Raw genomic sequence first — 129,685 nt, forward strand, 5'->3', positions numbered from 1 at the left:
ATTTTTTTTATTCAACCTTTTTCAAATACTGTTACTTTTTCGTATTATTATTTAATAATTACTTAATAATCTACATTTATTTTGAATATAAGCTTTTTCTTCTTCTTATAAAATAGTGACGGTTTTCATTGCATTATGTTGTTGTTTTCTTTTAGGATTCAAACGTATGTATGTAAATATATGATTTTATAAACGTCATTTATACAAAAATATACATAGTTCTTTTTTATTATTTTCTAACATTAAAAACAATTTGAAACTGTGCTATGTTGTTTGACGCTGTTGATGATGATATTTTGAATATCTTTTAAAGTAAAATTGATCATTTTAAAAGGCAGTAAATGCTTATTACATACATACAAACATATTTGTGTAATAAATACACTGATAAAGTATAATCAAAAGAATTATTTTAAATGCTCCAACATTCTTTTTTCATTTGTGTGATGTACTTGCCGCATTTTTTTCTTTCTTGATTTTCATTTATTATGGCTGGGGAGCCAACCAATTATATCAACACGCATTAAGAATTCGATTTTATAATTCATTTCTACTCGGAATTTAATATTTTGTTTTTTAGCCTTGAAGGTTTTTGTATTAGTATATGGATTGAATAAATAAATAAATATGATTGTTAACCAAGAAAAGAAGAAGAAATTTTGCAATGTGCAAAGTTTAGTCCAAATCGCAAGTCTTTAAACTGCGCATTTGCATTTTTTAATTTTTTGTGGGAGTTACCTAAAGGTGTGGACCGGTATATTCCATATTCGAATACAATCTATGTCCGGATGAAATATTACGAGGTGCAAAGTTCGAATACTCGCTTTTGAACTTTTCTGGGGGAGGTACCCGAAGGAGTGTAGTTATTGTACGCAACTGCCAGTCAGACAGACTGATAGACAGAGCTGAATCGACTTCAAATTGTTTGAAACCATTTCGTACAAACGTACTTGGGGTCTAAAACCATTATTTCTAAGAGTCATATTGTTAATCGTATCAAAGTGTGTATTTACCATCGTTAGTCCATATAGGCAGACGGTATACAAATAAAAGTGTAATTTAAGTGAACATAGTACCTGTAATCTATACAATGAAAAATATTTTGCGATGCTATAGTTAGACGTTTCGACATTTCGCTGTATAAATCTGTGATTTCGGGCTCTCTCTTATCTTTTTCAACGGAAAAGACGTTGTACGTTCTTCTACCGCCTTTTTACCGATATTCTTTAGTGTGCTACAAAACGTTAAAGAGGAACATACCCAATTGCAAATATCGTGTTGTCAATTCGCTCCAATACAAATTGAGGCACCACTGCATCGTTTTGAATGCTATTCAAATCTACTCGTTGATCTAGGGGCTCACGTTTATACATAGGCAGGAGCATAGGTTTGATACTCGGTTGGCAGCCGCTGAAACACTATGGTCAATCTGCTAAGAAAGAATCCGCTGCCGTGGGAGATCTCCAATGACGTGCCTGGCTGGTAAAACCTGTCCACAAAGATTTGACAGGGATGCTCATGCAATAACAACTAACAGGTACTGCATTGAAAAGTTATAGTTGTGCTGATGAAACGATAAAATTTTAAGCACATCATGAAGACGGTCCACTTGTGTCATAAGAAGCACCCTTTTGCAGTCCTTAGGGCGGCATTATGACAGTTTTGAATATACTTGATCCATTGGCTTTTTGACGTGTAGAAGTCTATCAGCCATGTTGTACGATGATTGGACCAAAAATATTCGCCTTTTAAATAAAATTGCAAGGAATGCTGATACAGATAAGACTATGTTTACATTTACGAAATCCACTCGATTTCAACTGTCAACTCCTTTGCGTATACGTCAAATGAAAACTCATCTGAAATCGAGTGGATTTCATTTCACGTTTGAGCAATGGAATTGACAGTTGAAATCGAGTGGATTTCGTAAATGTAAACATAGTTGTAAGAGTGATGTTGAAGAATTTTACTTTTATCCAACGTGAAATCTGTAGACCGTGCAAAACATGGCTGACTTCCGTTTTGTAAGATGCTTTGTATTCGTGCATGAAGCTAGGGGTTCTTAAATCGAGTTCCATACTAGAGTAATTTTATGAAATTGCAGTAGTGGGGAAATCGATTTAAGAATCCCAAGTTTCATGCACGAATACAAAGCAACTGACAATACGGAAGTCGGCCCATCTGTCCAGCATGCGGCACATGCCCGCACGACACACTGCACTTTTTCTAACGCCCTGCCAAAAATTACTTAGCTAACTCCAGTTGATCTGTGGTTAAATCCCATCGAAACAGTCACATTCCTAGAATTGGTTATAGACCCAGAACCAGATAAAGCAGAAGAATTAACTTGCAAACATATAATAAAAATATACTGTTACAACAATAACGAGGAGGCTAGTGTTGACGCCTTCTCCGTTCTATCGCATTTCTCGTTAGGCGGTATTATTACGCTTGTACATTTCAAGTATATCAGCCAGTGGGTAAAGTTCGTCTTATCTGCAAATCCAATGATTCTACGTGAAAATTTTATTATCATGGCCCTTAAAACGTTTGCGAGGGTCGTCTATATTAGGATGATTAATATGACAACAATTTGCTTGGGATAGCTATAGGGGTTCCGCTACATTTTGCTGCACGACTGGCATCTCATGCTCGTCAGTGCGGGATTGGCTGCGGCATGCGGATTGGCAGGTCATTTTTAACATTCATACATCCGGGGAAGTGAGCCCCTGAAAGAAGAACCAAAGTCTCTGATTCGAAGTTAATCCACCTGCCATCCTTCCGCTTAATATAACCTATGAACCTAAGTACATAATACTTAAGGGGCCGGTTAGTATTTTTCGTAAGCCGGCCGATTCGTTTATGCCACCTGGACTTTCCATTAGATTTCTAGGTTTCAAACTCATAGAACTCCACTTAGATCGTCTATAAAGTCTTCCTTCATCTCGTCTATAAAACTTCCTTTAGCTCAATATCAGCTCGTCTATAAAGACTCCCTTGAGCTCGTCTCTAAAGACTCCCTTTCGCTCGTCTATAAAGACTCCCTTCAGCTCGTCTATAAAGACTCTACTCAGCTCGTCTATAAAGACTCTACTCAGCTCGTCTATTAAGACTCCCTTCAGCTCGTCTATAAAGACTCCCTACAGCCCGTCTATAAAGACTCTCTTCAGTTCATATATAAAAACTCCCTTCAGCTCCTCTATATAGACTCTCAGTAGCTAGTCTATAAAGACTCCCTTCAAAATGCCTTTTAAGACTGCCTTAAACTCGCTTATAAAGACTCCCTTCAGCTCGTCTATACAGACTTCCTTCCTCTCGTCTATAAAGACTCCTTTCAGCACGTCTATAAGACTCCCTCCTGCTCGTCTACAAGGACTTTATATATAAAGACTAGAGTTGTGTAGTTCCGGAACGAACTAGTTCCAAGGAACTATTCCGGACAAGGAACTATTGGAACTATATCCGGCTCTTTCATTTATATAGTTCCTTTACTTCATATAGTTCCAGCCGTGCATGTAGTTCCTTTCATTTATATAATTCATTTTCTTTCTTCGTTCGGTTCCTTCATCATTCAGATGCGGCCACATTGTTAAATAAACGTAAATCACATCCTCGTTAATTGCTGCAATTTATTAATTTTTATGCCATTTCATCCACCAAAAGATGAAAAAAGGAAGGGAAAGATTCGTTAAACTACTTCATTCTCGGAACTATTTGGAATGAAGGAAATAAAAAGAACGAGGAACGAGAAAGATGCGTTGAAGTATATCGGTCTCGGAACTATTTGGAACGAAGGAAATAGAAGGAACGATGAAAGAGAAAGATTCATTGAACTATATCGCTCTCGGAACTATTTGGAACTACGGAACTATATTAAGGAACTAGTTCCTTTTGACAAAAGGAACTAGAAAGATCGATCCGCTCCAGGAACTATATTGCCCAACTCTAATAAAGACTCCCTTCAGCTCGTCTATAAACAATCCCTTCTGCTCGTTTATAAAAACTCCCTTCAGCTCGTCTATACAGACTTCCTACATCTCGTCTATAAAGACTCCTTTCAGCACGTCTATGAGACTCCCTCCTGCTCGTCTATAAGGACTTTATATATAAAAACTCCCTTCAGCTCGTCTATAAACAATCCCTTCTGCTCGTTTATAAAGACTCCCTTGAGTGGTCTATAAAGATTCCCTTAAGCTCGTCTATAAATACTCCCTTGAGCTCGTCTATAGAAACTCCCTTCAGCTTTAAGGACTCCCTTCAGCTCGTCTATAAAGATTCCCTTGAGCCCGTCTATAAAGACTCTCTTGAGCTCGTCTATATAAAGAGCCCCTTGAGATCATCTTAAAGACTTCCTTGAGCTCATCTACAAAGACTCCCTGGAGTTCATCTATAAATACCCAACCCTTCCTCTTCGTTGAGCTAAAGTTTCCGTAATGAAATTAAAAAAAAAAAAAACTTTGCGTTTGCTTTTTTGTCTTTTGTATGAAAAATATTTTAGAATTCGTGTTTTTTATTTGATTTTTTTTTTGTTTATCTTGCGTTTTCGTATTTCTATTTATAATGTAGGGCGTATGTATAGAGTAAAGTAGTTATTGTAAGAAGTGACTAGAAATAAAAAATACAATACAAAGAAAGAATGTAAAAATTAAAAAATAATTAAATAATCATCATCATAAACATAATCGCAGCATAATTAAAAAATAATAATAAGAATAAATGAATAAAAAAATAAACATTACAGACTTATGTTTGGGTAATTATGTATAAATGGGGTTATTTTGTTGCTCCATCATTATTATTATTATTGTTAAAAAAAAACTAAATAATAAAATTATGGAAAATCATTATTATTAAATAATTTTAAATGTGCTTGCTTGCTGGCTATGGTGATGTAATATTATATAATAATAAATATAATAAATTATGTGTTATATTTTGGGCTAATCTTTGATTAAAAAAATAATCATTGAGCATTTGTTTGTTGTGTTTGTGATATATAGTATTTTTGGGTTGTAATTAATTGGTATCATGATGTGTTTGTATTTATGTTTTGTTTTTATTATTTGTTGGATTTAAAGTTGTATTTTTGAGAAATATTTGTTTCATTGAACCCCTTTTAAGCGAACTACTTAATAAAGAAATTTAAAAGTAATCAATTTTAAAAACAAAAGTAGTTGAGCTTAAATGAAGAAGCAAAGCTTGGGTGGGCTTTCAATGATTTGGGCACTGGTGAAATGTAAAAAAAAAAATAAATGTGGATGTTTGTTTTATAAAAGTCCATGACAATTAATGATTAATTCACTCTCTCACTTCCTTATTGGGGAAAGAGAACCGCTTTGATGTCCAGATCATATGGCAAACATAATGTGACAGTGACATTTCGTTTGTTATTTTTCTTTTAAAATACCTCTCCATCTTTTCTGTGTTACGGAAAACGGTTTGTAGTAAATTTAATTTAGGAAAACATTGAACCGAAAATGGGCACCATAACAAAAGGTTACACGGAAAATAAGGGGTTATTGAAAATGTGTGCTACTAATTGAAAAACATCCACCAAAAAGACTTTATCTTTGTCTCTAAATCCTAAAAAATCCAACAAAAACTTTGGTTTTATGTGAATCAATGGAAAAATGTTACAGTTAAAAAACAAAAATTTGGATTTAGCTTTGTAAAATAACTTAAAAAATAAATCAAAATTAAGTAATTTTTGTTTACAATTGCTGTATAATAAGAAGAACAATACTTCATTTTTTACAAAATAAATTAAACAAAACAAAAGTTTAATTTAAAAAAATCTAAAAAACCTAACCTCAAATATTTTATCATAATTTTACAATTTTTGTTATTTTTCCTTTTCTTTCTTTTTTTTTTAGTAATTCAAACAAATAATTTCTAAAAGGCATTTTTTATTTAGCATTATTATGAATTTTGCATGATCGTTTTATGACAATTTATTGGCATTTTTGTTTTTATTATTCTTCATGAGTGTTTTTTTAAAAACTATAATACAATTATCTTTATAAAAAATAAATCACATAATACTTAGTATAAAGAGAAACCTAAAAATCCTAATTTTATAATTAATACCATAATTGTTAATATTTTTAAAATCCATTATATTTCGTCTTTTCTTTACTCTTCCACGGTTTGCAGGCAATAACAATTCGTTTTTTTTTTAAATTTATATTTAAATAACTTTTTTCATTTTTAAAAAATTCCATTACTTTTGCGAGTTTTTATTTTTCGTTTTAATTGTTTGTTTTTTTGTTGTTGTTTTCTATAACGTCAGGGTTCCATAGGATCTATATAGTACTATAATAGTGAGTGTGTTTTGTTATGTCTATGTGTGTATGTATTCTCATAAGCATTATTCATTAGAAAGTATAGTTTTCTAGGATTTTTATGTAGTATAAGTACGGATAACATCGCGTATAACAGCCCGACACAATGGACATTGGCCACCGCCCACACCACGCCATTGCTCAATCGCACAGTCATAGCACATGCACATGTGGCCACAGCTATAGAGTACGGAATCAATTTGATTTTCATAGCAGATTGTACATTCAGCACCAGCTGAATCTGAATTATCCACTTGATCCTTAGACCATTTGTTGTTTGTGGCAGCAGCCACATTGAGTGAAGAGGCAGTGTTTGTCTAAGAAAAAGAAAGAAAAATTTACATAAATATCATCAATATAAACTCCTGACCTTGGCAATTGAATGAAACAATTTCAATTGATTCCCCACATTAGCACCGAAATCAATCAATTGCCTCTAAATTGCCGTTGGCGTTTTCGTGAAATGGAATCAAATACTAACCTCAATAAATTGTCCATTATTGATATTTCCCACAAGTGTGTTTACATTTGAATTACTGCTGGCACCACTTGAACAAGTGGCAGAATTTCCACCATTACCAGCCCCACCACCACCATTTGTGTTGGCTGCCGCCGCTAAGCGAGCCTGCGACGACGCCAAACCATTCAAATCCAAAGCAGATGTGGCAGGAGGTAAGTTCACAACAAGCACAGTACCACCACCATTGGTGGGTTGAATTTGTATCATTTCACCATTTGAGGGCATGCTAATCATACGTCCCGTTGCACTTGGTGGTGAACAGGTGCCATTCAAAATACCTGATGTTTGGCCAGAGGCCAAGTTATTTGTCGATTGCATAGAGGCCAGTGTTGAGGTGGATGCACTTATTGTGCCATGTGTTACATTCAATTGGGAGGGATGGATAATTTTTCGATTTTCCGATATTTGACTATTCAGACTATTCATGGATTCCGAAACGGGAATATTGACTATGCGTTGCGAGGATCCCGCAATTGCGTTTGGTGGATAATTCACCATATTTGGCAGTTGTTGACGGAACATACGCACCGATTGTGTTGAACCATAGACATCGAGGAAGGCCCACAATTGTAAAGATTGATCGACATGCATCACCACGACGGCTGGGCCATTATTTTTACTAATTGTCACCTCCCCATTGGGTGCCACAAAGAAGGCAATTTCATCTCCACGCTGGGGAGCAGCTGCAATATCTTTGCTCACAACCCAATATTCTGGACGATCCAACAGGAAGTCGGAATCATTTGGTAAATCTCCTGGCTGGAGGGCAGCTGGATTGCACGATGTCAGGCCCAAAGCCAATGCACCCACATACATTTGTTCGGTCTTTAGGATTTGTACAATTATCTTTTCTCCTATTCTTATGGGACGGGCAGTGAAAACATAACCTTGGCAGAAATCATTTTCCGTGCGAGAGGCAATAAAACGATCGTGTGATAGACGGACATTGCGACCTTTGGTAATATGGAAGGGCACCGGTATGAGGCGGCCAGAACCATTGTAACGCAGTGGAGGTAAACCATTTGCCAAATCAGATGCAATGGCCACTTGGTCACCGGTAATATTCAACGATTGCATTGAGGGCATAATGCTGCGTTCCAAATCGTGATCATAACCTCCAGTGGAGGGTAGAGACCTTCTTGATTGCTGATTGGGATGATGGGGATTTAGACCACTCAATTGGGAACCGGCTGGCAGAGTGCCTGTCATACCAGCAGCCATAACCGAGGGTGGTACACCCACACCACCACTTTGTTGATACATATAAACTCGAGCATCCAAAAATTCAATACCAGTACAGTTGCCATAGATATCAATGAGGGTCCACAAACAACCACGTGTATCAATACCCGATAATATAACACCTTTCTCTTCATTATTAATGCCATAGATAACATCACCGGCCGAATTGACATAATAATAAAGGACATTATCCTTTTCACAGTATTGTTCATGTAAAGCTTTGGCCCAAAAGCCAGGACGATTTGTTAAATCAGGGCAGGCATATTTCGGTAGAGTACCCTCCAATGTGGCTGGATCATTGCTTGTGAAACCAAAACGTATACCACCATTCCAGTTGTTGGAAATTTCACAGAATTTCACACAAATCCGTTCGTTGATGCGTACAGGGCGGGCAGAGAAGGTAATGGCACGGCAGAAGCTTTCAAAACGGCGAGCAATGGTGCCATCTCGTGAAATTCGTATATTATCGCCATGTACATGATGGAATTGTAGTGGGGGCAAGTTGTTTGGTCCAGGGCAAGATGACGGCGAACGACGGACTGTAAAGAGAGAAAAGAAAATAATTGGTTATAAATCAAGTTTTTCGTGAGTTTTATATTATTTTAAAGTATTTGTTGTAGGTGTTTAGTAATTTTAAGGTAATTAGTTTTATTTTCAGCAACATTTTTGTTTAAACGAAGTAAGAAACAAGTCATGATGGAGAGGAAGTGTTAAAAGACTGCTAAATCCGTTATAAACAAAGTATAAATTTATCCTTGTTTATAGATTATTCCTTATAAAAATTATTTATTTTATGTAAATATATTTATTTTCAACTAATTTCTCAACGAAATCTTTAAATAAACGAAGTTAGAAGTCGTCCTTGTGTATGAGTTATGACATGTAAACAATGTCATGGAGGAAGAGGAAATTGGGACATTTGTAAACAATCCCCCCAATTTGGAGAATAGAGCAACACATGGAGAGTGTTTTGTAGTGAGAGAGTGTACAAGCAAACTGTCAACATGTCAAATGCAATACTTTCAAGAAATAACAGCTGATTGTTGGTGGAAATGATGTCGATGATTAAAAAGACTTAAGAAACATGTAAGGATAACTACTTATTCACAGACATATCCTGTAATATTTAACTAACCTACATATTTAAAGATAATTTTTTAACTTAAACATATAAATAAACCTATGATAAAGGGAAAGGTCAGAGCCGTTGCATTCAATTAACGGCTTTTGTTAACAAAAGCTCTGTGTTATTTCTTTGAGAGTGTTTTAAATAAACTGTCAAACTAAACATCATTGCAAACTAAAAAGGTTGTTAAATATTTTAATTAGCACTTTATGATACTTTTTAAATAGAAACGAAGACATGGTAGAGACAGAGATAAGAAAAATTTATAGAGACTACTGACTTAAAGAACTACCAAGGTACTTTTGTAAAAGAAGACAGAATGGGAAGGCAGAGTGTGATAGTTAAATTGTCAAGTTCTCTCTAGAATTCCTGACAACAATTAACAGCTGATCATCATTGTGAAAAAAGACACCGAAAATTAAATATTTTTAATGAAACATTTAAGGCCATTTTTAAACATATCAAAAAATATGTGATAAATTACATAAAACAACAACAAGTTATCATCGATGGGGGAAACAACATATGGAGAAAATAACAATACAACAAGTGCAAAACTACATGTGGCATGTAAGTAGGCATCATCAAAGCCTTGGTTTAGCTGCTACTTTACGAATATAAAAAAGGCATTTATTTATGTATTTTATTTTAAGCTCAAATAAAAAAGACAAGAGACAAGGCAATCCTTGAAGACAGTAACATAAGTTTGATACCCCTTATGGCGCGTGCCAAAAACTCAAAAAAAGCCAACAACAAAGAAGATAAACTACATAAATAAAATGTGTACAATGCGTCTGCGGGCCAAGATATTGCATATGCTGCTGCTGTTGGACCCCAGCAACAACAACAAGGAGAAGCAATTTCCAGATGACAAACCATTTTAGTACGCATTTATCAAGAAAAAGAAAACAACAACTCAACAATAAGGGCATGCGCCAGCTGCCTTTTGAATGTTGTGGTGGCTTGGAAGACACAAAAACAACAATTCTTTAAACCTGCTTTTGGGACATACATATGAGGGTTCACAAAAACAAAAAAAAAGAAGATCTTAAAGATATAGGCTATCTAAAGAAAGAAAGAAGGGATAGAGGGAGATAATATGAAAGTAGGAAAACAAAAGCAGGTATAACCAATTTTTAGTTGCTGCAACGGGGTTGTTTTAAGAGTTCAACAAATTTGTTTAAAGAAATAAGGGATGATCGTCAAACTATTGAATGCAACCGAACGTCAGCAGCAACAACAAAAAAGCGTTACAAATTTCTTGCATATTGTTTATAAGTAAATTTAGGGGTTGATTCTTTCTCTTTTTTGTCTGGTGAGGAAAACGACAGATGTTCTTTAACAAATAATTAAAAGCCAGCCAGACATAGATGGTTGCTAGGTATATTTTTTGGAACCATTCAACAAATCGAAAAAAAACGAAAAGAAGGAAAAAGTAACCCCTAAAAGACATTGCCCCGTTTAAAGAAAGATGATGTACTACTAGATTTTAACAAGACACTCAGGTAATATGATATTTCTTTTGAAAAAAGAAGACAAGAGTTCAATGATTTCTTTCTTTTTCAAGATTCCCAAAAGAAGCTGCTTCTGCTGCTGGAAGAGTAGTGCAAGAATAAATATGAATATTAGCTTTACTTCCGTTTCTGGGGAACATCAGCAGATCACCGCCACACATTTTAAACCAAAAGACCTGTATGTGAACATACTAGGCTGTCTGTCGGTTTTGTTGTTTGTCAAAACGAAAAAGGAAGCTCTCAAACACGTTTTACAGAGCAATGAGAACAAAAACATGACGCTATGCAGCCGACATAATCCCATTGAATTTACTTCCGTTCTAAGAACGTCTTTACTGATGAACCAAGGAGCCACTCTACATTTCTTCGCCACAAATTGACTACTGCATTTTGGAATAAATTATGTTTTCTTGAAATGAGTGAAAAAAGAAGCTTTCATGTCGAAGCTGTTGGTTGTATTGAGTGGCGTTTTATAGGCCACTTATGTTCGTGGCCTTTAAAATATTCTTGTCATGGCTTAAAGAAAATTCCATGGTTTTGTATCAATTACCAGCCAACAATATTCGTTTGGGCTGCAAAAGGAAATCACGTTTATCTTACATACATGTTTTTTGTTTTTATGTGAGACGACATTATTGTCCCGCCTTGTCCCCACCAGCAAGACTCTTAATGTACAAAACAATTTGTTCGTTAATCACTGATTTATGTTTAAATCAAAGTTTTTCATATTTCTACTGTAAAAAAAGAAAGAAAAAGAAAAACATTTTTTTTTTCATTTCTTTGCTTAGTGTACATGTTTTCTGGACTTCTCTTGGTAATGCAGTTATGTTATTCACTTTGTGTTGGCCATAAAGGAAGTCATTAGTATACATGTCATATGTATTATATGGGAATATCTTGCTTGGTCTTTAGACAGTTTTTAGTGTATGACTAAATAATTGAAAAATTAAACGTGATTACCTAAATTCCTAAAAGAGAAATCATTGATATTCATAATAATGTTTCGATAACTGTTTCCCTATGAAAGTAGTATTCTTTGGAATCCAGTTACAAATCTCAGCATGTTTAGTAGCCTTAATCTCATATTCATATCCCTTCCAAAGAAAACTACCAACTAATCGCAAAAATTTATTAATCTCTAATGACTACCGTCTGCCACAAACAAATCTTAGCTGAAGGAATACTAAGTTCAAAATTATATGGCACCATAACAAGAGAACAAGTGTTCCATTTGTACACATCATTTGTTCAATGACTTGCCAGAAGAACTGCATAATCTGAACAAGTGTTCATGATGTTTTAAATTACCATTGGGATTTAAGTAAAATAACAATGAATTATCAATGTTTTTGCCTCCTCCCCCAATTTCTTGAGGATGATGAGGCCGGCCTTAAAAGAATAAACTTCCCTTTTCTTTAGAAATTCTGTTTGTGGGTGTTTGCCAAGGGTTTGAGCATATGACATTTCAACCACCCTCTTTCCGAAAAAGCCCATTCAAGTGTTATTTTGGCACTTATATGAATATGCGTCCCTTTTTGTGTTCCAAGGGGTGTGAGTGAATGGGCAGAAAATGTTATTTTAAAGAGAAAAAATATTGGACATGGACATTGTTAGATTTTGAGGATTAAGGCACAGTTTCCTATAAAATGCATTTTTCTTGTTAATAATTGCAAATCGTTATGATTTTTATCATGAATTCTATGCAATTTATAATAATTTGGTATTATACATTAAATAAACCGGAGTAAGACAGTTCCACTCATCCATTTTTTTAATTTTTCTATAATAAAAATAATGATAAAATAATTGGTCTGTTCCAGAACCTGCAAAAAGCTAATATTTTTTACTACGAAAGCAATTTTTCCTTTATGTTATCGAAAAAATAGTAAAAATTAGTAGATTCTTGCAGTTCTGGAACAGACCATATGACATTTGTAAATATTCACCATGGCACAATCATACAGGTACCCGCATCAGCCCAGCTGATGTACTGCGAGCTGTCAAAAACGTTGTTGTAATTGAAAACACAAAAATAAAAAAAACAAAAATTTAAAAGAAAAATTGTGAATTTTTGGTGGAATTTTGTAATAATGCGATTATTAATACCAGCCTAACAAAATTTTGTTGAAAAAATTGTGTGAATCGCTTTATTTTTGGAAAACATTTTTGACATTTCGCAGTACTGAACTGCTTTTTGTTGTAGTTGTCGGCTGATGCATCTACCTGGTGATTGTGCCATGATATTCACTTAAAATTTTCCTTTCCTTGTTATTAGTCAAAATTCGTTATTAGTTAGGCCACGAATTTCATAACCAAAATGAACAGCTGATTTTTCTCATCTACTTTCAACAAAAAATAAAACAAATGTCTCATTAACACTAAAGCCACATTTACATCAAACCTGTTTTTATCAAACGCATTATTTAAGGCCATGTTTATATTATAGCCTTTTGTAGGGTTAACCTTCTTAATGAGGATTTATTTGACGTATAGGCAAAGGAATTGACATTTGAAACCCAGTGGGTTTGTTAAATCCGGTTATATATAAACGTACTATAAGTTATAAATTCCATGGAATATATGTAATATGAATGACATATTTGACCAAAACACTTGTTTTCGGTGTCTGTGTAAATTATGTTTAATTTATTTATCCTAAACAGCTGATTAACAGGTAAATTCTCTCCCCACCTCTCCTGTCAGTGGCTTGGGTTAAAATTTCTCACATGACTGTTGATTTCTCATCAAATTACGTTCCTTTTTTTCTATCTAAATGTTCCATCTTTTTTTCTAAAATTTAAAACTTATTCTATTTTCTTAAAGAATTGGATTCATTTTTACAAAAGCAACCGTAAATTCCTAGAAACAGAGAACCATTGATCTATCCACTAGAATTATTAGTGATTTCTCTCCTTTCATATTGTAACTGTCATAATTAAAAAGGGTTGCCTAGTTAGCATAATTACCCCCCAAGAAAATGATTGCAAATTACCATTGCATGACCGGCATAAATAAACAAATTCCGAATGAAAAAATTCTCATTAAAATCGTTAATAACTTTCCATTCACTATTAGGCTAAAGAAATGTTGAGGAATCAAACTATAATTTGTTGTTGTTGTGTGTTAGTAGACACGTAATTATCATTAAATTTAATATTTCAAGCAAAACGTAAAACGAAGCTTGATGATTTCTATTTGTAATTTTGAGCTGTTGGTGGTGGTGATTAAAAGAAACAACTCTTTTTTTATAATGCGCTTGACTGCCCACAATGTTGCTTAAATTAGCAATAAAGCCTACTAGCATCTTCTTGCCTTAGAATGTTAAAAAATTAAATTAAATACAATGGAAAATGCAATGCTTGGCTAAACACACCACGACGATATATGGATTGAGGCTGGTGAACTGAAAACTCTAGAAGATATTTTTCTGATAAAAGCAAAACGGAAGAAGAAACCTCTCATTAAAGGCGAATAAACTTTACAACAAATTGTGAGGCTTTATTTTTTGTAAAAATAGTATTTTAAATCAAGAGTAGTGTGTATGGTGATGTGACGGCGGGCGGCGTTTTGCTTGGTTGGGCATGTATGTATACACCTCTATAGAGAAATAATACACACACCAGAATGGGGGAATAATATATAAAAATAAACTTGTCATCTGCATGCATGAGTGATATGGCACATAGTTTCTTTTTTTGTTTTCCAGCTAGTTAGATAGGCGACATGCATATCCGATTCTTTGAAGGGGTCCATATACATGGTTGATTTTAATAAAAGATTTCAGTTTTCCCTCTAGACAAAAGACAAAAGTTGTTAATGGCTAATGTTTTTAAGACTCACAGCAAAACATTGTCCCTGTTTTCTTGTTTTAAATAAAACAAGAAGAAAAAATAAAAACCATTGATTTATTTATAATTTATGTTTAAATTATAATAATCGAGCGAGCGGCGTTGTTTGGTTGTAACAGCACACGCCAACATTTGGCCATATTGTTGATGTCTAAGCTGTGTAGGTTTGACTGATTGTTGAGTTAAATGCCAGTGGGTAGTACGGGTCACGTGTCACCAACAACCGATGAGTGGTAAGGTAAGTAACACCACTCTACTATTAATGTAAACAATTCTCCCCAATTAAATATTAAAAGAGTTGCTCCCTTTTGCGGCTTGTTTTAAATGGAATGCCTAGAATATCCTAAAACAAAGCGCTTCATCTAACAACGTGAACGGCCTTTAAAACCAATTTTTGGTTGCTGGCTAGCTGGCGGCATGTGTCAGCAATTAATTTGTTGTAATGGCAAAACCATTAAGGCATTTCACACCAAAAACGGAAATGGGGAAGCTAATAACAATTACCATTAACAATGTAAAATCAGACTAAACAAATGAACGGAAATAACATGGCATGACAATATGCATATTAAAAGTGAAAAGTGACCTTTGAAAGGTTGACGCCATCATACAATGTTTCTAAATGTTATGTAATTAATACGAAACAAAAAAAAAAAATAGTTACAAAAAATGTATCAAACAATTTTTTACACCTACTTCATATTTTGAAATAATGAACACACAAAACATTTACATATGTATGACTCTTTTAACTTGATCTATGAATGAATTTCCACCAACAGTAAAGAGTTTAAGAAGAAACAAAATGCGTGGTTCCACCTGCACAATTATTGTTTGGCAATTTATAATCTAATATGTGAAGCGGTGGCGGCCCACATAAAAATATTGTAATTCACACAGAAACGAACTTTAAGCGTGGTTTGTTTTCATTAACAAATTAGATGGGTAAGCATGCTGGGCCCCCACAAAGAAACTCTTTATTTTTTTCTCAAGATAAAACTAATTAAATGCTAATATTGGTAATTATCATGTAATATTTAAGTGGGTTTTGGGAGTTTAAATAGAAGCTATTGTTTTATTGATATAAAAATGAAAAACATTTCAAAATGTATAACAAAATTTAGGAATATGGTAATGAAAATAGCCTACAAGGGTGTTATTTTCTATAGACTTATATAAATGGCTCTTTTTTGGGAGTAAAATACACCCAAATTCAATTCAATGTTATGTCCAAATCATAACTTCAACTCTTTGAAATTCAACAGTTTTATAATGTGTGATTGAATTGAATTCAGTTTTGCCAAACCCTACATCAATTGTTGAGTACATGACCAGGCTAGATTATTAAGCTACTAATTATGTGGGTTTTGAAAAGAATCCTTTGTTTTATTACAACAAAAATGAGTTTAAATTGTACAAAGTTTCGACAAAAACTAAATAGAATTATCTGGGTTATGATAATTTACTAAATCTGTATAATATCAAATGTAAACATGGCTTAATATTTAGCGTTGGAGTTGTCTATTGTTTTAATAGCTATATTGCTACAACATAATTAGTGTAATCATAAACTTTTTGTTTATAACAAAAATTAGTAATATGCTAATGAAAAACACCCACCACATTTATGCTAATTTTCATAAAATTGTCATCGCTTTTATAATTCATGTGATTTTTATGACAACGAAGATCAATCTCAGTGTTATAACGTTTGCAAAAGTAGGGCAACCCTAAACTCCACGGTTAAACAATTACATCAAAACAACAAACGTCATTCACTTCTTTTTCGCAATTGAAAAAATGGCCACTTGAGAAAACAGCTGATAGATAACTCTCAAACTTCAAGTAATTTATTTTTGTAATAATAACTTACAAATTACTTTAACAGGCCACAATCACTTAATAAACCACAGCCAACGCCAGCAGCTGCCTATGGTGATAATTATGATGTGTAATGATAAAGCATATCAAGCTCCATTGTTAGAAAAATAAGTCACACTCAATTACTTTACAAAATTATCGTTTATTTCCATTTGAGAGGGCCTCTTACTAGGCGTTTACACCAGACAGTTTGTCTTCAAATACAACTCTGATTTACTAACACATGCATACATTTGTCGTTTGTCTCTCAGCTGTCCATCAGTTTTTCACAGACAGCCGGGTTGACAAATTTTTGACATTTTTGTGAAAAAGAAGTAAGATGATAATTCAAATGTGCTGTAAACAAAAGAATATGTACAAAACAAAATATGTGAACGGAAAACAAAAAGAAATCGGTGATTTTCATTCATAATTTTACAACTGTTTTCGCAGTTGTTTGGACGCCTACGTCACACAGGCAAGTTGTGGGATTTTGACAATCAATACATGTACTCAACTGTCCTGTCATTTGTAAACGCAGGGTTAATGACCGGGGGATGATAAAGAGCATGACATTGGCGGGGGGAGTTCAGACATTATTACAATTGGGGAAGTGAAAAAAAAAATGTTATTGGGGGCTCTCTCATAATGACATAAGCACTGAGAAGATTAGGACGGAAAGAAAAAGGGTTCTTGAAAGATTTTCAAGTGTTTAATTGTTTTTTGTTTTATTCCTTTAACAAAGCAGTGTTTTATTTTAACATTAAAATAATAATTTAACTGATTCTCCTCATGAAAACAAACAAAAACATGATTCTTCAAGCCTTGATTAATGGGGTGGCGCAATCATTGAATGTCTAACAAAATGATTTGTCACATAAAGGGGAAGAGATTATGGGACCTTTTCTCATTAAATGGCATGCTGAGATTAGAGAAAGGAAAGAAAGATTATTCTTCAAATGTATTCTATGTTACACAATTCTTTGTGTTTTATTTTTTAATATAAAAATAATTATTTAAATTGGTATGCAAGCAATTAACAAAAATACACGAAGCCTCATTTAATGGGGATGGCAACACTAAATGTGTTACACAAATGATCTGTCACAGACGAATGGAGAGATTATTGAGATCTCTCCTTCATAATCAATGAAGAAAGGAACTTTGTCCTGGCGGTATCTCTTAGGAGCAGCCAACAACTCTTCGGGGGATTGATTGTCCTTCGTTGCAGTCATAAAGTAAAGAAAAGAAGAAAAGGAATAGTCTTCAACATTAATTCTTCAATGTGTTGTTTTATTTATTTCCCATTCTTTTTAAAAAGTGTTTTAATTTTGCATTAAGACTCCTCACAATGCCAATGTTGCCATTTAATTAATTAAAAACCTTGCAAAATAAAATGTGAGGTCGAGAGAACGTTTGTGGGGACCCCATTTCACTTTGATTGACAAACTTATCATTTCATTGACAAATAATCTGTATGTCACCCTGTTTATGACATGAATGTGAGAGAGCGCTATACAAAATGGCGGTGCTCCCACAGTTCACATATGATTTTAATTAAAACAAACGAAGACACTTCAATTGGTTTTTAATGCTTTATTTTTTAATTTCTTGTAAAAGAAGTGTTTAATTTAACATTAAAAATAAAACATTGTCTCATATTATGACCCTTATGACATGTTCACATATTAATATGGAGGCAAATTACTTAAAAAACTACAACAATAAAAACCAAGTCTCCCCTCATTGTGTTCATTTCCATAAAGCAAGCTTACTATCTTGGATGACTGGCCGGTTATGATCTAACTCAAAGTTCTTGTTTTATCGTTGTTGTTGTTTTTCGCAATGTGTGGGTTATCAAATTACCCTTGTTTTGTATTTTGCTGTTCTTATTGTGGCTGGTCTATGTTGTGGTGGTCTGGATATAAAGCGGCGTATTGTGGATAAAGTTTAATCAACTTTTGCAACAGTAGATTGACCCATACCACAATTGCTAACCAACCAACATATCTAATGGATCAAATTGTACAAGAAAAATTATTGCAATCAAAATATTTTGTTGCTTATTTTTGTTCTTGCAAAATGAAGACGTTGACATGTCGTTCGTTACAAACGGAAGTAATTATCTTGTTCCCTCATTTGTTTGTTTTTTCTTGCCTTTCGTTTCCTTTAAGAAGTTTTTTGTTGTAGTTTTTTTACTACTGATATTAAGTTAAATAAATTGTTGTTGCTTTACACTCTCTTTAGTTTGTGCCTGTTTTAAAAGGAAGTTGTGGTTTTCTGCAAGACTTCCTTCTTGGTGTTTATGAATGACGGAGTAAGAATGAACTGAAATAGAGGAAATTCATTTCAGTCAGCCAACCAACCATGCATAAGAAGCTTAACAGGTATTATAGGCTTAAAAGAAAGAACATATTTTGTTACATGTTTCAGTGAAATGTATTTAATTATTTTACCAATTCAGTATTTACTTCAAATTACAAAATACAATGTTGTTCGGATGGTCGCCATATTGCCAAACAACTCCACTAGTTGATAACGGAGAGAGAGAATAATGTCTCATATATCGTCACCTGAAATGCCCAAAGACGTAACCATCAAAGGGTTGCGTTGAGGGTTACGTCATTGGGCATTTCAGGTGACGATATGTAACTGGAAGACATTTTACACAAAACAATGAAATTATTGTTAATAAAAGTTTAAACATTTACATATTTAATTACGTGTTTTTATTAAGGTTCTACATGCATTTCCAGTGATTTTGTAAAATTATATTTGCAAACGAGGTTTCGTTGATATTTGACGGCATAAAAAGAACAACCTAGGGTTGTTCACACAACGTGATTTTTTTTGATACGGCTGTTGAAAGAGAGTTCGAAGATAATATTTGTGGAAAACAAGAAAAATGGTACAGGAAAAGTTTAGGTATTGAAATAATTTTATGCTTTCTAAACTTTTTGCAGTTACTGATGTAAATTTTATTAAATTGCCGAGTTATGCGCTCTCCCTTGATATTTGCAAGAGACAAAAAGGGCTGTTCACACCATGACATTTATGCATTACACAAGAAGGAAGACAGGTGCACACGACACGATTTAAAGTGGCATAGCAAAACATCACAATTAAGTGGCCTGGTCACATAACGAATTAACTTGTAAAATTAAGATTATTATTAATTTTCAAACGAAAAACTTTATATTTATTGATAATTGAATGCCTCCACGTGTAAATTGACCATTTATATAGAAATAACATAAATTTAACTATAATTAATAAAAATTGCAATATTAAATTGTAGAAGTTGGCGGTTCACACGATTTAAAGCGGTCTAGCCAAACATAAAACTAAAGTGGCCTAGTCACATATTAAATTATCATATTTTGTTATGAACTTTTAAAGGAAAAACGCCAAATGTATTGATAATCGAATGGCTATGAGTGTATCTTTATGTAGAAATATCATAAATTTCATCAAAAATCAATAAAAAATTACGAAATTAAATTGTGCAAATTAGATTTATCTTTACTTTATAGCAATTTTTAATTTAATGTCAAAAGTTTTAAAGCAATTTTCCCAATAGTTTTTCTCACATCAACAAAGTGAACGAACATCTTCTTCTTTCACTTGATACTTAAGATGTAACACAATTTATAATGAAAGAAAGAAAAAAGAACGTGAGAAAATTTCAAGTGCCAATCCGTTTTTTTCCTTCCATTTCCCAGACTACAACATTGCAAGAAATTTACAATTTTTTTCTCCCTTGCAAATTGCAATTGTTGTTTGTGATCGAGCTTTGTACATTTATCGTCGTCATCAAAGTTGCCATGATGGTGTGTTAAAGTCGTCATCACATAGCTCCAGCCGCAGCAAATGCTTTTTGTTAGTTTCGTTTTGCTCGCGCAAAAAAGTGGTATATTTCAATTTCAAACTAACAACTGATTCACGATATTGGGCTTCGCGCAAATGTTTTGTGTTTTTGTTGCTGTAAAGTATGCATGTTTTTTGGAGGTTTGAGCGTGGGAAATTTTGTTTGGTTACAAGTCACTCACGGCAGAGTTAAGCTAAACGGTAAATCAGGTTTTGTGTATGAATATTCGATTTTTTTTGTGCTGAATTTACATGAAAGCATTAAACTTCATAAAATAAAATTTGAAGCAAAAAAAATTAAATTTGTAGAGAGTTATCGAATTGGAAAATAATGAGAATTGATGTGTGGAACACATTAAACCAAAATGTTGGAAATATAAATTTGAAGTTTGTTCCACGCAATGATCACATATGGCAAGGAAATGTGCAAGACTGTGACATTCCATTATGCCTAACTTACGTTGGGCGACATTTTTCATTAACATATTGTTGAAAAGTAGGGCAGGTATTGGAATAAATCTTCTAAGGGGATGTGATTTTGACAATTCGGTACATGTTATGCCATTGGACACTATTTGAATATCATTTTTCTAATTTCGTTAGTTTTTTTTTTCAAATTTCTTTTAGTTTTTTCTTTCTTTCTTATCACACTGTTTATCTATGTAACAGACCGAAACCCTTATCTATGATAATTTTTAAGCAAAGCGAAAAGAATACAACTACCGCACATAAATTATGTGATTGCGAAAATTTCCAAACAAAAATAGAGATAAACTATAATAATAGTAGGTAGGTATTACATTTAGATAAAAATAACAAATGTAACAAGTCATTTTTCAACGTTTACATTTACACTTTACGGGCCTTCGAATCATGATCATGGTAAATTAAGGAGTAATTTTTTTGTTCGTTTGAAAAACAGCTGCAAATATGTGTACCTGTTATCCGTAAAATAAAATGCAGGTGAGAAATGTACAAGCAAATAACAAAAGTCATATACAACAAGTACGAGTATAGACAAATTTGAAGGAGCAAGCATAAAACAACACCAGGCCTACTTGTAGGCATGATTATTATGCGGGCTGGCGGCAGGTTTTCAATTGTTTCCTTAAAGGAATTCCAGCAATTTTTCGGAAAATTTAAAACAAAATGTACGCATAAAATGGCCTAAAACAACAAAAATAGTGGATAGCGACTTGCAGGCAGGCAGAAATAAATACAAAACATGTGTCTAGGAGGTTTTAAATATAGGATGATTTAGGCATGCACAAGCGGCAGATGGGTGTATGCAATATAAATTGTAATGCCTGTTTTCCATGTCATTGAATTCAAAACGGCAGCTGCAATTCTTAAAATTGTTTCTACATTTTTAAGATTAATAGATGCTAGTAGCTGGGGAAAATACTTAAAACAAACGCTAGAAAATGAAACAGAAGATCAAGAAATCTTTTACATCTAATCTCTAGATTAGTTATGACCTTGGTTAATCTGTTTCTTTGATAAAGATACAGAAAACAATTAGCTATGAATTTTAGGTAGTTAAACCCTCAAGTTTTTGTCTGTTGTCTGGCTGGCTGGCTTGTGTGTTCAAAGTTCATAACAATTCAGCCATAAAAGACATTAACAAGAGCAAAATTGAACTTTACACCTTTTTAATTAAGGTACATACATAAGTAAAATACCGGTTTTGTGACTGAGGCCAGGTAAGAAGTACAAAAAGTACAAAAAAACTGTATTAAGCAAATAATTTAATGTCTTATGAAAGCAAAAAAAGAAACTACTATTGTCAGTAAGGGAGGTTCACATGTAAAAATAGACAAATTTGCGCTTTCTTATATTTTAAAGTATGAAGCTACATGGCCATACATTAAACTTTGGAATTTCCACTCTTAATATTTCTCATAAAACAAATATCACAATTTTTCTCTTGAAAAAAATAACAAAAAATTTACTCTATTGAGAAAATTTACTCTATTAAAGAGAACAAGATATAATTTAAAATAAATTAAGAAAAAATTATTTTTGGAAGCTTCATTTTTGAAATTATATTGTGATGAAAAATGGCTATATGTACTAATCAAATAAAAAATAGAAAAAAAATCAAAAATATTCACTATTTATTGCTTTGTTCCTTTACTTTTTTAATGGTAAAAGAGAAATCTGTCGAAATTGCTCGAAATTGCTCTCTCATGACCAGTTTTACCAGAAAAGTAAAGGAACGAAAAAATGGTAGATCTGGTAGCAATGTCAAAAAGAAACATAAAAATTCACTTTTCTTCTTTTATTTCACAGTTTTTAATTTTGTTTTGTCAGCCTTAGCGTTTTTTCTTCATTTTTTTTTCTTCATTGTCAAATCGTAAAACAAATGTCGAATAATCAGTTCTACCATTTTTTACCCGAAGAAATTTGACTGGTAGCCTGTGGTAAAAGAGAAAGGCATTTTTGAACACTCTCCTCTACCTCTCTCTCTTAAAAATTGGTTCCAGTTTTACCACTTTTTGGGGTTAAGGAACGCTTTGCAGGTTAAAAATGGTAACCTCAGGTAAGTAAAGGAACTAGAGCTGGCAAAAAATCTATGGCACTATCGATAATATCGATTATTATTTAAAAATTCAATATCGATAGATATTTTTTCCTATCGATATTATCGGAATAAAAACCCCTAACCTGAAATCCATTGAAATAAATAGAAATTTCGCTGCTTTTCGGTTATGAGTGTGTATAAGAAAGTAAGTCCGTAATCACACGTACACATTTTTCGGTAAAATAAAATGTATTTTTTACATTTTTATAAAATTAAAGCAGTTGTTTATTCTCCTTTACATTTCTGTCAACTACTTTTGCATAATTTCAAGAAATTCATTAACATTTCCGCCATTTTCATCTCCAAATTAATGGCGATGACAACTTAACGATAATATCGGTAGCAATCGATATTTTAAAAAATTATATCGAAAATATCTAATGTTGGGAATATCGATGGTTTGCCAGCTCTAAAAGGAACCCAACTTATGTTTCAACAAAATTTTTTTCGCAACACTGTTAATATTCATCAGGAAGATAGATAATTACTTTCTCTTGTGCCAGACTTTCTCTTGTGCCATAACACATGAAAATATTTTAGCTTTTAGGAGAGAGCGGAGTTGAAGGAGCTCCCTTTCTCCCTTCTTACCCATAAGCTCAAAACATTTTCATGAAAATGTTCATAGTCTGGCAGAAGACTTTACAGAAAACAATAACAGCTGTTTTTACATTTCCAGAGTGATATTCACATCAAATACAACTAGGCTTGTTCACACTATATAATATATTCCGTTATACTACAAATGCGAACAATTGTATAGAAATTAAGGTCTAAACTCGTAATTATTGCAAAAAGTTATCGTTTTTAAATTGATTGGCTAAATATTAAACTAATTGTGGCAAAAATTCTTTTATTTTTTGTATAAAGAAAATATGAAACTTAAGTTTTTTCAGGGAGAGAGAGAGAAAGAGTTACTGCCATCAAATGCAACAAGGGCTGTTCACACCATGCAGTTCAACTATTAAAATGATGACAAATGTCAGTAAAAGCTGTCTCTCTGTAAGATTTATTAAGGTGACCTGGCCACACTTCAAACTTTTATGAAAAAATTCATTAAAAATGAATTTTTGTCAAAGAAATTATAAATAATCGTATATAATTGGGAATAAATAGGAACTTTCATGACAATATAGGAAATTGTAGTTTTTTTTTAAGTGGGCTGGACATACCTTTAAGTTCTGTGATAAAATAGTTTAGTAATCAACTTTTGGTTTGTTATTTAATGAGAGCTGGCAATAAATAAATCCGAGTTATGTTAAATTAGTACTTTTTTGAAAGTGGCCTAGCCATACTTCAAATGTCTATGACCAAATGGGTTAACAAACATTTGTCATTCAAAGAAAACGGCGTAATGGGTAGAGAATAAAGCCTGTAAGTCTTAAGATAATTTATGAGGAAATTTTATTGGCATTTTTTATGAGGAAATTAGTAAATAATCGAACAATAAAAGTTTCCTATTATAAAAACAACCTTGAATAAACTTCATTAATGAGGAAAATTAACAAAATAAACAGTACTCAATATGTACAAATATTCAATACTCATCTAATTGCTTATTTATTTAGTTGGTTCTTTTGAAGTATTTTGCTAGTTGCATAAACATCCCCCCTCAGCTTTTAGTCATCAAAAGCAAAGAAAAAAAAAACACTGCTGTTTTTTGCAAATGATAAGAAATGTGTTGAAAATATTTACTGCTTGATAAATGTAATAATTAAAAAAACCCCAAGCGAAAAAAAGAACACCAACAAAAAAAAAAAATTTCCCAACTAATGATTTGATTATGAAAAAATTCTCACAACACAAAAACTAAAGCAAAAACATAGTGGGGCAATAATTTTATTGTTGTGGGAGGGAGAAGTACGATTTGTTTATTCGTTTTTTGGGGAATTGTAAATTGTTTTCATTTCATAAACAAATTGAAAATTACAACAAAAAGCAGGAACGTAGCAGAAGAAGAAGAAGAAACAAACTATGCAATGCAAATAACCAAAACAATCAACAAATACAAAAAAGCTGCTTAAAACGCCACACGTACGTAGTAAGCGAATATACAACCAAATGGGTTAAAAGTAAACCGTGAGAAGTTAAAACAATTTATGGCTAACAATAATAACAATAACAAAAAAAGCAAAGAAAAAAGAGTTAGGCCAATCAGCTCGTCGTCATCTTCCACACGTAATGTGTATTTTGTGAACTTCTTCCTCAAGGAGATAGAGATCGATCGATCAATGGCAAAACAAAAAGTTAACACAACAAACAAACAAAAGAGAGAAAGAGCAAAGTTTATTTAATTTAATAAGATGAGGTATATTACACTGTTAGGAATAGAATAAAAAGCAGGCAAATGGATAAAAATTTGGGGATTGGTGGTAAAAAGGTAGAAAAAAATTTGTTTAATAAAATAAGGTGGTTATAACTTAAGGGATTTATTTTAAACTAGAGAAAGGGAAAAAGTTATAAGAGGACATTTATGAAAAAACTATTGAAAATAGGAAAAAGTCCTTATTAAATATTCAGTCTTACGTTGGGCGCCAGTTTCTCGTTAAATTCTACAAATCTTGAAAATCAAACAGAAAAAAGCAGTTGTTATAAGTTGAAATTTATGAAAAATATTGAGAATAGTGAAGACGCAATCGCCTTAATTAAAGATTCAGTTTAACATTGGGCGCCAGTTTCTTGTAAAACTCTGCAAATATTAAAAAATGGGTGATTTTCTAACGAAAAGCAGAATAGGGCTCGTACAAAAAAAAAAAAATGAGAATAGGAAATTGCATTTATTGAATATTCAGTTTTACATTGGGCGCCAGTTTCTTACAAATCTTGAAAACAAACCAAACAAAGGGATATTAGTTGAATATTTAGATTTCTTTTAAAAGAATCATAGGTATTTTGTAGAATTAAGGTTTAATTTCCATAAAATGTACATCTTTATGAATTAATTATAAGATGTTGTATGAAAAGAGTGTGGGTTTGATTGAACATTCCGTCATTTTTAGCCAAAAATTTAAATGTTTAGAATAGATCTATAATTATAAGGAAGTTTATACTTCTTTATGAATAAAAAAAATCGATGAAAAAAGGCTGGGATTGTTTGAAAATTGTATTTTTTTTAAAGAATGAAATGTTTAGAATTGAGCTATAATCTTAATTAAATTTGCTTCTTTATGAATAAAATACAACACTTTGAATTGTAAAATGACTGGGATTGTTTGAAAATTGTATTTTTTAAGAATGAAATTTTTAGAATTGAGCTATAATCTTAATTAAGTTTGCTTCTTTATGAATAAAACACAACACTTTGAATTGTAAAATGGCTGGAATTGTTTGAATAATACAAAAGTTATGCCTTTTCATTGTTTTTATTACAAAAATCTAACTTCTTTTTTAAAAATCATTTGAAAAAATAAAAAAAAAAACACTTAAAACAATGTAAACCATAAAATTTAGCATTTGATTTATTATATTCAAAACTAAGATTAGCATTTTGATTAAATCAAACTGAAAAAAAAACTAATGAATATAGAGCACGCGATGGTAAAATAATGGCTTTAAAAAAACAATACCCACACCACAAATTTGCAAATTTAATTCGAATAAATAATACAAAAATTAATGAATTTTTCTTGTTAAACCGTTAAAATACTATGTTTTTCATGTAAACCGTTAATTCAGCATGATTTTTTATTCAAATCAATGTATACCTCCCCTTCTCTTTTGATTATCATGCAATAATAATCTTCAATTCATGGATGCAATAAACAAGGTAGATGCAACAAGCAATTTTAGATGGCAACATTTGTAAATAAGTAGGAAACAATTAATGCTCTGTTCCAGAACCTGCAAGAAGCTACTATTTTCTACTACGATAAGATTTTTTCCTTTATGTTATCGGAAAAATAGTAAAAATTAGTAGATTCTTGCAGTTCTGGAACAGACCATAAATTAACTTTGTTATACAAAATCGATTTTAAATAATCGAAATATTTATTTAGGAGAATAAATTGAATTTTTATTGTCTCATTTCTCGGTATTATTTTATAATTTGCCATAACACTGTAAAATTGCAATTTTCCGTATGTTTTTTTTTTACAACAAATTCAATTTAACCCACTTAGCGCCGAGATTTTTTTCTTTGCGAGAAAACTTAAAATTTTATGTGAAAGTGATATTTATAAAACTTTTCAAGCCTGTTTTAATAAATAGTTTTTTCTCTACAACGTATAGTTTTCCCGTAAACGGACTTTCTTTAATGTTCAAACATTTGTGCTGTTTCGTCTACCTGGTTTATTTTGCCATGCCTCCATTCAAAGTTATTGTTGCCTATATGTATGAGAGTCTCTTCTTTGTATGCATGAAATGATCTCTTGTGGTTATGAGAACAAAAAAAAAAAAAAACAACAGAAAACTTGGCTCACATAATAAGCATTAAACTTCCGAGGCACATTTTTACCTTGATTTCATGACAAGAACAACAACAAGAATAATAATAAAAGATTGGCCACACATAATGGGGAGCTGGGAAAATAGTTACCCCCATTAACATCATAATCATCATAAAGAATAAGAGCATAAGCAATGTTAACCCCTTTATGTTCTTCATTTTCAGGGAGAAATCCTAGTTATTGGAAAACAAAATATCCAGCAATATTAGTTATGAATTTCATACAGAAAGTCCAGAGACCTCGTCTATCTATGAGTTTTACATCTTACAATTTGATATGGGATATAACAGAACATACGATAGCTTCGGTTTACTGAATTCAATACAATATAAACATACTATAAGGTAGAGCTTAATATAACAAGAAGACTAAAGCTTGGTTTAGATTATGCACTTATTCGATGATTAAGTGGTGCATTATCCTGATTTGTTTGGCATAAATTGTATGAAAATGACAAATTTAATTCACTGGATTTGCTAAATCAAGCGTCGTCTAAACGTACTGTAATAGTACGTCAAATTAATCCTCATAAAAAATAATAACAGGGCAAAACATTCACTTTATTCGTGTTATTGTTTACAAGGCAATTACTAACATCGTAGTACTTCGTTGTTCTTTGAGTGTAACAGAGTGTCACTCACTGTGGGTTAATAACAGAGACAATAAATGAATACGATAAATAGTTATAACTGGATTTTATTGACAACATGGATTTTATTTAATTTAAAATATATTAAAACCGATTTAAGATAGAGTTATTGTCATGAAAATAAAGGTTAGTGTAAATGAAGTTTAAGAATGTAGACGTGCTCTAGGAATGACTTTACTACAACGCGAAGACATTGGCGCAATGATGATTATTGCAAATTTCTATATACATAATGGCAAATGTAATTTTCCCATTCTTCCAACAAAGACGACTGTCATAAGGAGAATAAACTTCGTGTGCAATGGCAAACATCGTTGGTTTGGGGGTCATTTTCTATTCGTGTGATTTGTTTACAAGGCATTTACTAACATCGTAGCACTTCGTTGTTCTTTGAGTGTAACAGAGTGTCACTCACTGTGCGTTAATAACAGAGACGATAAATGAAGATGGCTTTTATTATAGTTATAATTGGATTTTATTGATAACTTGGATTTTATTGATAACTTGGATTTTATTGATAACTTGGATTTTATTGATAACTTGGATTTTATTTTATGTAAAATATATTAAAACCGAATTAAGATAGAGTTATTGTCATGAAAATAAAGGTTAGTGTAAATGTTCTCTAAGAATGTAGACGTGCTCTAGGAATGACTTTACTATAACGCAACGATGTCCATTGCAAATTTCTTGGTAATGGTACATGTAATTTTCCCATTCTTCCAACAAAGACGACTGTCATAGGGAGAATAAAATTCGTGTGCAATGGCAAACATCGTTGTTTTTGGGTGGTCATTTTCTATTCGTGTGATTTGTTTACATGGCATTTACTAACATCGTAGTGCTTCGTTGTTTTTTGAGTGTAACAGAGTGTCACTCACTGTGCGTTAATAACAGAGACGATAAATGAAGACGATAAATAGTTATCACTGGATTTTATTGATCACCTGGATTTTATTTAATGTAAAATATATTAAAACCGAATTAAGATAGCGCCATTATCATTGAAATAAAGGCTAGTGTAAAGGTACTCTAAGAATGTAAACGTACTCTAGAAATGGCTTTAATATAACACGAAGACATTGGCGCAACAATGATTATTGCAAATTTCTATATAATGGCAAATGTAATTTTCCCATTCTTCCAACAAAGGCGATTGTCATAAGGAGAATAAAATTCGTGTGCAATGGCAAACATCGTTGTTTTGGGGGTCATTTTCTATTCGTGTGATTTGTTTACAAGGCATTTACTAACATCGCTGGAATTCGTTGCTCTTTGAGTGTTACGAGAGTCATTCACTGTGGATTGATATCCAATAACCTTTTAGCATGGAGGATAAACTTTTAAATTAAGGATACAGAATACAAGAAACAGAAAGGAACGTCATTCACTGTGGATTGATATCGAATAACTTTTTAGCATGGAGGATAAACTTTTAAATTAAGGATACAGAATACACGAAACAGAAAGGAACAACAATATGCAAATCAAACGTTTATGACGAGAGTCTTATTTCCATTTAATATCGGTGAATAAGCATTAGTGTGATTTGTTTTGATTTTTACAGAGAGTAAGTAACTCGCTATAAGTTTATTTTGCAATTAAAGTTTAAAATATTAGACTTACATTTCAGGGATCGGCGGAAGGTATCCAAAGGCCTTGCTTATGGAGAGTTTCCTATTACACGAATCCCTACTTCGTCTACACTCTGTGTCAATAACATATGTTTTGTCATATACCAAAACCAACCACATTCATCTCCCATAACAAAAACAACGAATGGCATAAAAAGCACAAAGAGAATTCGTGTGATTTGTTTACATGGGAATGGCAATATCATTGGACATCGTTGCCTCATTGCTTTGGGAGTTAAACAAAACCAGTTCATTGTTTTAATGGAGTTCGTTTGTTGTTGTTGTGGTTGCTTTTATCTTGTATTTAATAGATAGCTAGTGAGTGAGCTTACTACGTCTTAAACCTTTAAGCAGTAAACGCCATCTATCCCCGCCCGTACATACATGCATGGATGGATGGTTGGATGGATGGATTGTTTCCCATCTCTCTATTCATGGCTGTGTTGTTGGTAAATGGGTTATTATTAAGTTTTTGTTGTTGTCTATTTTCATTCAACAATTCTTTGTTGTTCCCTGAGAGTTTCTTTTTTTCTTTGGTCTTATAATTTGATTCACCTTTGTTGCTGTGTAATGATGTTGGGCATGCCCCCCATCATAGTAGATCGTGAGTAATTTAATGATTCCAAAGCTTGCACGCGTCTTGCTCTCCCACCACTACTCCCTCTCTGTTGTTTTGATAATTGTTTGGAGTGGGTTTATCTTATGTTAACCCATTCTAAATGTTATAGAGAAGCTATGTAAAGATATTCTTGTGTTTTTAAACGGAAAAAGAAGATATTATCAATGAATTAAGGAAAAAACACGAAAGAAGAAGACCTGATTATGCTGCTTGTCATAAATTAACAAATAATAAAACAGCCGAAAAGGGGAGTGATTATAAGTTGAAATTTATGAAAATTATGAGGAATGGGGAATAGGCAAAGGCCATAATTGAATATTCTGTTTTACGTTGGGCGCCAGTTTCTTGTTAAATTCTGCAAATCTTGAAAAGCAAAACGAAAAAAAAGATTCGTTATAAGAGGAATTAAAAACTTCTGGCTTCCTTAATTAAATATTTAGTTTTACTTAATTAATTGAATTAATCGAGCTAACATGGCCTAAGGAGTTTGTATTGAAAAATGAATTCTAGCGGAGTACCACACACCCAATCACTATGATACGATCGTTTAAATTACCAGTGGTTTAAGCCAGCTCATCAGGCATATTTTGGGCGCCAATTTCTTGTAACATTATCGAAATCTTGAAAATAAAATCGGAAAACGGAGTTATAAGTTAACATTTGTGAAAAATATTGAGAATAGTAAAGAAACAATCGATTTAATGGAATTATAAGTATTACATTGGGCGCCAGTTTCATCTAAAACTTTGTAAATCTTAAAAAATTGAATGATATTGTGACGATAAGGGAAGAATTGTAAGATCAATTGCTGAAAAACTGAGAATGGAGATTTGCATATTCAGTTTTACGTTGGGCGCCAGTTTTCTTGATATATCCAAATCTTAAAAACAACACCAAAACAAGGAGTTATTAGTTGAAATTAATGGAAAATATTTAAAATGAGGAAGAGGCAACTGCCATAAATGAATATTAAGTTTAATGTTGGGCGCCAGATTGTTGATAAACTCCCCAAACCTTGAACATTTTAATTATTTTGTTTCGAATGGCGCCATAGGAAGCATATGCACGTTTTTTTTGGAAGATGGAATTGAATACTCGGACCTACGTTGGACGCCAGATTTTTGTAAAACTCTTCAAATATTGAACAAAATTACGTGATTTACACATGGTTGGGCTCCAATTGAAAACCAATGTCATTTTATTCTGAGAAATCATAATTTTATATCCCAAAAATGAACTTTTACAAAGATTTGTTGGAACGATTGGGCGCCACTCTATTAACAGCAGTGCCAAAATATTTGAATTTATTGCTGGAATTAGAGCCAAAATAAAAGTTGTTTGAAATTGGGAATGGAATATTCAGTTCTACGTTGGGCGCCATTTTTTTATAAAGCTATCCAAGCCTTTAAATATCGGGTGCCAATTGAAAAACAATGTCATTTTATTCTGTGAAATCATAATTTTATATCCCAAAAATGAACTTTTTCAAAGATTTGTTGAAACGATTGGGCGCCACTCTAACAGAAGTGCCAAAATATTTGAATTTATTGCCGGATTTAGAGCCAAAATAAAAGTTGTTTGGAATTTCGAATGGAATATTCAGTTCTACGTTCGGCGCCAATTTTTTATGAAGCTATTCAAACCTTTAAATATCGGAATGCAAAGATAAAGTATGTAGGTTGAAAAACGTTTTGAGGAATGCAAAATGAAAAGGTATTAGGGGAAATGATTGGGCGCCAATCGAACAACCAATATCAACATTTGGGAAATCATGATTAGTTGTTGAAAATTGCTGTAAAACTAGAGCCACACTAAAGTGTTTGGAATCATTTAACATTTAGCCCTACGTTGGGCGCCATTTTTTTAAAAACTCTCCAAACCTTAAAATTCCTAGTGTTTTTGGCACAGGTAGGAAAAACAAAATAAGTAGCATAGAAAACATTTTTAGAAGAATGCCAAGTGTAGAAATAAGTGGGCGCCAATCCTACACTCAATGTCAAATTATGCGAAATCATAGTTGATTGTGGAAAATTAGACAAGTTTAAGATGGTTGGGGAAAATGTTTGGAGCGACTCGAACAATGGTAACTCATAGTTGGGCGCCACTTTCTTCTTAATGCAAAATGAAAAGGTATTATGGGAAATGATTGGGCGCCAATCGAACAACCAATATCAAAATTTGGGAAATCATGATTAATTGTTGAAAATTACTGTAAAAATTAGAGCCAAACTAAAGTGTTTGTAATTATTGAACATTCAGCCCTACGTTGGGCGCCATTTTTTGAAAAACTCTCCAAACCTTAAAACACCTAGTGTTTTTTGACACAGGTAGGAAAAACAAAATAAGTAGCATAGAAAACATTTAGAAGAATGCAAAGTGTAGAAATAATTGGGCGCCAATCCTACACTCAATGTCGAATTATGCGAAATCATAGTTGATTGTGGAAAATTAGACAAGTTTAAGATGGTTTGGGAAAATGTTTGGGAGCGACTCGAACAATGGTAACTCATAGTTGGGCGCCACTTTCTTCTTAATGCAAAATGAAAAGGTATTAGGGGAAATGATTGGGCGCCAATCGAACAACCAATATCAAAATTTGGGAAATCATGATTAATTGTTGAAAATTTCTCTAAAAATTAGAGCCAAACTAAAGAGTTTGGAATTATTGAACATTCAGCCCTACGTTGGGCGCCATTTTTTGAAAAACTCTCCAAACCTTAAAATACCTAGCGTTTTTGCCACAGTTAGGAAGAACAAAAAAAGTAGCATATAAAACATTTTTAGAAGAATGCAAAGTGTAGAAATAATTGGGCGCCAATCCTACACTCAATGACAAGTTATGCGAAATCATAGTTGATTGTGGAAAATTAGACAAGTTTAAGATGGTTTGGGAAAATGTTTGGGAGCGACTCGAACAATGGTAACTTATGGTTGGGCGCCACTTTCTTCTTAAAAGATATAAAACGTAAAAATTCGAATTGATTTCTAAGACAAATATCGGGATTTACATACAGGACGAGTATGAATGTCAACTCCCCGTGAATTTTGCCTTTCTGTCGTTTCAACTTAAAGAAGTAAGTGAAAAAACTCACGGGGAGTTGACATTCATAATAGGGCTGATAATTTCTTTTCAGAAACCGACCAATATTTTCCAATAAATAATGAAAAAAAATCTTTTACACAATTCGGCGACATTTTTTGTTGAAATTTTTATTCAGCTATGGCTCATCTTACATCATTGCATGAGATTCAATCATTTACGAAGAGATTTTAACATATTTCAAACATTCAGCAAAAAGGAATTCCGTACACTGCCCCAGGTTGGGCGCCACTTTCTTGTTAAAATATAATAATCTTAAAAAAAACGAATCGAATTCTAAGGCATATATGGGGATTTACATTATTTCTTCTCAGAAATTGACCAATATTTTCAAAGAAATATTGAAATTAGTATTTTACATGATTGGGCGCCATTTGTAGCCCTTTTTTGTTGAAATTTTTATAAACTTTGGCTCATTTTACAACATTGCATAATTTTCAATCATTTACGACGAGATTTTAGCATATTTCAGTAACAAAGAATTGCATAACTTGCCCCAGGTTAAGCGCCACTTTCTTGTTAAAATATAAAAATCTTAAAAAAAAACGAATCGATTTCTAAGGCAAATACATATGGGGATTTACATTATTTCTTCTCAGAAACTGACCAATATTTTCAAAGAAATATTGAAATTAGTATTTTACATGATTGGGCGCCATTTTTTAGCCTTTACAATTTTTCACTTTTTGTAGGAACTTTTCACATCATTGGCGATAATTTTTCTAATATTTTCTTCACAATTCTTGTCGTAAGATTTCAGTCCATTCATTCGAATCAATTTTACAAACAATTCGTTTCATAAAATAACAATTTTAGCTTTAAATTTCAATACAAGTTTTGAGATACTAACCTAATCCAAAACGTTTCTTAATTTTCTTGAGTAAATGCATTTTCTTTTTGGTATTCATTTTATCCTTTTCATGGTGGAGATGTTGTTGTTGATTTTGCAGAGAATCCATATGTTGTTGTGTGGGAATATGCTGGGATTGGTGATGGTGTAGCTGTTGCAAATGATGCTGTTGTTGTGATGAATGATGATGAGGATGATGATGTTCGAGGACCATAACACCATGGTGACCACCACCGACACCGTTGCTAACGGCAACAGCGTTTTGTGTCATATAACCAGCTGGCATTTCGGTGAGACCCATTTTGTTGTTGTTGTAGTAAAATTTAAAACAAAATCGACTTAAAGTTGAACTGGGTTGGGTGTTTGATTTGTTGTTGTTCTCAAAGTAGAGATGTTTTTTAACAACAAAAATTTATAGTTATAAAATAACTATTTTTTAAATAATTTTTTTGTTTAAAATTTAAAACACACAGTTTTGTTAATACATTTTTACAAGTGTTTGTTGGTTTGTGTGTGGATTTTTGTTTGGTTTTTTTATTTAAAATATATCCAAAAAATTGATTGAAATTTGGCGCGTTTTGTTTCAGTGGTAATCCTTAAAGGTATTTTTTATGTTTCGTTTTGCTTTTTGTTGTGGATTTAATCCGTATTTGTTGCTTTGGAAATGTGATAAAAAATTAACCCCTAACACACATTTTTTTTTTTGCTTTCGTTTGAAATAAAACAATCCCCTGTTTTTGTTTGAGCTTCTTCTTCCTCTTGCTATAAATTTTACCCGACCGAAAATTGTGTTAAAGATAGCTCGCGCAAAAAAGCAACGACCCGACGATCTTTACGCTATGATGTGAAAATTGTAACTGAACATAAAATTCTACACCCAGCGACCTCAACTGAATCGCACAATTTGCTCACCAACCAGCCATCAGCCAGCCGAAACATAAGTCAGCCAGGCATAACTCACACACACGAGGTGGCTTCAAGTGTATGCGTTTTGTACTTCTTTAGGCCAAAAACAATAAACATAACACACACTAGCACTCGCCCCAGCGCATAAGGGAAGAGAAGGAGCAGTTGTTCCAAACATTTTTGTTGTTTGCTTTGTTGTCCGTCATAGGTAGTCGATTTGGTTGACGATGATGTTGTTAGTTTTGGTAGGACAGTTGTCGTCACACACAATGGTGAATAAGGCAGGCAGACAGACAGGACCAGAGACCGACCCTGCCAACCATAACCTTTGCATTTGTATTTTTAACTTGCATTTATTGTTGCTTTTGTGTGCAAGTGTGTGTTGTTTGGGAAAGCAGCTGTTTGAAGTTATTTTGTTTGGTTTTCTTCTCCCCACTCATTGTGGGATTGTCTCTCTCTCTCGAGAGTTAGGGTCAACTCTCTTGCAATTTACTAAAACAAGGTTGCCAACACCACTAAATTACCTAAATCATCAAGTGGGAGTAATGTGGCTGGTGTTTGTTCAGTTTTATGTTGGGCGCCAGTTTCATTTTAAACCCGGAAATCTTGAAAAATGGATTAACTTTTTTCACCAAAGCACAAAAATTAAGTTCACAATACCTTTCTTCTTTTCCGCTTAACTCCTTGAGGAACACAGGACAAGATAAATTACAGGAAAGTTGAGAATAGCGAACCGTCATATTTGAATGTTCAAACCGAAACAAAACAAAAACCTCAACTTTTATAAGTTGAAAAATTATGAATAATATTGAGAATAGGGAATAAGCAATTGGATACAACTGCATTGGGCGCCAGTTTCTTGTAAAATTCTCTAAATCTTAAAAAAAATTGGACGTTTTTGTCACGAAAGTCCAGAATTAAGTTCGTAAGATAAATTAATAAACATTGAGAGTGGGGAATCGCCTTATTTGAATGTTCAGTTTTACGTTGGGCGCCAGTTTCTTGTGAAATTCTCCAAATGTTGAAAACAAAACTGAAAAAGGAATTATTATAAGTTGATATTTAGGAATTTGAGAATAGGGATAAGCAAGCCCTTTAATTGAATATTCAGTTTCACATTGGGCGCCAGTTTTTTTTGTAAAACACTGCAAATCTTAAAAGAAATTGAGAATAGCGAACTGTCATATTTGAATGTTCAAACCGAAACAAAACCAAAAAACCTCAACTTTTATAAGTTGAAAAATTATGAATAATATTGAGAATAGGGAATAGGCAATTGGATACAACTGCATTGGGCGCCAGTTTCTTGTAAAACTCTCCAAATCTTAAAAAATCGGACGATTTTGTCTCGAAAGCCCAGAATTAACTTCGTAAGATAAATTAATAAAAACTGAGAGTTGGCAATCGCCTTATTTGAATGTTCAGTTTTACGTTGGGCGCCAGTTTCTTGTGAAATTCTCTAAATGTTGAAAACAAAACCGAAAAAGGATTTATTATAAGTTTATATTTAGGAAATTGAGAATAGGGATAGGCAAGCCCTTTAATTGAATATTCACTTTCACATTGGGCGTCAGTTTTTTTGTAAAACACTGCAAATCTTAAAAGAAATTGAGAATAGCGAACTGTCATATTTGAATGTTCAAACCGAAACAAAACCAAAAAACCTCAACTTTTATAAGTTGAAAAATTATGAATAATATTGAGAATATGGAATAGGCAATTGGATACAACTGCATTGGGCGCCAGTTTCTTGTAAAACTCTCCAAATCTTAAAAAATCGGACGATTTTGTCACGAAAGCCCAGAATTAACTTCGTAAGATAAATTAATAAAAACTGAGAGTTGGCAATCGCCTTATTTGAATGTCCAGTTTTACGTTGGGCGCCAGTTTCTTGTGAAATTCTCTAAATGTTGAAAACAAAACCGAAAAAGGATTTATTATAAGTTTATATTTAGGAAATTGAGAATAGGGATAGGCAAGCCCTTTAATTGAATATTCACTTTCACATTGGGCGCCAGTTTTTTTTTGTAAAACACTGCAAATCTTAAAAGAAATTGAGAATAGCGAACTGTCATATTTGAATGTTCAAACCGAAACAAAACCAAAAAACCTCAACTTTTATAAGTTGAAAAATTATGAATAATATTGAGAATAGGGAATAGGCAATTGGATACAACTGCATTGGGCGCCAGTTTCTTGTAAAACTCTCCAAATCTTAAAAAATCGGACGATTTTGTCTCGAAAGCCCAGAATTAACTTCGTAAGATAAATTAATAAAAACTGAGAGTTGGCAATCGCCTTATTTGAATGTTCAGTTTTACGTTGGGCGCCAGTTTCTTGTGAAATTCTCTAAATGTTGAAAACAAACCCGAAAAAGAATTATTATAAGTTGATATTTAAGAATTTGAGAATTGGGATAGGCAAGCCCTTTAATTGAATATTCAGTTTCACATTGGGCGCCAGTTTTTTTTTTTTTGTAAAATACTGCAAATCTTAAAAGAAATTGGGTAATTTTCCAACGAAAGGGCAGTATTAAGTTTGAAAGATAAATTAATAAAAATTGAGTATGGGGAACAACCGCCTTATTTGAATGTTCAGTTTGACGTTGGGCGAACTGCAGTGACTAGCTAATCTCTTGAATCTTAAAAACCTTAAAAACGCTTTCTAGAATAAGGAACATGAAACTCAGCCCGACGTTGGTCGCCAGTTTCTTGTAATAATCTGTAATAAAACTCTCCAAATCTTAAAAAAAATTGGACGTTTTTGTCACGAAAGTCCACAATTAAGTTCGTAAGATAAATTAATAAAATTTGGGAGTGGGGAACCGCCTTATTCGAATGTTCAGTTTTATGTTGGGCGCCAGTTTCATGTGAAATTCTCTAAATGTTGAAAACAAACCGAAAAAGGAATTATTAAAAGTTGATATTTAGGAAATTAAGAATAGGGATAAGCAAGCCCTTTAATTGAATATTCAGTTTCACATTGGGCGCCAGTTTTTTTGTAAAACACTGCAAATCTTAAAATAAATTGATTGAAAAAGATAAAATTAAATTGAAAAAATAAATAAATTAATAAAAATTGAGATTGGGGAACCGCCGCCTTATTTGAATGTTCAGTTTGACGTTGGGCGCTTTAATTGAATAATCAGTTGCTTGTAAAACACACCAAATCTTGACAAATTGGATGATTTTGAAACGAAAGGGTAGAATTATGTTTGTGAGATATAAAAATTCATGAATAAAGAAATGTTGATTTATTTACCGTAATAAATCAAGTGAAACTGTTGTTGGGAATATTTTTGGGTGCAACTCGAGCTGCAGTGACTAGCTAATCTCTTGAGTATATGGCGAAATATAGTTATGTAGCATACTCTCATAAACACCAAAGGAGCCATGACCTTAAAAACGTTTTCTAGAATAAGGAATATGAAACTCAGCCCTACGTTGGGCGCCAGTTTCTTTTAATAATCTCCAAACATTGAAAAGCCATTTGATTTTCAAACGTGTGACTAGGATGAAGTATTTAATAGAAAAATTCATGAATAACGAAAAAGTTTGATAAACGATGATCGATTTCAGGACACGTTTGGGTGCCGCTCGAATTGTAGTGACTAACTAATGTCTTAAAGTAGTCTTCAAATATGTTTGTACAGAATCCATTTCAGACATTTTGGAGACGCATATACCGGTTTATGCGTTTATGGTCCAAACTTATGGTCGTTATATTTTGTCCAAACTTGGATCATGTAAAAAGATGGACAATACATGCCTACTTACTTAGCTGGCCCATTACAGAACATTTGTTCTATAGACCGAACTAAGAAAAGATCTTCAATTCTCTCTGTTTAGTGCTTCGCTTTCTGGAATACCGCGCCTTGTCATCTCTTCATCCAATTGTTTGCACCATCTATTCTTTGGCCTGCCAATTCTGCGTTCACCGCCATGTGGCCCGAATTTATACGCCTTTTTAGCGGGTTCATCATCGCTCATTCTTGTTATATGGCCTAGCCAACGCAATCGCTGCATCTCGATACGTTTAACTATATTGATGTCGTTGTATAGCAGATACAGCTCGTGGTTCATACGACGTCGATATTCACCGTCAACGCAGATTGGTCCGTAAATCTTTCGAAGAATTTTCTCTCAAACACGCCAAGCACTACCTTATCTGCTTGCGCAAGTACCCAGGCTTCGGAACCATACATTAGCACGGGTAGTATCAGTGTTTTGTAAAGCGTTATTTTTGTTTGACGAGTTGTGGCTTTGTTTTTGAAGTGTATACTTAAGCCAAAGTAGCATCTGTTGGCCAATACAATTCTTCTTTTTATTTCACAACTGATGTCGTTTATTGTGTTTACGGCGGTGCCGAGGTATACGAAGTCTTTTACTACCTCAAAATTATAGGAAACAACTTCAACAGTTGGTCCGATCTCAATGGACGCATTGCGGGTCGACACCATCAACTTGTTCTTCTCGCCGTTTACCGCCAGACCCACTTTAGCAGTTTCTCCTTCCACCTTCATAAAGGTATCGGTTACTTCTTTTACTGATCGTCCCATGATGTCTATATCATCAGCATAAGCAAGTAACATGTGGCTATTGGTGTAGATTGTGCCACTTCTTTTGACGTTTTCCTCTCGTATAACCTTTTCTAGCAGGATGTTGAAAAGATCACACGATAGGCTGTCTCCTTGCCTGAAACCTCTTTTGGTACAAAACTCTTCGGAGAGGTTCTTTCCTATCTTAACTGAAGATCTTGTGTCAGTTAGAGTCATTTTACAAAGGCGAATGAGCTTTGCGGGGATACCAAATTCAGATATGGCTTGGAATACCTTTTGAACGTAGCGGGCTGTCGAATGCTGCTTTATAATCGACAAAAAGGTGGTAAGTGTCGATCTGCATCTCTTGGGTCTTCTCCAGGATTTGCCGCAGGGTAAATATCTGGTCAATGGTGGACTTGACAGGTCTAAAGCCGCATTGGTATGGTCCAATTATTTCATTGACCATGGGCTTTAGTCGTTCGCACAATATCCCTGACACTATCTTGCAGGCGATAGGGAGAAGACTTATGCCCCTATAGTTGGAGCATAAAGTCCTATCTCCTTTCTTATGGACGGGACACAGGATGCTCAGGTTCCAATCGTCGGGTACGTGTTCTTCCTGCCAGATGGAACTAACTAGTTTATACATACACCTTATCATCGTGTCGCCTCCGATTTTAAACAGCTCGGTTGATAGGCCATCAGCTCCTGCTGCCTTATGATTCTTTAGCCGGTTTATTGCTGTCTTTACCTCATCTTGGCCGGGTGGTATACATTCAATACCATCTTCTGGGATTGGAACTGTTTGGAAAAATGCTCTTTCCATATCCTTAGTACACTATCTGTATCAGTTATCAGATTACCTTGCTGGTCTCTACAGGAGGATGTGCCAGTTCCAAAGCCATCAGTCTGATGTTTCACTCTTTGGAGTTTTCGGACTTCATTCTGTCTCCTGTACATCTCGATTTGTTCACACTCCCGCTTTTCCATCTCTCTCTTTTTCCTGCGAAAAAGACGTTTCTCGTCTCTCCTTTTCTCACGATACCTCTTCTCTCGTGCGCTACGCGTTGCTACTGATTGTAAAGTAGCCCTATATGCCTCATTTATCTCTTCGGTAGCAGCACGACACTCCTGGTCATACCATGGATTCCTTGGTGGAGGTCTCTGGTATCCAAGTACTGATTTTAGGGCTGTTTGCATGGAGTTGGCAATGTTTTGCCATTGTCCTGATATGTTATCGGGACGAGGAGTGCTTTGATTAAACAGTGGACTATGCGGTGGCTATCTGTTGTGATTGCTGCTTACCGATGTCCAACTTCCGTGTTTTTAAACCTGCGTGATTGGCTTGCTGATCTAGTGGTTCTCTCTTGTAACGTTGAATCTCTCATTCTAGATCATGAAAATCCCTGCCGACATGCCTGGGTGGCCCTATACACCACATGGAGATTAGGATGGCTCTCGTGAGCCAGTCTGTACAATTCACCTCTGCTGGTAGTTTTGCCTTCAGTAGCGGCACCACCCTGCAAACACTCCAGGCTTCTGGTAAAATATGGTTGGCTAACGATAGATTGAAGCCTTGTACTCAACCCGGAAGCATTACTTCTGAGATTCCGTAAGACGCCTGCAATATCGCTCATCGTAAATTGTGGTGGTACATCCACGGCTGGTAGGGCTCTTTATTGACGTAAGACACTTCTCTTCGCCCTATCACTGTCGGAGGATATCTCACAGTCACGCCGTTGAAAGTAACAGCCGGATTAGAGGGTGATTTATTTACCGTTGGCCACAATGTACTTAATGCTGTACCAATTCTGCAAATCTTCAGATGGTCTAGCCACTTTTCCGTCTACCAGCCTGCTGAGTAGAAAAAGTTCCCCAATTCTTGGGTCTTCAGTGTTCATACGACGAAGCTCATCACGCTGTTTTGGTAGTCCCGTCGCCTTTGCTGGGAAATTTGATTTCATTTCGGGTATACAGCAAGCTGCTGCAGCGGAAAATTCTCTCAGCTACCCGCTAGGATATGAGGGAATGGACATCCTCTGAAGCGGAAATTGGTAAATTCTCTGAACCCTTGCCAGTTTGCTTTTCCATGTTTCAGAAAAGTAGGACGATTAGAGATTATGAAGACGGGTGGTCTGCTTAAGGAGACCATGATCGGAAAATGGTCTAAGTCAAGGGAAATAACGGGTCCTCACATCATTTTTTATGTCTGGCGAGTTGTGGCAATTTTCTTTTTATTCTCGTAGGAGCGCCTTCATTCACCGTACAAAATGTGGAACTATCAATTTACTCGGTCAGCGTATCCCTTCTGTTATTACCTCGGATGGAATGCCAAAGCTTATGATGAGCATTGAAGAGAAGTAATGTCGGACATATAACGCAAGACACAGCTATTCATCGCAGGCGGGTATGCATTAAGCAACTCTACCTCGGCAGTGCCTCTCTTTACCCCCATAGACTCCATGTATGGGTCACTACAATAAAGCTCAAGTGAGATAGGTCTGTACTGGTGTTTAAGGAGACACGATGGGCGATGTTCTGGAGCAGCAAGCAGCAACATAACCCCTATCGCAGTAGTCCTGGAAGTGACCTACATCCATTACATTCCACCGAAGTTGACAGATGGCGGATGCGGATCTATTCACTTTGATACGACTAAAAATGTGCCTCATCGAAATAATGGGTTTGGACGCCAAGTATGTTTGGACGAAATCTGTTTCAGACAATTTGGAGAAGATTTTAGCCATGTCCGTCCTTCCGTCTGTCTGTCTGACTGGTGCGCACGATAACTCTCGAACAAAGCAACCAATCGAGTCCAAATTTTGACATTTGTAATATTTTGTCCAAATAGGAAATATGGGCCATATCGCTTCACTCCTCCTGGTACCTCCCTGCAAATGTTCAAAAAGTTTGCTAAAATTATGCGCACAATAACTCTCGAAGGAAGTAATCCAATTGGGTCTTAAACTTGCATATGGTAATATTATATGCAGGCATAGATCGGTTTAGAATATGGACTACATCGGTCAACTCCTTCGGGTACCATCCACATAAAATTCGGAAAAAGTGAAGTTTAGCAGTTCCTTTCGGATTGTTTTGAAAATTTTGTTTAGCTCATTGTCCTTGTTGCCGCCTCTACGACAATTTTTTACAATTTTTTCGGGGGCAAGTCCATTCTACCTGAGTCCATATGGTCTAAAAGCTGGAAGAAACCCTGACGGCACCAACTATTATGACAAATTCACAAGATAACTCTAACAGGGAGTTTCTAATTGGCCCAAACGTTGCCCATCGTATTATTTCATCTAGTCATGTATGAGGTTGGAATATGGACTATATCGATCCACTCTTTCTGGTACCTCCCACACAAAATTCGAAAAATTAAAGTTTAAGAGCTTTATTCGGAGGGAGGGAGTTTCTGAATGGTCCAAACGTTGCACATCGTATTATTTCACCCAGTCATATATCAGGTTGGAATATGGACTATATTGGCCCACTCTTTCTGGTACCTCCTACACAAAATTCGAAAAAGTAAAGTTTAAGAGCTTTATTCCGATTGTCTCCCTTTACAATTTTACATTTTTTTCGGGGGCAAGCCCATACTTCCTGAAATAATGACCTAAAAGCTCGAAGAAACACTGACAAATCCGCAAGATAACTCTCGCAGAGTTGTATTGTTTCACCCTATCATATATCAGGTTGGAATATGGACTATATCGGTCCACTTTTTCGGGTACGTCCCACACAAAATTCGAAAAAAGTGTAGTTTAAAAGCTCCTCTGGGATCGTTATATTTGTTTTTTCTAAAAAGTTCTTCTTCTGGGCCCTGTTACAATGGCGGATTTTTTCTGGGATATTGAGATAATGGCCCAAAATCCCAAAAAAGCCTGCCGGTACTAACTAAACTGAGTAGTACGTATGATAACGCTTGGTCCAAACGTTGTACATTGTATTATTTCTTACATCGGACCACACTTTCGGGTACCTTCCACACAAAATTTTGAAAGAGTGCAGTTTAGGTTTAACTCGTCTGGGATTTTTTTAATGTTTGACAACATGCTGTGTATGTGGTCATAGTTACAACGGTACAATCTTTTTACGTAGGCAAGTCCAACATCCTGAGAAATTGCTCCAAAAACTCAAAAACCCCTATAGACGTCAGATGGAAGATACCAAGGAACGGTCCTGACCGGCTTTAACTGGCAAAGCCCAGGATTTATCTTGGTCCCTCTTTCATCTCAAGTGGACACTGACCTCCCGGTGGTGTCACCTGGGGAACTGCCTTTAACAGGTAGTGAGCTAACATGTGCCGCGCGTTCACCCATAAGAACGTTAAAAACTTGGGTTTGGGCGTCGGGTTAGTAACCCTCCCCTAGAAAAAACATCTACTATGAAAAAACAAAAGAAAAGAAAAACAAAACAAATCCCTCAAAAGTTGACGACCCCCACAAACGTTTTAAGGACCATGATCTGCGTATCTGCGCCTGGAATGTTCGCACTCTTTATAGAGAAGGTGCAGTTTACGCATTGGCAGATGTACTTGAAAAGTACAAGGCCGACATTACTGCCATACATGAAATACGATGGAACGGGAAAGGCGTCACAACAACACCTAAAGTTGGCGCACTGTATTATAGCTGCCATGACGTAAAGCATGAGTTTGGTTGCGGATTTGTAGTTAGTCGGAGACTAAAACATCAGGTATCCAGCTTCACTCCAGTGAATGAAAGACTTGCTGCAATTCGAATAAAAAGCTAAATTCTTTAACATCAGCTTTATTTGCGCTCATGCTCCCACTGAAGAAAAGGACGAACAGACCAAAGATATATTTTACGGGCGCTTAGAAGAAACATATAACAGTTGCCCTGCCCATGACATTAAAATCATTCTAGGCGATTTTAATGCCAAAATTGGAAAGGAGAATATCTTTGGCCCAACAGTCGGGAAATTCAGTCTCCACAGTGAAACATCTGACAATGGTATGAGGCTGATAGACTTTGCAGCTGCAAAAAACATGGTAGTTAGCAGTACCAGATTTAATCATCTCGATATTCATAAGGGCACCTGGCTGTCTCCAGATCAGAAAACAAGAAATCAAATTGATCATGTTGTGATAGATGGAAGACATTCATCGAGCGTGTTGGATGTACGAGCGTTCCGAGGCGCAAACTACCTTGTTGCAGCAAAGGTACGCACCCGCTTAAACGTAGCAAACAAAGTACGAACAGACACAACACGAAAGTTAGACATCGGTAAGCTGCAATCACAACAGATAGCCACAGCATATTCCACTCAACTAGCCCAATTGCTTAATCAAAGCACTCCTCATCCCGATAACAAATCAGCGCAATGGCAAAGCATTGCCCACTCCATGCAAACAGCCGCAAAATACTTGGATACCAGAGGCCTCCATCAAGGAATCCATGGTATGATCAGGAGTGTCGTGCTGCCACCGAAGAGAAAAATGCGGCATATTGGGCTACTTTACAATCTGTAGCAACGAGCAGCGCACGAGAGAGATACAGGGAGAAAAGGAGAGAGGAGAAACGTCTTTTCCGCAGGAAAAAGAGAGAGATGGAAAAGCGGGAGTGTGAAAAAATCAAGATGTACAGGAGACAGAATGAAATCCGAATATTCTACCAAAGAGTCAAGCATCAAACTGATGGCTTTGGTACAGGCACATCCACCTGTAGAGACCAGCAAGGTAATTTGGTAACTGATACAGATAGTGTACTCAGGATATGGAAAGAACATTTTCCAAATCTGTTTGTATCCAATAGCAGCGAAGACGACGAAGATACCACAGTCCCAATCCCAGAAGATGGTATTGAATGTATACCGCCCAGCCAAGATAAGGTAAGGACAGCAATAAATCGGCTGAAGAATAATAAGGCAGCAGGGGCCGATGGCTTACCAACCGAGCTGATCAAAACCGGAGGCGACACGCTGATAAGGTGTAGTCATCAGCTAGTTAGCACCATCTGGCAGGAAGAACGAGTACCCGACGATTGGAACCTGAGTATCCTGTGCCCCGTCCACAAGAAGGGAGATAAGACTGTATGCTCTAACTATAGGGGCATAAGTCTACTCCCTATTGCCTACAAGATCGTGTCAGGGATATTATGCGAACGACTAAAGCCCATGGCCAACGAAATAATTGGACCATACCAACGCGGCTTTAGACCTGGCAAGTCCACCATTGACCAGATATTTACCCAGCGGCAAATCCTGGAGAAGACCCCAGAGATGCAGATTGACACCTACCACATTTTTTCGATTATAAAGCAGCCTTCGACAGTCCGCTACGTTTAAAGGTATTCCAAGGAATGTCTGAATTTGGTACCCCGCAAAGCTCATTCGGCTTTGTAAAATGACTCTGACACAAGATCTTCAGTTAAAATAGAAAAGAACCTCTCCGAAGAGTTTTGTACCAAAAGAGGTTTCAGGTAAGGAGACAGCCTTTCGTGTGAGCTTTTCAACATCCTGTTAGAAAAAGTTATACGAGAGGCAAAGGTCAAAAGAAATAGCACAATCTACACCAATAGCCACATGTTACTTGCTTATGCTGATGATATAGACATCGTGGGACGATCAGTAAAAGAAGTAACCGATACCTTTATGAAGGTCGAAGAAGAATCTGCTAAAGTGGGTCTGGTGGTAAACGGCGAGAAGACCAAGTTGATGGTGTCGACGCGCAATGCGTGCATTGAGATAGGACCAACTGTTGAAGTTGGTTCCTATAATTTAGAGGTAGTAAAAGACCTCGGCACCGCCGTAAACACAACAAACGACATCAGTTGTGAAATAAAAAGAAGAATTGTATTGGCCAACAGATGCTACTTTGGCTTAAGTAAGCACTTTAAAAACAAAGCCACAACTCGTCAAACAAAAATAACTCTTTACAAAACACTGATACTACCCGTGCTGATGTATGGTTTCGAAGCCTGGGTACTTGCGCAAGCAGATAAGGCAGTGCTTGGCGTGTTTGAGAGAAAAATTCTTCGAATGATCTACGGACCGATCTGCGTTGACGGTGAATATCGACGTCGTATGAACCACGAGCTGCGTCTGCTATACAACGACATTAATATAAGCTTTGTTCCTTTACTTTTTTAATGGTAAGGGTGGTAAAAGAGAAATGTGTCAAAATTGCTCTCTCATGAACATTTTTACCAAAAAAGTAAAGGAACGGAAAAATTGTAGATCTGGCAGCAATGTCAAAAAGAAACATAAAAAATCAATTTTCGTCTTTTATTTCACAGTTTTTAATTTAGTTTTGTCAGCGTTCGACTTTTTCTTCTGTTTTTCATCCATTTTCTTTTTCATTGTGAAATAATCGTCAAACAAAAGTCGAAAAATCAGTTCTGCCATTTTTTTACCTGCAGAAATTTTGCTGGTAGCCTGTGGTAGAAGAGAAAGCCATTTTTGCTGTCTCTCCACTCTCACTCTCTTAAAAATTGCTTCCAGTTTTGCCACTTTTCGGGGTTAAGGAACGCTTTGCAGGTTAAAAATGGTAACAAATGGTAAAAATGGCCATATAATAAGAATGAGCGATGATGAACCCGCTAAAAAGGCGTATAAATATGGGCCGCTTGGCGGTGCACGCAGAATTGGCAGGCCAAAGAATAGATGGCGCAAACAAGTGGATGAAGAGATGACAAGGCGCGGTATTCCAAAAAGCGAAGCACTAAACAGAGAGAATTGGAGATCTTTTCATAGTTCGGTCTATGGAACAAATATTCTGTAATGAGCCAGCTAAGTAAGTCAGTAATAATTTATTTGAAGGGTTTTGGCATTTTCTTATTGATTTTAGTTCATAGATATTGAAACTTTTTTCATGTTTAAAACTCAAAAATGCTAAAAAATAAATCCAAATTCCGTCATAAATCAATGATTAGCCTAATAAATTTCTTAGTGAGGGTAACTCTATTAGAGTTCACGGTGAGTTTCTTTTTCTCTTTATTGCTCTTTACCAAAATAAATGCACCTTAATTGGTGTGAGTATGTGCATGTGTGGTGTTGTGTTGTGTTGACTATTTGCTTCCCTTATGAAAATGCTGCTAAAACTTGTTGTTGTTCTTATTTATGTTTATGCTGTGCTGCAACAACAACGACCAAATGAATGCTGGAGTGCTACAGCAACAGCCAGGCAGCATTGAATTGAAGGTGTTTCACAGTTATTATTATTGTTGTTGTTTATGTCTCTCTTGTTTTTGTAGGAATTTTTGCAGATGTCAGGTCACATTTTTAGATCATCTCCCCTGTGCACACCAACCAATTTTTATACGACTCATGTAGTATTGGTGTTTGGCAGCATAAAATTGCAAAGACGTAGCATAGCTAAAAACTCATACACTGGAAGAAAATTTTATCATTGGAACAGTATCTGTGTGTGTGTGTTTGTCACTACTCTATGAAAATGCATTTTATTTGGGCAATGTGCAAAATTGGTTATTTTTAGTTTCTTTGTAAAGAATGTATGGATTTCTTTTCCTTGAACATTTTATCCTTCCTCGTCGTCGTCTGTTTTATGCGCTCAGTTGGTGGTTGATGAACTCTTCATTCTTTCTTTTTCGTCACCGACCACGACGACTAGGCAGGGATGGAAAAATGAAAATTTCAAAAAGTATTAAAATGGTACTTTTTTCAATGAAAAGGTACTTTTTATTATTTTTTAAGGAAAAAAATGAAAATTTTTTATTCAGTAAAAAACAACAACAAAGGCTTAAATCTATGAAATCTGAAGAATGTTCCAAAATGGTATATTTTTTTTATACCATACTGGAGGGTATAATAAACTTTGGCATTCTGTTTGTAACACATCGAAATATTCGTGGGAGACCCTATAAAGTATATAACCAGGTCCGTCCGTCTGTTGAATTCTATATACAGCTCTCAATATTTAATGTGGAGCTTTTTTATTTGGTACAGAAGCTTTAATTTCTCCTAGGAAGTTTGGTTTTGCAAATTGGCTCTATCGGTTCCCATACAAAGGTACCTCCCGATTTTCGGTATTTTGAATGTTTGAGCCACATTATCATACCAAAATTGTTGAAATTTGGTATTTAGTCTTCGTTTGGGCCACAAAACTCTCCCCCAGAAATTTGTCAGTGCGGGTAAACGTTCTGATATAGCCGTAATAGAACGTTTTTTCAAAAGATTTAGCCTCAGTACCCCATCGAAATTACTGAAATTAGATACTTTGTTTTCGTTTTAAGTAGCCTGGTGCTGGCAAACTATCGATAGTCCGACTATCGTTATGATCGCTGTCGTAAAGCCTTATTTATATTGAACTCTGAACAAATGATTTTCTTTTTAAATAATTCGTGACAGATAGTCCAAAAAATGTTTTGGTGGCCAATGTAAACTTTGTTTTTCGTCAGTAATCAAAACGATAGTTAGACTGTCGATAGTTTTCCAGCACTAATATAGCCCCCATAAAAGAGGTATTGCAGATTCTCATTTTGGAATGAACTTCGATACCGCTCGATGTGAATCTTTTAAATGATTCGTCTACCATAGTGACTGTAACATTATATTTCGGATTCTCAAAGGGTGGAAGAGCTCCACGAAGAAAATGATCAACATAGGTTCATATTTTGGTATATTTCCATATATCCAGATTTATAAAATTTCTAGTAATTTTAATCTTTAATTTTGCATTTTTAGTCCCAAATAAAATTTTTCTAGACTAGAGTATGGAAATGGTACTGAATTGGCCGCGGGGGTACTTCGGTACTTTTTATAGTGAAATGGTACTGAAAAAAGTACTATTGTACAGAATTTTCCATCCCTGCGACTAGGTTGTCGGTGTTCACTGTGAAGAGAAGACTTTGCTCGTCATTGCCTGCCTTCCTTCATATTATGTATCAGAAATAGCAAATGTGCTATCGCCAGCTACTATGGGTGATGTTGTTGTTGTTTTTTACTTTGCATCATCATCTGCTGCTGTTGCTGTAGATAGGAGGGAGGTTGGTGCCTATTTTCGTTCTCCAAGTCGGATATAAACTTTGCTTTGGTCTTGTCGTTATGATTTTTATCAACGCATTTTGTTATTTATTTATAGAAATAATAATGAAGAAATGGGGAAGAATGCAATAAATTGCAAGTGCTGAAATTGGGGGGTTTTCGGGAAAAATGTTTGTCCATTGAGATACAAATACTATATCGACGCCTCCAAACAATAGTATGCCAAGTCGACTTAGCACGTTTTCAAGTTCTTTACATATTTATATTCAACGTCCTTTTACTTAAATTCTGTCAAATTTTGGTAATGATCGGACAATCCGAACAGAAGTTATAAACAAATATTTCCTTAGCATAGTACTGAAGGTCAAAAAAATTTCCAAACTTTAAGAGCTTGTCCTGCAAAACTCTCTTTTCAGAATTAGCAAACTATTATTTGGAGGGGTCGAACGTCCTTTAACTTAAATTCTGTCTAATTTTGGTAATGATCGGTCAATCCGAACAGAAGTTATAAACAAATATTGACTTAGCATAGTACTGAAGTTCAAAAAAATTTCCAAACTTTGAGAGCTTCTCCTGCAAAACTCACTTTTTAGACTTAGCATACTATTATTTGGAGGTGTCGATATCATTCATTGCAAAATACCAGCTAAAAGGTCTTGTAACGAAAGAAGACCTCATACAGATCACCTATAGAAACATGTAAGTAAATATCAGTCAGCTGTGCCGACAGAGATATACCCAAAGCATCGAACCTAAAGTAAAGAAGCAAACACAATTGGGGTTATCTGAACAAAATTTCTCCGTGAGTTTTTTTCACTTTCTGCCTTAAGTTGAAACGGCGGAAAGACAAAAATCACGAAGAATTTTCGTTCGGGATAACCCCCAATACTTCCAATTTGGTCCCGAAAAAAAATTGTACCGTCTTAACTAGGGCCGCATAGAAAACATGTTGCCTTTTTCTAAAGTTTGTGTGGGAGGTACCCGAAAGAGTCAGTACATTTTTTTAAAATGATAATTTTTTTAAGGAAACAAAGTTATAAATTTATTTTTTATTTTTCTTTTTATTTATTTATGTATATTTTTATCATTGGAAAACACAAAAAGAAGGAAATCAGAATTTAATAAACAAAAGTTAAAATTAAAAAAAAAAAAAAAACATTTTAGGTCGCAAATATAAGCGGACAAAACTAATGCACCCCCCAATTTGAAGTACAACAAAAACTATTGAAATCAATTTCGTTACGAATTCTCTATTCTGGATGACACAAGCACACCTTTTAGGCATAGAGGATATTAAGACCTCCTAAAAGGATCTTCTTTAGATAGAAGACCTCGGAAAGAGCTTTTCTTTAGATAGAAGACCTCCAAATGAGGGTTTGTTTAAATAGAAGACCTCCTCCTTTCCAACGACTTCCTGAAAAGGTCTTCTTTAGGTAAAATACCTCCTAAAGAGGATTCTTTTAGATAGAAGACCTCGGAAAGTGGTCTTCTTTAGATAAAATACTTCCTAAAGAGGTATTCTTTAGATAAAAGACTCTCTAAAGAGATCTTCTTTAGGTAAAAGACCTCAGAATAAGGTCTTTTTCAAATAGAAGACCTCTTGAAGAGGTATTCGTTAGATAGAAGACCTCTTAAAGAGGTCTTCTTCAGATAAAATACCTCGGAAAGAGCTTTTCTTTATATAGAAGACCTCCTAATGAGGATTTCTTTAGATAGAAGACCTCGTACTTTAGGTAAAAGACTTCCTGAAGAGGTCTTCTTTAGGTAAAATACATCCTAGAGAGGATTGTTTTATATAGAAGACCTCGGAAAGTGGTAAAATACTTCCTAAAGAGGTATTTTTTAGATTAATGACCTCGGAAAGAGTTTGTTTTAGATAAAAGTCCTGGTAAAGAGGTCTTCTTTGATAGATGTCTTCTTAGGATGGAAGACATCCTAAAAAGGTCTTCTTATTGTAAAAGACCTCCTATAGAGGTCTTTTTTTAACAGAGCGCGAAAAGAGATCTTCTTTAGATAGAAGACCTCCTAAAGACATATTCTTTAGATAGAAGACCTCCTAAAGAGATCTTCTTAAGGTAAACGACTTCCTGAAAAGGTCTTCTTTAGGTAAAATACCTCCTAAAGAGGATTCTTTTAGATAGAAGACCTCGGAAAGTGGTCTTCTTTAGGTAAAATACTTCCTAAAGAGGTATTCTTTAGATAAAAGACTCTCTAAAGAGATCTTCTTTAGGTAAAAGACCTCAGAATAAGGTCTTTTTCAAATAGAAGACCTCTTGAAGAGGTATTCGTTAGATAGAAGACCTCTTAAAGAGTTATTCTTTAGATAAAATACCTCGGATACAGCTTTTCTTTATATAGAAGACCTCCTAATGAGGATTTCTTTAGATAGAAGACCTCCTACTTTAGGTAAAAGACTTCCTGAAGAGGTCTTCTTTGGGTAAAATACATCCTAGAGAGGATTGTTTTAGATAGAAGACCTCGGAAAGTGGGTTTCTTTAGGTAAAATACTTCCTAAAGAGGTATTTTTTAGATTAATGACCTCGGAAAGAGTTTGTTTTAGATAAAAGTCCTCGTAAAGAGGTCTTCTTTGATAGATGTCTTCTTAGGATGGAAGACATCCTAAAAAGGTCTTCTTATTGTAAAAGACCTCCTAAAGAGGTCTTTTTTTTAACAGAGCGCGAAAAGAGATCTTCTTTAGATAGAAGACCTCCTAAAGAGATCTTCTTTAGATAGAAGACCTCCTAAAGAGATCTTTTTTAGATAGAAGTCCTCCTAAAGAGGTCTTCTTAAGGTAAAATACCTCGGAAAGAGGTTTTCTTTATATAGAAGACCTCCTGAAGAGGTCTTCTTTAGGTAAAAGACTTTCCAAAGAGGTCTTGTTTAGGTAAAAGCCCTCCTAAGTAGGTCTTCTTTAGATAAAAGACCGCCTAAAGAAGACTGCTTTAGATCGAAAACCTGCTAAAGAGGTCTTCTTGAGATAAAAAACTCCTAAAGAGGTCTTCTTTAGGTAAAAGTCTTCCTAAAAACGTCTTCTTTCGGTAAAACACCTCCTAAAGACAAGATAAAAGACCTCGGAAAGAGGTCTTCTTTAGGTAAAAGACTTCCTAAAAGGGACTTCTTTAGATAAAATACTCTCTAAAGAGGCCTTCTTTAGATAATACTCTCCAAAGAGGTCTTCCAAAGATGTCTTCTTTAGATAAAGAGGTCTTTTTTAGATAAAAGACCTCCTAGAGAGGTGTTCTTTAAATAGAAAACCTCCTATAGAGGTCTTTTTATATTGAAGACCTCTTAAAGGTATTTTAATACCCTCCACCATAATATGGAGGGTATAATTAAATTTGTCATTCCGTTTGTAACACATCGAAATATTCATCGCAGACCCTATAAAGTATATATATATATTCTTGATCAGGGTAAAATTCTAAGTAGATATAACCATGTTCGTCTGTCCGTCCGTCTGTTGAAATCAAGATACAGCTCGCAATTTTCAATTTTAAGCCTCAATATTCCTCTTAAATGGCTGAAATTCGGTATTTAGTATTCATTTGGCGTATAACACTTTCCCCCAGAATTTTGTCGGTATAGGTCCACGCCTTCATATAGCCCCCACAGAACGGTACCTCCCGATTTTCGGTATTGTGGCCTCAATATTCATTCGAAATGCCTTAAATTTGGTATTTGGTCCCAGAATTAGGTCGGTATAGGTACACGCCTTCATATAGCCCTCATAGAAGTGTACCTCCCGATTTTCGATATTTTGAAGGTTGTGGCTTCAATATTCCACCGAAATGGCTGAAAATTTTTGTTTAGTCTTCGTTGTTTGTATAAAACCTTCCCCCCAAATTTGTCCGTACAGGTCCACTTCTTCATGTAGCGCCCATAGAGCGGTACTTTCGGTATTTTGAAAGTTAGCCACATAGTTTTACCGAAATTTCTGGAATTTTGGATTTAGTCTTCTTCATAAACGAAAGGAAACTTATTGTTTAGTTTTACTTCAATACAGCTCGTGGTGGAGGGTATAACGCCGTTCTTACATGTTACATATATAACCTTCTGAAGGCCTTATTTAGATAGAAAGTATCCTAAAGATCTTTTATTAATGGAAGTCCATCTAAATTATGTATTCCCCATATCCAATTACTCGCTCCCTTTACTAGTATGTCGCTGAGGTTACCTACTCCTTGTTTTAGAAAAAAGGAGAACGTGTCCTAGAAACTAAAAAAAGTGAACACATGCCATTTTTATCGATTATGAATGGAGGAGCAGCGCTGCATTAATCGGAGATCATAAATATTAAAATTACAAATGGTGTTGCAACTGTTATGAAAAAATACGCATTCTGTCTAAAACCAAGAAATACAAATTCGAATGCAAAATCTAAGAAAATTGACTCTTTCACAAATGCAGGGAAAAAAGAAACATAGCAGATGTTTGATGGTGAGATGATGCAGAAAAACCTTTTCAACAAAGAAATTCAGAATTATAAAATTTAAAATCGAAATTCTCTCGAATGACTAAATGTTGCTCGCTCTCTGGCAATCGCCTAACAAATGTTTCATTCTCAGTTACTATACGACGGTGCTCTATGGATGCCATAACAAACATTTTCAAGAAACCACTACACTTAAAGGATAATAAGTCGGCGACAGGAGAAGAAGAATAAGAAGAGAATGAATGTACTTACAGAGGAAAACCTACACAATTACCCACTCACTCATACTAACTCACACAGCCATGACATTAAGATTTGTAACAAAGAATACAACAACAACAAAACAGAAGACGAAGATAAAATAAAAGGTGCAATGCCAAGACAGACAATAAACAACGATAAGTGTGCCAAAAACACACATTGAAAATGCCAACAGTTCGACGAAAGGACTAAAACCCAACGGAACACAATGCAGGCAGGAGGTTTTTGGCAGCAACAAAGGAAGCAAAAACGGACTACAACAACAATCATCGGGATGATGATAATGATGTGGATGATGACGATGGATTGTAATGTGAGGAGTATGTGCAAATATTTGAATATGCATTTGCCAAAAAATTTATGAAGAGAGACAGTCGGAAAAAAGGAACCGGAAAACGGAAGTAAATTTTAATAATGTTGATTGATAACAGTTTGATAGACCGGAAGATGTTGCATCATGAAAAGATGTTGAAGGAGGATTTTAAATGGCTTTACTGCTATCTAAATTTGATTAACGTCATGTCTACCCTCTGCATTGAAGATATGTATTTGAGAATCTGTATATATTAAATCAAATGCAGCAATTCTAAGGTCATATCTTGGACAGGAAAGTTAACGATAACTGTAAAAAACAAATAAACGAAAATGAAAAAAGTCGTCTTTAGACAAAATACCTCTTTGATGATTTCGTTAGATGGAAGATCTCCCAAAGACATTGATCGAAGACCTCAAAATGATCTCCTTAAGGTCATTTGTGAATAGCAGATCTCCTAAAGGACTTCTATAGATAGAAGACATGCTGAAGCAGATCTTCTACAGAAAGGTCTGGTAACGTATTCTATACAAAACATACATACCAAAGGATTTTTATAGATAGAAGGTATCCCACTTCTTTTATAGAACTTTTTAAGATCTTCTCTAGGAAGATGCTCCCCTTTTGACAGATGACGTTCTAAAGGTCTTCTTTCATAGACAGAAGATTTTTGAAAAGTCTTCTTCTGTAGAGAGAAGACATTTTAAAGACAGAAGTATCAACTTCTCTATAGTCTGAAAACATCTAAAGGTCATCATCTGAAACAAAAACGTTTTTCTGTAGGCAGGAGACATTATAAAAGTCTTCTATAGCCAAAATACCTTCCAAAGGGGTTCTTCTTTAGAACCTTCAATAGGTATTCTATAGCCAAGATACCTTCAAAAGGTCTTCTTCTCTAGACAGAACACTTTCAATATATTTTCTACAACCAGAAGAGATTCAAAAGGTATTCTATAAGCAGAAGACCTAATGACATTCTTTGGAATGGAGAAGCTCTTGTAATGGTCGTCTTTTATAGACAGAAGACCTGCTAAGGGTCTTTTATAACCAGAAGACGTTGTAAACGTCTTTTATACGCAGAAGACCTTCAAAAGATCTTCGTCTGTGGAGGGAACACCTTCTAAAGATCTTCTATAGGTCTTCAGTAGCCAATATAGCTTTTGAAGATTTAAGCCAAAAGGATTAAGGATTTAAGCCAAAACCCTTTAAAAGGTCCTTTCAGTAGCCTGAAAACCTTCTATAGATCGTCTATAACCAGAATATCTTCTAATGGTTTTTTCTATAGCAATAATATCTTCTAAACGCCTTTGTCTATAGCCAGAAAACCATCGAAAAGTTGTCTATAGCCAAATGACTTTCTACAGGGGTCTTATAACACTGTGAACCGAAATTTTGGGGGGTGGAAAATTCCAATTGGAGATCAAAGCCCTTGGTGAGTATATACAGAACCCCGAAGGACAGATTCGCCGTGAGTCGAACTTTCGCGATATGGCGTGATGAAGTTTTTGCTAGAGACCCTGTAAGCCACCAGGAATTAGCGTTATATCTTTGTTCACTGTTGCTTTAGCTTATTTTTGAGATGACATGTCTTCAGTCAAATCGAATAAGGATTATTTTCGTAGAGCACTTCGACCTTCTAACTCGCTTCCTTCAATGTCCTTTTCGTCCTTTATTTTCAGAGCCGCTATAAAAGTACCACAAGATGAAGTTTTTCATCTTCGAAATGTTCTGCAAAAATGTCGGCCAGAAAATTTTAGGTACGGCTCTCATTGACAACAAATCGATTTTGTCGAGTCTTCGTGGTCGTTTTGTGCATTTACACTGTTTTTGTTCAGAAAAAGACTATATTTTGTTTTTTGTATTTTCGTCACAGAACATACAAAAACACAAAACACAGTTTTTTTTTAGCAAACAGGAGTAAATGCACAAAACGACCACGAAAACTCGACAAAATTGATTTGTTGTCAATGAGAGCCGTACCTAAAATTTTCTGGCCGACATTTTTGCAGAACATTTCGAAGCTGAAAAACTTCATCTTGTGGTACTTTTATAGCGGCTCTGAAAATAAAGGACGAAAAGGACATTGAAGGAAGCGAGTTAGAAGGTCGAAGTGCTCTACGAAAATAATCCTTATTCGATTTGACTGAAGACATGTCATCTCAAAAATAAGCTAAAGCAACAGTGAACAAAGATATAACGCTAATTCCTGGTGGCTTACAGGGTCTCTTACAAAAACTTCATCACGCCATATCGCGAAAGTTCGACTCACGGCGAATCTGTCCTTCGGGGTTCTGTATATACTCACCAAGGGTTTTCATCTCCAATCGGAATTTTCCACCCCCCAGACTTTGAGCTCCAGTTTGTTCACAGTGTAAGCGGAAGACTTTCAAATTGTCTTCTTTAAGTAGAAGACAGAAGACCTTAGGAAAGTGTTCCTCCGTAGGTCCTTCTAAATCAAAAGATTCTATAGCCAGAAGAGCGTATAAACGTATTTTTCTTCAGACGCAATACCTCCAAAAAGTGGTTTATATGACCTGAAGACCTGCAAATGGTTCTCGTTTCCCATAATGCGGCAATGTACCCAGCATAGTAGAAAAGCATTTGTTAGGTTTCCCAATACAGTCATGTATTCAAAGACGACCTCAGGCTTGATGCTAAAGGATTTGATGATTTAAGGAGCCGCTTGATGATCCACAAAGATCACAGCATTCAGACATTTTTGCAATTTTGCTGCCTTCCTTATCTCGAAAATCTCAGCTTGGAACACACTACAGCTGTTGTCCAACTTGTATGAGGGTTCAAAAATCTAGCCTTTCACATTTCACAGTAAACGCCAGCATCAGTACCCACTTCCATCTTGGAGCCGTCCAGAGTTATTACGGAGTCATTCATTTGTACCTCAGGAGTCATTCAGAGGTCATTAGCTTGATTCTAAAGGATTTGATGATTTATGGAGCCGCTTGATGATCCACAGAGATCTCAGCATTCAGACTTTTTTGCAATTCTGCTGCCTTCCTTATTGCGAAGATCTCAGCTTGGAATACACTGCAGCCGTTGTCCAACTTGTATGAGTGTTTAAAATCTAGCCTTTCACATTTCACAGTAGACGCAATTCCATCTTGGAGTCGTCCAGAGGAGGGTTAATACGGAGTCATTCATTTGTACTTCACATAAGGACCTCAACATCTTCAACTGTCATGACTGGTGATAAATAGTAGCTAGATTTCCCCCGAGGATCTACATTTCAGTTTCCTCCTAATTCCCTTAGGATATATCCATGCCCATAGATGATGTCACGCTAAAGATTCATTTCACGCAGCTTCAGAATGCAATCTTCAGTCGGCATTGCATTCAGAGCTGCTTGTGTAATACTTCTGAATTTCTCCGGTTATTAGCTTCGAGGTTGTTCTTTGCACCTTGTCGATTTATGACAAATGAAAGCCACCAAATAAGACACCCGTAGTGTATAAACGATGGATTTCGTTTCCATCTTGGAGCCGTCCAGAAGAGGGTTAATGCGGAGTCATTCATTTGTACTCATTCAAAGTGCTAAATGAGTACATGACTTATGGAGCCGCTTGACGATCCACAAAGATCTCAGCATTCAGACTTTTTTGCAATTCTGCTGCCTTCCTTATTGCGAAGATCTCAGCATGGAATACACTGCAGCCGTTGTCCAACTTGTATGAGTGTTTAAAATCTAGCCTTTCACAGTAGACGCCAGCATCAGTACCCACTTCTATCTGGGAGCCGTCCAGAGGAGAGTTAATACGGAGTCATTCATTTGTACTTCACATAAGGACCTCAACGTCTTCAATTGTCATGACTTGTGATAAATAGTAGCTAGATTTCCCCCGAGGATCTTTAAGGGAATCTACTTTTCAGTTTCCCCCTAACTCCCTTAGGATACATCCATGCCTATAGATGATGTCACACTAAAGATTCATTTCACGCAGCTTTAGGGAACTACGCGCTGTCTGAGATTAAATGTTGAGTCGGCATTGCATTCAGAGCTGCTTGTGGAATACTTCTGAATTGCTCCGGTTATTGGCGTCGAGGTTGTTCTTTGCACCTTGTCGATTTATGGCGAATGAGTGCCACCATATAAGACCCCCGTAGTGTATAATCGATCAGTCCCCAATCGAATTCTTACACAACATTACAATGGCATTCTAAAGGTCTTCCTACCCGTCAGGTGATATTCTAACGGTTAATCAGAAAACCACCAAAAGATATTCTTTAGGTACAAGGCCTCCTAAAGGTCTTCTTTAGATAGAAGACCTACTAAACGTCTTCTTTATATAAACGGCCTCCTAACGGCCCTCTATAGAAAGAAGACCTCCAAAAGCAGAAGACCTTCTAAAGGACTTCTTTACATAAAAAATCTCTACAGGTCTTCATTAGATAGAAGACCTCCTAAAGGTCATATGTAGATAGAAAAACCTTCTTAAAGATTTCTTTTGATAGATGACCTCGTAAAGGAAGTTCTTTTAAAGGTTTTCTTTCATAGACAAAAGGCTTCCAAATACATTTTCTGCAGACAGAAGACTGACTAAAAGTCTTTCCCTAAAATACAGAAGACTTTCAAAAGGCATTCTTCTATTATCAGAAGTCTATTATCATCTGTAGGCAAGATATCTTATAAATATCTTCTATAGCCTGACCTTTCAAACGTCTTCGGGAGGTTTTCTTATGTAGACAGAGAACCGTTTAAAGGTCTTCTTCTGTATCCAGAAGACCCTAGAAGGCATTCTACAGGTCTTCTTCTGTAGATAGAAGACCTTCTACAACCTTTCCATACGCAGAAGACATTCAAAGGTCTCCATATGAAAACACAGGACGGTCCAAACTGTTCTTCTTTAGACTGAAGATATTCCAAAGGTCTTCTTCTGTAGAAAAGGGAGCTTTTGAAGTGTTTTTTTTTCTGCAGACAGAAGACCCTCAGAAGGTCATTACCTGTTGATAAAATACCTTCCATAGTTCCTCTTTTGTACATCTTCACAAGTCTACAAGTCTTCTTCTACAGACAGAAGACCTTCTATAGGTCTTCTTCTGCAGATGAAAGACCTTCTAAAGATCTTCTTCTGTATACAGAAGACCCTCCAAATAACTTCTTCTGTAGACATTAGACCTTCAAAAGACCTTCTTCCTTCAGAAGTTCCTCTTCTGTAGACCTTCCTAAGGTCTTCTTCTCTAGTCAGTAGACCTTTCGAAGGTTATTATCTGATGACAGAAGACCTTCCAAAGGCCTTCTTCTGTAGATAGAAAATCTTCCGAAGGACTTCTTCTGTAATTGGAAGACCTTTTAATAGCTAAATGACCTTCAAAAGGTCTTCTTCTATAGGTCAACCCCTTATAAAGTTCTTCTTTGGAAAGAATACATTTTTAAGGTTCTCTTCTGTAGAAGGAAGACCGTTTAAAGGTCTTCTTCTTTTAAAGGCTTTCTTCCATAGCCAGAAGACTTTATAAAGGCCTTCTATAGCCAGAAGATTTTTAAAGGGTCTTCTACAGCTAGACTGAAGACTTGTCTAATGCCTAATTAATAAAATAAGACTTCAAAGTCTTCTATAAGAAAATATTTTCTCAGGTTTTTTTACAGAAGTAAGACTTTCTTATACATATACAACCCAATTATGAATATCCCTTTGAGTTGAAGGGGGAGAAAGGAAAACTCACGGGGAGTTTACATTCATAATTGCCCTGATAGTCCTTTCATACACAAAATTGACCCTAATGGTCTTCACACGAACTTAACATACTTCATTGCTAAGTTAGAACTTCCATAAGTATCCGAAATTTTTATTTAGAAAGCTTTACTAAGTTTATGTTCAAATATAGAAGACCGATTTGCTGCACACTTTACACATCAGGGTGTAAGCTTAATGAAGACTGTATGGTGAACGCCAAGTAACTTTGAGCCATATTGTTGTTGTAACAGTGTTTATTATTGTATATTTGTGTGTTCATTCTTCTGCTTAATCTGGTTCTGGGTCTATCTCCAGTTCTAGGAAAGTGGCTGTTTCGATGGGATGTAACCAAAGATCCACTGAAGTTAGATGGGTAGATTTGGCAGGGCAGTTGATTTCAGTTTTTCGCAGATAGCTGCGACATTCGCGGACGATGTGAACGAAGTGTCGTATGTGACACCTAGAATTTTGGACAGTTGTAGTCGGAATTCTGCTAACGTCGACCACGACATTCAAATCTCTTCCAAACTGCCCCGTCCATGTGCTGAACAGAGTGACCGTAAATTTAGTGGCAGATATCTGCATATTCCTCTCGTGGAAAAAATGATGAGATCGGTTAAAAAGGAGTTCAGTCTTTCACAGATGTCATCAGGGAAGGTACGTGACGCCAGGATCGTGCAATCATCCGCATATCAAAGGCTTTTGATAAGCCAAGCGCCAACATCACTGTTCTATACACGGCGGTCTCTGGTCACTACACTGTATCGACCTTCTTCCGACTCGAGAACACCATTATTTCCCCGATCTTACCTCGGAGTCCATTGCAATTAAATTGTAAAAATGATGCATTTTCTGAGATTGGAATAACAACGGCTGGTATTAAATGCTGCGTGTGCGGTTGCTGTTGGGGGCTGTGTTCACGCAGCATGCAGCAGCATAGTCCCTGTCGTAGTCCCTCACGTGGACAAGTCCAAAGCAACCCCTTAGATACGCCTTAAGCTAAAGGTGTCATTTCTTTTGAAGAATATTTCTTCGTTTCTTTCAAAAAAAAAAAAAAAACTTATTACCATGAATCCAATACACAACATTATGTAAAGATGTTTGCCGATCGTTCTTTACAAATGTATTCGGTGGCCGAATACATTCCCATTTAAATGCGGTGTTTTTTATGTGATCAAATCGTGAAACGATTGTAAAATTCCAAAGATAAATGGACAACAGAGTAGCAACAGGATCATTACAAATGAATTACAAACCAAACCAAAAAGCAAGAATAACAGCAACAACAACAACACCACCACCAAATAATGGTAAATAATGAAGGAATTAAACGTTATTAAGTAAATGCACGTCTGCTGCTTGCCACACGTCCAGTCATTTTAATTCGATAACAACAACAACAAGTAGGAGTGGAACAACAACAGCACAGCCTTGGCAGACGTTCATATCAATTGTGACCGCTGACTGGTTGGGTTACTGATGGTTCCTTTTGTTTGTTGTTGTTGTTGCTGTTGTTATTTTAACATGCAAACTACAAAAACTTCAATAGCTATTATTCCGATGATAGCAGCAACAGCAGTTGTTAGCTAGCCACTGGTTGACTGACTGTCGGACTGTCAGCCAGACACTCGAAATCGATTGTCTTTGAATCGTCATATCGAAAGGAAAATCCAAATCCCCCTCCTTTATTTGTCCGACACCATTTTTATCAATAAGAAAGTAAAGTTTACATAAAAACGACGTGTCTGTGGACAATGCCATTAAAATTTACACCTGGAGGTTCCTCCAACTCTTTTATTTTTGCAAGCATTTCAAAACAACAACGACAACAACAAAGCCATCAATGAGAACTCAATACCTTTAAATTAAACAAATAGAGAAGAAGAAGAAGAAGCCACAAAACAGATGGAAAATACAGATGATGGTGATGGGGGTAAGAAGAAGAAGAGGAAAATGATATCAATGAGTGTCGCCTGCAAATGCCAATGACAAGGGGTTAAAAATATTGCAAACAACAACAATCGCAACAACAATTATGTATGTTGACAAGTTCGTAAGCAACAACAACTAGGACAATCTGCATGCTAAACATTTCAACAAAAACACTCTGGTTGCTCGCTTGGCAGGCTGTTTGTCTTACTGGTTCCTTGTCGAATTGAATGGCATTTCATCCTTTTTCATGTTTAGTTCTGTGCAATTGTTGTTGTTGTTCTCTTTACAGCATATGCAGTTTGCCAAAAAAAAAAGAAATATACATTTTTAGCAAACCACAACAACAATAGACTTACAGGACACGAGATACGTATAAGGGAATGTAAAGAATATGACACAGTGTTTAGTTTCCGCCAACGTGGATATTTTTATCCAATAGAAGACACAAAAGTGCTGAGCTTAGGGAATGCTCCGACACCGATAGAAGGAATTTCATCTCAACGTGACTGTGAAATATTTTACCTAAAGAGGTCTTTTTTGTATAAAGCCTCTTTTAGGAATACTATAGAGGACACTGAGAATTTCCAAAGGTAAAAGATTTTATCCACCAATGTGGATAATTTTATTCGCCAATGTGGATAATTTTATTCACCAATGTGGATAAGAGAAGTCTCCCTTGTCCCGTATGGGACGTTTGTGAAACAATTACTATTAATGTGGATAACTTTATCCACCGACGAGGATAATTGTATCCACCAACGTGGATAATATTATTCACAACTGTGAATATTTTTATCCACCAACCTGGATAATTTCATCAACCAACGAGGATTATTTTGTTCAGCATCACCAACGTGAATAATTTTATCCACCAACGTAAATAAATAATTGATCGACCAAAGTGGATCATTTTTCCACAAATGTGGATAATTTTATTCACCACTGTGAATTATTTTATTCACCAACGAGAATAATTTTATTCACCACTAAAAACAACTTAAAAAACAACGATATAACTTTATACATCAACGAGGATAATTTTATTCAGCAACGTGGATAGTTCTGTTCGCCAAAGTGGATAATTTTACCTACCAACGTGGATAATTTTATCTACCAACGTGGATAATTTTATCTACCAACGTGGATAAATTTATCCACCAACGTGGATAATTTCATTCACCAACTTAATAATCTTATTCACCAATGTGGATAATTTTATCCACCAACGCGGACAATTCTATCCACAAAAGGGGATAACTTTATACACCAACGTGGATAATTTTCTACACCAAAATGGATAATTTTTTCCACCAATATGGATAATTTTATTCACCAATGTTGATAATATTATTCACCAATGTGGATAATTTTATCCACCCACGTGGATATTTTTATTCACCAACGTGGATAATATTATCCACTAACGTGGATAATTTTATCCACCAACGTGGATAATTGTATCCACCAATGTGAATAATTTTATCCACCAACGTGGATTATTCTATACATCAACGTGGATAATTTTATCCAATAAATTGGATAATTTTATTCCCCAACGTGGATAATTCTATCCACAAACGTGGATAATTTTATCCATCAACATGGATAATTTCAGCTACCAACGAGGATAAGTTTATTCACCAACGAATATAAATTTATCCACCAACGAAGATAATTTTATCCACAAACGTGGATAATTCTATCCACAATCGTGGAAAATTTTATCCACTAGCGTGGATAATTCTATCCACAATCGTGGATAATTTTATCCACTAACGTGGATAATTTTATCCACCATCTTGGATAATTTTATCCACCAACGTGGATAATTGTATCCACCAATGTGGATAATTTTATCCACCAACGTAGATTATTTTATACAACATAGTGGATAATTTTATCCAATAAATTGGATAATTTTATCCAATAAATTGGATAGTTTTATCCAATAAATTGGATAATTTCATTCGCCAACTTGCATAATTCTATCCAAAAACGTGGATAATTTCAGCCACCAACGAGGATAAATTTATCCACCAACAAAGATAATTTTATCCACAAACGTGGATAAATTTATCCACCAACGAAGATAATTTTATCCCCAAACGTGGATAAATTTATTTACCAACGAAGATAATTTTATCCACAAACGTGGATAATTGTATCCACCAACGTGGATAATTTTATTGACCAAAATGGATAATGTTATCCATCAACGTAGATAATTTTATTCACCAACTTGGATAATATTATCCACTAACATGGATAATTTTATTCACCAAAGTGGATAATTTGATCTACCATCGTAGATAATTTTATTCACCAACGTGGATAATGGTATCCACCAATGTGGATAATTTTATCCACCAACGTGGATTATTTTATACACCAACGTGGATAATTTTATCCAATAAATTGGATAATTTTATTCCCCAACGTGGATAATTCTATCCACAAACGTGGATAATTTTATCCATCAACATGAATAATTTCAGCTACCAACGAGGATAAGTTTATTCAACAACGAATATAAATTTATCCACCAACGAAGATAATTTTATACACAAACGTGGATAATTCTATCCACAAACGTGGATAATTCTATCCACAAACGTGGATAATTCTATCCACAAACGTGGATAATTCTATCCACAAACGTGGATAATTCTATCCACAAACGTGGTTAATTCTATCCACAAACGTGGAGTTCTTCTATCAACGAGGATAATTTTCTACACCAAAATGGATAATTTTATCCACCAACGAAGATAATTTATTCACCAACGTGGATAATTGTATCCACCAATGTGGATAATTTTATCCAATAAATTGGATAATTTTATCCAATAAATTGGATAATTTTATTCACCAACTTGGATAATTCTATCTATAAACGTGGATAATTTTATCCATAAACGTGGATAATTTCAGCCACCAACGAGGATAAATTTATCCACCAACGAAGATAATTTTATCCACAAACGTGGATAATTCTATCCACAAACGTGGAGGTCTTCTATCAACGAGGATAATTTTCTACACCAAAATGGATAATTTTATTCACCAACGTAGGTAATTTTATTCACCAACGTGGATAATTGTATTCACCAATGTGGATAATTTTATCCTCCAACGTGGATAACTTTATCCATTAAATTGAAAAATTTTATTCAATAAATTGGATAATTTTATCCAATAAATTGGATAATTTTATTCACCAACGTGGATAATTCTATCCATAAACGTGGATAATTTTATCCATCAACGTGGGTAATTTCAGCCACCGACGAGGATAAGTTTATTCACCAACGAATACAAATTTATCCGCCAATGAATACAAATTTATCCACCAACGAAGATAATTTTATCCACAAACGTGGAGGTCTTCTATCTTTGGAAGACTCTGAGGTCTTCCATCTATTGAAGACCTCAATGTCTTCTATCTATAGAAGTCCCTAAGGTCTTATATCTACAAAAGACCCTAAGATCTTCTATCCCTGAAGTCTTCTATCTATCGAAGACCCTGAGGTTTTCTATCTAGAGAAAACCATGAGATATTCTATCTATAGAAGACCATGCAGCTTTTGTAGACTCTAAGGACGTCTATCTATTGAAGACCCTGAGATCTTCTATCTATTTAAGTCCCTGAGGTCTTCTATCTATTTAAGACCCTGAGGACTTCTATATATTTAAGACCTTGAGGTATTTTGTCTATTAAAGACCCTGATGTCTTCTATCTATTGAAGACCCTGAGGTCTTCTATCTATAGAAGCCACTGAGACCTCCTATCAATAAAAGCCTCTGAAGTCTTTCATCTATAGAAGACCATCTAGTATTCTATCTACAAAAAACCTAAGGTCGTCTCCCTGAGATCTCTACCCATAATGGATCCTGAGGTATTTTATCTATAGAAGACCCTATCTATATAACACGCATAGAAGGTCCTGAGGCCTTCTATCTGTAGAAGACCCTGAGGCCCTCTATCTGTAGAAGACCCTGAGGTCTTCTATCTATGGAAGACCCTGAGAACTCCTATATGTACAAGAATCGGAGGTTTCCTATCTATAGAAGACCATGCAGCCTTCTACCTATTCAAGAATCTTACGTCGTCTACCTCTTGAAAACTCTGATGTATCCTGTCGATAGAATGTCCTGGGATATTCTATTTATAAACGACCTCAGGTTCTTTTATAAATAAGACTCTTAGGTATTCTGTTTATGTAACACTTTGAGATTTTTTTATATATAGAAGCTGAGAGTCTTCTATCTGTGGTCTTTTATCAATGAAAACCCCGGAGGTCTCCTATGTATAGAAGGCCCTAAGGTGTTCCATTTATAGAAAACGCTGAGATCTATTGAATACTCCGAGTTCTTCCAGAGGTTTTCTATAGAAGGCTCTGAACCCGTCCTTCTATAGTAGATTCAAAAGTCCTTTATCTATAGAAACCCATGAGGTGTTATTTCTACTGAAGACCTTTATCATTCTATCCTACAGGTCTACAGAAGAACATGAGTCCTTCTGCCAAAAGATAGCTTTGAGGTATGAGGGAAGACACTAAGCGCTGCTATCTATAGACGATTTTATAGGATTATTTGTAGTTTTCTATATATAGAAGACCTTAAGCACTTCTGTCTATAGGAGTATAAGGTCCTGAAGGCACACATTTATTTTATTATTCGTTTTCGAAACACTGTGCCAAGAAATGACATTATTCATAATTTGGCTTATTGTACGAACAAAAAACAAATGGAATCCTTTTTTGCACAGTATCCATTGTCCTCTACCAAAAAGGAGAAGAAGAATACGACGAAGATGTAGCGGTAGTTGTGCTAATGCCAGTGTTAAGATGAACTAAAGTTCTTCCTCTTCTTCTTTTGTAATTAAAATGATGACGGCTGTTGATGCTGCCTGCCCACGGCTGAATGGTGGTGATGATGATGATGACTCTGATGCATATGCATAAAACGCAGTCAAAGGTATGAAAAGAAGAACAACAACTACAACTAGCGCGGACAGACAATAGACAACACACCAATAACAATAATGCTCGATAACAGCTGTCCCGGAGGCGGCTGCCACAGGATGCTGTATTTTGCAAGTTGGCGGCGCATTGGCACAGGATATGAATTTGAATGCACACAACAACAAAAAGAAACAACAACTTGCCGTCAACATCTTTGATAAATTCCTATTTAATATTTCGCTTTTTTTAATTTTTGTGTGGATCCTTGAAGGAGAACTACTTTTGTCTACAAAATGAACTTCAGCAGGAACTGCTCTTCCACCAAATCGATTAATCTTTAGTTATTTATAAAAGGGCGATGTATGAAGAAGAGAATGGGAGAGAAAAGAGGAGCTTTTAAGATGAGATCCGTTTTCTGAAATAAAAATTAAGCCATCTGCTTTCTGTATTACGAAGGGAAAAAGGTCCTTTTGCCCGATGCCAGGACAACATTTGTTTAGTAATTATTTGCACATTATGTGCATTTAATTAACAATATATGGAAGTGAGGGTATGTAGAGCATGTGTTTTGGAAGCGAATACTAGATTCTCCATGTTGATTAACTGATAAGCCATTGCTGGTCTCCCCTGTCCTGTCATAATTCTCTCATTGCCATGGCAAAACCAAAAAAAATGTTAAACAAATATTTGGTTTGTCTGGCAGTCTGGCGTTTGTCTTTTAAATTTTAACTCGATATTCATTTCCGCGCATGCGCACGTTTCCTTCTTCCTTTTTTGGTTGGTGTGGTTGTTGTTGTTTCATTCCTTGTTTCGATGGCAAGCAACTCAACCCAAACAACCAGCCAACCAACAACAACCAACCATCTGCAGGTCATGAAATTCGATCAGTGTGCTGCTGCACTTATCAGCCCGCTGCATAATGACAATGGATGGAGTGGTGGTGCTGCTAGTGGAACAGATTTAATTTTTCCAAATGACAAAAATCTTCAAATGTCTTTAGAGAGCATTTGAAAGGTGTTGTGCATGTGGATATTTATTTGTGCACAGCGATAAGAAGATGTTTGTCTAAAGGTAAAGGCTTCATCTGTTGTTCTTTCATTTCCGTAAGGTCGGTCAGATGTTTTCTTAGATGTAACAATGTTCCATAGAATATTGCATTACCATAAATCTTGATATTGATTTGTTGTCACCAAAAATAGTTTAGGAAAAGCTGGAAATCTAGGAATTTTCCGGCATCTGCCAAAAAGGGAAAGCCTCCAAAAGAACTTCTATAGATACAAGATCACCTAAAGATATTCTATAGATAGAAAATCTCCAACGTGTGTATGATTGGTAGAAGACCTCATAAAGGTTTTCTACAGATAGAAGAGATCAAAAAGGTCTTCTACAGATAGGAGACCTCGCAAGAAGCTCCTTCTATATACAGCAGACCACTAAAAATCTTCTGTATATAAGTAACGGTCTTCTATAAGTAGAATACCTCTTAAATGTCTTCTATAGATAGAAGACGTCTTAAAGATATTCTATACGAAGAAGATCACATAAAGGTCTTCTACAAATAGAAAATATAATAAATTTCTTCAAAAGATAGAAGAACTTCTAAAGATATTCTATAGATGACATATTTTAAAAGGCGTCTACTGATAGAACACCTTCCAAAAGTCTTTTGTAGATAGCAGACTTCTTTACTGATAAAATATCTCCCGAAGGACTTCTATTGATAGGCCTCTTGAAAAGACCCTCCTAGAGGTTCTCTGCTGATAGAACATATCCTAACGGCCTCCTATAGATAGAAAACCTCCAAAAGGCCTCTGTGGACGGAAGACCCTCTAAAGGTCTTATGTAGGTGGAAGACTTCCTAAAGGTCTTCTATACATAAAATACCTCTTAGAGGTCTTCTATAGATAGACAAATATGTAAAGGTCTTCTTTAGATAAAACAAGTGAGCCAAGGCTATAGTCGGGTCGGGGCCGACTATGTGATACCCTACACCACTCCCCCTGTTCATAAGCTTTTGACTAATAAAATTCAAAATATTAAAATTGGGATAGCTTAGCGCCTTTGCTCTGAATGTCTTCATTAACACAGGTCAATTTTTTTGAAACGCATTTAAGTGCATCGACACTGCAACCCAAATAAAAAATGGAAAAGTGGGATGTATGCCAACCATCAAAGGTGATATTTTCTACTTTCCTTGCCAGGTTTTGCTTTCGATATATTAACTTTGAAATAAAACGTTGGTCTTTTTTCCAAATACTTTTTTTCACATTCCGACCCCTGAATAATATCCAAAAAACCAAAATCAATAGGCTTCTTTCTCTGTAGGATCCCTATTAGCCCCCAAAATTTCGTGATGATCCGATCAAAATTGCGACCAGTAGCGTGATTACAAAAAAAAAAAAAAAAATTAAAAAATTTGATGTATTGCCGACTATTGTGATATCTCCGTTATGTGGCCTCCTACGCCAACCTACTTTGCATCACTGTAAAGATGGGATTTTCTACTTTCATAGTCAGACTTTACTTTTGGAAGATACCCAACCGAAGCTGTGATATTCGCCATTATTATTAAAATCGCAAAAATAAAAAGTTGGGTTCTATTAGCGGCTATTGCGATATATTCGTTGTTTGATCACCTAGGAGAACCTACTTTACATCATTAGAAAGGCGATATTTTCTATTTTCAAGGCCAGGTTCTGCTTTTGGTATACCCCATATTGAAGCTGAGATATTCGTTTAGGAAAAAAACGTTGTCCTTTTCTCCAAATAAGTTTTTTGCCCATTACGACCCCTAAATATTATCCGACAATCACCAAAATCAATAGGCTTCTTCATCTGTGTGACCCCCATTAACCCTCAACATTTCGTGACGATCCGATCAAAATTACGACCTGTAGCGTGATTTCCAAAAAAGTGGAAAAATGGGATGTATTACCGACTATTGCGATATCTCCGTTATTTGGGCACCTGCGCCGACCTAGTTTACATCATTGTAAAGATGGGATCTTCTACTTTTATAGCCAGACTTTGCTTTTGGAAAGTCCCCAACCAAAGCTGTGATATTCGTCATTATAATTAAAATCGCAAAAATGAAAATTTGGGTTTTATTTGCGACTATTGTAATATCTTCGTTGTTTGATCACCTACGAGAACCTACTTTACATCATTAGAAAGGTGATATTTTCTACGTTTATTGTCAGGTTTTGCTTTTGGTATACTTCGTATAGAAGCTGAGATATTCGCTTTGGAAAAAGACGTTGTCTTTTTATCCACATAAGTTTTTTGCCCATTCCGACCCCTAAATATTATCCGACCATCACCAAAATCAATAGGCTTCTTCCCCTCCGGGACCCCCATCAACATCCAAAATTTCGTGACGATCCGATCAAAATTGCGACCTGTAGCGTGATTACAAGGTTTAGATGGACAGACGGACAGACGGACAGACGGACGGACGGACGGACTGACGGACGGACGGACGGACTGACGGACGGACACACATAGCCAGATCGACTCAGCTCGTCGAGACATTCATTTTGGTATATATAAGTATGGGTCTACGACCATTATTTCGATGCGTTACAAACTTTTTGGCCAAAACCAACTTATAATACCCTCCCCACATAGTGGTGTAGGGTATAAAAACCTCCTTAAGGTCTTCTATGGATAGAAAACCCCTTAAAGGTATTCTATAGATGGAAGACCTCCCAAAGCTTTCTGTTGATAGAAGACTCCATAAAGGTCCTCTATAGATAGAAGACCCCCTAAAGGTATTCTACAGATAGAATACCTCCTAAAGTCCTTTAAAAGATATAACACCCCCTAAAGGTATTCTTTCGATAAAAACGGTCTAAAGATCTTCTGTGGATAGAAGACTTTCTCTTCCATAGATGGACGACCTCCTAAAGATCTCCTATTGATAAAAGACCTCCCTAAGGTCTCCTAAAGGTCTTCTATTGATAGGAGACTTGCTAAGGGTATTCTATTGATAGAATACCTCATAAAGGTTTTTCATAGAAAACATATTTCCTAAAGGTCTTCTACTGGTCTGGTAGAATACCTCTTAAGCGTCTTCTATAGATGGACGACCTCCCAAGGTCTTCTATTGATAGAAGACCTCCTTAAGGTCTTCCATAGAAAAAAGAATGGTCTTCTGCATATAGAATACATACTACAGTTATTCTTTCGATAAAAAGACCTCCGATAGATGACTTCCTATTGGTATGTTATAAATAGGGACCTCCTAAAGGGCATCTTTCGATAAAAATATCGCCTTAAGATTTTTTTATAAAAAAACTCCGAAAGCTCTTCTACAGATAGAAGATCTACTATTGGTCTAATTAAGATAGAAAACCTCCTAAAGGTTCTTCTACAGATAGATGACCTCATAGTGGTTTTCAACAAATAGAAGACCTCTTAAAAGTCTTTTATTGATAGAAGATAAGAGATCTAATAGACTTCCTAATGGTGTTCCACATGTAGAAGACCAAAAGTCTTCTATTGATAGGAGAGCTTCTTAAAGTCTTTTATTGATAGGAGACCAAAGGTTTTCTATTGATAGGAGACCTCTTAAAGGTCTTTTATAGAGAGAGAGAGGCCTTCTAAAAGTCTTCTGTTGACAGAGACCTTTTAAAGGTTTACCTAAAGTTCTCCTTTTGAGAGGAAATCCCTTAATGGTCGTCTATTGACAGATCTCCTAAAGGTCTTCTACAGATAAACGACTTCCTAAGAATCTTCTATTGACAGAAGACCTCCTAAAGGTCTCCTATAGTCAAAAAAGGAAGACTTTCAAAAGGTCTTCTATAAATAGAATACCTCCTAGAGGTCTCTTATAGATAGAAAACCTCCTAAAGGCCTTTTGTGGATAGAAGCCCCCAAAAGTTTTTTATAGATGGAAGACCTTCTAAAGGTCAACTAAAGGTATTCCATAGAAAAAGTTTCCTATTGATAGAAGACGTCCTTGCTGATTTCTTTAAAAAAAAGAACTTTATAAAGGTCTTCAATCGATTAAATATCTCCTTAAGGTCTTATATCGATAGGAGACCTTCTTTCGGACTTATATTGATAGAAGACCTTCTAAAGGAATTCTATAGACAGAAGACCTCCTAAAGAGCTTCTATAGACAGAAGACCTCCTAAAGAGCTTCTATAGACAGAAGACCTCATAATGGTCTTGTATTGACAGAAGATCTACTAAAGGCCTTCTATTTATAGAAGATAGGAGACCTCCTTAAGGGCTTCTTTATGTGGACTGAATTCAATAACAGGGTCATATTTTGTATTTTTTTGCATACTTTGCATATGCACAAAATGCAAAATATGCAGAATATGCAGATTGTGGCCGAAAATCGTCATGAAAGTCGTAAAAATAAAAAGTTAGAAAAATCATCAAAAATCTTCAAAAAATTGTCTTCTTCAAATTGTTGGCCGTTTAACGTCGATTTTTTAGCAGATTATTATGTTATTGAGACCCCTTAACACAATATATGGTTATATCTATATTAATAAAAGAGTAAAGTGATTGACTGACTGACAGACAGACTGACTGATTGATTCATCAACGCCCAGACGAAACGGCTGAAGCTAGAATCCTGAAATGTTGGGTGTGGATCACTCTTGGTCCGAAGGGGTCAGATAAGGCTGGGTTTTTGGAAATTCGAACTGGAAGGGTACGAAAAGTACTAAAAGGTACTAAATATGGTACCGTTTGTATTTGGCGAACCGTTAGAGCTAGAACTTTGAAATTTGGAATGAAGGTCACTGGTGGAGTGTAGGATAGATGTGCTAAAGGGTTTTTAGAAATTCGAACTATAAGTATACGAAAAGTATAAAAGTGTACTAAATTTGGTACCAATTCGTATTTTGTGAACGGATAAAGGTTAAAGGTTGAAATTTGGTGTGAGAATCAAGGTGAAAAGGTACGATTGACATAAGGAGGTGCTTTAGGAAAAGTATACACATGTGTACGAAAAGTACTAAATTTGGTACAATTATGATTTGGGCGAACGGATAAAGCTGGAATCCTGAAATTTTGAATTAAGGCTACTGTTGGAAAGTAAAAAGGATGCAGTTTTAAAAATTCGTACGTACTAAATGGTACTAAATTTGGTACAATTTTGAATTAGGTTGAACGGATAGAAATTTTGAATTAAGGCTACAGTTGGAGGGTAGAATGAAAGTAGTTTTGAAAATTCGTACTTATGGGTATGAAAAGTACTAAATGGTACTAAATTTGGTACAATTACGATTTGGGCGAACGGATGGAGCTGGAATCCTGAAATTTTTAACTAAGGCTGATGTTAGAGAGCAGAATGGAAGTAGTTTTGAAAATTCGTACTTATGGGTACGAAAAGTACTAAATGGTACTAAATTTGGTACAATTACGATTTGGGCGAACGGATAGAGCTGGGATCTTGAAATTTGAGTTAAGGCTGCTGTTAAAGAGTAGAATGGAAACAGTTTTGAAAATTCGTACAGAGCTGGAATAATGAAATTTAGAATTAAACTTGCTGCTTCGTGTAAGATTCTTACTTACGGGTAAGAAAAAATATAAATTTGGTACAGTTTGGATTTGGGTGAACGAATAGAGCTGAAAACCTTAAATTCCTAATTGAGATTAATGTTGAAGTGTAGGATTGAGGTAGTTTTGGAAATTTGTCCTTACGGATACGAAAATCACTAAATTTGGTTTAATTTGGATTTGGGTCAACGATAGACCTAGAATATTGAAATGTGGAATTAAGATTTCTGTTGGAGTGTAGGATTGTGGTAGTTTTGGAAATTCGTACTTATGAGAACGAAAAGTAATATTTGGTACAATTGGGATTTTGAATCTGGAATCCGGAAATTTGGAATTGAGATTACTGTTGTAGTATAGGATTTAGGTAGTTTTGGCAATTCGTACTTATGGGTATTTGGGGAACGGATAGAGCTGGAATCCTAGAATTTGGTAATGCTATGGTCGGAGTGTATGATTGAGACATGGAGGTAGTTTTTGAAATTCGAATTTATGGGCACGAAATATAAAAAAGGGTGCAATTTGAATTTGAGTGCACTGATAGCGCTGGAATTCTGTTTTTTGGAATTAAGGTTACTGGTGAAGTGAAGGATTGAGGTAGTTTTGAAAAATCGTACTTATAGGTACGAAGAGCACTTAATAGCACTCAATTTGTTGTTGGATGTAGAGACAGTGCTGGAATCTGTATTTTTTGGATTCAGTGTGAGTATTGGTGTGCAATGTTGGCCTCGCTCTTAACATGTAAGGTTGACATACGGCTGATCTTTTTGAAAATCGAACAAAAGTGGTACGAACAGTACTAAAATAACAATAAATATTGATTAAAATCCAAGCGACATCAAAATTTTCAACGGTGGCAAAATTCCCCCTCAGTAATGCTGGCGACATTTCCTGAGTATTTAAGCCATGAAAAACTTCTCTACAAGTGGTGTCGTAAGACACGCCGTTCGGACTCGGCAATAAAAAGTAGGTCCCATATCATTGAGCCAAATATGAATCGGCGTGCACTCATTGATATGAGAGAAGTCTCCCTTGTCCCGTATGGGATGTTTGTGGAACAATAATATATATATTGATTAAAATTTGTATAAGTACAATAAAATTTCGCCATTTCCATATTATATATTGTTTATTTGTTTTTTATATCCTTTCCGCATAAGAAGTAGCTAGTGTATGCTGTAATACAATTTTTTATTATTAAACTATGCAAAAATATAAAATTTGTTAAATACTTTATGTAAAATTCATCATTTTCTTTGTCACTGGGGCTTCGAAGTTATAAAAATCTCGTTTTTTTTTTTGGCCATTTGGCGACTTCGGCGACCCATATCTCTGGAATGGTTAAAGCTATTTGCCCTTATTATGCATTAAATTAAAGGTCATTATGTTCTTAACATTTCTTGCTGAACAAGAAAATACGTAAGTATTACCGAATTCAAGATAATAAAACCAATGTCGCGAAAAACGCCTTAAAGCAAACATGGAGTCAATTGTGAAAAAAAACATTTTTCTTCCATTATTAATTTTTGGAAACAAATGTCTTTTCCTTTATTTGAACATTTTGCCGAGTCGAGCTTAATGACCGATGATTTTTGCAAGTGAAAAAGGAAAGCCGAAGATTCGAACCCACACAACCATCACTATGTGACACGTTTCGCCTTTGGTAGAGTCTCATCAGACATATCGGCAGTGGAATGGCTTCGCTATCATCAAACTTTTCCTCTTTTAAATGCAATTTTGTTTTTACAAATATGGTCCATTCATTGTATCATCTGGGTACAGATGACTACTTTGTGATGAACTATGTCGTTGACAATTATCAAGTTGTTTACCATCCTTTACCCTTCCTGGTAATAGATTTCTGTGGCCAAGTTGCAGGATCTTTTTCGAGAAATTCGGAGTTAATGTTTTTTCTTTTGAACAACAAGTAAGTCACACTTGTAATTATGCCTGGTATTTCTGGAGAAATTTCCATCTTCTTCTGCTTCATAAGATTTTTGTCGCATTTGGTTCTTTACGGTGATTTGCACTATCAGATCAAACAATGCCAGGCCAATAAGTTTAGGACTAAGATACCACAGATGATTTATAAATAAATAAATAAATTTTCGATTGTTTGAGTGGAGTATTCCCTCATTGGCTCAACTTCATTTATTACCCTCTATTACAGAGAGTAGTGTTTTTCAAAACGAACTGACAGTGTTGCAAAATTTTACTGATCGCTACCAATATCATGATTTCATCCCGGCGAAGGGAGTTATCAATTGGCTTCTCAGTTTTTGAAATGATGCCTTTTTAGCGAAAAACCGAACTCTTTAAGTGTCTAGTATTCTCATATGAATGAGAATCACACTCACTTTTCGGCTTTTCCAAAGAAACACCAAAATCAAAATATTTTGCAACATGTCAGCACGTATCAACTAAGAATTCTTCGAATTCTGTGAAAAGAACACCAACACAGTTGCCTGTGAGGTTGTTATTGGAATTTTGTTTTTTTGTTTTTAACAAAGCTCCATTCATTCGCCCGTGCCTCGGCTGTTTTTTGTTTGTTTGATAATTCCCTTCGCCGGGATGAAATCATGATATTGGTAGCGATCAGTAAAATTTTGCAACACTGTTAGTTCGTTTTGAAAAACATTACTCTCTGTAATAGAGGGTAACAAATGAAGTTGAGCCAATGGGGGAATACTCCACTCAAACAATCGAAAATGAGATTGAATCTTCAACAATAAACAAAACAAACATAAATAAATAAATAAATAAATAAATAAATAAATAAATAAATAAATAAATAAATAAATAAAGAAATAAATAAATAAATAAATAAATAAATAAATAAAATAAAAAAACGTTATGGGGGCGTTAAACGAGGCTCGAAAGATGAAACCAAAAAGTGCTTCTACGGGAAGTAGTTTTAAAACAATCTCGTCTACATGCTTGAACATATTTGGGTAATGTCCGGATGTGCTTCCAAACTTGCAGTAAAAAAAATCCCTCTCAACAATACTTCTAATAAGTCTGTACGCTGGTACAGAAGATCTCGACCTAACATCTGCTAGGCATTCGCACATTTTCTAGGTCTTCTTTCTCTCATGAGCTACTGGTAAAGTAAAAGTTGTATTACACTATGCAACACTGAAAATGCCAAAAACTTCTAGTATGCATTTTTTGAAAGTACATATTTAGACTACAAAAACCCTAGTAGGGTTTTGTCCTGTCAGATCCAGTTCGGATTTTATGGCCTCATCTAAACCGGGCTAAATATACACTTTTTTGGCATTTATCAGGCCTATATCTCAGAAACGAATAGAAATTTGGCCTTGCTGTCTTTAGCAATATTGTAGCCCTAAATTAGTAGAGCTTATCTTTTGAAAAACCCACATAAGAAAAACTCCATCTAGGGCATCAAAATCTATAAAATATAGACAATTTTACATAATTGCTGAAATTCTGGTCAGTATCGGCTAAACTATTGGAAGTTTAACCAAGTATCCTTTTGCAAAAATCTTCCAAATAAAGTTCCCAACAATTCTTTAGAACATTCTGAAACTCTAAAATGCCTTCTTCATGTTGTTTCTGCGTTATTTTGCATCATATCTTTTACAACACGTATATCAAACATAGTTCACACCAACAGTTTATTTTCGGATTTCACTACATTATTGACATTTTTATTAAATCGTTGTTGAAAAATGTACTGAAAACAACGGCATAGAGGCATTTTACAACAATGACATGTTATGAAGAGTTGTGTATTACATTCCAGGGAATATTTTTCCAAAAGAAAATATTCAGAAACAATTAACGGTTTTCGAGATACGTTGCGAAATGTATAAAAATTGTGGAATTTTTGCATATATTTTGAAATTTAAGACAATAAATGTAGTTTTCCAAGATCATTATTTCTCCAAATATTTTTTTTGTCCTTGTCTACAAATTTGCTTCAGAGGTCAGAAGAAGATTCGCATTGGTTTCAGAGATATAGCCCCGAATTTCTTTAAAAAATCAATATTTAACCATGTTTAGATGGGACTATAAAATCCGAGCTGGATCTGACACAACCAAAGCCAACTATGGTTTCTTGTCGTTTGGGTCTGTACTTTCAAAAAATCCTCAGTTCGAATTGTTTGCACAAGATCACCTTAAAAATGTTGCACAGTGTTATTCTAATTTTTTGTTTTATGGTTTTAAAGGAAAAGTTGAAGAAAAAATGTTAGAGTTCTTCCCTTTTTTCGTCAAAATGTGTGCAAAAAATTAAGCTATTTCATCGCAACCATTTTTTGCTTATAGTTTACCTATTGGCGAACATTTTTAGATCATCATATTAAATCACAATGACTTCATATCTCTGGATTCGCGATAGTTTTTAAATATTTGTTTTCGCATATTTTAAGAAGGCGTATCGCTCTATTTATTTAGGTGGAACTGTTTGCATATTTTGCATATTTTTTGAATATATTCTGCAGATTTTTTGCATATTTTGATATGACCTCAAATATCAAAAAATTGACCCTAAAACGCCTAAATCCAAAATTTGAGTCCAATCGGATAAGAAATAAAAAACATGCAAAAATCCAATGTCTATATCTCATTTTCAGAATTTCATATATCAAACTATATCATATTCAGAATTGTATATAATAAAATTAAAGAACGTCCTTTGCCTGCTACATAAAATACACGCAATTAATATTTGCCAGGTCATTATAACGTTTTTGATACCTGACTTTGATATTTGTTGTCAGCCATTGTCTGTATTTTCAATGTGTTGTGTTGTTTCTTTCTCCTCTTTTGTATTTGGTCAAACCACAATTCCTTTATTGTTATCCTTGCAGGACAATAGAAAATCTGAGGCTAAGACGCACACACACACCAAAGAAACAAACAAAAATGTGTGTTTAGAAATGACAACGGCTGTTCTATCTTAAATAGTTTCTTACATTATGTTTCCTTTCTTTAAGATTCCTTGCAACATAAAGATATGTAAGGATATTGGTTTTTCCCTCCACAAAACATATCAAGGCACCATCAACATTTCTATATCCTATCTGCTTTCAATAACTATGAGTGTGATTGTGTGTGTGCAACATGTGAATCCTATTTCTTAATCCAAACTAAGTACTCTGACGCAATTGCCATTTAGTTACGTTTAGTTATGTAGAAAGATATGGAAATCGTCAGGATAACTCTAGGCCACCACCCAGCAGTAGCATATGTTTTTTCTCTAAGGTTTTTGGAATTTGCTTTCCAATTGAATCTTATCATCCTTACAGCTTGGCTTTGCTTGAGTTATGCAATGTGTTTTAAAGTAAGGCTTCTTGGGAGAGAGAAGTTTTGCGTAATTTTCATTTGCATGGGACCGGGAGAATGGACAGACATTAGAATAGTCCACAAACATGTCAAGACAAATGTTTCTTTCGGAATGCCAATGATGGGGAGAAGGAGCAGTTATTATGAGTCAGCTGGTTTTTGTAGAAAAAAAAAAAGTAAAAAAGTATCAGTCAGCTTTGCTGACAGAGATAGATATACCCTCAGCCTGTGTATATTGAAACAATTTTTTCCCAAAAAACGTATGTATTTAGGTGGTTTTAAACATTTTGGATGTATCAACCGACCAAACTGTTGATTAGGATTAAAGATCAAAAGTTTTGCGGAGGAGATACTTAAAGGAATGGATCGACATTGGCCATTGTGGAAGTGGATCTCCAGCATAGGGGGTTTTTACACCCTTCGGGCTGCCCCTGAAAACAATTTTACCATCGTAATTGAGACAGCGAATGCAAGTTGCTTCAACAAAAATCAATGTGATTCGATTGCAGGTCGTAAAGTGAACTTATCCGAAATTTTGTGTGGGAGGTACCGGATGGAGTGGACAAATATAGTCCATATTTGAACCTGATCTATATCTGGTAGATATATTAGGATGTGGGCAAATTCGGCCACTCCCTTCAAGATTTGCCGTACGAACAATTTTTCCGAACCTTTTTTGAACTTTTGTGGGGGAGGTACCTGAAGGAGTGGACCGATATGGCTTATCTTCGAACTTAAACTATGTTTGGACAAAATATTACTAAGGCAAAATTTTGGACCGAATCGGAAGATCCATTCGAGAGTTATCTTGCGCTCCAACCACCTCACACGGTGTCATAGGGTTTTTTGCAATTTTGGTGCTAATTTCTGAAGAAGTGTGGACTTGCCCCTGATAAAACTTGTACCGTCGTATAGGGGGCAGTGAATACAAGTTGTTACAACAAAAATCAAAGCGTTTCGAGAGCAGGTCCTAAACTCAACTTATCCCAAATTTTTGTGTGGGAGGTACCCGAAGGAGTGGACCCATTGAGTTCATATTGAAACCTTATCTTGTAATAATGGTTTTAGACCCCAAGTATGTTTGGACGAAATGTGTTTCAGACAATTTGGAGTCGTCTGTTTGTCTGTCTGTCTGGCTGGAGCGCACGATAACTCTCGAACGGATCAATCGATTCGATCGTAATATTTTGTCCAAACTTAGTTTAAGTTCGAAGATAGGTTATATCGGTCCACTCCTTCCGCTACCTCCCCCACAAAAGTTCGAGAATGTTCGGAAAATTTGTGCGCACGATAACTCTTGAAGGGAGTAACCGATTTGGTCCATACTCTGCACATTGTGAAATTTCTACCAGACTTAAATAATGTTTCAATATGGGCTCAATCGTTCCATTCCTTCGTGGGAAGTACACACAAAATTTCGGAAAATTTCAGTTTAGGAGCTTCTTTCGAATCGCTTTGATTTTTGTTTTAGCAACTTGTATTCAATGTCCCCAATATAACAGTACAAGTTTCATCGGGGGCAAGTCCATACTTCCTGAGCAAATAGCCCCCTGTGACACCGTATACAGTGGTTGGATAACTCTCGAACGGATTTGCCGATTAGATCCAAAATGTAGTCTTCGTAATATTTTGTTCAAATTTAGTTTAAGTTCGAAGATAAGCCATATCAGTCCACTCTTTCAGGTACCTCCCCCACAAAAGTTCAAAAATGTTCGGAAAAATTGTGCGCACGGCAACTCTTAAAGGGAAGAAGGACCGATTTTGTCCATACTTTACGTATGCTAATATATCTTCCAGGTATAGATCAGGTTTGAATATGGACCATATTTGTCCATTCATTCGGGTACCTCCCACACAAAATTTCGGAAAACTTCAGTTTAGGACCTGCTCTCGAATCGTTTCGATTTTTGTTGTAACAACTTGTATTCACGGCCCCCATGCGGCAGTACAAGTTTCATCAGGGCAAGTCCATACCTCCTGAGCAAATAGCCTGAAAGGTTCAAAACCCCTATGACACCGTATACAGTGGTTGGATAACTCTCGAACGGATTTGCTGATTAGATCCAAAATGTAGTCTTCGTAATATTTTGTTCAAATTAAGTTTAAGTTCGAAGATAAGCCATATCGGTCCACTCTTTCAGGTACCTCCCCCACAAAAGTTCAAAAATGTTCGGAAAAATTGTGCGCACGGCAACTCTTAAAGGGAAGAAGGACCGATTTTGTCCATACTTTACGTATGCTAATATATCTTCCAGGTGTGGATCAGGTTTGAATATAGACCATATTTGCCCATTCATCCGGGTACCTCCCACACAAAATTTCGGAAAAGTTCAGTTTAGGACCTGCTCTCGAATCGTTTCGATTTTTGTTGTAGCAACTTGTATTCACGGCCCCCCATGCGACGGTACAAGTTTTATCAGGGGCAAAACCATACTTCCTGAGAAAATAGCCTGAAAGGTTCAAAAACCCCTATGACACCGTGTGTAGTGGTTGGAGCGCAAGATAACTCTCGAACAGATCTGCCGATTCGATTCAAAATTTGGCATTGATAATATTTTGTCCAAACTTAATTTAAGTTCGAAGATAAACTATATAGGTTCACTCCTTCAGGTAACTCCCCCACAAAAGTTCAAAAATGTTCGGAAAAATTGTGCGCACGGCAACTCTTGAAGGAAAGGACCGATTTTGTCCATACATTACGTATGCTAATATATCTTCCAGGTATAGATCAGGTTTGAATATGGACCATATTTGCCCACTCATTCGGGTACCTCCCACACAAAATTTCGTATAAGTTCACTTTAAGACCTGCTCTTGACTAACTTTGATTTTTGTTGAAGCAACTTGCAATCGCTGTCTCAGTTACAACGGTAAACATTTTGTCAGTGGCAAGTCCATACTTCTTAGGAAAACAGCCCGAAAGTTGCTGATAAACCGATTCGGTCCAAAATTTGGCCTTCGTCATATTTTGTCCAAACTTAGTTTAACTTCTAAAATGGTCCATATCGGTCCTCTCCTTAGGATACATTAGTCACGGTGCGCCTTAACTAAATTTAAATGAAAGGTGCTTACACCTGGGAAGTTTTTATGGATTCTGAAACAACAATGTTCATAGATGAGAAAAAACAAAAAAAAAAATCGCCGGAGGGAGTTTCAAATAAATCGCGGTCAAAGTTCACATTTTTGGGGCTTTTTTAGGTTTTCACGATTTTGCTTGGAAACCACGAACCGTATCATAATGGGACTAAAGAAAATGTTGTAGCAGTGAAAATTCTCTATAAGATTGAAGTTAATGATTTGTTCCTAGGATTTACCATTTTTGAGATATTAAAGTTCAAATTGGGACAATGGACTGATTGTATCACCTCCTTATAAAACAATGTCATGCACGGAGCCCTTTAACTAACTTTAAGTGAAAACAGCTTACATCTGGGATGTTTTTGTGGATTCTGAAACAGCAATGTTGTTGGATGAGAAAAATCCAAAAACAAGAAAAAATCAATCTAGGGATTTTTGAATAAGTCGCGGTCAAAGTTCACATTTTTAGGTTTTTTGCTAGGGTTTCGCGTTTTTGCATGAATACGTCAAGTCTTATCGATATGGGACCTGAGAAAATCTTATAGCTGTGAAAATTCTCTGCAAAATTGGTTGTGTGATTTTTTCTTAGGCTGTACCATTTTTTAGATATATAAGTTTAAGTTGGGAAATTGCAGTCATGGCATTGTTTTATAATTGTCCCAATTTGAACTTCAATATCTCAAAAATGGTAAATCATAGGAAAAAGTCATACAGGTTAATCTTGTAGAGAATTTTCACTGCTACAACATTTTCTTTAGTCCCATTACGATACGACTCGCGGTTTCCAAGCAAAATCGTGAAAACCTAAAAATGACATAAAAATGCGAACTTTGACAGCGATTTATTTGAAAATCCCTCCGGCGATTTTTTTGTTTTTTGATTTTTCTCATCTATGAACAATGTAATTTCAGAATCCGCAAAAACTTCCCAGGTGTAAGCACCTTTCATTTAAATCTAGTTAAGGCGCACCGTGTTGTGTCCAAGTGTCTGTCTGTGTCTGTTCGGAGATCCTTTGCAAATTTATACCGATACCATATAAGTTTTCCGTGGACAAGTCCATGCTTCCTGGCATACTGAAATGACTAGTGGGCGCGATATCTATCGAAAAGATATGACTCTCAAAATAAGATCCACTTCCGTAATGCACTATGTCGATCCATTTCCTCCTCCGCAAAACTTTTGAACTTTAATCCTAATCCACATTTTTGTCGGCCAGTTCAAATGTCCAAAATGTGTCACAAAATTCGGAAAAGACACAAAATATGTACATTCGATCTGTCCGTAGATGAAAACATATGCTACTTTTTTACTTGTTTTCCATAAAAATAAAGAGTTATTTTTGTTTGACGAGTTGTGGCTTTGTTTTTAAAGTGCTTACTTAAGCCAAAGTAGCATCTGTTGGCCAATACAATTCTTCTTTTTATTTCACAACTGATGTCGTTTGTTGTGTTTACGGCGGTGCCGAGGTATACGAAGTCTTTTACTACCTCAAAATTATAGGAAACAACTTCAACAGTTGGTCCGATCTCAATGGACGAATTGCGCGTCGACACCATCAACTTGGTCTTCTCGCCGTTTACCGCCAGACCCACTTTAGCAGATTCTCCTTCGATCTTCATAAAGGTATCGGTTACTTCTTTTACTGATCGTCCCATGATGTCTATATTATCAGCATAAGCAAGTAACATGTGGCTATTGGTGTAGATTGTGCCACTTCTTTTGACGTTTGCCTCTCGTATAACCTTTTCTAGCAGGATGTTGAAAAGATCACACGAAAGGCTGTCTCCTTGCCTGAAACCTCTTTTGGTACAAAACTCTTCGGAGAGGTTCTTTCCTATTTTAACTGAAGATCTTGTGTCAGTTAGAGTCATTTTACAAAGCCGAATGAGCTTTGCGGGAATACCAAATTCAGATATTGCTTGTAATACCTTTGAACGTAGCGGGCTGTCGAAGGCTGCATTATAATCGACAAAAAGGTGGTAGGTGTCGATCTGCATCCCTTGGGTCTTCTCCAGGATTTGCCGCAGGGTAAATATCTGGTCAATGGTGGTCTTGCCAGGTGTAAAGCCGCATTGGTATGGTCCAATTATTTCGTTGATCCCTGACACTATCTTATAGACGATAGGGAGAATACTTATGCCCCTATAGTTGGAGCATAAAGTCTTATCTCCTTTCTTATGGACGGGACATAGGATGCTCAGGTTCCAATCGTCGGGTACGCGTTCTTCCTGCCAGATGGAGCTAACTAGCTGATACACCTTACACCTTATCCGGTTTTAAACAGCTCAGCTGGTAGGCTATCAGCTCCTGCTGCCTTATTATTCTTCAGCCGGTTTATTGCTGTCTTTACCTCATCTTGACCGGGTGGTATACATTCAATACCATCTTCTGGGATTGGATCTATGGTATCTTCGACGACTTCGCTACCATTGGATACCAACAGTTTGGAAACATTCTCTTTCCATATCCTTAGCACATTTTCTGTATCAGTTACCAGATTACCTTGCTGGTCTCTACAGGAGGATGTGCCAGTTCCAAAGCCATCAGTTTGATGTTTCACTCTTTGGTAGAATTTTCGGACTTCATTTTGTCTCCTGTAGATCGCGATTTGTTCATACTCCCGCTTTTCCATCTCTCTCTTTTTCCTGCGGAAAAGACGTTTTTCCTCTCTCCTTTTCTCCCGATACCTCTTCTCTCGTGCGCTACGCGTTGCTACTGATTGTAAAGTAGCCCTATATGCCGCATTTTTCTCTTCGGTAGCAGCACGACACTCCTGGTTATACCATGGATTCTTTGGTGCAGGTCTCTGGTATCGAAGTACTGATTTTGCGGCTGTTTGCATGGAGTGGGCAATGTTTTGCCATTTTCCTGATATGTTATCGAGACGAGAAGTGCTTTGATTAAGCAGTTGGTCCAGTTGAGTGGAATATTCGGTGGCTATCTGTTGTGATTGCAGCTTACCGATGTCCAACTTCCGTGTTGTGTCTGTTCGCACTTTGTTTGCTACGTTTAATCTAGTACGTACCTTTGCTGCAACAAGGTAGTGGTCCGAGTCTATGTTTGCACCTCGGAACGATCGTACATCCAACACGCTTGATGCATGTCTTCCATCTATCACAACGTGATCAATTTGATTTCTTGTTCAGGTGCCCTTATGACTATCGAGATGCTTAAATCTGGTACTGCTAACTACCATGTTTCTTGCAGCTGCAAAGTCTATCAGCCTCATATTTCCCGACTGTTGGGCCAAAGATATTCTCCTTTCCTATTCTGGCATTAAAATCGCCTAGTATAATTTTAATGTCGTGGACAGGGCAACGGTCATAAGTTTCTTCTAAGCGCTCGTAAAATATATCTTTGGTGTATTCGTCCTTGTCTTCAGGGGGAGCATGACCGCAAATAAATGAAGAATTTTGCTTTTAATCGAATTGCAGCGAGTCTTTCATTTACTGGGGTGAAGCTGGAGACCAGATGTTTTAACCTCCGACCAACTACAAATCCGCAACCAAACTCATGCTTTGTGTCATGGCAGCTATAATACAGTGCGTCAACTTTAGGTGTTGTTGTGACGCCTTTCCCATTCCATCGTATTTCCTGTATGGCAGTAATGTCGGCCTTGTACTTTTCAAGTACATCTGCCAATGCGTAAACTGCACCTTCTCCTAAAGAGTGCGAACATTCCAGGTGCAGATTCGCAGATCATGGTCCTTAAAACGTTTGCGGGGGTCTTCAACTTTTGAGGGGTTTGTTTTTCTTTTCTTTCGTTTTTTCATAGTAGGCAGTTTTTTCTAGGGGAGGGTTACTAACCCGACGCCCAAACCCAAGTTTTTAACGTTCTAATGGGTGAACGCGCGGTACTTGTTAGCTCACTACCTTTAACGGGTGTTAAAGGCAGTTCCCCAGGTGACACCACGGGAAGGTCCGTGTCCACTTGAGATGAAAGAGGGACCAAGATAAATCCTGGGCTTTGCCATGTTAAAGCCGATCAGGACCGTTCCTTGGTATCTTCCATCCCCTACGTCTCCATGGTAATGCTGAAACAGCTGTATGAGGCGGTATTCGAATATCTCACCAAAGTTCTGAAGCATCCACGTCGTTCCCGAAGTCTGCCAAATGGACAGGATGTTCCGCTACTGAAGCAAGGCAAGGATGCCAGAAGTGAATGGTACAGACCGATTTCACTTTTCTTGCCCGTAGCAAAGACCCAGGACTCAACCAGAGCAAGTCGTGTGAAAGAAGAGTTTTGGTGACACTCGACTTATCAAAAGCCTGTGTCAAGCAATTAATGCTGTTTGAGGACATTGAGCACCTTCGGTCAAGATTAAAACGTTGGATAATCCATTATATGTGTGAAAGCCAATGCAGGAACAAGAAGTCCCCAAGTTCCCCAAGGTGGGCTGATATCCCCGGAACTGTTTAACATCTATCTGGAATACAGGATAGTTCCACCCCCTCCAGACGACATTGAGATCGTAACGTATGCGGATGATTGTATGATATTGGCTTCAGGTACCTTCCCTGATGTCATTTGTGAATGACTGAACTCCTTTTTGACTGATTTTACCTTTGCAAATATGCGCCACTAAGTCCCGAAATCTTGAATATGGGCAGGATAATCCCGTTTATCTAGCTTTTCACGGATTCTGTATACTGCAAAATTTTGACAGGAAACTGCGTCAAATTTCAAAAACAATTAAACTGGCAGCCCCATGGTAGGATATAAAGTCACATAAGAACAATAAATTACATTGATATCCTTTGAACATTAGCAACAGATTATTTATTAATTGTTATCCTTTTCCATTTCTTTCCTTAGAAGACATAAAAAATGTAGCGAGACAAAGACACTTGTTCTAATCTTACTCCCCAAACCTATTCAATTCCATAGCAAGTACCTGTTACAATTTGTTGTCCTTTATCATAAAAAGGTAATGGAATTCCATAACACGCCGTGAATATCAAAAAGGCGGTTTGGTAAAAAATGCTAACCCCAACAACATCAATCTGTATGTTTAACAGAGCCTCAGAGAGTACGAGGTAGTAAAAGAAACCCTCACAGCGGCCACGAAGAAATCATGTATCGGCAATAAAACTTTTTAATTTATGGCAATGATTTAACACCAAAAAATCGAAAAGAAGAAATAACAAAACAGCAGGACCTTGACTATTGCACACACCTTTGGACAAAAACAAAAAATTACCCACCTAGCCAATGAGGGTTGGTGTTTTTCTTCAACATTTTTTGGCACAAAATGCAGGGAAAAATCAAGTAACACACATTGCACTGATGCTGTTGCGGCTGCAACACCTTCCTGCACAAAACTATCGTAGAAACCCCCACCAATAAGTATTTGTGTAGATTTTCCCTACACAAAAGATTTTACACATTTTACTAGAGGATACAGGTAAAATAGATTTTCTTGGTTAGATATATCAAAATCTAACCTTGATACAGGTAAAATAGGCAGCGAAAACCAAATGTCCTTAACAATGACCAGACAACAATCCCATTCAGACAGACAAAGTAGACATGTGTATTGAGGCCCACAAAAACAACATATGATGATCTGAATGCGATCACCAGGATACGATATGAAATAATGAGAAATGAAGGGAGAGAGAGCAAGCGAGGGATGAAGAAATATATCCTTAGGCCGGCGTAACATATGCATTTAGCAGTCGTCAATGTATAGGTATGTGTAGTGTAGCAAGCACATGTTCGGAATGGAAAATCATATAGGCTTTCTCTGGAAACTACGCGCAAACAATTAAAGATTTTATTTCAGGATTCTTTTTTTTTTCGATTTCTTATCGAAGCAACGCAAATATGTCTTACACCAGAGTTTTTATTTGTTGTGAGGGGGAAAATTATTGCGCCGTTAGGTTATGTTGCACCATAGTTTTGGATTTTCTATTTTTACTGTTGTTGTTTCCCATTGCTGTCCAAGAAAAGAAAGCCATGTGCTTCGAGCATTCCTTTTTTCCACGGCATAATTGTTCCACTTGAGTATGAGGTTTGTTTAATTTGGAATCAGTTCTGGTTGTTCAAGTTGTTTTGGATCCTCTTTATTTCATCTTCAATGTATGTCCTTATAGCTATTTAAATAACGCTATATTGTATAATGTTCATAAAGACCAATGAGAAAGGAAATCATCAACATCATTTCCTTCAACGTCCAAAAAAAATTAATGGAATGGTCGGGAAGCGTTGAAACATGCAGTGCAGGCAACAAAGGGTGACGTAGGGGATGGAAGATACCAAGCAATGGTCCTAACCGGTTTTAACATGGCAAAGTCCAGGATTTATCTTGGTTCCTCTTTCATCCCAAGTGGACACTGACCTCCCCGTGGTGTTACCTGGGGAACTGCCTTTAACACTCGTTAAAGGTAGTGAGCTAACATGTGCCGCGCGTTCACCCAAAAGAACGTTAAAAACTTGGGTTTGGGCGTCGGGTTAGTAACCCTGCATTAGAAAAAACAGCCTACTATGAAAAAACGAAAGAAAAGAAAAACAAACCCCTCTAAAGTTGACGAACCCCGCAAACGTTTTAAGGACCATGATCTGCGAATCTGCACCTGGAATGTTTACTCTCTTTATAGAGAAGGTGCAGTCTTCGCATTGGCAGACGTACTTGAAAAGTACAAGACCGATATTACTGCCATACAGGAAATACGACGTAGGGGATGAATGATACCAAGCAACGGTCTTGACCGGCTTTAACATTGCAAAGCCCAGGATTTATCTTATTCCCTCTTTCATCTCAAGTGGACACTGACCTCCACGTGGTGTCACCTGGGGAACTGCCTTTAACACCCGTTAAAGGTAGTGAGCTAACATATGCCGCGCGTTCACCCATAAGAACGTTAAAAACTTGGGTTTGGGCATCGGGTTAGTAACCCTCCCCTAGAAAAAAACATCCTACTATGAAAAAACAAAAGAAAAGAAAAACAAACCCCTCTAAAGTTGACGAACCCCGCAAACGTTTTAAGGACCATGATCTGCGAATCTGCACCTGGAATGTTTGCACTCTTTATAGAGAAGGTGCAGTCTTCGCATTGGCAGACGTACTTGAAAAGTACAAGACCGATATTACTGCCATACAGGAAATACGATGGATTGGGAAAGGCGTCACAACAACACCTAAAGGTGACGCACTGTATTATAGCTGCCATGACGTAAAGCATGAGTTTGGTTGTGGATTCGTAGTTAGTCGGAGACTAAAACATCTGGTATCCAGCTTCACCCCAGTGAATGAAAGACTCGCTGCTATTCGATTAAAAGCAAAATTCTTCAACATCAGCTTTATTTGCGCTCATGCAAGGACGACAAGGACGAACAGACCAAAGATATATTTTACGAGCGCTTAGAAGAAACATATGACCGTTGCCCTGCCCATGACTTTAAAATCATTCTAGGCGATTTTAATGCAAAAATTGGAAAGGAGAATATCTTTGGCCCAACAGTCGGGAAATACAGTCTTCACAGTAAAACATCTGACAATGGTATGAGGCTGATAGACTTTGCAGCTGCAAAAAACATGGTAGTTAGCAGTACCAGATTTAATCATCTCGATATTCATAAGGGCACCTGTCTGTCTCCAGATCAAAGAACAAGTAATCAAATTGATCATGTTGTAATAGATGGAAGACATTCATCCAGCGTGTTGGATGTACGATCGTACCGAGGCGCAAACATTGATTCGGATCACTACCTTGTTGCAGCAAAGGTACGTACCCGTCTAAACGTTGCAAATAAAGCACGAACAGACTCAACGCGGAAGTTGGACATCGATAGGCTGCAAACACAACAGATAGCCACAGCATATTCCACTCAACTAGCCCAATTGCTTAAACAAAGCACTCCTCATCCCGATAACATATCAGCGCAATGGCAAAGCATTGCTCACTCCACGCAAACAGCCGCAAAATCTATACTTGGATACCAGAGGCCTCCACCAAGGAATCCATGGTGTGATCAGGAGTGTCGTGCTGCCACCGAAGAGAAAAATGCGGCATATAGGGCTTCTTTACAATCCGTAGCAACGCGTAGCGCACGAGAGAGATACAGGGAGAAAAGGAAAGAGGAGAAACGTATTTTTCCTGCGGAAAAAATGGAAAAGCGGGAGTGTGAAAAAATCGAGATGTACAGGAGCCAGACTGAAGTCCGAAAATTCTACCAAAGAGTCAAGCATCAAACTGATGGCTTTGGTACAGGCACATCCTCCTGTAGAGACCAGAAAGGTAATTTGGTAACCGATACAGATAGTGTACTCAGAATATGGAAAGAACATTTTTCAAAACTGTTGGTATCCAATAGCAGCGAAGACGACGAAGATGCCGCAGTCCCAATTCCAGAAGATGGTATTGAATGTATACCACCCGGCCAAGATGAGGTAAAGACAGCAATAAAACGGCTGAAGAATCATAAGGCAGCAGGAGCTGATGGCTTACCAGCCGAGCTGTTCAAAACCGGAGGCGACACGCTGATAAGGTGTATTCATCAGCTAGTTAGCACCATCTGGCAGGAAGAACGAGTACCCGACGATTGGAACCTGAGTATCCTGTGCCCCGTCCACAAGAAGGGAGATAAGACTGTATGCTCTAACTATAGGGGCATAAGTCTACTCCCTACTGCCTACAAGGGATATTGTGCGAACGACTAAAGCCTATGGTCAACGAGATAATTGGACCATACCAATGCAGCTTTAGACCTGGCAAGTCCAGATATTTACCCTGCGACAAATCCTGGAGAAGACCCAAGAGATGCAGATCGACACCTACAACCTTTTGTCGATTATAAAGAAGCCTTCGACAGCCCGCTGCGTTCAAAGGTATTCCAAGCCATGTCTGAATTTGCTATCCCCGCAAAGCTCATCCGGCTTTGTAAAATGACTTTAACAGACACGAGGTCCTCAGTTAAAATAGGAAAGAACCTCTCCGAAGAGTTTGGTACCAAAAGAGGTTTCAGACAAGGAGACAGCCTTTCGTGTGACCTCTTCAACATCCTGCTAGAAAAGGTTATACGAGAGGCAAACGTCAAAAGAAGTGGCACAATCTACACCAATAGTCACATGTTACTTGTTTATGCTGATGATATAGACATCATGGACCGATCAGTAAAAGAAGTAACTGATACCTTTATAAAGGTCGAATGAGAATCTGCTAAAGTGGGCCTGGCGGTAAACGGTGAGAATACCAAGTTGATGGTGTGGACGCGCAATGCGTCCATTGAGCTCGGACCGACTGTGGAAGTTGGTTCCTATAATATTGAGGTAGTAAAAGACTTCGTCTACCTCGGCACCTCCAACAAACGACATCAGTTGTGAAATAAAAAGAAGAATTATATTGGCCAACAGATGCTACTTTGGTTTAAGTAAGCAGTTTAAAAACAAAGCCACATCTCGTCAAACAAAAATAACGCTCTACAAAACACTGATACTACCCGTGCTGATGTATGGCTGCGAAGCCTGGGTACTTGCGCAAGCAGACATGGCAGAGCTTGGTGTGTTTGAGAGAAAAACTCTTCGAAACCACGCATGAACCACGAGCTGTATCTGCTGTACAACGACATAAATATTGTTAAACGTATCGAGATGCAGCGATTGCGTTGGCTAGGCCATATCATAAGAATGAGCGATGATGACCCCGCTAAAAAGGTGTATAAACACGGACCGCTTGGCGGTGCACGCAGAATTGTCAGGCCAAGGAATAGATGGATGATGAGATAAAAGGCGCGGTATTCCAGAAAGCGAAGCAACAAATAGAGAGAATTGGAGATCTTTTCTTAGTTCGGCCTATAGAACAAATGTTCTGTAATGGACCAGCTAAGTAAGTGCAGACAACAAAATGCTTTAAACCTAACCTAAAAACTCTCAACTCCATGGCGGTCTGTTTTAGGCACCGGATAGACTCAGAGGAATCTTCGACCAAGGCCGTTTCCTCAACAATTATGTGTTTCTGTTCGTATATTTTTCATCATGGAAGAATATATTCCGTCGTCTCGCAGAAGACCAATGCCCAACATTTTTGGCTGTGGCAACTTTCCTCAGTGTAATGTTGCTTACATTTCCATACTCTAAAGCAGGGTCGCCCATCTGTATATTGCGGGCGCCCATTGAGTTGTTTTGCATTTGCTTTTCTCTCTCATTCACAGTACACGTGTGCAAAAGCGAGAGATAGAACGTTTTCACACGATAAGGTTTGCCTGCTCAAAAATGCGTTGTCCGTTTTGGTTCTCATTCGTAAATTGTGTCAGTGTTGAAACAAAATGTGGAAGTAAGTGAACGAAAACGTACATAAAGTACCATACATACAACACTAGCATGTAAGATATTATCTACCTGTTTCATCATATTTTTTACAAATAAAGGTGTTCTTCAAAACATGACTTCTATGTACCTGTTAATAACAAAGGTATTTCCCTATTTCATAAAAATCTGTCTTGAAAAATGTACGCTGGTAACGCAGGTATCATCTTACCTTCAGGTGGTAAGAATTATTACATTATTTTTTACATGGCATGCGCGCTGAGGCAACAATTTTAACAACGCATACATTTTACCCAATTTTATGGGATTCACAAGAATTACTTTTTTAATTTTCAAATACAATACACACATAATCCTTTTTGGTACATTTATGTAAAACCGTACTTCTTTTTGTTCAAAAAGTACGCTTGTATACAATGACTTCAAAAACGCAACACTAGATGTGAAAATTACGAATGAGAGTCAAAACGGAAACCACGTTTTTGAGCAGTCAAACCTTATCGTCTGAAAACGTTCATATACATCATTTGGTTGTTGTTTTTTCACCTATACAATAAACATTTGCTTTAGTTTAATGGAAATCTCTTGGGCGACGCTGCTCTAAAGCCAGGTCAGGCAATGTGCGCTTGCTGAGAGCAAGTGAGCGAAAACTTCAATGTAAAATGCATTGAAATGTATGCTCACTTGCTCTCAGCAAGCGCACATTGCCTGACCTGGCTCTAAAGCATTGATGCTCAAAATAAAAAAGAGAGTAAAGTAGTGAGAGAATCACAAGAAAATTTGTATCAGCATTCAGTGGTTGCTAGACCTGTGACCAGTAAACATGTGGCGGGTGTGAGCGGTTTTGTTCAGTGTCCCCACTAAAATTATGCGTATATCCATGCACATGTTTACTTGTCGGCTGCTCAGCGACGACTGATTGTTATTCTCACATACGTTAACGTATATGGATGATGTTGGCTGCTCTAAAGCAAGTGTGCTCAGAATAGTTCGTGTATTAGTAGTGGTAAGACACTCTCCCCATTACTAAGCAATGGCAGATGAGAAATAAAGAGAGAATACGTGTCCGTAAGGAAGTGATCACCAATGCTCTAAAGCAGAGTGAGGCAGAGAAAATTTTTGGGTCTCTCTTGTGCTCTCAATGAGCGAAAATTTGTTGTTGTTCACAACGTGTTAGCATCTACACAGGCTGTGAGCGATAACAAATTTACGCTCACTTAGAGCAAATGGGCTCTCTTGTGAGTTACAATGCCTCCCCTTGCTCTGAAGCAGAGTGAGGCAGAGAAAACTTTTGGGTCTCTCTTGTGCTCTCAATGAGCGACAATTTGTTGTTGTTCACAACGTGTTAGCATCTACACAGGCTGTGAGCGATAACAAATTTACGCTCACTTAGAGCAAATGGGCTCTCTTGTGAGTCACAATGCCTCCCCTTGCTCTAAAGCAGAGTGAGGCAGAGAAAACTTTTGGGTCTCTCTTGTGCTCTCAATGAGCGACAATTTGTTGTTGTTCACAACGTGTTAGCATCTACACAGGCTGTGAGCGATAACAAATTTACGCTCACTTAGAGCAAATGGGCTCTCTTGTGAGTCACAATGCCTCCCCTTGCTCTAAAGCAGTCATGCACACGAAAAGTTGACTACAACTCTCTTTCCTATACAAAACCCCAGAAAAGCATTCTCTTCTTGTGCACCATTGTCTAAAGCCACACGTTGAAACTTGCACAGCTTTTAGGAGAGAGCGAAGGTGTAGGAGCTCCTTCCCCCGCTCTCTCTCCCAAAAGCTGTGAAAGTTTCGTATGAAAGTTTCAACGTGTGGCTTTAGAGTTTGTATTTCAGCCATGAAAAACGTCTCTACAAGTGGTGCCGTAAGACACACCGTATGGACTCGGCGATAAAAAGTAGGTCCCATATCATTGAGCCAATATAAATCGGCATCCACACATTGATATGAGAGAAGTCTCCCTTGTCCCTTCGGTGATGTTGTGGAAATATATGTATATACATACATATATATTTCCGGCTCCGAGCTATTTTGGTCCGTGGTGGGATAGAGAAGAACACGAGGCCAATGGATCTTATCCAGACCCACATCCACCACATGTCAAAATCGGTGAGAATGTGGGGAATATGTGCACTTCCGAGGCTGCTCTGATCTTAGTCGACTTCATGACTACTCTGCTAGGGTTATGTTGTTTCGCCAGATCATCTCCCAGTGTGTCTCCAACTTCGTCGTCGGAATACTAGACATACCAACAACACCAAACACAGAATCTAACACCACATGTTGTTGTTTAGCACCGAGAAAATACATCGTTCCTGCGATTCAATTTCAATGGTCAGAACAACAAAATCAGCGAAATCAACTTGTCGGAGTCAATTAGTCGGAGTAACAACATGGTTACCGCCATTCAGGAAACAAAGCTCACGGTCACTTGTACCTTGCAACGTTGCGATAGTTTTTATCTTACAAGAAGCGGAGGAAGAGAACTTGCTTTCATTATACATCAGTCTGACACCAGTACAGACATATCTCGCTTGAGCTTGACTTTAGTGATTCATACAAGGAATATATAGGAGTAGCAGCAAAATGTGGGACTGTTGAGTTAGAGTTGCTTAAAGTGTACATTTCGCCGATGAATAGTTGTGCTTTAGTTCGCTTTTGGAAACTTCATCGTGACCTTTGGCATTCCATCCTAGGCAAAAACCATAGGGGTATAGCGCTGGCCGATCAAATTAAAGTAAACTTTTTCAAGGAATAGCAGGGCCACAAACGTGGATTTTTAAACTTTTTCAAGGAATAACAGGGCTACAGGGCGAAGAAGAGTTAGCTGCTACGCTTTATAAGAGTCTTCTCAAAAGAGGAGATACCACCATAATTTACGATTAACAATGTTGCGTACTTGATTCGAAACGCGAAATAATCCAAAGCGTTTGGCCCACACTCTCAATAAATGATCCCGAGGTTGAGTATACTCCATTACGTAATGGACAAGTGCCCTCAATCTACCGTTAACCACCCATGTTGTACCAGAAGCCTGGAAAGTTGGTAGGTTAGTCTCGCTACTGAAGCCAGGAGAGGATGTCAGCAGAGGCGAATCGTACAGGCCGATTTGCAAAGTAAATATCCATGATGAGAAGCCGTTTCCCAATCGTCCAACATCAGCAAAATTCGCAGCACCACAACAGCGTTACACGCCATATCCACACATATCAATTGAAAATTGGACCAGAACAGGCCGTGCGACCGAAACTTTATGGTAGATCTTGACCTATCAAAGGCCTTCGATACCATCAAACATGCTCGAAACATGTTCGAGGACATAGAAAAAACATTGCTCCAGCCCTGTTTAAAACGTTGGATAACACTGTGATCCAAAATTTTGGGGGGTGGAAAATTCCTTTTGGATATGAAAGCCCTTGGTGAGTATACACAGAACCCCGAAGGACAGATTCGTCGTGAGTCGAACTTCCGAGTTATGGCGTGATGAAGACCCTGTAAGGCATCTGAAATTAGCATTATATATTTGTTAATTGTTGTTTTAGGTTATTTATGAAATGACATGTCTTCAGTCAAATCGAATGAGGATTATTTTCATAGAGCATTTCGACCTTCTAACTGGCTTCGTCCCTAATTTTAAGGACCGCTGTAAAAGTACCACAAGATGACGTTTTCCAGCTTCGAAATGTTCTGCAAAAATGTCGCTGAGAAAATTTTAGGTACGACTCTCATTGAAAACAAATCGATTTTGTCTCGTTTTCATGGTCCTTTTGTGCATTACCAAGGTAGTGGTATCGTAAAATTTTGAATATGTTATGTCAAAACTTTATGTTGTTGGGGAAAATACAACAAAAGTATTTTTATAAAGGGATTTGACACTTCATATTCGAACAGGTGGTGTGATACCACTGCCTTGGTTATTGTGCCATGGACGATTCGTATTATAATTCGTCCGACCCACCTACTACTACCAAACTTTTGTGTTTCATTCATTTTTGTTTTCAATCAAACAATAATGTATTACAATAACAGAATTTTGTGTAATTCGAACAAATTTGAATTCGAATCATCTTATTTACCAATAAATTCCAGTCCTATTTCATTTTCCTATAAGAATTCTTATTTATCTCCCATTATGACATAAATTCCTCTATATTATCCCTAATACAGCATAACTCCATCTGATCATCTGGCAACGCCGTTTTCTTAAGCATCAAAAATTTTCTCACGTTACAAAAACAAAGTGCAACAACAACAAAAATAATAACAACACATACAACCTCACCCTCCCACCCTCGCTACAACAAAATTACGGAAGGTGATGGTGATTGGCATGCACAATCACAATTATGCCGCATATACTACATCTCGCAGTCAAGGGGAAATGCCACCAATTAGATTTTTCAAGTTTTGACAAAATGTTACACTTCAATGGAGTTTTTATTTGGACTTACCTATTTTACTTCCTGATGCTCCCATGATACTTGTTTCTTAATGGGGTTCGTTCTTTGAGGGTCGGGGGTCAGTCGGCAGGCAGGCTAACAAGGAAAAAACTTACTACCTAGCACCTAGGAAATTTAATTTCACTTTTTAAAACTTATTCAACTAATTTGACACTTTTCACAGACATATCAATAGCTTATTCTACTTTCCATTGGGATTTACACTATTTTGTTATCCTTGTTTTGGATTATTTCATAGAAAATGAATAGCTTATCATATTTTTCTTCGATAAAACAACAAATTCCAATTCACACAACAATTTCATTCACAGCACACGACAAATTCCATTTCAAAACACCATAGATTCTTCTTAATTCCTCCATTTTCGTCAAATTCGCAACTCGGTTACTTTATTCTGTCATTTTCGTCATTTTCCATCCATTCCTCGTGCCATCGATTTTTTCGACGATTCTTCACGATAACAGTGCTATGAAACAAGAATGAGTTGCAAAAATAATAAATTTATAACTCTTATTCTTCTGAATTACGTTGTATTTATTAAAAATATTAATTTTTTCCCTAATTTCGATGGAAAATAAATGAAAAATAACAATAAAAATGAAAATTGCGCCCCATCGATAACACCGATAACATATCTTGTTCAAATACAACTCTGCGAGGCCGTCATCAACACACGTTGACAATTGAATTTGACAAGAGAGCACAATACCAAACGTCAAACAACCACAACCAAGAAAGAAAAAAGTTAAAAGAAAAAATATTTTTTATCGGAGGAAGTTAAATAAAACAACGAAAAAGTGGGAAAAAGTAAAGATATTAAAAAATATTGATCAAAAAGAAACCAAGTAAATGTGTGTAGTAGTGTGGATCCAAAAAAGATAAAATATCCTTGGTTTATTTTGTTGCTAAAAAATGGCGGATCCACTGAGTTTGTTGCGGCAGTACAACATAAACAAACGAGAAATCATTGAACGGGATGGACAGATTATCTTTGGTGAATTCTCCTGGCCAAAAAATGTTAAGACAAATTATCTAAAATATGGGTAAGTAGGAAAAGAAACCCCGCATCTGAACAAATATTTTATGGATTTTGACTTTCCCTTTTAGTTCCGGAAAAAAGGCTGGACCACGAGAATACTATACGCTAGAGTGTTTGTTGTATTTGTTGAAAAATGTTTTGCTACAGCACTCGGTGTATGTGCGTCAGTGTGCCGCCGAGGATATACCTGCCGTCAATCGTCCTGATCGTAAAGAGTTGCTGGCCTATCTCAATGGCGAAACAAACACCTGCCCCAGCATTGATAAAAGTGCTCCCCTTGAAATACCCACTCAGGTGAAACGGCCAGCAGATGGTGACTCGGCCGGTGGTGAGGGTTTGGCCAAAAAGGCCCGTTTCGAAGATACCCAAGTGCAAAAGGTGCGCGAACAGTTGGCAGCTCGATGGGATGTCAACAAAAAAGAGGCCACCGTCAATATGGACAACATCAAATCGTTGTCCGAAACAATGTCGGTGGAAAAAATTGCCGCCATCAAGGCCAAACGTTTGGCTAATAAGAGAACAACCATTAAACGTTCGGACAATGAAGATGCCATGGCCACAGATCTTAGGGCAATTTTGGACTTTGATGTTGACTCGACCAAGGATATTATTAGTCGTGAAAGGCAGTGGCGTACCCGAACAACAATTCTACAGAGTACCGGTAAAATCTTTGCCAAAAACATATTTGCCATACTGCAGGGCATAAAGGCAAGAGAAGAGGGCCGTAATCGCCCGGTACAACAGAATCCCATAAAAATGCCTGAACCAGCAAGAATCAATAAACCACAACCACAGCTGACACAATACAATCGTTACGATCAGGAAAGATTTAATAGACAAAAGGAGGGTAAGAGGAGGATACGATGAATTTCTTTGAAGTTACTTTTACATTAATGTCTTTTTTTGTTTCTTACAGAAACTGAGGGCTTTAAAATCGATACCATGGGTACCTATCACGGTATGTCCTTGAAATCTGTAACAGAAGGATCTCAGGCTCAACGCAAGGCACAGATGACACCACAAATTGGTAAGTTACCAGAAAAGTTACATGTATACATTTATAACGAATAGAGGTCAGGTCTTAGTAAGCAAGTAGTATATCTTTGAACCTTCCAAGGGAAGTTTTTGGTGTCCTCACACATCGAAGGTTATCTCCCCATTAAAAAAAACACCAACTTTTATTTATATCCCATAAATATTTTTCGGAAATGTAGAAATGTTTGAATTTTAGCTAGTAGCCAGAGGGTGCACCGAACCCGACTCTCCTACCGAAGTGGAATTCTTTTTAAAAATTGGAAATTGAAACAAAAATTCATACAGAAAGGGTCATTCTTAGAGAAAGTGTCGCTAGAAGCACCCTTTCTCACAGGAAGGTTTCCTGAAATCACATTTTCTTACAGAAAAGGTCTCTAAAAGAATCCTTTCTTTGAGAAAGGGTCTATAGAAGCACCATTTCTTTTAGAAAGGGCCTACATAAGCACCCTTTAAGAAAGGGTCTACATAAGCACCCTTTAAGAAAGGGTCTACAGAAGCACCCTTTCTTTCAGAAAGGCCCTATAGAGGCACCCCTTCATTCAGAAACGCCCCTTCTTTCGGATAGGGTCTATAGAAGCACCCTTTCTTTCAGATAGGGTCTATAGAAACACCCTTTCTTTCAGATTGGGTCTATATAAGCTCCCTATCATTAAGAAAGGGTCTACAGAAGCACCATTTCATTCAGATAGGGAGAAGCACACTTTCTTCTTTTAGTAAATTGTGTCCATCTTACCGCAATGTGAGGCCATGAAATATAGGTCCGCACATAACCATTCTGTTGAAATTTACCTACTTATTGATTCTCAAAACTAAACTACATTCTAACATTTTTATATTTTTTACAGGCCGTCCCAAGGAACTTTTGCCCACAGCCCAGGCCCGTCAAGTGGCTCCCACTCCACAGAAGCGTGTATCACGTACACCCATTATTATTATACCCTCGGCTAATACTAGTCTCATAACAATGTACAATGTTCGTGATATATTGCAAGATTTGAAATATGTTAGTACCGATGAAAAGAAACGTGCCGGCTGTAGCAGAGATAATGAAGTACTCTTGCAGGTTGGTTTCCTATACAAAAACTATGCCTTGACATTTTGTTTATACCTTTATCATTTATCATTTTAGCGCAAGAAACAAAATATGACCGTACCGTATCGTGTCATTGATAATCCACAAAAGTTAACTGCCCAAGATTGGCAACGTGTTGTGGCGGTATTCGTCATGGGTCCTGCATGGCAGTTTAAAGGTTGGCCCTGGGATGGTAATCCAGTTGAAATTTTCTCCAAAAGTAAGCAGTTTTAGTAGAATTTTTTGTGTGACCAACTTATTATTATAATTCCTCTCTCTCCTCTTGCAGTTTGCGCCTTCCATTTACGTTTTAGTGAACTTAAGTTGGATGCCAATGTGGCAAAATGGTCAGTTACTCTATTGAATCTATCTCAGAACAAACGACATTTAGATCGTGCAGTATTAATGACATTTTGGGAAACATTGGACAAGTAAGTATTTGTAGAAAATGGGTCCGCAAATAGCAGTGATTTAACAACATTATTATTTATTTACAGATATATGGCAAAATATAAAGCTGACTTAAGATATTGAAATCATTGGTCTGCTGTATTGTTTGTTGTTCTTTCATGTTGTTGTTAATTAAATCGAATATGATGTACATTTGAAAGACAAACCGGGAGAAAATAAACAAAACTGAAAGAAGATTTACAAACATCAAAGACGCCAACCGTATTTGCGTAGTCACATTGGTTCGTTCTTCTTGTAATCCACATTTCTACTTCTTTTAGCTTTAGTAGAGTTTCTTAAATTATTATCCAACAAAAACACAATTGAAAAGAAACAAATAATAGTTTAGTACTTGAAATTAAAAAAAAAAAAAATTAAACCAAGTGGAAAACTCTGTATCTCTCTCTCTCCCTCCCATCAGTGGCTGCATCCTATCCTCAAAGTTTAACATTGGTGTTAAGCAAAACAAATTAGTAATCCTTTTTGTATAAACAAACAATGATAAACAAGAAATAAACAAATGTTTTATAAAGAAAGAAATGGTGTAATAATGTATTAAGTATTAATTTGTTTGGGATGGGCCATTAAAAAAGTGAGGTTAAATAGGCTGCAAGAGGAAAATATGGATTTGCTTCTATATACCCTTTCCAAAGGAAAATGTGCTTCAATAGACCCTTTCTACTTGAAAGGATACATCTATAGACCCTTCCCAAAGGAATAGGTGCTTCTATAGACCCTACCCATAGGAATGGGTGCTTCTATAGACCCTTCCCAAACGAAAGCGTGCTTCTATAGACCCTTCCCAAACGAAAGGGTGCTTCTATAGACTCTTTTCAAAGGTATGGGTGCTTCTATAGCCCCTTTTCAAAGGTATGTGTGCTTCTATAGACCCTTCCCAAACCAAAGGGTGCTTCTATAGACCCTTCCCAAACGAAAGGGTGCTTCTATAGACCCTTCCCAAACGAAAGGGTGCTTCTATAGACCCTTCCCAAACGAAATGGTGCTTCTATAGACCCTTCCCAAACGAAGGGGTGCTTCTATAGACCCTTCCCAAACGAAAGGGTGCTTCTATAGACCCTTCCCAAACGAAAGGGTGCTTCTATAGACCCTTCCCAAACGAAAGGGTGCTTCTATAGACCCTTCCCAAACGAAAGGGTGATTCTATAGACCCTTCCCAAACGAAAGGGTGATTCTATAGACCCTTCCCAAACGAAAGGGTGATTCTATAGACCCTTCCCAAACGAAAGGGTGCTTCTATAGACCCTTCCCAAACGAAAGGGTGCTTCTATAGACCCTTCCCAAACGAAAGGGTGCTTCTATAGACCCTTCCCAAATGAAAGGGTGCTTCTATAGACCCTTCCCAAACGAAAGGGTGCTTCTATAGACCCTTCCCAAACGAAAGGGTGCTTCTATAGACCCTTCCCAAACGAAAGGGTGCTTCTATAGACCCTTCCCAAACGAAAGGGTGCTTCTATAGACCCTTCCCAAATGAAAGGGTGCTTCTATAGTCCCTTCCCAAACGAAAGGGTGCTTCTATAGACCCTTCCCAAACGAAAGGGTGCTTCTATAGACCCTTCCCAAACGAAAGGGTGCTTCTATAGACCCATCCCAAAGGAAGGAGTGCTTCTATAGACCCTTTCCAAAGGAAATGGTGCTTCTGTAGGGCCCTTCCAAAGGAAATTGTGATTCTATAGACCTTTCCCAAACGAAAGGGTGCTTCTATAGACCATTCCCAAACGACAGAGTGCTTCTATAGACCCTTCCCAAAGGTATGGGTGCTTCTATAGACTCTTTTCAAAGGTATGTGTGCTTCTATAGACACTTCCCAAACCAAAAGGGTGCTTCTATAGACCCTACCCACAGGAAAGAGTGCTTCTATAGACCCTTTCCAAACGAAAGGGTGCTTCTATAGACCCTTCCCAAACGAAAGGGTGCTTCTATAGACCCTTCCCAAAGGAAGGAGTGCTTCTATAGACCCTTTCCAAAGGAAATGGTGCTTCTGTAGGGCCCTTCCAAAGGAAATTGTGATTCTATAGACCTTTCCCAAACGAAAGGGTGCTTCTATAGACCCTTCCCAAAGGAAAGAGTGCTTCTATAGACCCTTTCCAAAGGAAATGGTGCTTCTGTAGGGCCCTTCCAAAGGAAATTGTGATTCTATAGACCCTTCCCAAACGAAAGGGTTCTTCTATAGACCCTTCCCAAAAGAAAGGGTGCTTCTATAGACCCTTCCCAAACGAAAGTGTGCTTCTATAGACCCTTCCCAAACGAAAGGGGGCTTCTATAGACCCTTCCCAAACGAAAGGGTGCTTCTATAGACCCTTCCCAAACGAAAGGGTGCTTCTTTAGACCTTTCCCAAACGAAAGGGTGCTTCTATAGACCCTTCCCAAAGGAAAGAGTGCTTCTATAGACCCTACCCATAGGAAAGGGCGCTTCTATAGACCTTTCCCAAACGAAAGGGTGCTTCTATAGACCATACCCAAACGAAAGGGTGCTTCTATAGACCCTTCCCAAACGAAAGGGTGCTTCTATAGGCCCTTTTCAAAGGTATGGGTGCTTCTTTAGACCCTACCCACAGGAAAGGGTGCTTCTATAGACCCTTCCCAAACGAAAGGGTTCTTCTATAGACCCTTCCCAAAAGAAAGGGTGCTTCTATAGACCCTTCCCAAACGAAAGTGTGCTTCTATAGACCCTTCCCAAACGAAAGGGTGATTCTATAGACCCTTCCCAAACGAAAGGGTGCTTCTATAGACCCTTCCCAAACGAAAGGGTGCTTCTATAGACCCTTCCCAAACGAAAGGGTGATTCTATAGACCCTTCCCAAACGAAAGGGTGATTCTATAGACCCTTCCCAAACGAAAGGGTGATTCTATAGACCCTTCCCAAACGAAAGGGTGCTTCTATAGACCCTTCCCAAACGAAAGGGTGCTTCTATAGACCCTTCCCAAATGAAAGGGTGCTTCTATAGACCCTTCCCAAACGAAAGGGTGCTTCTATAGACCCTTCCCAAACGAAAGGGTGCTTTTATAGACCCTTCCCAAACGAAAGGGTGCTTCTATAGACCCTTCCCAAACGAAAGGGTGCTTCTATAGACCCTTCCCAAATGAAAGGGTGCTTCTATAGACCCTTCCCAAACGAAAGGGTGCTTCTATAGACCCTTCCCAAACGAAAGGGTGCTTCTATAGACCCTTCCCAAACGAAAGGGTGCTTCTATAGACCCATCCCAAAGGAAGGAGTGCTTCTATAGACCCTTTCCAAAGGAAATGGTGCTTCTGTAGGGCCCTTCCAAAGGAAATTGTGATTCTATAGACCTTTCCCAAACGAAAGGGTGCTTCTATAGACCATTCCCAAACGACAGAGTGCTTCTATAGACCCTTCCCAAAGGTATGGGTGCTTCTATAGACTCTTTTCAAAGGTATGGGTGCTTCTATAGCCCCTTTTCAAAGGTATGTGTGCTTCTATAGACCCTTCCCAAACCAAAGGGTGCTTCTATAGACCCTTCCCAAACGAAAGGGTGCTTCTATAGACCCTTCCCAAACGAAAGGGTGCTTCTATAGACCCTTCCCAAACGAAATGGTGCTTCTATAGACCCTTCCCAAACGAAGGGGTGCTTGTATAGACCCTTCCCAAACGAAAGGGTGCTTCTATAGACCCTTCCCAAACGAAAGGGTGCTTCTATAGACCCTTCCCAAACGAAAGGGTGCTTCTATAGACCCTTCCCAAACGAAAGGGTGATTCTATAGACCCTTCCCAAACGAAAGGGTGATTCTATAGACCCTTCCCAAACGAAAGGGTGATTCTATAGACCCTTCCCAAACGAAAGGGTGCTTCTATAGACCCTTCCCAAACGAAAGGGTGCTTCTATAGACCCTTCCCAAATGAAAGGGTGCTTCTATAGACCCTTCCCAAACGAAAGGGTGCTTCTATAGACCCTTCCCAAACGAAAGGGTGCTTCTATAGACCCTTCCCAAACGAAAGGGTGCTTCTATAGACCCTTCCCAAACGAAAGGGTGCTTCTATAGACCCTTCCCAAATGAAAGGGTGCTTCTATAGACCCTTCCCAAACGAAAGGGTGCTTCTATAGACCCTTCCCAAACGAAAGGGTGCTTCTATAGACCCTTCCCAAACGAAAGGGTGCTTCTATAGACCCATCCCAAAGGAAGGAGTGCTTCTATAGACCCTTTCCAAAGGAAATGGTGCTTCTGTAGGGCCCTTCCAAAGGAAATTGTGATTCTATAGACCTTTCCCAAACGAAAGGGTGCTTCTATAGACCATTCCCAAACGACAGAGTGCTTCTATAGACCCTTCCCAAAGGTATGGGTGCTTCTATAGACTCTTTTCAAAGGTATGTGTGCTTCTATAGACACTTCCCAAACCAAAAGGGTGCTTCTATAGACCCTACCCACAGGAAAGAGTGCTTCTATAGACCCTTTCCAAACGAAAGGGTGCTTCTATAGACCCTTCCCAAACGAAAGGGTGCTTCTATAGACCCTTCCCAAAGGAAGGAGTGCTTCTATAGACCCTTTCCAAAGGAAATGGTGCTTCTGTAGGGCCCTTCCAAAGGAAATTGTGATTCTATAGACCTTTCCCAAACGAAAGGGTGCTTCTATAGACCCTTCCCAAAGGAAAGAGTGCTTCTATAGACCCTTTCCAAAGGAAATGGTGCTTCTGTAGGGCCCTTCCAAAGGAAATTGTGATTCTATAGACCCTTCCCAAACGAAAGGGTTCTTCTATAGACCCTTCCCAAAAGAAAGGGTGCTTCTATAGACCCTTCCCAAACGAAAGTGTGCTTCTATAGACCCTTCCCAAACGAAAGGGGGCTTCTATAGACCCTTCCCAAACGAAAGGGTGCTTCTATAGACCCTTCCCAAACGAAAGGGTGTGTGGTGTATTTCAATAGTTATTTCAAACACATGGCAACACTGATTCTATGTTATGCTTTTTCTATTCTATCAATGTATCTTTTGTACTAATTAACTATTCGCTACATTTTTAGTAACAGCCATTTTACTTACTAGTTATTAGTAACTTGTTCACTTCGATTTCAACTATCAACCAGATCAAACCGTTCGACTCCATTGTTAATCTTTTATATCTTTGTTGTTACTTATTTATTAAATAAAGCATCATTATTTAATCAGTATCAAACGCGTGCTCATTTTCAATCTAAATACACAACAAAGAATTGGCGACGAGGATAAACTCAAGTGCAAAGAGTACAAATAAGATTTTGTGCAAAAAAAAATATTTTCAAGTTCAACAAAAAGCCATAACCTAAAATGGTTGTAAATCAATTGGCGCAAATACTGGATGCCATTACGACAATGGCAACAGCAAAGAAAACCCATAAACACCTTCAGCAACATCTTCCAATCAAATTGCAAATCAATGAAGAATAAAAATAAATAAACAAATCTATGCTAAAGTGCCGTGTATGAGGAAGCAGTGGTCATGTACAACAAGTACGGAGACAGGCGAAAACGAAAGAAATCAAAAAGAAAATAAATCAACAACAACACACACATACATGCGATCAGTGCAATCAGATGATTGACTGCAATGCAGTCACTCACTGAACATACCCCATCAGCAAGGGTATTGGTAAAAATAAAATTATCAACACCCTCAACACAATCAACTTCGAACATCAAATCAAAATCATCAATCAATCAATGCAAATTCATCAATTCGACAATTCAAATCAACATAAATCAAAACCTTTAAATTTCGATCATTTTCAAAAAAACACATTCAAGCCTGGGAGAAATAGTGCGAATTCCTGAGTGCAAAGGGAAGTCACCGGCATCTACAAAATGGAGGAAAAAAAAAACTCCATACATACAAAAAACTTTTCAAACAAAAAACTTTCAACCAAAAAAAAAAACAACATTCAATTCAACAAATCGACGTCATCGTCAACCTATTGCGATGAATCAAAACATCGATCATCAATTCAACAAATAATCAACATGGTTCAAAATCAAAAGCTGTTTTTAGTGAAGTGCCATACCATCAATGAAGTTAACAAGATTCCTGTCTGATACCTCTGATGTGCAAGACGTTCAAGTAGAAGGAAACTACCTTCGGCTCTGCTGACGGACCAAGTCCTTATTAAGCCTGGGAGATTGTGGTGTATTTCAATAGTTATTTCAAACACATGGCAACACTGATTCAATGTTATGCTTTTTCTATTCTATCAATGTATCTTTTGTACTAATTAACTATTCGCTACATTTTTAGTAACAGCCATTTTACTTACTAGTTATTAGTAACTTGTTCACTTCGATTTCAACTATCAACCAGATCAAACCGTTCGACTCCATTGTTAATCTTTTATATCTTTGTTGTTACTTATTTATTAAATAAAGCATCATTATTTAATCAGTATCAAACGCGTGCTCATTTTCAATCTAAATACACAACAGGGTGCTTCTTTAGACCTTTCCCAAACGAAAGGGTGCTTCTATAGACCCTTCCCAAAGGAAAGAGTGCTTCTATAGACCCTACCCATAGGAAAGGGCGCTTCTATAGACCTTTCCCAAACGAAAGGGTGCTTCTATAGACCATACCCAAACGAAAGGGTGCTTCTATAGACCCTTCCCAAACGAAAGGGTGCTTCTATAGGCCCTTTTCAAAGGTATGGGTGCTTCTTTAGACCCTACCCACAGGAAAGGGTGCTTCTATAGACCCTTCCCAAACGAAAGGGTTCTTCTATAGACCCTTCCCAAAAGAAAGGGTGCTTCTATAGACCCTTCCCAAACGAAAGTGTGCTTCTATAGACCCTTCCCAAACGAAAGGGTGATTCTATAGACCCTTCCCAAACGAAAGGGTGCTTCTATAGACCCTTCCCAAACGAAAGGGTGCTTCTATAGACCCTTCCCAAACGAAAGGGTGATTCTATAGACCCTTCCCAAACGAAAGGGTGATTCTATAGACCCTTCCCAAACGAAAGGGTGATTCTATAGACCCTTCCCAAACGAAAGGGTGCTTCTATAGACCCTTCCCAAACGAAAGGGTGCTTCTATAGACCCTTCCCAAATGAAAGGGTGCTTCTATAGACCCTTCCCAAACGAAAGGGTGCTTCTATAGACCCTTCCCAAACGAAAGGGTGCTTTTATAGACCCTTCCCAAACGAAAGGGTGCTTCTATAGACCCTTCCCAAACGAAAGGGTGCTTCTATAGACCCTTCCCAAATGAAAGGGTGCTTCTATAGACCCTTCCCAAACGAAAGGGTGCTTCTATAGACCCTTCCCAAACGAAAGGGTGCTTCTATAGACCCTTCCCAAACGAAAGGGTGCTTCTATAGACCCATCCCAAAGGAAGGAGTGCTTCTATAGACCCTTTCCAAAGGAAATGGTGCTTCTGTAGGGCCCTTCCAAAGGAAATTGTGATTCTATAGACCTTTCCCAAACGAAAGGGTGCTTCTATAGACCATTCCCAAACGACAGAGTGCTTCTATAGACCCTTCCCAAAGGTATGGGTGCTTCTATAGACTCTTTTCAAAGGTATGTGTGCTTCTATAGACTCTTTTCAAAGGTATGTGTGCTTCTATAGACACATCCCAAACCAAAAGGGTGCTTCTATAGACCCTACCCACAGGAAAGAGTGCTTCTATAGACCCTTTCCAAACGAAAGGGTGCTTCTATAGACCCTTCCCAAACGAAAGGGTGCTTCTATAGACCCTTCCCAAAGGAAGGAGTGCTTCTATAGACCCTTTCCAAAGGAAATGGTGCTTCTGTAGGGCCCTTCCAAAGGAAATTGTGATTCTATAGACCTTTCCCAAACGAAAGGGTGCTTCTATAGACCCTTCCCAAAGGAAAGAGTGCTTCTATAGACCCTTTCCAAAGGAAATGGTGCTTCTGTAGGGCCCTTCCAAAGGAAATTGTGATTCTATAGACCCTTCCCAAACGAAAGGGTTCTTCTATAGACCCTTCCCAAAAGAAAGGGTGCTTCTATAGACCCTTCCCAAACGAAAGGGTGCTTCTTTAGACCTTTCCCAAACGAAAGGGTGCTTCTATAGACCCTTCCCAAAGGAAAGAGTGCTTCTATAGACCCTACCCATAGGAAAGGGCGCTTCTATAGACCTTTCCCAAACGAAAGGGTGCTTCTATAGACCCTTCCCAAAGGAAAGAGTGCTTCTATAGACCCTACCCATAGGAAAGGGCGCTTCTATAGACCTTTCCCAAACGAAAGGGTGCTTCTATAGACCATACCCAAACGAAAGGGTGCTTCTATAGACCCTTCCCAAACGAAAGGGTGCTTCTATAGACCCTTCCCAAAGGAAAGAGTGCTTCTATAGACCCTACCCATAGGAAAGGGCGCTTCTATAGACCTTTCCCAAACGAAAGGGTGCTTCTTTAGACCTTTCCCAAACGAAAGGGTGCTTCTATAGACCCTTCCCAAAGGAAAGAGTGCTTCTATAGACCCTACCCATAGGAAAGGGCGCTTCTATAGACCTTTCCCAAACGAAAGGGTGCTTCTATAGACCCTTCCCAAAGGAAAGAGTGCTTCTTTAGACCCTACCCACAGGAAAGGGTGCTTCTATAGACCTTTCCCAAACGAAAGGGTGCTTCTGTAGGGCCCTTCCAAAGGAAATGGTGCTTCTGTAGGGCCTTTCCAAAGGAAATGGTGATTCTGTAGACTTTTTCCAAAGGAAATGGTGATTCTGTAGGCCCTTTCCAAAGGATATTGTGCTTCTGTATACCCTTTCCAAAGGAAATGGTGATTCTGTAGGCCATTTCCAAAGGAAGGGGTGCTTCTGTAGAAGCCCTAAGGAGTACCCTTTCTTTCAGAAAGGTTTCTTAGGAGCATCATTTCTTTCAGAAGGCGTCCTTAAACGCACCCTTTCTTTCAGATAGGGCCCTTAGAAACATCAATTTTTTCAGAAAGGGTCCTTAGAATCTCCCGTTTTTTAGTCCCTAAAATCATGCTTTCTTTTAGAGCGGGTCCTTTAAATGATCCATTCTTTTCAACAGAATCATTTGAAGGATCCTTTCTTTTAGAAAGGCGATATAGAAACACCATTGCTTTCAGAACATAATCTAATTTTTGAACTGTTCAGTGCAAATCTATTCAAACTCCTCGAGAACACAAAGCTTCTCGAAAACACAGAAAAAAAACAAACACCTATTTCCATTTTATTTTTTACATCTCCCTCAGAGTTTATTCTGGAAAACATTCATATACATATATAATTTACGTTGATAGATACACAATTAACAATTATAATTACAAAAAGAACTGAACATTATTTAAATAAAAACTTATACAAAATTAACGTCTAGAGCTGGTTGGCTGGGACTATTGTTTTTGTTGTGGAATCGTTGGTTCACTTGCCAAAAATATGCAGTAATAGCGGGCGCATTTGCATTAAACAGCTCCAATTTGTATTATGGGCAGAAATAGTTTAAAAGCATTTTCAATTTGTTGTCGTGCCTGTACCATTTCCGTAAATATAGTTGTAATATTCGCTTTGGCCTCTTCCTGTTGTTCATGGCTACTCAAGAGGCTGGCAAATCGATTGGCCACAACTTGTAAGTGCATACAGAATTGTTTACAAAGCTGTACAACACCATCAACTTCATTAGCTGTACTATGATGATCCTGTATAAGTAGGAGTTCGGCAATTTTATGTAATTTTAAAATTTCCAAAGCACATGTTTCTGCCAGCGATGTAACAGCCTTGGCAAAAATTGGTTGTACCTCGGGATTTTTGGAATCTTCGGAATCGAACCATGTTAAAGCTGATGACCATAAGCTGGAAAATTACAAAATTATTTAAACAAATTCCCCATATTCTCTTTGAAAATATTTTTAGCTTGATCATTTGCTTACACTTACTTTGTTATCTCATCAAAAGTAATTTTAAGTTCCGTATCCTGTATGGCTTCCTTCAATGTCACACTTAATTCTTCGCCACTATAGTCTTCGGATTCTGGTTCACCTTCTAAATCTTCCATTTCCATTAATTCCTTAACCTCATTCAATGTTTCCAGCAAATCTTCCAACGCTTTACCACTTACGGAGTCCTTAAGGGTTTGTATTTTCAATTGGGATTCTTTGGATAGAATTTCTAGCGCTTCCATATGGACCAAGCCACAATAGTTTTCGAATAATACCTCAAATCTTAATTGGGCTTTCATTTTTTCAATATTCAATTCCTTCATGGATTGTTCAAGTTGTTCGGTTTCCTTTTTGGCTTCTTTGAGGATCTAACAAGAGAAAACTAACTTAAAAATTCGTTGTCTTTAATCGTTTTTTCTATATTACCTCTGTTAAATTACATTTCTCCTTTTCCAAACCCAATTTCTTGATCTTATTCTTAAGCAGTGGATCGTTTTCTTGCAATATATTCATGGTCTTCTTACCAATGCCCTCTAATGTATCTAAACCAGTATTTAAAACCTTGCTACCCAAAGATGTAACATTATTTACTAGATTTAGACCAAAAACAGGTACTGCCTTGGTGGGGGTTACGGCTCGTTCATCTTCATTCTCATTTTCCGTTGTTACATGTCTTGTAACTTGTTGCTTTTGTTGTTCAGCCTTACGTCTTGCCTCTTCTGAGGCATTGATACGTGCCATTTCCTCCGGGTCTGGAACACCAATAACTTTGTCCAGGCCATGAGTCATTGTGGAAGTCAATTCAGTCGCTGTGTTTAGAACCGTGGACATAACACCTCCAAACAAACTACCCCAACCACCACCCCCGCCAGTTGTTTCATTGGTTTTAATAGGTTGCTGTTGTTGTTTTGGATTGCAATTATCGTCTTCTTTTTGTAGATTTTTTTGAATATTATTATTTCCCATCATTTTTGTATTTTTAACGGGGGTAATGACATTACTACTTGTTGTTGTGTCCTCCACAGTGGGTTCTGCTTCAGCATCACCCCAATCATCCCAGTCATCATCTAAATCCCAACCATTTTCGTTATTATCACTTTGATTTTCCATTTTTGTAGACATTGTAACTTCTTTTCTTTTTTGGGTGTTGGATTTTGTATTCTGGAAGATTGCAAAAAAAATCCTTTCTTCGTTGGGGTGTTTATTTACGTGTCGAAAGAGTTGTGTGTCGTTATCGTTTGAACTAATTCAAAGCAAATATTCCACACAATGAACTATGAACTATCGGATCCATATCCAGTTCGTTCGTGTTCATTTACGTGTTTAGCTCATTATGTCATTTTCACACGTTGTTCGCCTCTAGAAATACGTACACGAATTAATATGCTATTTATTGCTCTGTTCCTTTACGTGCCTGAGGTTACCATTTCTTACAATTTTTAACCTGTTAAGTCATGGTAGAACAAATATAAGGTAAAGTTATGGGTACTTTACACGATATGTTTTTTACATATGAGTTGTCACTGCTCCCATACAAAATATATATGCAAAGTGACAGCTCATATGTAAAAAACATATCGTGTAAAGTACCCATTAATACTACAACAAATACAACTCGAACAACAACCACAAAGGAATTTGTTTTTGTTTGTAACGTTACTGCCAGTTGTATTTGTAAACAAAACAAGGAAATGTCTATAAATTATTGGAATTTAAAAAACTAATAATTTTTCACATTTGGTTGAATATTTTGGAAAACATAAATGAAAATTCGTTACATTTTAAATTTTTATGTTTCCACATCATTCCACTAAATGCATAAATTCTCGCAGAAAGTAGAATTCTTGCAGAAAAGTTTGGGGTCGCTGGAAATTCATAGAAAAAGGAGAAGCTGTTTCAGTGTTTTGTTTTAGAAATCAAAGAAGCACATGTTTATTAGGGCTTTATTTTTTTAAATTTTAACAAAATACCTCACATATTAACAAACGTTGTATCGCCTCTACAAGCGGGGATTTACTGCGCGGCTTATCGTTCGAACTTGGAGGAGGTTACATATCATTGATATGAAGAAGTCTTTCTAGGAAATGGTTTTTTCCGAATGATATATTTTTTTCTCAAAAAATATATGTCCCTAATGTACATCGAAATAGAAATAAATGTATAAAATGTCATATGAAATTTGACACTAACGTTACAAGCCAGTTCAGTCAGCTGTGTATTGCTGCTACCTTTTCTTATTCTACCATGCTGTTAAGTGTTCCCTTACTTTTAATAGCATACAATTTATATGATAGCAGTTTACCACATGGTATAAGTAAAGAGGTAGATTGAAATGAAAAAAATCTATAGAACCCTTGTTTTTCTTGAATTCCTAAAACGTCAAAATAAAAGCAACAAGTGGGTTTATTTACAATGCATTTTTTGAGCATTTTATAAAAAACGCGAAAAATGAATGAAGAGTTAAGTTTTCTCCACATAGTCGAGTTGTGAATATGATAAACTGATTGTTTCAATGCAAATCTCACCAATTTCTTCCATACAAATGGTTTAAAAACAATTTTAAAAATCATTGAATTCTAATGTTTTTAAAATTGTTTGGCATATTATTCAAACACCACACACACATACACAGTTTGTTTATATTGTTTTGAAGTTTTAGGCATACTCGAATGAAAAAAATTTAAATTGACATAAAGCTTTGGCTAACCTTTCTTATTAAACCATGAGTTTACCACTTTTACCATTTTCTGCCACTGTTACCATTTTTAAAAGTAAAGGAACAGACCATATATTAGAGCTTTTTGCAGGGTTAACCTTCTTTATAAGGATTTGTTTGATATACAGTTGAACCTCGATTATCCGTGAATCGATTATCCGGGAACCTCCATTATCCGTGATAGAAAAGAAATGTTGATGTTTTTCCCATTTCCTCTATTTTTCGTTACAAACTTCATTATCCGGGAGTAAAAGCACACCTTCCAATTAATTTGAATGAGCAAACAAAAGGTAAACAAAAGAAAACTGGAAATTCTCCCTTATGACACAATTTGTGTATTAATGGTATGACAAAAGCCATGGGACAAAGTCAATTCAAATGAATCTGATGATGATGATATTATGAATCCTTCTAAAATTTGGTGTATCCGGGAGTAAAAGCACACCTTCCAATTAATTTGATTAAGCAAACAAAAGGTAAACAAAAGAAAACTGGAAATTCTCCCTTATGACACAATTTGTGTATTAATGGTATGACAAAAGCCATGGGACAAAGTCAATTCAAATGAATCTGATGATGATGATATTATGAATCCTTCTAAAATTTGGTGGATTACATTAACAAATATTATAAAAATTGCAGACTTTATTATTATTGTACATTACTATGCAAGTTTTACTTAAAAATAATAAAAAAAAAATAAAAATTATCCGGGAAAATCGATTATCCGTAATGCCTCCGGTCCCGACCATAACGGATAATCGAGGTTCGACTGTATAAGCAATGGAATTGACATTTACAGGGTGTTTTTGTAAAAATGCTTGCCTGTCACACGAACCGTTCGTACTAAAACGTATACGTTCAAAATTTGGTTCTTGTATAATTTTACGAACCATTCGTTTTTATCTAAAAGCTTTCGTCTATTTCATAAAAGCTTTTATATTTCAGGGTTTCCATGATACTTATTTTGTGAATTTTGCATAGGCATCTGCACGTAAAATGTGTTACTTGATGGCAACCCCGATAAACAGATGACAAACAAAAAATAAGAAAAAAATGTAATCAAATTTGTGCAAAAATAATTGTGATAATATGAAGAAACGGATGTGCATATACGCGCGTGCTTCTGTAGAAATAAATAAAATTGCATTCCCTTCCAGTTTTCGTGTGTTTTGTGCCATTTATTACTCAAATTATTTAATTTTCATTCAAAGCGATGGGTCTTTTCCATTCGCTTATTTTTGACGTATTCGTTCGTCTGATTTTGTTACGAAAACCAAAAAATTACGAAAATAAAAATCTTTCATTTGTTTGTCACACGAATACAAACGTCAACCGCTATGAAAACCAAATTGCGTCTTCGTTCATGAAATCGACGAACGAATGGGCAAAAACATTTTACAAAAACACGCTGTTAAAACCCAGTCGGTTTGTTAAATCCGGTTATATATAAACGGGGTATAACCCGTTTTCACGACACCATTCGTAATTAAGGGAAACATAATTTGAATTAATTTGAATTTGATCACATAACACGTGTAACATATATTAAATGAGCAGGAAAATACGACGCTATAGCCATGGCTTAAAACTTCAAATGACATGGAGCAATAATAAAGGTAGATGCATGGTAGAATAAAGTAAAGGTAGGCCACAGCTCACAGCTGATTACAATTTTTTTCTTTTTATGGCCTAATCTGTCAAAAGCAGGGTTGACATTTTGTACTGTTTTTGTCATTATGCAATCATAAAGGTAGATGTATCGCTGAATTGTTCCAACAAAAAACTTCTGCTGTAACACTATATCTTAAAATTGAAAACAAGGACAAAAAAAATGTGCATTCGCGTGGCAAAATAAAATTGTTAATTTTTTTTTAGCAAAACTTACGAATGAAAGTTTTATCAAATATTGATATTAATTTTAATTTGTTCCAAAAGTACGGGAATGTAAAAATTACAATTTTTGTAAAAATTCTGCTGACATTTATCTGCAAATCGGATGCCAGCAATCACGATGTCAGATTAGCCAAACTTGTCAAGTAGAAAATAAGTGAAAGGCATTTTTTTCACTGTAATACGGGATAGCTATGCAGATACATCTACCATTATTATTGTACCATGACATTTGACGTTTTAAGCCATGGCTGCAGGGTGGCATTTCTCAGTGATTTTCATACCTGGCCTACCTCTCCTTTATTGTACCATGGGTAGATGTATATGCATAGTTAGTCGTTTTTACAACAACATATGAAATTTAGAACTTCGATGTTTAATTTAAAAGTACCAAATAAAGTAAAAAATAAAAATCACTTCAGTTATGCTCCAGAATATTATTGCTAGATACGTCTTCCAAAAATAACAAATGTTGTACCCAAAACTTAAGACAGCGAAAACAAAAATGCCATTCTCTTATCTTCTAGTTGAAAAATTTGGCTGAGCTAACATCGTGATTGCTGGCATCCAATTTGCAGATTTTACAATATTTGTAATTTTTCCGTTCCCGTACTTTTAGAACAAATTTCAATAAATGTCAATACTTGACAAATCGTTCATTCGCATATTAAAAAATCAACAATTTTATTTAGCCACGCGAATAAAATTTCCTGTCCTTGTTTTCAATTTTAAGATATAAGATTTGTTCCAGAGCAAAAAAGTTTTTACCATTTTTGCGACTTTTACACATTTTACCCGAAAACCCGTTCCCGTACACAAAAAAGTTGTAAAATGTTCACTTCTCTTTAAACAAAAATAGCGCTGAATGAAGCTCTCTTTAAAAACTTTTTACTCGACAAATTTGAGCGTGTAAAAAATAGTAACATGGATGCCGGCGTCTGATTGGCTGTTACGCCGACTTTGATATTTGTTCCAGCTTTTTTAACGTTTTTTCCATTTTTGCGTTCCCGAACTTTTTAAAAAAAACTTTTGTGTGACAACAATTTTTCTCTCTTTTACGAGTTTACTATTAAAAAGTACGGGAACCAAACTATAGTGTTAAAGCAGTTTATTTCTCAACTGCATATGAAAATACATAGCCGAATAGAGCGTTCCCTAAATGAAAAATGTACATATGAGTTGCCACATCATTTTGATAGATGAACATTTTCATAGTGGTTACGCTATGTGTACAACATTCACATGTAGCAAATTTGACATCTCATATGACATTGATAGATAGTGTAAACACCCCTTAAGCGAATTCCTAGTTTTCATGGTTTAATAATAAAGGTTAGCTAAAGCTTCCTGTCAATTTAAATTTTTTTCTTTCGACTGTTCCTAAAACGTCAAAACAATATACACAATCTTTGTATGTGTGTGTGATGTTTGAATAATATGCCAACAATTTTAAAAACAATCGAAGTCAATGATTTTCAAATTTGTTTTTAGAACATTTGTATGGAAGAAATCCTACAGCTTATTATTGAAACAAACATTTTATCATATCCACAACTCGATTATGTGGAGAAACCTTGGCTCTTCATTCATTTTTCGCTTTTTTTATAAAATGCTCAAAATTGGTATTTTGTAAACAAACCCACTTGTTGCCTTTTTGTTTACTAATTTTGAAGTTCTATGAATTCAGGAAAAACAAGGGTTCTATAGATTTTTTCATTTAAATCTACCTCTTTACTTATACCATGCTAGTTTTTTTTTGACGTTTTAGATTCGATCAGCTAGGCTGAGTTTATAGGCCTAACAGCGTGTTTTTGTAAAAGTGCTTGCCTGTCACACGAACCGTTCGTACTAAAACGTATACGTTCAAAATTTGGTTCTTGTAAAATTTTACGAACCATTCGTATTTATCTAAAGGCCCCCACTCATTAGTCAGTCTGACTGCCAGCATTTATGGTAGTATGTGTAAATTTTTGAAATTTTGAGAATGTATGTGTGAGTTTTCCAAGACTGATGAAAATCATGGTAGAACAAGAAAAGGTAGCAGCAATACCCAGCTGACTGAACTGGGTTGTAGTGTTAGTGTCAAATTCCATACGACATTTTATGTATTTATTTCTATGTTCGATGTATATTAGGGATATATATTTTTGAAGAACAAATTTATTCATCAGAAAAAAAACTATTTCCCATAAAGACGGCTTCATATCATTGACATGTAACCTCCCCCAGGTCCGAACGACATGCCGCACACTAAAACACCGCTTATAGAGGCGGTACAATATTTGTTAATATGTGTGGTATTTTCTTAAACTTGAAAAGAATAAAGCCCTAATAAACATGTGCTTTTTTGTTTTCAAAAGCAAATGATTGAAACATCTTCTCTTTTTTCAATGAATTACCAGCGACCCGAAACATTTTTGCAAGTATTCAACTTTCTGCGAGAAATTATGCATTTAGTGGAATGATATAAAAACATTCAAATTGAAAATCTAACGAGTTTTCATTCATGTTTTCCAAAATATTCAATCAAATGTGAAAAATTATTAGTTTTTTAAATTCCAATAATTTATAGACATTTCCTTGTTTTGTTTACATTTACGTTGACACTAAGGTTTACAAACAAAAACAAATTCCTTTGTGGTTGTTGTTCGAGTTGTATTTGTTGTAGTATTAACTTTACCTTGTATTTGTTCTACCATGGATGAAAATCAAAATAATTTTGATTTCAAAATGAACCCCCATCAGTCTGGGTGAATTGTGTTTATTTTCAAATTGCCAATAAATAATTTTGAAAAACAGAAAATAATGTTGGTGTTGGAGCACGAAAAACGTAGAATTCATTCATTTTTGGAGTAGAAATTCAAGATTTTTAGACTTGACTGATGGTTCGTGCTACACACTTGTCAGTCACACATACAGAAAGGGTTCATCGGACTGACGGCACAGACTGATAAATGAGTGGGGGCCTTAAAAGCTTTCATCTATTTCATAAAAGCTTATATATTTCAGGGTTTCCATGATACTTATTTTGTGAACTTTGCATAGGCATCTGCACGTAAAATGTGCTAATTGATGGCGACCCCGATAAACAGATGACAAACAAAAAATAAGAAAAAAATGTAATCAAATTTGTCCAAAAATAGTTGTGATAATATGAAGAAACGGATGTACATATCACGAATATTGTCAATTATTTCATATTCCATATCTGTAAAAAAGGATAATTTTTTTCGCGCTACATCAACGATTTTTGATATGTAGGTTCAGAAAAAAATTCCAAGTACAAATCTGGTCGCGAGCCAATTTTTGGTTGTTGCAGACAAAAGTTATGGCGCTTTTATTTCGCTTTTTAAGAAAGAAAATATTATAAAAACGCTAATTATTTTAATGAGCACAATTGTTACAAAAAAGTTCTCTCGATGTGACTTCTGCGAGAAGATTGCATAATACCTGCAAAATGTTACACAGAATTCGCGGAATGTACATAAAATTGATAAATTATTGAATATAAGTCAACTTTTTTCAAAATTAAGGCCCATTTAGTGGTCATAAAATTACATAAAATTTATAGTGGATCAAAACTTCACGGCGAATCAAATGAGACTACCATCATACAGATTGGTGTTATAGTTTCGATGTTACAGCCAAAATAAGCACATATTTTGGTCAAAAAATAATTTTTTGTTTGAAAAAATATTTTTTCACATGCATTATGTAGTAGAAAATATTGTAAAAGTCTATAGGAATACTTCCTTCATTTTGCTTAAATCTCCCGATAAAACAGACGGATTTTGCTTTTTTGACATTCATATTAATGCTTTTCCATAAGGGAAGGTAATTGGGTTGATGAGGATATATCTCAAAGCTTCTGAAATGGAAATAGAGGTCAAATAACCCATTTTAATTTATATGCATATTAAAATACGTGTAAATCGCGTAATTATCAAAATCATTTTGTCCGCATGTGATATTCATGTACAGCAAGACCATATCTTTTAATTTGTATATATTTTTCGAAATATAATTTGGACTCAAAGATGTAGCATCGGCTGCATCTTAGCATTAAAAAACCTATAAAATATCGCTAATTTGCGCAAAGTGCATACAATTTTTGTCCGCATCCGATTTCAGTGTCCACCATGAAAATCTACATCGATATATATCTTCTTGAAGGCGATCAATCAAGAACCGTGGGATAAAATAAATGTAGCTCCCTTTTCAGTGAAGTTTTCAAATCTCTGTTTCCGCTAAAACGAAGATGCTGCACTAGTTTTTTCATTGCAGTGGAAACGATCCGCAGAAAACGCGATAAAATACGCGATATTTTCAAAAACAATTTTAGGTGATTTTTCTACTTTGGAATTTCTCGTAACTCGCGTTTTCGTAGATGGATTTTCACGAGGAATGATTTATTGGATCCAGAACGTAAAAGACGAAAATGTGCAATGGAGTACGAGGTATTCTAGAGACAATTGCAAATATTAGACCCGAAAAATATGATTTTTAGAAAAATGTTCACACAAAATTTCCGCATTTGTATGCAGATTTCTATGAAGCTGTGCAGACAACATTCGCAATATACGTATCAAATAACTCAGAATCGCAAGCACTACAATCTTATATATGATTTTTTGAAAAACCTGTTTGTGGAATTAAATTATAAGAAAATTTCAAAAAACACTGTAAATCTGGCTTCAAAATGTCAGCATCATTTAATGATAGAAGCAGTTCAAATTTTGAAAAGTAATGCATTAGTGAGATGATCTTTATTTAGTTTACTTCTACTTTTACTTTGACATGAAAATCGAGAGAAGTGTGGTTTACTCACAAATCGAGAGAAAACAAAAAAATACATGTTGGCTTCAACCCATTTTTACCCATTTTTTAACATAAATATATGGTCTGTTCCAGTACTGCAAGAATCTACTAATTTTTACTATTTTATTCGATAACATAAAGGAAAAAATGTTATCGTAGTAAAAAATAGTAGATTCTTGCAGGTTCTGGAACAGAGCAATAGACACAGCTTCCACGCAAATTATCTTTTAAGGCCAATATTTTTTGCCACATCCAAAAACATTTCATTTTATCCAAAAATATTTAATTTGTGTAATATACAATCACAAGTCGCGTGTTCTAAAAAGGTAAACCTTGGCTTCAGCTATGTTAAATTTTCAAAAATATTGGTGATATACGCGTGTGCTTCTATGGAAATAAATAAAATTGAATTCCCTTCCAGTTTTCGTGTGTTTTGTGCCATTTATTAATCAAATTATGTATTTGATTTTCATTCAAAACGATGGGTATTTTCCATTCGTTTATTTTTGACGTATTCGTTCGTCTGATTTTGTTACGAAAACCAAAAAAAGTATGAAAATTTTCATGTACGTGCATGGTACAATTACAAAGGTAGATCACAGCCGACCAAGAAGAGGGAACACAAAATTCTCAATATTTGCAACTTTTGACAGTGTGTTAGTAACGTTGTATGCACGCATGCTATAAAACAAAAACAAATCAAAACATTTGTGTGCTCTTTCGTTGCGTTCGGGTCATGTGTGTGTGAATTGCCGAAAAACTTCGTAACTTTAACAATATCAAAGCACGACATTGAGGTAGATGCATCAGCGAATTGCTACAAAAAAGCAACTTTTTTTTTGTAATCACCCTTAAGGGTTGTTTACACCATCTATCAATGTCGTATGAGATGCCAAATTTTCTACCTGCGAATGTTGTACACATAGTGTAACCACTATGAAAATTTTCATCTATCAAAATGATTTGGCAACTCATATGTAAATTTTTCATTTAGGGAGCGCTCTATTTGATACGGCATTCTCGTATGTAAACATAAATTTATCAGCTGTTTTCTGATATTCTCAAACAAAAAATGAAAAACAAAATCTTTTAAAAAAGAAAATGGAAAGGTATGTGTATTTAAATATTCAGTAAAGTAAATAAATTGCGTTTATAATGTTACTTTCAGATCGATTGGTCGAAAGAAGCAGTCTTTGAAATGATTGTTTGGTGGCAAAAACATGAATGCCTCTATAACTCCAAACACCAATTCTACCAATTCAGTTTCCTTCAACCAAAATTAAAATTTGCGCAAAATTGCAACTCAACAATAAATGTAAATAATGACAAAAACAGCTGTTTTTATATTTTTAGGTTATGTCATACGAAAATAACACTTGCAGCTATGAACGCACAAATTGAAAGTTGTATGGATGACGTCAATTTTGACAAACATAGAGAATGTCGAATGGGTGAAAGAAATGGCAGCTCATATGACATTGATAGATGGTGTAAACAGCCCTTTATTACGGTTGGCGTAGTCGTAGACGTTCAAGTGACATATGCTTGGTTTACATTTACGCAATCCACTCGATTTCAACCATAGGTTAAACGTCAAATGAAATCCAGATGAGATTTCATTTGACGTTTGAGCTATGGAATTGACAGTTGAAATCGAGTGGATTTCGTAAATGTAAACTTAGCAATAGAAGTTGTCGTAGGCGTAGTCGTAAGCTACATTTTTTATGTGATGAAAAATTATATACAACGACAATTTTTGACTTTTATAGGATGTTATATCCTTAACATATCGAAAGAAATACATTCGTAATTCCCAGAACGGATTTCTCGTTTTAAATATAACATTTATTTTTTTGATACGACAAATCGGTATTACGTATGGGTTGTAGTGTACGTGTGTCATAAATGTTTATATTATTTAACTTTTTATTTTCATTTCTTTACAATCCTTTAGATATTCTTTTTTTCTAAAATAACAAGCTATTGGGATCACATACGTTTGATTCTCTCTCAAAATGAACTATTTATATGCTAAACGATTCGCCGCAGCCGCATGTGCCTTTTATATTGGGATTGTTAAAGACAAACTCACTGGCAAGCTTAGACTCAACATAGTCCATTTCGGTACCTAATAATGATAATTGGGCCTTTTTGTCTATATAAACTCTGACTCCATCTTGCACTACTTCTTCATCCAGCTTATCCTTTTCTTTGGCATAATTTAAGGTATAGGATAGACCATTACAACCACGCTGCCGTACACCAACTTTGAGACCAGTAAATTCCGGCTGTCCTTTCAACAAATCCTTAATACGTTGTACAGCTGCTGGAGTCAATGTCAAAGCCGCCCGAGTGGGGAATAGTTTGCGTCCTTTCAAAGCTCTTACTGTTGCTGTGGCTACTACTTTTGTTGCCATTTTTCGAATAATTTTCACTTAAATTTAGTCAATTTTGATTTTTTGTTTTCCTTTCTTTAAAGCACGTAACTTTTTCGCGTTCTTTCTCTCCAAACTTATATTTTTGTTTTTTTTTTTTTTTTTTTTTTTTTTTTTTGCTTTAGTGTCTAATCATTCCTTTATTTTTGCATTGTTTACATTTTATTATTTATGAAATTAAAGCAACATTGAACTATTCTAGTGTACTAAACAACAAAGAAAAACTTAAGCAAAAAGCTCTATTATATAGGCAACAATTGTGAGTATGAGTAAATAAGAGATGAAACTCTCTAGCGTCCTTACATTTAGATTTTTATTTAACAAGACAGCTTCGAAAATCTGCTCGTTTTGTGACATTCTTAATCGTGTAATTCCATGTAACCCGGCTTCTGAGTCAAGCCTTTGGAAAAACTGACCTAAGTCGAGATTTCCATTGGAGTACATGTCACTCACTATAAATTTGGATAAAACCTTCTTTCCATGTTTTAGCAAACATTTTTTGGAATCTAGTTTTATAATAACAATTAAATATAATGAAAATAAAACTATAGTTATATTTCTCAATGGACTGGCAATCAATACTCTGTAAATGTAGAGACATTAAAGATACATTCGAAAAATCATATAAATGTTTAAATACTGATAGACCGACTAAAGAGGAAACAGTTGTAAAACACTTGGAAAATTTATTAAGTTGTCTGGAACAAATTAGGGTAGTCCTAAACGTTAACTATTCACGTCTGACTGTATCGCACAAAAGTGCCGCAGAAGGATTCTTTTTAGATATCAGGAATAGATTACTACAGGTTGCAAAAAGGAAGAATATAGAACTAAACATTACAGAGTCCATTCATGAAAAAATAGATATAAAAATAACAACAATTTCAGGAAAATCATCCACAAATACAGAATTGAACAATAAGGATATATTACAACCAAGCATATTTACAAAAGAAAGCAAAATGGCTCAACCGAAGACAGAATTTTTAAAAATGGCATCAAGTATGCTTCCAGAATTTGATGGGAAAGCGGAAAACCTTAAGAAATTTATTGTCGCTTTAGAATTACTTATTACTCTACAAGAAGAACATGAAGAAATATCGGTCGCTTTGGTGAAAACCAAACTTACAGGTACAGCAACAAATCTAATTAGTAATGAGACAACTCTAAGAGACATAATTGAAACACTAAGAAACACAGTTAAGGGCGAATCAGTGGAAGTGGTTACTGCCAAATTGATGAACCTTAGACAAAACAACAAGACCGCTAGTCAATTTGTAAAAGAAATAGAAGAACTAACAAAATCCCTTGAGCAAGCCTATATCTCGGACGGATTAGCAAATAATACTGCAAGGAAGTACAGTACACAGCATGCTATAAAAGCAATGACAAAGAATTGTTCTAATAGCAAAGTTAAAATTATAATGGAAGCGGGAACATTCAATACTATGAATGATGCCGTTAGCAAATTCGTCAATAGTTGCACCGAGGCAACGGACGGTAACAATTCGGTATTCTACTACAACCAAAGAGGTAGAAATAATAGAAGTAGAAATCAAAACAAAAATCAAAATAGAAATCAAAATAGAGACAATCGCAGATACCATAATAACAGACAACAAGGTAATCGCAACAGACAAAGGAACAATAACCGAAGTGTAAATGTAACACAATCGGGAAACGAATTGCCCCCCTTGAGCGATCCAGAATAAATGAAATATATTATTTTAATCTCAGTCTAAGTAATTTTATAGAAGTTAAAAATGCCGACACAAAATGTACACTTATATTGCTAGTTGACACTGGTGCTGACATATCATTATTAAAGAATTTATATGGACAATACGAAAACGTGAATAAAAATAATATAACTAATCTATCAGGTATCGGGAAAGGAGTCATAAAATCTTTAGGATCAATAGACGTTAATCTTAAATTATCTAATTTTATTGTGCCACACAATTTTCATATTGTCCCACAGAGTTTCCCCATTCAATGTGACGGAATACTTGGAATGGACTTTATGAAAAAATATAATTGTTTATTAGATTTTAAAAGTGGAAATGACAGTTTCGCTTTAAGACCTCGTAATATCCACGGTTGTATACGAATCCCATTAATTCACAAAATTAAAGAAAACGCTATTTTACTTCCTGCCAGATCAGAAGTGATTAAACAAACACGTTTAGTAACCAATGAAAAATCAGTACTAGTGCCAAATCAAGAAATTCAACCAGGAATATTCATAGCTAGCACAATAGTAGAAAGTGATGCAGCTTTTATAAGAATAATAAATACAACTAAAGATGATGTTACATTAAACAGTAAAAATATTAAATTTGAATCATTAGAAAATTATGATATAATAACGGAATGTCAACAAACAGATAAAAGAACTAAAGAAGTTCTGAGTAAATTAAAATTTCCTTTTCTCTTTAAAGAAGGCCTCAGAAATCTCTGTGCTGAATTCAGCGATATTTTCGGTATTGACAGTGAACCTATAACATCAAATAATTTCTACAAACAAAAACTTAGATTGAGTGACAAAACGCCAATATATATCAAAAATTATAGAATACCTGAATCTCATAAGGAAGAAATAGATAAACAAGTCTCAAAATTAATTAAGGATAAAATAGTGGAGCCATCTATTTCCGATTATAATAGCCCACTTCTCCTGGTACCCAAGAAATCATTACCAAACTCTTCCGAGAAAAGATGGCGGTTAGTAGTAGACTACCGTCAAGTAAATAAAAAGTTGATAGCAGATAAATTTCCCCTTCCAAGAATAGATGATATTCTTGATCAACTCGGTAGAGCAAAATATTTTTCATGCCTTGATCTTATGTCTGGATTTCATCAGATTGAGTTAGAAGAAGAATCCCGTAACATAACATCATTTTCAACCAGCAATGGTTCTTATCGATATACTCGACTTCCATACGGATTGAAAATAGCACCAAACTCTTTCCAACGCATGATGACTCTTGCATTTTCAGGACTGAAACCATCACAAGCATTTCTGTACATGGACGATTTAATAGTAGTAGGATGCTCTGAAAAACACATGTTCAAAAATTTAAGAGATGTTTTTCAATTATGCAGACGTTACAGCTTGAAACTACACCCAGAAAAGTGTTCATTTTTTATGCATGAAGTTACGTTTTTGGGTCATAAATGTACTGATAAGGGCATACTTCCTGATGAAAGTAAATATGATGTTATTAAAAGATATCCAACGCCCACAGATGCTGATAGCGTTAAACGGTTTGTAGCATTTTGTAACTACTACAGACGTTTCATTAAAAATTTTTCAGAACACTCTCGTCATTTAACTCGTTTGAGCAAAAATAATGTTCCGTTTGAATGGACACCTGAATGTAATATGGCGTTTGAATATTTGAAAAATGAATTAATGAAACCTACACTGTTACAATATCCAGATTTCAAAAAGGAATTCTGTATAACTACAGACGCCAGCAAACATGCATGTGGCGCTGTTTTAACGCAAGATTATAATGGAATACAACTTCCAGTTTCGTATGCATCAAGAACTTTTACAAAGGGAGAATCCAACAAATCTACTATAGAACAAGAGTTAATAGCGATACACTGGGCAATCAAACATTTTAGACCCTATGTATATGGAAGAAAATTTTTGGTAAGATCAGATCACAGGCCACTTGTATATCTATTTTCTATGCGGAATCCAAGCTCCAAACTAACACGGATTAGATTAGATTTGGAAGAATATGATTTTATAGTAGAATACCTCAAGGGGAAGGACAATAGCGTAGCAGACGCACTATCCCGTATTACGGTAGATGAACTTAAGGACATGACAAGTAATATCATGAAGATAATGACAAGATCGTCTAAAAATCAGGAAAATACCTGCGCAGGTAATACTAAAGAAATTAATGGACAGTGCAATGATAATAAGCCCAATGTCTATGAAGTTAAATAATATAAACATTTATGACACACTTCATAGACATTGGGCTTATTATCATTACACTGTCCATTAATTTCTTTAGTATTACCTGCGCAGGTATTTTCCTGATTTTTAGACGATCTTGTCATTATCTTCATGATATTACTTGTCATGTCCTTAAGTTCATCTACCGTAATACGGGATAGTGCGTCTGCTACGCTATTGTCCTTCCCCTTGAGGTATTCTACTATAAAATCATATTCTTCCAAATCTAATCTAATCCGTGTTAGTTTGGAGCTTGGATTCCGCATAGAAAATAGATATACAAGTGGCCTGTGATCTGATCTTACCAAAAATTTTCTTCCATATACATAGGGTCTAAAATGTTTGATTGCCCAGTGTATCGCTATTAACTCTTGTTCTATAGTAGATTTGTTGGATTCTCCCTTTGTAAAAGTTCTTGATGCATACGAAACTGGAAGTTGTATTCCATTATAATCTTGCGTTAAAACAGCGCCACATGCATGTTTGCTGGCGTCTGTAGTTATACAGAATTCCTTTTTGAAATCTGGATATTGTAACAGTGTAGGTTTCATTAATTCATTTTTCAAATATTCAAACGCCATATTACATTCAGGTGTCCATTCAAACGGAACATTATTTTTGCTCAAACGAGTTAAATGACGAGAGTGTTCTGAAAAATTTTTAATGAAACGTCTGTAGTAGTTACAAAATGCTACAAACCGTTTAACGCTATCAGCATCTGTGGGCGTTGGATATCTTTTAATAACATCATATTTACTTTCATCAGGAAGTATGCCCTTATCAGTACATTTATGACCCAAAAACGTAACTTCATGCATAAAAAATGAACACTTTTCTGGGTGTAGTTTCAAGCTGTAACGTCTGCATAATTGAAAAACATCTCTTAAATTTTTGAACATGTGTTTTTCAGAGCATCCTACTACTATTAAATCGTCCATGTACAGAAATGCTTGTGATGGTTTCAGTCCTGAAAATGCAAGAGTCATCATGCGTTGGAAAGAGTTTGGTGCTATTTTCAATCCGTATGGAAGTCGAGTATATCGATAAGAACCATTGCTGGTTGAAAATGATGTTATGTTACGGGATTCTTCTTCTAACTCAATCTGATGAAATCCAGACATAAGATCAAGGCATGAAAAATATTTTGCTCTACCGAGTTGATCAAGAATATCATCTATTCTTGGAAGGGGAAATTTATCTGCTATCAACTTTTTATTTACTTGACGGTAGTCTACTACTAACCGCCATCTTTTCTCGGAAGAGTTTGGTAATGATTTCTTGGGTACCAGGAGAAGTGGGCTATTATAATCGGAAATAGATGGCTCCACTATTTTATCCTTAATTAATTTTGAGACTTGTTTATCTATTTCTTCCTTATGAGATTCAGGTATTCTATGATTTTTGATATATATTGGCGTTTTGTCACTCAATCTAAGTTTTTGTTTGTAGAAATTATTTGATGTTATAGGTTCACTGTCAATACCGAAAATATCGCTGAATTCAGCACAGAGATTTCTGAGGCCTTCTTTAAAGAGAAAAGGAAATTTTAATTTACTCAGAACTTCTTTAGTTCTTTTATCTGTTTGTTGACATTCCGTTATTATATCATAATTTTCTAATGATTCAAATTTAATATTTTTACTGTTTAATGTAACATCATCTTTAGTTGTATTTATTATTCTTATAAAAGCTGCATCACTTTCTACTATTGTGCTAGCTATGAATATTCCTGGTTGAATTTCTTGATTTGGCACTAGTACTGATTTTTCATTGGTTACTAAACGTGTTTGTTTAATCACTTCTGATCTGGCAGGAAGTAAAATAGCGTTTTCTTTAATTTTGTGAATTAATGGGATTCGTATACAACCGTGGATATTACGAGGTCTTAAAGCGAAACTGTCATTTCCACTTTTAAAATCTAATAAACAATTATATTTTTTCATAAAGTCCATTCCAAGTATTCCGTCACATTGAATGGGGAAACTCTGTGGGACAATATGAAAATTGTGTGGCACAATAAAATTAGATAATTTAAGATTAACGTCTATTGATCCTAAAGATTTTATGACTCCTTTCCCGATACCTGATAGATTAGTTATATTATTTTTATTCACGTTTTCGTATTGTCCATATAAATTCTTTAATAATGATATGTCAGCACCAGTGTCAACTAGCAATATAAGTGTACATTTTGTGTCGGCATTTTTAACTTCTATAAAATTACTTAGACTGAGATTAAAATAATATATTTCATTTATTCTGGATCGCTCAAGGGGGGCAATTCGTTTCCCGATTGTGTTACATTTACACTTCGGTTATTGTTCCTTTGTCTGTTGCGATTACCTTGTTGTCTGTTATTATGGTATCTGCGATTGTCTCTATTTTGATTTCTATTTTGATTTTTGTTTTGATTTCTACTTCTATTATTTCTACCTCTTTGGTTGTAGTAGAATACCGAATTGTTACCGTCCGTTGCCTCGGTGCAACTATTGACGAATTTGCTAACGGCATCATTCATAGTATTGAATGTTCCCGCTTCCATTATAATTTTAACTTTGCTATTAGAACAATTCTTTGTCATTGCTTTTATAGCATGCTGTGTACTGTACTTCCTTGCAGTATTATTTGCTAATCCGTCCGAGATATAGGCTTGCTCAAGGGATTTTGTTAGTTCTTCTATTTCTTTTACAAATTGACTAGCGGTCTTGTTGTTTTGTCTAAGGTTCATCAATTTGGCAGTAACCACTTCCACTGATTCGCCCTTAACTGTGTTTCTTAGTGTTTCAATTATGTCTCTTAGAGTTGTCTCATTACTAATTAGATTTGTTGCTGTACCTGTAAGTTTGGTTTTCACCAAAGCGACCGATATTTCTTCATGTTCTTCTTGTAGAGTAATAAGTAATTCTAAAGCGACAATAAATTTCTTAAGGTTTTCCGCTTTCCCATCAAATTCTGGAAGCATACTTGATGCCATTTTTAAAAATTCTGTCTTCGGTTGAGCCATTTTGCTTTCTTTTGTAAATATGCTTGGTTGTAATATATCCTTATTGTTCAATTCTGTATTTGTGGATGATTTTCCTGAAATTGTTGTTATTTTTATATCTATTTTTTCATGAATGGACTCTGTAATGTTTAGTTCTATATTCTTCCTTTTTGCAACCTGTAGTAATCTATTCCTGATATCTAAAAAGAATCCTTCTGCGGCACTTTTGTGCGATACAGTCAGACGTGAATAGTTAACGTTTAGGACTACCCTAATTTGTTCCAGACAACTTAATAAATTTTCCAAGTGTTTTACAACTGTTTCCTCTTTAGTCGGTCTATCAGTATTTAAACATTTATATGATTTTTCGAATGTATCTTTAATGTCTCTACATTTACAGAGTATTGATTGCCAGTCCATTGAGAAATATAACTATAGTTTTATTTTCATTATATTTAATTGTTATTATAAAACTAGATTCCAAAAAATGTTTGCTAAAACATGGAAAGAAGGTTTTATCCAAATTTATAGTGAGTGACATGTACTCCAATGGAAATCTCGACTTAGGTCAGTTTTTCCAAAGGCTTGACT

General features: G+C 36.1%; 4 protein-coding genes and 1 long non-coding RNA gene across 6 annotated transcripts; 2 read left to right on the forward strand and 3 right to left on the reverse strand.

The window, feature by feature from the left end:
- Positions 1-218: 218 nt before the first annotated feature.
- neur (E3 ubiquitin-protein ligase neur) lies at positions 219-97,419 on the reverse strand. Of its 2 annotated transcripts, none has more exons than XM_073980546.1 (3): positions 96,824-97,419; positions 6,823-8,642; positions 219-6,658 (listed from the first exon to the last, which is right to left on the reverse strand). In XM_073980546.1, exons 1-3 carry the CDS (start codon positions 96,846-96,848, stop codon positions 6,401-6,403), a joined length of 2,103 nt encoding a protein of 700 aa, XP_073836647.1. In that variant the 5' UTR covers positions 96,849-97,419; the 3' UTR covers positions 219-6,400. The 2 variants fall into 2 exon arrangements, with proteins under 2 accessions (XP_073836647.1, XP_073836636.1); XM_073980535.1 differs by lacking the exon at positions 96,824-97,419 and adding an exon at positions 34,197-35,117.
- LOC141400898 (uncharacterized) lies at positions 9,570-11,105 on the forward strand. Its single transcript, XR_012412221.1, has 3 exons — positions 9,570-9,799; positions 9,883-10,734; positions 10,797-11,105. It is a non-coding gene; the product is annotated as an uncharacterized lncRNA (long non-coding RNA).
- An 82-nt stretch (positions 97,420-97,501) lies between the features above and the next one.
- On the forward strand, positions 97,502-100,969 carry hyx (cell division cycle 73 hyrax). The gene is made up of 7 exons (XM_073980569.1): positions 97,502-97,876; positions 97,941-98,719; positions 98,789-98,899; positions 99,753-99,970; positions 100,037-100,199; positions 100,269-100,410; positions 100,477-100,969. Exons 1-7 carry the CDS (start codon positions 97,746-97,748, stop codon positions 100,511-100,513), a joined length of 1,581 nt encoding a protein of 526 aa, XP_073836670.1. The 5' UTR covers positions 97,502-97,745; the 3' UTR covers positions 100,514-100,969.
- Positions 100,970-109,562: 8,593 nt separating this feature from the next.
- Positions 109,563-111,560, reverse strand: LOC141400889 (protein FAM114A2). The gene is made up of 3 exons (XM_073980521.1): positions 110,697-111,560; positions 110,268-110,638; positions 109,563-110,184 (listed from the first exon to the last, which is right to left on the reverse strand). Exons 1-3 carry the CDS (start codon positions 111,390-111,392, stop codon positions 109,797-109,799), a joined length of 1,455 nt encoding a protein of 484 aa, XP_073836622.1. The 5' UTR covers positions 111,393-111,560; the 3' UTR covers positions 109,563-109,796.
- A 10,066-nt stretch (positions 111,561-121,626) lies between these two features.
- Positions 121,627-122,219, reverse strand: LOC141390604 (iron-sulfur cluster assembly 1 homolog, mitochondrial). Its single transcript, XM_073963554.1, has one exon. It carries the CDS (start codon positions 122,112-122,114, stop codon positions 121,722-121,724), a length of 393 nt encoding a protein of 130 aa, XP_073819655.1. The 5' UTR covers positions 122,115-122,219; the 3' UTR covers positions 121,627-121,721.
- Between the last annotated feature and the right edge of the window lie 7,466 nt (positions 122,220-129,685).

Source organism: Musca autumnalis, unplaced genomic scaffold (genome assembly GCF_047663935.1).
Source record: "Musca autumnalis isolate F117 unplaced genomic scaffold, ASM4766393v1 scaffold_1, whole genome shotgun sequence".
Taxonomy (NCBI): domain Eukaryota; kingdom Metazoa; phylum Arthropoda; class Insecta; order Diptera; family Muscidae; genus Musca; species Musca autumnalis.

Coding starts and splice junctions, on each gene's coding strand:
- neur (XM_073980535.1), bottom strand. CDS start 34,497: ATGGGTCTCACCGAAATGCCAGCTGGTTATATGACACAAAACGCTGTT. Junction 8,643..34,196: donor TAAGAAACGTTTTGGATTAG/GTTAGTATCTCA, acceptor CTCTCTTTACAG/TCCGTCGTTCGCCGTCATCT. Junction 6,659..6,822: donor ATAATGGACAATTTATTGAG/GTTAGTATTTGA, acceptor TCTTTTTCTTAG/ACAAACACTGCCTCTTCACT.
- LOC141400889 (XM_073980521.1), bottom strand. CDS start 111,392: ATGTCTACAAAAATGGAAAATCAAAGTGATAATAACGAAAATGGTTGG. Junction 110,639..110,696: donor AGAAATGTAATTTAACAGAG/GTAATATAGAAA, acceptor TTCTCTTGTTAG/ATCCTCAAAGAAGCCAAAAA. Junction 110,185..110,267: donor ACTTTTGATGAGATAACAAA/GTAAGTGTAAGC, acceptor GTAATTTTCCAG/CTTATGGTCATCAGCTTTAA.
- LOC141390604 (XM_073963554.1), bottom strand. CDS start 122,114: ATGGCAACAAAAGTAGTAGCCACAGCAACAGTAAGAGCTTTGAAAGGA.
- hyx (XM_073980569.1), top strand. CDS start 97,746: ATGGCGGATCCACTGAGTTTGTTGCGGCAGTACAACATAAACAAACGA. Junction 98,720..98,788: donor ATTTAATAGACAAAAGGAGG/GTAAGAGGAGGA, acceptor TGTTTCTTACAG/AAACTGAGGGCTTTAAAATC. Junction 99,971..100,036: donor ATAATGAAGTACTCTTGCAG/GTTGGTTTCCTA, acceptor TTATCATTTTAG/CGCAAGAAACAAAATATGAC.